The sequence below is a fragment of the Muntiacus reevesi genome, chromosome 2 (genome assembly GCF_963930625.1).
Source record: "Muntiacus reevesi chromosome 2, mMunRee1.1, whole genome shotgun sequence".
NCBI lineage: Eukaryota > Metazoa > Chordata > Mammalia > Artiodactyla > Cervidae > Muntiacus > Muntiacus reevesi.
In genome coordinates, this window is record NC_089250.1 from 203,055,978 (window position 1) to 203,177,873 (window position 121,896).

Below are 121,896 nucleotides of genomic sequence, written 5' to 3' on the forward strand. Positions count from 1 at the left end.
TCTATGACATAGGCAACTCTTCTCAATGTTATGTGGCAGCCTGAATGGGAGGGCAGTTTGCGGAAGAATGGATACGTGTGTATATATGACTGAATCACTCTGCTGGAAACTGAAACTATCATAATATTGTTAATTGCCTATACACCAATTAAAAGAAAAAAAAAACAGTCACTGCATTTAGCTCGTGGATTCAGTAGTTGTTGGGCAGGCTCATTGGAGTTGGATGGTCCGAAGAGGGTTCATGCAGGTGTTAGCAGGCTGGTTAGCATCATCCAGGCTGTTCAATTGTGTTTCACGTCATCTCTGCTCATCCAGCAGGTTTGCCGAGGCTTCTCCATGTAGAGTCTGAAGGCAGCTCAAGGGAACTAACAGCTGGCACTGTGTTTGCCCGCATCCCATTGGCCAAAGGCCATCCCATAACCAAGCTCCAATCCGCGATTTGGAGTAGACTTCACTTCCTAGTGGACAAAATGCATCGCCAAGGGGCTGGATAATGGAAGAATTTTTGTTGCCACCTCACACAGTGATTAAATAAACAGGTAGATGGGTAAACGTAAAGGCAGAACAGAACTAACAAAAAGGTTATGTCCAGCTTGAGCCTCTGAATTCTGTCCGACCTCAGAAACTCATATTCCTCTGTCCATGGCGAGGAGCAGGAGAAGGAGGACCCATGGCCCTCCCATGGGACGAAGTGGCTGTGGAAAAGCCAGCAAGAGTGAGAAGCTGAGTGGGTCCAGGTGCTCAGCTGAGTCTGAGCTCCAGGAAACTCTCCCGTCCAGGGTTCAGGTCCCCAGCTAGCCCTGGGGAGGAGAGACGGGCTTGTGTGGTCACCAGGTCCCTGGGTACCATCCTCCTGCCTTCCCCTGCCCCTCCCCCAAGTCCGCACCCCAGCCTCTCATCCCAGCCACCCCTCTGCCCACCTGACCATTCTTCCAAATCCCGCCAGTGCCCCGTGTGACGCACAGTGCAAGGGAGTGTAATCGCTGAAGTGATTACTTACAGCCATTACATTAAGTTTTAAAACGCTCCCTTCAAATTGAACAATGTTTTTTCAAAGTCAACAGCTGGTTCACAGCTTGAATGCAACCGTTAGTATAAATTAAATAAAAAGGGTAATAAAATCACAGCCTAAATTTAATTTCTGAAGAGTGCAGAGGCTCAAAAAAAAAAAAAAAAAAAAAGACAAGCATTTAAATAATGCCTTTAAAATACAGCCAGAAAAGCAGAAGTTAACTCACTCCCTGATTATGTCAGTTAATGGACACACTGGCACGATTAAGCACAAAATTGCCCTGGTGTGGACAAAGTCCTGAACTCACCCTCAGGGTTCTGCTATACAGCCGGCAGGGTCTGCGTGGGAAGGGGTTCTCAGAGAGGGGACTGTATGTGCAGAGATCCCCACAGACTGGCTAACACAATCACACACACACACACACAGGTGAGCACAACATCTATCCGGGACCGGCTGTCCCTTGAAACAAACTAACAGCAAAGATAATGTACAAGGCAGGCCTCCATCCCAAAGCATCCTCCCAGCACCTGCAGCTACCCGACCCATGACCCGGCAGGATGGCTGCAGCTTCTTTGAACTTGCTTGTATGCAAGTTGCAAAATCTGGCTATAAAACCCTTTGGCTCTAAGAGGCTGCAGAACATACCACCCCAAAATATACCTCTTTGGCCTAAGGATTCTTTTGAGCTAAAGGCGATTTTTTTAAAAGGGATACAATAAAGGCGTTCCACCACCCCCCATTTGTCTAAAAGCAAGACATGTATTTATAGAGGTGTCCCTCCTCTCTGCCAGGATGGAGAGAAGTTCATTAGAGGCAAGGCTAGACTCTCATCAGCATGGAAATGGCACCAGAGGAGTCCACACAACAAACCTACTAACTAGCTCTCATCTTCCATTTTTGTTGTTGTTCAGTCTCTCAGTCGTATCTGACTCTTTGTGACCCCAGGCGTCCCTGTCCTTCACCATCTCCCAGAGCTTGCTCAAACTCCTGTCCATCAAGTCACTGATGCCATCCAACCATCTCATTCTCTGTTGCCCCCTTCTCCTCCTACCCTCTATCTTTTCCAGCATCAGCATCTTTTCCAATGAGTCAGCTCTTTGCATGAGGTGACCAAAGTATTGGAGCTTCGGCTTCAGCATCAGTCCTTCTAAGGAATATTCAAGGTTGATTTCCATCTTCCGTTAGTTTCCCCAAATAGTTACCTTGCCGCCATTTGCCATCCTGGATACTCAAAGTCCGTTTCCTTTTCACATCACTTCTCTAGCACTATATTGTGCCTTCGTTAAGATGCTATGTGAGGGCTTCTCTGGTGGTTCAGTGGTTAAGAATCCTCCTGCAGATGCAGGGGACGTGGATTTGATCTCTGATCCATGCACAGCAAGGAGGTTCCCTGGTAGCTCAGTTGGTAAGAAATCTGCCTGCAGTGCAGGAGACCCAGAGTTCAATCCCTGGGTCCGGAAGATCCTCTGTAGAAGGAAATGGCAACCCACTCCAGTATTCTTGCCTGGAAAATCCCATGGACAGAGGAGCCTGGAGGGCTACAGCCCATGGGTTTGCAAGAGTTGGACACGACTTAGCGACTAAACCACCATCGTGCACAGCAACAAAGACACAGTCAGCCAAAAATAAAGAAATAAATAAAAATAGAGAAATAAAATTTTTTTTAATTTAAAAGATGCTATGGAAGCCCCAGTTCTAACCACCCCCTTGAGTTACACTGTATACTCTCCCATGTGTATGCTGAACTTACATGTTAACAAATGTCTGTGTGTGGTCCTCTTGTGAATCTGGCTTCTGTGAGTCTAATTCACAGGGCCCCAGCCACTGAATCTAAGATGGGTCCAGGTTCGATCCCTGGTCAGGGAACTAGATCCCACATGTCACAACTAAGACCCGGCACAGCCAAATAAATTAATAAATATTTAAAAAGAAAGAAAGAAAAGAAATCCCTGCCTGAAGGAACATAGATCTTAGCAGGCCAGACAAACAATGAAAATAAACAGGAAGCAATATGCATAGACTGGGAGAAGGTAATTCGGGTTTGGGGAAAATAAGGAAGAGGAAGGAGGGAGTTGATGTTGTAGTTTTAAATAAGGTATTTGGGGAAGGTCCTGCTGAGAGGGGGCAATTGGAATGAAGCCTGAAGGAGGGCAGGGAGCCAGCCACATGGATATCAGGTGATGAGCATCCAGGCAGAGGGAGGAGAAATGCAAAGGTCTTGAGGCAGGAAGGAGGTTAGTGTGTCTGGAGCAGAGTGAGCAAGACAGTGGTAACAAGTGATGTCAGTGAGTTGCCGGGGAATAAGATCCAATGCAAAGGGCTAATCCATTCATTTGATTGGTATTTAACATACACATCAGACAGGTTTTTTGTGAGAACTAAATCAGATCAAGCAAGGGCAGTTTCTGGGGCTGACTAAGCTCTCCACACATAGGAGCCACTGTGACTACAGAGAGGGGGACTCCTGCATCCTGGGTGGGGGGAGGCAGACACACCGTTCAGGGGAGCCTGGGTCCTGGCTCTGCGTTCTGCCCCCTGGTCAGGCTCAGACCCACTGCCAGTGAACCTGACTCCAAAGCCAGAGCCTGAAAGTGTAAACTGCCCTTTAATGGGGTGTCCAAGTGGTTGGGTTCCTCTGCTGACTCAGACAGGAAAGAATCTGCCTGCAATGTGGGAGACCTGGGTTCGATCCCTGGGTTGGGAAGATCCCCTGGAGAAGGGAACAGCTGCCCACTCCTGTATTCTGACCTGGAGAATTGCCTGGACTGTATAGTCCATGGGGTCGCAAAGGGTCGGTCACGATTGAGCGACTTTCACTTATACTTTTCAGGGGACTGGGGGATTTCTCCCTGGCTGCTAGTCCAGGCGTGGAAGGTCTGCATCACAGCAAGAACTCTGATGTGCCCTCTGCCCTTAGAGGAGAAGGACGCAGGAGCTGGTCCCATGGAGGGAACCAGGAGAGAGAGGAGAAGGTGCTCCTGCTCTGGAAACTGCCCTGCGCGGCCTCGGCTAACGTGTGCACGTGTGTGTGTGGGGAGGAGAGGGGCAATCCACCTCTAGAGTCCACCTGCTACCCTGCAGTTATTCACTCTTCATTTACTTACTATGCCCTCCAGCCTGGGCACCCAGGTTCACTCACTACCTGAGTCGGCCACAAGGGGGCGCTCGAGGTCCCCCTTTCCTCTCCCTCCTCCCATGAAGGTTTCAGAGCAAGCCCATCTCACAGACACACACGCGCGCGCGCGCGCGCGCGCGCACACACACTTCCTCTCCATCTTCTCTCAGTTCTTACTCTTGAAAGTACTGGTCCCAGGGCTGGCATGGTAAGGGGGAACTCGAGGTCTCCTCTGGCTTCTGAAGGACGTTCACCCTGGGATGGCCTGGTGGGTCACATGCATCAGGGTTCCACAGAAGCACTGGGGCCATGACTTTCTTTCCACCACTGTGCCCTAAGATCGTCACTCCTCACCTGAGTGATATAAGACCTTAAAAAAAGAGCAGCCGATGCTTCCCACTTTTAGGATGAAGATGGGGTGAATGAGACTCCCGTGGGCCCCCACGTCACCCCACCTTAGGCTGTGGCATAGAAAAGATTGTCCAGGGAACTGTCACAAACACTTGGGTGTCTATGAACTCCCTGGGCTTCTTGTGAAATTGCAGACCCTGTCTCAGGAGTTCTGGGGAGGGGCCTGAGAATCAGCATTTATAACCAGCTCCTCGACACTCTGATGCAGTTGGTCCAAGATCTCACGAGTGGAAAGGTTGGGGGCTTATATGCAGTTTCCATCCTTATGGCTGTTGCAATGCCCCCACTCTTTCCCTCTCCGGACAGACAGCAGTGATTCAGTGAAGCACTATTTACTTTCTAAGAAATATTTGAAATAACTCAAGTATCCATCTATAGGAGTCTCAGTTCAGTTCAGTTCAGTTGCTCAGTCATGTCTGACTCTTTGTGACGCCATGAACCGCAGCACACCAGACCCCCCCATCCATCACTAACTCCCAGAGTCCACCCAAACCCATGTCCATTGAGTCAGTGATGCCATCCAACCATCTCATCCTCCGTCATCCCCTGCTCCTCCTGCCCTCAATCTTTCCCAGCATCAGGGTCTTTTCCAATGAGTCAGCTCTTCGCATGAGGTGGCCAAAGTACTGGAGTTTCAGCTTCAGCATCAGTTCTTCCAATGAACACCCAGGACTGATCTCCTTCAGGATGGACTGGTTGAATGTCCTTGCAGTCCAAGGGACTCTCAAGAGTCTTCTCCAACACCACAGTTCAAAAGCATCAATTTTTCGGTGCTCAGCTTTCTTCACAGTCCAAATCTCACATCCATACATGACCCCTGGAAAAACCACAGCCTTGACTAGATGGACCTTTGTTGGCAAACTAATGTCTCTGCTTTTTAATATGCTATTTAGGTTGGGCATAACTTTCCTTCCAAGGAGTAAGTGTCTTTTAATTTCATGGCTGCAGTCACCATCTGCAGTGATTTTGGAGACCTCCAAAATAAAGTCTGTCACTGTTTCCACTGTTTCCCCATTTATTTGCCATGAAGTGATGGGACCGGATGCCATGATCTTAGTTTTCTAAATGTTGAGCTTTAAGTCAACTTTTTCACTCTCCTCTTTCACTTTCATCAAGAGGCTCTTTAGTTCTTCTTCACTTTCTGCCATAAGGGTGGTGTCATCTGCATATCTGAGGTTATTGATATTTCTCCCAGCAATGTTGATTCCAGCTTGTGCTTCCTCCAGCCCAGCATTTCTCATGAAGTACTCTGCATATAAGTTAAATAAGCAGGGTGACAATATACAGCCTTGACGTACTCTTTCCTATTTGGAACCCATCTGTTGTTCCATGTCCAGTTCTAACTGTTACTTCCTGACCTGCATACAGGTTTCTCAAGAGGCAGGTCAGGTGGTCGGGTATTCCCATCTCTTTTGGAATTTTCCACAGTTTGTTGTGATCCACACAGTCAAAGGCTTTGGCATAGTCAATAAAGCAGAAATAGATGTTTTTCTGGAAGTCTCTTGCTTTTTTGATGATCCAGAGGATGTTGGCAATTTGATCTCTGGTTCCTCTGCCTTTTCTAAAACCAGGTTGAACATCTATACAGCTATAAAAATATATATATAATAATAGTAGTAGAATAGTTAGATAGCTTGCTCTGTCGACAGAGGTCCAGAATAAACTGGTAAGTGGGGGGGAAAAGCAAGATATAAAACAGTACATACAGTTTGATACCTTTGGTGTAATAAAGGAGGGAAATACACACACACACACCCTTGACTGTATTTGCATAAGAGCTGTCAGGATAAGTTGCACAAAAGTAATAAATGTGGCCATCTAAGGAGAGAGAGAGAGGGGAAAAAATGAGCAGAGACAAGAAAAAGAGTGATGCTATTTTGTAAATATTTCCTTACATTAGTTTGCTTTTTGAACAATGTAAACACAATAGAGCAGCAATTCAAACACTTATGAAAGAAAGCAAATCAAAAAGGCACGCAAGTGAATGGGACATTCTCATTGGGGCCACAGCTATGAGTTGTCTATAACTCCTGAAGTAAAGATATGTCCCATTTCTTTAAGCTTCTAAATCAAGTCATATCTCCATTAATAAATTCAACTGTAGTCAATTTCTGCAGCCTCCTCCTTTCTGTGGATCATAGGATGATTCTAAGGTAGGGTTCGGTCCAAAATAATTAGGAATGGTCCTGTTTTCAGCTCATGTGATCATCACTCTCACACTTACTGCCTGTGGGTGTAGATCACAGGGACCAACCACAGACTCTACGGCTTACGGCCTGTATTTACACCCCAGCTCTCCTTTTCACTGGCTGTGTGACCTTGGGCAAGTTGCTAAACCTCTCTGTGCCTCAGTGTCCTCGTCTGCAAATGGGAGTAATAAACAAGACCTATGACTTAGTGTATTTAATAGGAGACCAATCCAACGCCTCGCCCGAGGGAACGATGGATAAATGTTTGCTACTGACATTGTGACCGTCATGCACAATGCCTCTGTCAACAGCTGCCCTTTGGGATGGGTGACAGATGCTCTTCAAGGGTCCTCTTCACTGATGCAGGGCTGTTTGGGGCCCCATGGATCATAGTCCCAAGACTGCAGGATGGAGAGTCCAGCTCCCAAAGCCCTGAAGGACCCACAACACCAAGGACATACCACTTGAGGGTCCTTTGCAAGGGGGCCTCACTCATCTCACCATTACCTCCAGAAGTTTAGCATTTCCTCACCCAGTCCCAGAGGCCGAAAGATACCTCTTTCCCCTCCAAGCACCAGCCCCTTGCACCTCTGCTGCCCAGATATGCATGCTCAGTAGCCCAGTTGTGTCCAACTCATTGTGATCTCACAGACTGTAACCCACCAGGCTCCTCTGTCCATGGAATTCTCCAGGCAAGAATACTGGAGTAGGTTGCCATTTCCTTCTCCAGGGGATCTTCCTGACCCAGGATCAAACCCACCTTTCCTGGATTGGCAGGCGGATTCTTTACGACTGAGCCACCTGGGAGACCCTCTGCCTCCCAGAGGAGCCGGCTAAATTCCCCTCCAGGGAGCCTCAAACACCCAGCATTCTAACCAACAACATCAGAGTCTCCTAAGTGCCTGTTTAAAATGCAGAGTCCCAGAACCACCCCAGAACTGGGGGTGGGAGGGGGCCCGGGGATCTGTGTTTTCAGCCAGCCCTCTTCATCTTGCACATTTGCTCTTAGGGGTGTGGAGCCTCCGATTTTGCAGCAGGTCCTGGGGAAAAGGGAAAAAAGATCCCTTTCATTGCTTTCTGATGAGCCTAGAGCAATAGAGGGAAAGGGGAGGGGCGGGAAGACACCAATTAATTTTTCAATAATTCACACTGCTCCCAAGGAATAACTTTGAATCAGCTCTAATTCTGTTGAAGTTAATGATTCCTTGACGTCAGTTCTTTAACAGCTTTTAATATCAAATGACTGTGATCAGCCTCACCTCCAATTACAGTCCCCCAACCGCACTTTCGGGAGCCCAGTAGTAGGCTCTCAACTGTTTTAACACTCAGAAAACTTTTTGCCCACCAAATCTTGTCCTGAACTCCAAAACCGAGTATCCCATTTTATGCAAATTTGCATCATGTGACTTGGAAATCGGGCAATTTAAAAATATTAATACAGTCTTACCGTATGCTCCAATTTTGAAATCATGCAGATCTTGCTTTACATTTATCCCTCTGGGAAATTTAGTCTTGAATAATGCATGGCTTTGGGAATGAGTTCCTCGAATAAATCTGATGAGAACCAATCTGCTCTGATGTGGGGAAGGGACCCCACACTTAACCCTTTCTTCCCCTCTCTCTCCCTCCCGATGTCCCCCACAGGAGCCTGTAGCCTGCGGTCAGCTTGGGTGTACATTCAGCTTTTTAGCTAAGACTTCCTGACCAGTCACGCTGCTGAGACTTGCCCTCTCATCCGCTCAATCCTAATCTGTTAAGCGCCTACTGCATGCCCATCCTGTAATGCAGGTATATCATCTTCACAGCGTCTACACACTGGACCAGTCTTCCCAACAGGCTGAGAAGCCAGCATTATGACCGTCCCCAGCTCAAGATGAGGAAACTGAGGCTCAGGTCAAGGTCACCCAACAAGTATGTTGTGCAGAAGCCACAGCTGAAAGCAGCTTGTCTGATTCCACCTGTTGGTTGAAGGGCAGGATATTGGGGCGGGGGCGGGGGTGGTCCCAGATCCGGGCCAAATACTGTTGCATCTCAACCACGGGCCTGTGTTGGAAAGTCACTGAGATTGTGATCATGCTTCTGTGGTCAACCCTGGAGAGGTGGGCAATGCCTTTGTCACAGGAACCTCCTACTGCAAGGGAGGTCGGGAAGGCGTTTGGTGAGCACCCTGTTGACCCTTCCTATAAATATAAATACATATATGAGTTCTGTTATTAGAAGGGGGAGTGGATATTGAGAAGGCAATCCAGAGTGCCTCGTGCAGAAAGGAAGCTAGAGGAGGAATCTGGGAGAATGATGGGAACATTCCATCAGAAAAGGCTCTGCATACTTGAACATTCAGAGGCGGGAGAAGGCGGCTGTTGACTTGGAGACCCAGAGAGGAAAGAGAGGGCCTGGGGGCAGAGAACAGGATGGAAGACAAGGCTCTGAGCCACTGTGAGGAGACATCACCAGACTCGCACGTTCCAACAGGTTAGGATCCCAGGGGAAAGGAAGAGGGGTGGGAGCGTCTCGTCACATCTGTATGGATTCACAGAAGGACGACCCACCTCTACGTGGGGGTGTTTTGAGCTCCTGCGAGTTAAGCCTCGTCTTCATAAGACTGTGGTCCTTTCTCCCTGGGAAAGTCTAGATTCTATGAAATGTTACATCTCATAACATCTTTGTTTCTGTAACCAGCCCAAAGGCCCTCAACTCCTCTCGCTCTGAATTCTGCATATATTTCTGCATATAAAGAGAAATGGCCACATGGGGGGACGTAGTGCCTGGGAGGGTGGGCGTCTCCCTTCTGTGCCTGGCATGTGACAGGTGTGGAGTTAATGACCATCTAACCTGGGGGTCCCCAGGCCCACTTCCTGATGATTGGCAGTGACTTGGATTTACCTGCTTTGACAAGACTTTTTGGCCTCCAGAGTCCTGTTTTCCCATCAGCAGTATTTATGGGATTACTCAAAAGTACTCACGTGTGTGCCTGTTCAGTCGCTTGTCAGCTCAGTTGCTCAAAGGTCATGCAACCCCATGGACTATAGCCCACCAGGCTCCTCTATCCATGGGATTCTCTAGGCAAGAATACTGGAGTGAAAAAAAAAAAAAACACTACTGGAGTGGGTTGCCATTCCCTCCTCCAGGAGATCTTCCCGACCCAGGAATTGAACCCATGTCTCTTTCATCTCCTGCATTGACAGGCGGATTCTTTACCACTTTATCACGTGTGAAGCCCTTAAAAGGTACCCACATAATACTCACAAATATTGGGTTGGCCAAAAAGCTCATTTGGGTTTTTCTGTAGATGTGATGGAAACCTTGAATGAACTTTTTGGCCAACCCAACAGATCTGAGCCCCCAAGGAGCAGGTGCGTCCTTGCCAGACATCAACGTTCCCGTCACCCCCGTTCTCCATGTATCACTGCTGTGTACCCCGTGGGGCGGGGGGGAAGCAGAGGAGAAACAGGGCTTTTTTTTTAATTCACTGTTACAGCTGCCTCATGTCAGAGTCCCTTGGGGCCAGTGTGTTCCAAAATAAAAGAGCTCTTTCTGTTTTGAGTGACAGCCAACCCCCCAGCGTAGGTGCTGCCAAGAAGTCTGAGTGGCCTCTTTGGCTCCGGCCACAGAAACTTTCTAGACTACATTTAGATCCTTGGGGATATGTGTACAGCTCCCAACAAATTCTCCTTCCCGAAGGCTGCCAAAGGGAGGGAGTCCAATAAGAGCATCGCCCAGCTCCCTGGACCCAGCGAAGGGACCGGGCCTGAGCAGCTGACCCATGCTGAGCCAAACGAACTTCTCATGAGAACTGGATGCTGAGACCAAGAGACGTGGGGTCTCTGTCTGTGAGGACCAGAATTTGCAACCATGGCCTCTCAAGAGGCAAAAGTCCGAGGAACCTCATTCACACTCAGGGCCAGACAGAAAGAGAGATGACAGGCACAAGAAAAAAGCACATGGATGTTTGTCCTGTTCCCAGGTCCTGGCCTTTCCTTCCCCGTGACTTCCACGAGGCCTCTGTATCGTCCAGACTGGTCAGGGCTCTTGGGTACCTGCAACCTGCTACACTCTAGTCAGCAGAGGAAATAAAGGCATTAACCAGACAATGCTTGCTGAGTCTCCAGAAGAATGAGAGAATCGAGCTTGAAGCCCACAAAGCCAGAAAGAGTCCCCAAGGTCACTGCAAAGATAATCACAGCTGAGACCCTGCAGTGACCACTCACACCGTGGGGGCTGGACCCACGGCACTCCTGCCAGGACCTCCTGGGCTGTCGAAAGCATGGTGCACACCCAAGTTGCAAGGGGGGGCTGCCAGACAGCACCCCCTGGCTTCTATTTTGAGGAGGAAGGGCTGCAAAGAAAGACAGTTTCCTAAAGGTGTTCAAAAGAAATCACAGATGTCCACTGCATCACTGTAGCAGTCTGTCCCTCTCTCTGCTCTGTCAGGGGCTGCTACAAGGTCTGATGATGAAACTCTGGGCTCAGCATCCTGACCTCGCTCTGACCACTGAACCAGTCTGGCTTCTTACCAGGGTCAGAAGGGGTGAGACAAATGTAGTGCTCAGGATGCAACGCTTAAGGAGGCGCCTACTCTCAGGCTCATGGACGTTCTGGGCTGGCACCTGGGAGTGAGTATATCCTTAAATAGGGTGTCTTGGCCTTGCCCTAGTCCAGGCTCTGCCCCTTGCTGCTCCCCAGAGCTTTGCTCTTCAAGGTGTCAGTCTTCACATAAACACAGATGGGGGAACCTACACCCACACCATTCCTGGCACATTTCAACATGCCCTAATCCACTTAAAATTCATAGGAACCACTGACACATGTGTTTGGTTGAGTGATTAATTAACAATGATAGAAATAAAGAAAAACACTAATCACGCACTGATTTTGTGCCAAATGCTTGAGTATTTCAACAACTCCACAGCTCTTTGAGACTGATATTTGGATTCTCCCCATTTTACAATTTCTAAGTCACAGAGAAGTTAAAGGATTTGGCCAAGGTCACCTAGCTAGTAAACAGCAGAACCAGGAAATGGTCCCAAATCTCCACACTGCCTTTTCAAAGCCCTCTTCAAGAAAACCAGATGCCTGGCTGTCAGAGTCACAGAAACAGTGGAAATGAACATTTTGAGTTCAGTGAAGGTGTTTAGAATGGCCACAAGGTAACTGAGTCATCACCTGAATCTACTAGCTATTGTTAAAATTAGTAGCCTAAGAGTCAGTGCCACAACCATGACTATGGACCAATTCTTTTTTAATTTTTTTAATAAAAGATGGTTAGCTTTTGCCTTGTCTTTATTTAAGGGAGCATTTCTCAAACTTCAGTTTTTCTTTTTTGTTGTTTTAGAATTACATTCACATTATTTACCATTGTCTCATCCCTATCATTGTTTTTCCTTTGATTGATTTGTCTGTGTTGGGTCTTAGTTGCTGCTTGCCGGCTCCAGGGCATGAAGGCTTTATAGTGGCACTGCAGACTTAGTTGCTCCAAGGCATGTGGGATCTTAGTTCCCTGACTAGGGATGGAACCTGCATCCCTGACATTGCAAGGTGGATTCTTAACCACTGGACCACCATGGACGTCCTGGGGCAATTCTTTGTGTTGGATTTAGGTGGGTGATCCATGTAACCTTCACTGCAAGTAAGAGATGTCATTATCCCAATTTCATAGTTGGGGAAACTGAAGCACAAAAAAAGTCGTGAGTTGCCCACAATCACACAGCTAAAGAAGTAACATCAGAGCTCCAAGCAGGCAGAGTGACAGTGTGGGTGTGGGTGCAGAGGTGCAAGAAGAGTCCATGAAATATATCCAACCCATCAACCACAGATTCTTGAAATGGACTGAAATCTGCCTCCTCCCAACTGCTCTTCTGAAACCAAATTAAGGCCCCCAGGAACCCTTTCCCTCCCCACCGCCTGTTCAGAGGAAAGATCATTTTCCCCAGAATCCCCACACAGTCTCCAAAAGACCATAGCCTTCCAGAGGCCTCGAATAACCCTGGTGACGGTAGCCAGATCTCTCCCGTGTTCTGCTGTCAGCCAAGTGACATTTAATTCAGGCTTATACAACTCATATAACATGTGGTAATAATTATATCACCATATTGAGGGTGAGAAGCATTAAAGCTCAGCATTAAGCCAGCCAGACGAGCACGAAGAGGCCTGGGAAAGGGTGGAGGGGGCAAGGGTCCTTTCTGGTGACTCCCAAGCAAAGCCAACAAGAAATCGTGGGTTGGACTGGGCTGGGGGACACCAGGATGGGAAGTGGGAGCTGGGTTCTGGGATATGCCCTGGTATTTGGGTAAGCACACAAATTTTATAAGATTCAATTCTGTTCAAAGTGGGGCTTCGCTGGTGACTCAGCCGATAAACAATCTGTGTGCAATGCAGGAGACCCGGGTTCCATCCCTGGGTTGGAAAGATCTCCTGGAGCGGGGCATGGCAACCCACTGTAGTAGTCTTTCCTGGAGAAGTTCCATGGACCGAGGAGCCTGGAGGGCCACAGCTCATAGGGTTTCAAAGATATGGACACAACAGAGCTGACTTAACACACACAGCACACCCTATTCAAAGTAACTGTTTAGTAGGAGATGATGATTAATACAGCATTCATGAGGTTCCACTAATAACTGAGGCCCATGAATCACCGTCCCCTTCTTAGTCATGTTTATACCTTGGCATTTAACACAAGGTGCTTCAAATACAGGGGTGACTCATAAAGGTATCCGTGACTTGTCCTGAATTGTCTCGGTGGTGATGAAAACAGGAGTGATGGGAGCGGTGAAAGTAGTGTTGGTGCTGGTGACGTGGTGACAGGGAAAGTCAAGAAGTAGTGACAGTGGCGGCTTGTGGGGAAGGATAACGGTGAACAGGCTCACAGCGTGACGATGGTGATGGGGCAGCGCTGCTGGGGTTGATAACAGTGACGGCAGTGGGGACGAGGGTGGCATGCTGATGGCAGACGGGGCACCGCTGACGGTTTGGTGACAGTGGCAGGGGTTGGTGATGGTGGCAATGCCATGGGTGATGGTCATGATGTAACACGATCCCAATGTAACAAGGACAAGGGGCTGGTGGTGAGGGGGGTGGAGCACGGTGAACAGGGATACTTATAATAGGATGATGATGATGGTGAGGAAGGCTGTGTCGGTGGGAAGTGAAGGAAGATAAAGGAGGATGGAGAAGAAGGAGAAAGAATCTTGGGGTGCTGATGTCATCAGCCCTGTTGGCAGGGACTTTGTTTCACCCACTTCGGTCACTGGAGGTCAAAAAGTTCATTGTCCTCCAGGCGAGGGACCCCTCCCACTACCACCACTTCAGCCAGAATGCACAACCTCGACATGTGCGTGCGTGCTAAGTCGCTTCAGTCATGTCTGACTCTTTGTGACCCCATGGACTATGGCCCACCAGGCTCCTCTGTCCATGGGATTCTTCAGGCAAGAATACTGGAGTGGGTTAACATGCTCTTCTCCAGGAGATCTTCCCAACCCAGGGATAGAACCTATGTCTTTTACATCTCCTGAATTGGCAGGCAGGTTCTTTACCACTGAGCCACTGGGAAGGAAATCCCTTCCTAGAGGGAAAACTGGCCTGGACCAGGTTTCATAAATACATAGATGCCCTCCCTCTCTCCGTTGTCTAAATCATAAAGTAGCCTCCAGGAGAGTAAATACGGCAAGATGATGTGGCAGTCAAGAATGTGGACTCTGGAGTTCTCCCGGATTTGAATCCTTGCTTGTGTTGTTCAGTTCAGTTCAGTTCAGTTCAGTCAATTGTGTCCAACTCTTTGCAATCCCATGGACTGCAGCACGCCAGACTTCCCTATCCATCACCAAGTCCCAGAGCTTACTCAAACTCATGTCCATTGAGTCAGTGATGCCATCCAACCATCTCATCCTCTGTCATCCCCTTCCCCTCCCACCTTCAATCATTCCCAGCATCTGGGTCTTTTTAAATGAGTCAGTTCTTCACATCAGGTGGTTAAAGTATTGGAGTTTCAGCTTCAGTATCAGTTGTGTCCAGCTCTTCACGATACCATGGACTCCTGACCCCACGGACTATATAGTCCATGGAATTCTCCAGGCCAGAATACTGGAGCAGGTAGCCTTTCACTTCTCCAGGGGATCTTCCCAACCTGGGGATCGAACCCAGGTCTCCTGCACAGCAGGTGGATTCTTTACAATCTGAGCCACAATGGAAGCCCTGATGGTGCTGTGTGACCTTAAATAAGTTACTGAACCTCTCTGAGCCTTGGTCCCTTCATATGTAAAATGAAGTTCATAACAGCATCTATCTCCCACGATTGTTGTGAAGACGCTGGGAGATGATGCCTTAAAACATGTCATTCAGTGTGGGGATTCAATAATGTTAGTTATTAGTATTATTGGCCACCACTGCTGTTAGACAAATAGAAGGGACTTCAATAAAGGGTCAGGGCCCCTGGATTCTATGGAACAGGGGCACTGGCATCAAGAGGCTCTCTCTCCTGGGCTCTGCATGCTATCCGGTGCCATCTGTCCATGGGAACCCACGGGAGAGGCATCCTGTTTTCAGAGCAGCGATGCAGAGGTCAGAGTGGGAACCCTGTAAGACTGGGTTGCCTCTGGCTGGGGATGGCAGGGATCGAGTCTCCATCAGAGCAGCCTGGTGGTGCAGTTTAGCTGGTCCTCCTGTCTGCAGAGCCTCCAAATCTGACAGTAGCCCTCTGGAAATGCTGTGATCAATTCATTTGTTATTCCTCTTCAACTTAAGATTGCTGGAGTGGCTTCTGGGGTCTGCAACAAAGAGACTTAACGGATACAGCTGTGTTCCCTTGTTTACGGCCCCTCTCCTCTGATCAGATGCTGTCTTTCCTCAGGCCACCCAGCTTTACCTTGGTCCCTCACCCTCTCCCAGGCACTGCCTGGAGCAGTTTTGCCTAAAGAGCCCCAAATCTCAGAGGAGTAGGCGCCAACCAATATTTCCCTCCTTCATCCAGTCTTAATGAATCAGGAGTCTGCTAAGCAGATTTCCCTGGCGGCAGCATGCATAAGAATCCATCCGCCAATGCAGGGAACATGCGCTTGACATCTGGGAAGATTCCACATGCCACGGAGCAACTGGGCCCACACACCACAGCTGCTGAAGCCTGTACACGCCAGGGCCCACAACACAGCCCATGAGCAGCTGTGCCGCAACTACTGAGGCGCACACGCCCTAGAGACAGCAAGTTGCAGCTACTGAAGCCCGTGTTCCCAGAGCCTGTGCTCCGCACGCAACAAGAGAAGCCACTGCAATGAGAGGCTGGTGCCCTGCAACGCAGAGTGGGACCCCACTCTCCACAAGCCCACACACAGCCACGCAGACCCAAAGTAGCCAAAAATAAACAAATAAAAAGTAGTTTGTACACGTCCGAAAAATAAAAGACAAAAATTTTTAAAAAAAAGAATCTTCTAAGTATCTCACAGTCCCATGGGAAACCGTTATCACAAGAGGAGTGTGATATCCTTAACAAGGCGGGAACAGCGATAAGAATGGTGTAATAACATGATTTAACACGCACTCAGCCCTGGCCAGATAGCACATGTTTTTCGAGACACTGTAACTCACTTAATTCCCACAGCAACGTGATGAGATCGATCATAATAGTCCCACTTTATAGATAAGGAAATCGAGACACAGACAGACTGAGCCACTTGGCCAGATTCTTAATGGCTTTAATAAGTAGCAAGTCAGGATCTGAAGTCTGACAACTGAACCCGAGTTCAGCTCATAACCACTCTGCTATCCTGTTTCCCTAAGGTTATTTAGGAGCACATAACAGACGCACCAGACCAGGTTTTGTTTTATTCTGTTTTGTCTGGGGGGAAGGAAGGCACAGGAGGAAGGGAAGGTAGTCGAGAAGCAGCGGTGCTCCCGCAGGGCCTGAAAGATTTGTAGGCGACAATGTGGTGAAGAGATGGGGAAAGAATGTTCTTGGCAGAAGGGTTAAGAACTACTTGCGCAAAGGCTCAGGGGTGAAAGGAAGCCCAGTACATGCCTCTGATCGATTCCAACGGCAATAGTACGTGGACAGTTATAAAACGATAGCAAGTAGGAGGAAGATAATCACGCATTGTTTGCTTTCTGTGTTCCAGGCATTGCACTAGTTAGAATAAGTAATTCCAGATGCTGTAACAAACAACCCCCAGTAAAAAGTAACTTCTTGTTCCTGGTGAATCAGTCCAACATGGTGACTCCTGGCAGGCATGTGGCCTTCTATGTGGTTACTCAGGGGTCCAAGCTCCTCCTGTCTCGTAGCTCTGCTATCTTCTAGGGCCAGGGTCAGCAAATATTTCTATCAAGGCCCAGATAGTAAATAGTTTGGGTTTTGTGGATCATAGAGACTCTGCCACAATTACTTACCTCTGCCATTAGAGCACAAATACACAGTAACAGATGATCTATAAATGAATGGACATGGCTGTGACCAAATAAAATTTTATTTACAAAAACAGGCAGCACATGAGATCTAACTATGGGGTATTATTTGCCAACCTCCAGGTGGCGCTAGTGGTAAAAAAAAAAAAAAAAAACCTGCCCGCCAATGCAGGAGACACAAGATACTGGGGTTCGATCCCTGGATTAGGAAGATCCCCTGGAGGAGGGCACAGCAATCCACTCCAATATTCTTGCCTAGGCAGTCCCATGGACAGAGAAGCCTGCCGGGATACAGTCCACACAGTCACAAAGAGACATGATTGAAGTGACTTAGCACACAGGTATTCTTTTTTTTATATATATATTTATTTTTATTTATTTGGCCATGGTGGATCTTCATTGTGGCATGTGGGTTCTTTAGTTGCAGCATGAGGGGTCAATTCCCTGACCAGGGATCAAACCCGTGCCCCTTGCATTGGGAGTGCAGTCTTGGCCGCTGAACCACCAGGGAACTTCCGCCAACCCCATTCTAAGTTATCAGAGCCTTCCACTTTGAGCTTCACATTCAGCCAGGAGACAGGGAGAGTAAGAAGGATCTTAGGGTGGTGGGAGCAGTATAACAGGGCTGACTTGGAATTAACGGCATCACTTAGGTCCACATTCCACTGGCCAGAATATAGTCACATGGCCACATTCAACAGCAAGTGGGACTGGGACACGTAGGCTATGTGCCCAGGGGAAAAAGGAAAGGGATTTTGGTGGACATACAGCTGTCTCTGCCACACACACTTGACATGCATCCTCTCACTAAGTGCCGGGTAGGTAGCAAGAAGGTTAACAGTGGTCCCAATATACAGCTGAGTATACTGAGGCTCAAAGAGGGCTAGAGACTGGCTGAGGTCACCCAGTCAGTGGCAAAGGCCTGACACTTCCAGAAGCAGTCTCGAGGGAGAAGAGGAAAAAGTAAGGAAGTCAGCCCTCAGGGAGGAAAGTATAAGAAAAATCCTCCACAATGGAGGATGAATTTGGACTAAAATTCGCTGAAGCCAAAAACCCAGATGTGGACTTCCCTGGTGGGCCAGTGGTTAAGAATCTACCTGCCAATGCAGCAGACACAGGTTCGATCCTTGGTCTGGGAAGATCCCACATGCCACAAGGCAATGAAGCCCAGGCACCATAACAAGAGTCCATGCCCTGGAACCCGTGCTCTGCAACAAGAGAAGCCACCGAAGTGAGGAGCCTGCGCACTGCGACTCGAGAGTAGCCCCCATTCGCTGCAACTAGAGAAAACTCATGCACAGCAATGAAGACCCAGCACAGCCCCAAAAAATGTTTTATAAATACCCCAGGCATCATTCCCTGATGCCTACCTTTCCCTCACCTGCTACAGCACCTCAATCCAGGCGAGAGAGGACCCCACACTTTGGAGAACACTGCTCCAGTCTCCCGTGGCCACCACACCCTGGCACAGAACCCCAAGAAGTCACAGAAGTTCTAATGTAAACCTGGCTTCTACATGCCTACAAACAGCTGCTTCCCAGGCCTGGAGAGCAGAGTGTGTTTCATTTCATAATGGTGCTGGCTCGACTTCTAAATATTAGACATGTAGGGAGATCTCTGTCGGTGCTCTTGCCCTGGTCCTGCCAACAGTAGGGGTGGGGAGACCATCCTTACCCTGCAACTCCACTTCTTAACCATGGCAAGTACCATCTCTCTGTGCCTAAAATGCTGCCTGAATTCACCCACTTCACTCCCACTCCATTGCTTCCACCCTACTCCATGCCATCTTCACCTCTGCCTGGGCTAGGGTGATGAATGGCCTCCTAATGGGCTTCCCTGCTTCCCTTGGAGCCCTCTCTGTCCTTTCTCCGTATAGCAGCCAGCACCACTATTGATAAATGCAGTTCAAATCCCATTACTTCTCTATTCAACCTCCCCCAGTTCTGCCTGTTCTTAATATGTTATCCAGATTTTCATCACGAGAGCCGTGTCGCAGGTTCATCTCTTGCTCATTGCCTGCTATTGCTCAAGCGCTTGCCACTCCTTCAGCAAGCCAAGCCTGTTCCTACCTCAGGGCCTTTGCACTTGCTGTCCTCTGCTTGGACCATTCTTCCTCTGGAGAGCCATATCTTGTACAGGATTCCCCCATGATCCGAAAGTAGAGTGTTCTATGAAACCTTTTGTAAGCTGAAATGCTACAAAGCAAAGAAGCAATTACCTCAGGACACATCTTGTTCACGGATGCACAAAATAAAACAAGATAAAGCACAGATACTCACAGATACAGTTCAGAGCAATGGTGGCTTGATGCTGAGATGCTGAATGTGGTTCCCAGGGAAGGAGCTTGACGGGGCCACTCACGGCTGAGGATGCTCCACACCTGTATTTAACAGCTTGGGCGAATGCTAAGTCGATTCAGTCTCTTTGAGACCCCCATGAACTGTAGCCAGCCAGGCTCCTCTGTCCATAGGATTCTCCAGGCAAGAATACTGGAGTGGGTTGCTGTGCCCTCCTCCAGGGGATCATCCCAACCCAGGGAGGTCTCCTGCATTGGCAGGGCGGGTCCTTTACCAATAGCGCCACCTGGGAAGCCATGCGGGCTCTTCATAGGCTTGCTCCTGGCCTTGGATTTTTCTCTCCCCCATCAGCTCTGCTGAGACTGGCAGGTGCCGAAATTTACAAATAGTCCCAGCCTGTACTTCCATGCAGAACAGCAAAGCGTCATAATTTCTGGGCTGTGACCAAGTGGAACAACTTTCCGCCAGCTAAGGTGACACGTGGCAGCTGGCATTTGAACAAGCCGCTTCGCAGGAGCAGCGGAGAGACAAGTAAGTGCCACCTCGGGGCTATTACTCTCAGAGAGAGAGGAATAGCTACAAGCTCATGACTTTGGTTATTCAATTGGTGTTTCCCTTGAGGTGAAGGAAGAGATAGGTTGTTTATTTAACAGGGCACTTACTGTGTGTCGGGCACAGCATCCTTTATGTACTGTTTCACGTAGTACTTTGCAAATGTCGAGTCAATTAAATCCACACTGCAACCCTATGAGGTTGGAACACTACTATCTTCGTTTTACAAATAGGGAAACAGAGGCACAAAACACTGTATTGTGCTGGCTTTTGCCAAACGTCACTATGAATCAGCCATAGTCAGGGTTTGTTTTGCAGTAAGCTCTTAAACAGGCTTTTCCATGGGGCTCCTTCGCCAAGATGCATGAAATGAGTCAGGTCTCTCCTGCTCTGAGCCCTCCAGCCCAGCTAGCCTGATAACTCCCTTAAGGGGTCTCAAAGTCAACTCCAGCCCAGCCCTAAAGGCTTTCTCCCACTTAAGAGACCCTGGACCCCTTCACTCCTTAAGTAAAGAGGAGATAAAAATTGGTCCAGGGACTCCCCGAGTGGGCCAGTGGTTAAGAATCTGCTTGACAATGCAGGCGACATGAGTTTGATCCCTGGTCCGGGAAGATCCCATGTGCTATGGCGTAATGAAGCCTGTGCACCACAACTACTGAGCCTGAATACCCAGAGCCCACGCATCGCAATTACTGAGGCTGGGGCTGCATCTATTGCAGCCCACGCACCTAGCGCCCGAGCTCCTCAACAAGAAAAGCCACCTCACACTGCAAGAGAGAGGAGCCCCCTCGCCACAACTAGAGAAAGCCCGCATGCACCAATGAAGACCCAGTGCAGCCACAAATAAAAGAATCGGTCCATTCTGATTGAAAGTCCGTGTCACAGAAGAGGGGCCAAACTGGACCTTGAAGGAGGGTGATTGTAGCCCTGCAGCTCAGTCACAGATGGGGTTTCTCAAGAAATACATCCGTTTCTTAAATTTTTCAGTTACTCACTGAATCTCCGACTCTTGTCCTTCGTTTTGCTGCGCCATAAGAGTCAACTTCAGTCTCCTTGACTTTCCCATTCCTTCCTGGGCTGGGGCTCGGCTCTTGGGTTCCACACAGGGTTCAGATGTCTCTATCAGTTTCAGCAGGGTGTGGGTCACCATCCACGTGGTTACCACTGAGACTTCCAGCCTTCCATCCACATGACCCCTTTAGAAGCAGAAGCTCTCTGTCCCTTTCAGAACACCCCGGGGACCCCAGACACTTCACTGAAGCTGTGTCTGGGGCTGTCATCCCGAGCTCAAGACATGAGATGCCCACAGGGGCCAGGCTCTTCAGAGACATAAGTCAGGTGGACTGATTGTGATGGAGGTGAGGGTTCTCCAGAAGTAGCAAGTTCAAGTCAGGCCCGAGGGTTGCAGAGAGGTGAGCACAGGCCCAGGGTTTCACGATCTCTTCTTCATGTGAAACTGCAAATCCGAAGCGGAATTTTCAAGCATTAGTCGTCGCTCAGTAGTCTGACTCTGCCACCCCATGAACTGTAAGCCACCAGGCTCCTCTGTCCATGGGATTCTCCAGGCAAGCATACTGGATGGGGTTGCCGTTACCTTCTTTGGGGGATCTTTCCCACCCTGGGATCGAACCCAGGTCTGCTGCATTGCAGGTAGATTCACCATCTGAGCCACTGAGAATTGTGAAATATCCAACCTCTTAAATGTTGACCCCAAAAAATGGAAAAAAGTTAAGACAGCTCTTGGGCCAAACCTAGCATCTCTGTGGGCAGGATTCGACCGGAGGGGAAGCTGAGCTGGGGTCTCCCGCCTTAGGGGCCGCCTCTTCGCTGAGACCTGGTGGAGGAGTGCCCGGAAGTAGAATTCAGCTTGGGGGCGGGAAGGGGGGTGGCCCAGCTCCCTTCATCACCCCTCCCCTGCCCCAGTCACAGGAAGTTTCTCCGCAGCCCGGGGAGGGGACCTTCCTCCCCACCGTTATCCAAGACAGTTCCGCGGTGCCTCAAATCCCCTGCAGCCTCCTCGACGGAGAACACTCTAAATTCTCCTGAAAGCGGAAAAAAAAAAAAAGCCGAGAAAGACTTATGGATTATTTCTTCCTCCCCTTCTGCTGTATCTCTCCCCTGAGGCAACAGCTGCCTGCCCTGATGAGAAGGGAAAGCGGGGATCTGGAAGCAGGAGAAACAACAGAAACCATAAAGTCGTATATCAAGATGGATGCCGCTTTGCGTACAAAAGCAAACGGGAGGAAGGTGGGGAGGGGACGGAGCGGAGAGGACTGAAGTCCCTGGGACCGGACTGGGGTTGAGGCCGACCCTCCCCGTGGGGCAAGGGGATGGACTGGGTTACTGGTTGAGATGAGGTAGTCGGGGAAGGCCTCTCCTTCTGAGAGGTGACACTTGAGGTGAAACCTGAAGGATAAAGGAGCCTCGGTGTGAAACTAACCAGAGAGAAAGCATTCCAGCAAGTACAAAGGCTTCATGAGTGCCGCGGGCTAAGTAGCGTCGGCCTCTCTGCGACCCCACGGACTGTAGCCCGCCGGGCTCCTCTGTCCTTGGGATTCTCCAGGCAAGAATACTGGAGCGGGTTGCCATTTCCTTCTCCAGTGGATCTTCCTGACCGAGGGATCGAAGCCCGGCTTCCTGCATTCCAGCCAGATTCTTTACTGACTGAGCTACCCGGGAAGCCTCTCTTCTGGGTCTTTCTACAAATTTTCCTTTCAGTCTGTGACACCCTCCTTCCCTTTGTTTCCTACTCAGCTCTCTTCATGGAACTCATTCAGACCCAGGGATCGAACCTGCGTCTCCCGCATCGCAGGCAGATTCTCTACTGCTGAGCCACCGGGGAAGCCCAAAGAGGGCAATGGGTCCACCCCAAATGAAAATCTTTTAAGTGAGCCGAAAATATTTCCTGAGCACCTACTGTATGCCAAGCACGGTTCAGCAGGGAGCAAGGCAGGCCAGTTCCTGCAATCAGGAGCTGCAGCCTACAGAGCAGACAGGAAATAATCCTTTAGGACTTCGATAGCAGTCCAGTGACAGAATCTGTGCTTCCATTGCAGGGGCCACAAGTTCAATCCCTGCTCAGGGAGGATCCTGAGCTGTGCCAGTGCAGCCCAAAAAAAAAAAAAAAAAAGGTTATTTAAAATGCACGTCATGGGGACTTGCCTGGTGGTCTGATGGGTAAGAATCAGCTTTCCAATGCAGGGGACGCAGGTTCAATTCCTGGTCGGGGAACTAAGATCCCACATGCCACAGGTCAACTAAACCTGCACGGCACAACAAAGAGTCCACCTGTGGCAACTATTAAGACCTGATGCAGCCAAATAAATTAAAATAAAAAATTTTAAAAACACATGTCATGTTAAGAAGGCTGTGAATGTTAGGGAGAAAGACAAACCAGCAGAGAAAGGAGGGGAAGGCCAGGGAGTTCTGAGAAGGGACGTCGAGCATGGCTGGAGGTGGAGGAGGGGCACTCCAGGCAGACGAAGCCAGAGCCTCCGAGGCCCTGAGGATGGGGAGCATCTGGAATGTTCTAGAAGCAGAAAGGAGCCGGGGTGGCTGGGACAGACAGAGTGAGGCAAGCAGGAGGACCACATTCGTAGGGCCCTGTGGACCATGGTAAGGACTCTGGGTACCCCCCAAGTGAAATGGGGAACAAGCAGAGGGTCCAACTCACCTAGGTCCACTCCCCTCGGCTACTCTGCTGTCCTCTGCCACATACCCATCAACCCCCTTGAGTCCTAGGGAAGGCTGGACATAGCCCCCTCTTCTCACGGGCTTTTCTAGCCCAGCTGTCATCTCTGGGGCCAGCAGTGTATGTGATTTACAAGTCCCTCCCCGGGATGCTGGATTTGAGGGCATCTGGTCCATTTTTATTGCTTCTGGACAGGACTTTGGTACTCCTTCACAGATCAAATCACTGCCTGTCTTCCTGCTAATTCAAACAGCTGGTTGCCGCTCACCGATTCCCCTGTTCTAATTGCCAAGGGAAGAATTATAAATAAATGTGTACAAGCAAACAGATGCTGTCATTTAAAAAATCGATCCATCTAGCAAAAATGCCCCACTTAGGATTGAAGTGGCAGACTGCAGAGCATGTGTCTTGGTGACATTTTTAATGAAATCAGAAAAACAATGGCGCTAATGGATTCCCAAGGAGGAAAAGACCAAGGACGGAAGGAGGGACAAAGCGGGTATGGACCCACTTTGCAGCTCCAACACACGGGACTCAGCGCCATAGCAGAGACACAGGACTCCAGCGCTGTTCTGAATGAGCTTCTCTGTTTTCCCCTCCTCCCAGCCTGCCCCCTCCCCTTCAACCTGCTGTGACATCACGTCAGATCATTTGTTACTGCTCTGTGAGTCTCAGATGCAACTGGTGGTCCTCACTTTGTGGTTTCCAGGAATCTCAGTCCAGGATGAAGTGTCATCCCCTTTGCTGTCCTGAACGCACAGTTAAGACCATCTCCCATCTTTCCTTGTGGCCAGCTTTGTCCTGAGAGATCACTGGATCCCAGAACAGAAGTGACTGCTGTCAGACATGGCCCATAAAAATCTTCCACATGAGATCCACCACCATCTTTCCCATCCTTGGACAGAAAGAAGAAGACTTTGAGAGCCCTGCAGAGGGTGGAGCCTCACCTGGAAGGAGTGCAGGTCTTTGAATGACTGTATGGAGTAGAGCCTCCTCCAGACACTGGGTTGCAGTGAGGGGGAGAAATAAACTTAACGTGTCTGGCCAGAATGTTGGGTTAGTTTCTTCCTGTAGGGATCCTACCCCGACAAATACAGAAATCATTTATTCATTCACTCACTGAGCACATAGTAAAAATAATATCTAATTGTTTCCTTCAGACATCACAACAGTCTGGTGTAATGAATGTCATGAGCCCAGTTTTCAGATGGAGAAACTGAGGTTTGGAAAGATTAAGTAACCTGCTAAAAGACACAGAGCCAATAATAATAATAACAATGGCTCTCGTTAACGAACACTTTATATGTGCCAAACACTGTACTAAATGCCTCATCTGCAGAAAAGATACTTTTTTATTCCTCATAAAAATTCTCGTTGTTGTTCAGTCACTCATTCATATCAGACTCTGCAGCCCCATGGACTACAGCATGCCAGGCTTCCTTGTCCCTCACTGTCTCCCAGAGTTTGCTCAAACTCATGTCCATTGAGTTGTTGATGCCATCCAACCATCTCATCCTGGCTCCCCCTTCTCCTCCTGCCCTCAATCTTTCCCAGCATCAGGGTCTTTTCCAATGAGTCAGTAAGGAGATCAAACCATCAATCTTAAAGGAAATCAGCCCTGAATATTCTTTGGAAGGACTGATTCTGAAGCTGAAGCTCCAGTACTTTGGCCAACCTGATGGGAAGGGCTGACTCAATGGAAAAATCCTCATAGGTAGTTTTATTATCCCTATTTTACAGATGAGGAAACTGAGGCTTAGAGAGATTAATCAAAGGGAGGAACGGAGAAAAGAAGGGAGGAAGGAAGGGATGGAGAGAGGAGTAGGGGAATAAATAAAAGCAGAGGGATTCAAGCTTTCTAGTTTGAACAGGCTAGCTAACACTGCCTGTTCTTGCAATCCCAAGGAGGAGTCTCTAATAAACGAATCACACTGCATCTTAAAATCCCAGCTTATCTCAAGTCAAGTCAGCCCTAGAGAAACACACACACATACTCCATAAAGGTTAAAACAGTTACATCAAAATAAAACATATGGCCACCCAAATCTGCATTTATTACATCTAATTGGAAGAGACGCAGTCAAGTACATGAATATTTTAGCAGTTTCCAACATGCAAATCACCGTGCCAAGACCCAATTACTCTCTAATCACCACATGGCCGGCTGCTGGTGGTGTTGAGTTGGAACGGGCTCCATCCTTCCCCTCTGGGGATGGTGTTTGGGTGGTCTCTCATTCTGAGTCAGTTTGCATTTGTTTCTGCCTTTAAAGAGCACCCCAGGAACAGAAAAAATTGAAAAGCTCCCTCTCACCAGGTTTATACCCTGGATTAGTGTCTGGGGAACACTATCGGCAAGCTATTTGGCTCTAAAACCAAATAGAAAATTCAAATCTTTTCATGTAATCTCTGACTAATCAGCTTTAATGAAGAGATTCTAGAGATTGTTGTTTAAGCCATTGGACATACAGGGAACAAATGGGAATTAACAGAGATTTATTTTTCTGGCCAATCCTGGTAAAGACCAGAGTTCCCATGCAGAGATCAAGATGAGAACACAACAGCAGTATTTCCCCAAATGCTACTCATTTAAGTCCTTGCCCTGAGGATTTCCACCATATCTGAGTACCATGTAGCAAGTGAGTCACTTGTTTTTCTTTGAACTAATTCACCTTTTATTTTGGTAAAATTTGCATCATTATATAAATGAAAACTCAGTAACACTCTATTTAAGGTGTATTAGGTGATGCAGCAATAACATTTGATCCCAAGAGTTCAAAGGTTTCACGTAACACTTGTTTCATTTTCAGAGTGGGTTGGCAGAAGACCCACTTCACTCAGTGAATGAGTCTTGGGCAGAGAAAAGCAATATCATCTTAGAACAGCCAGAGAGAACAGGAGGGTTGCTCACAGGCTTTTAAATCTTCTACGCACAGCCCATTGGCCACGGATAGTCACATGGCCCCGTCAAAGTGCAGGGAAATGGGATAAGGGGCGTGGTGGGGAGGATGAGCGTGCATACTGATAAGCAGTGAATGTCTCCGTTCCAAAGAGTAACTGCCAAACTAAAATAAATAGATACGATTAAATTCTACCTAGAAGGTTGAGCTGTAAGAATGTTCTGAACCAGAACATTAAAAAAGAAAGGAAATGAACATGTGTTAGAAATGTGTTAATGACATCTGTAGCACCAAACTGACACGTCCTCCTTGACCCCAGCAGGACTAAGAGCATGGAGAAGGCAATGACGGTCTCATAATGTGGCTTAATGTCATTTAATGTATGTCCCTCTATCAACTAAAACCATCATCAAGAAAAACCACGCCACGGAAAGAGTTTCTTTGAGGCAAAATAGAAACCAGACAGGAGTGAAAGACATTTTGAATAAAATAAGAATCCTCGGTTGTGCAGCAGCACTTCCAATGTGACAGATATTTTCCAAAAATGATGGCACCAGTATATCCCAACTCATCAGATCTTACCATGTGACAATAACAGACCCCCAACCAACAGGCAGAGAATCTGCGGTCTCTCCCCTTCATTCTGATTACAACAGAAGGGAAATCCATGACTTCTGAAGCTATGTTTAAACAAGCGATACACCCCAGGGGCAGTGAGCACACCTAACACCCGAATCTTGGTTTCTAAAACCATCCTTCAATAAAAAGGAACCAGGGCTCCTTTGAGAAATGGCTGATTCTAGACAAGATCAAGACATAGACACAATGAGGCTGGAACATCTTGTGGAACCAAAATGTAAGGAAGTGAACACACACACACACACACACACACACACACACACACACACACACACACGATGGGAGGAGTGAAAGGGACACAGGAGTCAACCTGAAAGAGCTCCCAGTGGCCAAAACTAGAAGAATTCCAGCAACAAAAAAAGAACATACCCTGAGCACAATACTGAGCATGAGCCAACACTGACAAAAATCAATGGTTGCACACATAAATGAATGAGGGAGACCAGACAAATCTCCCAGGCAGAAGAATTTCACAGAATGAATGTTAGATACTCTACCCTTAAGAAGATGGAGCCGAACTCCCAACTCTTTAAGCGTGGGCTGTGAATATTGAGTGACTTCCTTCCTCAAAATACAGTACGAAAGCAGGGGGGTAGGGGAGCGTGATTCTACAGTGGAAAAAACTCACAGTCACCACCTCAGCCACCTGATCAAGATTAACATCAGTAGTGAACAGTCATGCTGACGCTATGTGCCCTTGTTATGATGTGATAGGAACCACATTCACCAATGTGGTTTTCTGCTCCCCCAAACCCATAACCCCAGCCTATGTACAATAAAAAAAACATTCAAGAGATCCCAGTTGAGAGACTCAAAATTGCCAAAGTCATCAAAAACTAGGGAAGTATGAGACAGTGTCACAGCCCCAGGGCACCAAGGAGACTAAATGTACTGTGGTACCCTAGACGGAACTCTAGGACAGAGAAGGGATGTTTGGTAAAAACTTTCACGGCAAATAGATGAGGAAACAATGGAAACAGTGACAGACTATTTTCTTGGGCTTCAAAATCACTGTGGACAGTGAACTGCAGCCATGAAATTAAAAGAGACTTGCTCCTTGGAAGAAAAGCTATGATAAAACTAAACAGAGACTAAAAAGCACAGACATTGCCAACAAAGGTCCGTCTAGTCAAAGCTATGGTTTTCCAGTAGTCATGTACGGATGTGAGAGCTGGACCATAAAGAAGGCTGAGCGCTGAAGAATTAATGCTTTCAAACTGTGGTGTTGGAGAAGACTCTTGGGAGTCCCTTGGACTGCAAGGAGATCAAACCAGTCAATCTTAAAGGAAATCAACCCTGAATATTCATTGGAAGGACTGATGCTGAAGCTGAAGCTCCAATACTTTGGAGCTGACTCACTGGAAAAGACCCTGATGCTGAAAAAGATTGAGGGCAGGAGAAGGGGGTGACAGAGGATGAGATAGTTAGATAGCATCACCGACTCAATGGACATGAGACTGAGCCAACTATGAGAGATAGTGATGGACAGAGAAGCCGGGCGGGCTGCAACCCATTGGGTGGCAAAGAGTCGGACACAACTGAGTGACTGAACAACAAAGGCAATCCGAGCAAAGTATGAGCTTTAGTTACAGAATTGTATCGATATCGGTTCATTAATTGTGATACATGGACAACACTAACCCAAGAGAATAGGAGAAACTGGGCATCAAGTATTTGGAAACTCTCTATATTATCTTGGCAATTTTTATGTTAAATCTAGAGCTATTTGAAAATTGCTTTGATTTTTTTAAAAGTGACATGGCCTCCTTCTGGTACTCTTACTTGGGGCATACAACTTGGGTGTCCTGCTTTGACATGTAGAAGTCCAGCGCCCTGACACCATCCTGGTGCAGAGACTGTGTAGCAGCTGCCTGAATTCTCCCAGCCAGGGACCAGATATGTGGGTGGGCGGCCTTTCAGCTGTCTCCAGCCTCTGGCCTTCCAGCTGCCCCAGGTGACACTAAATAGAAACACAGGCAAGCTGTCCCCACCCGTATCCAGTTCAAGTTGTAGATTTGGGCACCAAATTAGTGTTAGAAGTTCTAAGTCACTACATGTTGTGGTGCTTTGCTAGGCAGCATTAGATAAATGGAACCACAGGTCTGCAAAATCGACTTTGGTGACTAATTGATTGATTTCTTTTCCACACATGTATTGACCTTTGATAGGTGCGGGGCAGTAGAAACAGCAATTCACAAGACCTGGTCCCTGCTCTTGAAGAACTCACATTCCAGAGAAAGAAGCTGAGCTCTAGGAGAGTAAGAACAAATGAGGACAATAGCAAAAAATAAAATAAAATAGAAAAAACAATAGCAGATTTGATCGAAGAGATGGATGCAGCGTTTCAGACACAGAGAGAAGATAGTAAATGACTCTGAGAGATCCTGCGATGTGAGCAAGGAGGAGAAAGAACAAGCATTTACTGAGCACACAACGCTATGCTGTTCTAAATGTGTTACAAGAGTCATATGGATTAATCCTTCCAATTAGCCCTATATATATGTGTGTGTGTATATACAGGGCTAATTGGAAGGATATATAGATATATTTAAAAGACTTCCCTGATGGTGCAGAGGGTAAAGAATTTGCCTGCTGTGCAGAAGACCCAGGCTCATCCCTGGGTTGGGAAGATCCCCTGGAGAGGAAATGGCAACCCCCTCCAGTATTCTTGCCTTGAGAATCCTATGGACAGAATAGCCTGGCGGGCTACAGTCCATGGGGTCGCAGAGTCGGACATAACTGAGCAACTAACACACACACACACACACACACAAACACATGTAATCCTTCCAATTAACTCTAGATTAAAAAAAATAATATATATATATATATACATATATATATTGCTATCCCACACAGCATGCAGAATGTTAGTCACCAAACCAGCGTTCAAACCCGTGCCCCCTGCAGTGGGAGTTCAAAGTCTTTTTCTTTAATTAATTAATTTATTTATTTATGGCTGTGCTGAATCTTTGTTGCTGCTTGCAAGCTTTCTCTGACTGCTGCAGGCGGGGGCTACTCTCTAGTTGCATGCTTGGGCGTCTCCCCATGGTGGCTTCTCTTATTGTGGAACACAGGCTCTAGAGCTGCAGTAGTTGCAATGCTTGGTCTCAATAGTTGTGGCACATGGGCTTATTTGCCCCAAGGCATAGGAGATCTTAATTCCTGGACCAGGGATCGAACCCATGTCCCCTGCATTGGCAGGCAGATTCTTAACCACCGACAATGGTGGGGAACCACAACCAATGCCAGTGAAGTCCCTCCAGTTAATCCTATGATGTCATTGTTCTAGTTGGTTTAAAGATGAAGAAACTGAGGCATGGGGAAGTGAAGAGACTGCTTAGGGCCAGTTAGGCGGCAGAGATGGGATTTGAAGTTTCTCCCATCTATAAAATGAGGGTATCGGATAATGCACACCAAGGCCATTTCTGCCTCGGAGGTTGTGTTACGTATGGGTTTTGCCTGCTCAGCATCTGCTTCCTTTCTTCCAGTAACAGCACCCCAGTTTTCGACAGAACTGCCCAATCCTGACTCTCAATTAAGGGGGAACGCATACCCAGTCTCAGCCAATCACAGGATCACAGCCAGCTTACACAGCGATTGGGTCAGGCATATATATGGGAACCCAGGCTACCCAATGGGAGTTTTCTTCAGGACTTTTGTTACAACTCTTTGGAAAGAGGCACTCTATTTCCCCTGGAGTTCCTAAGCCCAGGTTGTAAACTTGTAGCTGCCGGGGGCCACCATAAGAAAAGAGTCTACCTAGAAATAAAGTCAATCAATTCAGTAGAAAGAAGAGAGACCAAGAGATGTTGCAACACCATCTGAGCACCTAGATCCAACTGAAGCCATAATCCTTAAAATACTCTGTGATGTGATTCAGTAAATGTGACCGTTTCAGCTAGGTTTCTATAATTTATAATCAAAATATGTCTAATATAAATCAAAGAATATGATGTGTGCTAGTTTGTCCTTATTCTTACTCTCCCTACTACTAATGTTCAGTTTCTAAGGACAAAATATGCATTTCCATCTTTGTAGCTTCATCCTCACTGCCCCCACCAGAGTCTAACAGTGCCTGGCTTATCAGAGGACTCAGGAAGTTATTTGTGGAATTGCCCTGATGGGGATCACTAATCAGTTTCACCCCAAGTTCTCCAGCTCCTTCATTAGAGGCAAGCCGTCTGAAGGTCTGGGGTGCTCAAGATTTGGTCTGATCCCTTAAGGAACATGAGGCTCTGGGCAATTAAAGTGCCTTCCTGCATTTTCTGCAATCAACCAGGACCAGAGGACTGGGGGAACAGCTGTGCCCCAATAATTGTATGACCTTGGGTAGGTAACTGCTTCAAGTTTCCCTTTTCTCTACTTTATAATGGACTTCTAAGGACTTCCCTGATGGTTCATTGGTTAGGGCTCCACAATTTCACTGCGGAATATGTGGGCTTGACCCTTAGTCAGGGAACTAACATCCCACAAGCTGTGTGGTGTGACAAATAAACAAAACGAAACGAAATAAAATAAAATAGAGTTTTAGTACCAACGTCTCCAGAACTATAAGCAAAGAGAAAAGGTGACAATGTGTATACAAAGCACCCAGCTCCTAAACACTCTAGAAATGGTAACTATTTCTACTGTTGAAAACAAAGGTAATCACAGTCATCATGATGATGATGATGTTAAATGGCTCTTCTGGTCCCCCCTGGGAAAAATTAATTAAGCTCTTTGTCCATATTTGCCCCCTCACTGCTCACTGATGACAGCTTCTCCCGATGGGCAGGGGGATGAACACAGGCGAGGACAGGGCGTCCTGTCCGACTCTTGCTTCTGCTTCATCCTCAGAGGCATCATCACACCAGCCTGAGCACAGAAACCTCCTGCAGCTGGGGGACAGCAGGGCAAACAGGCAGCCAGGCTGAGAGAGATGCCTCGGCAGCAGGGACTAGAATGTTCTGCGAGGAGCAGAGCCCAAGCTGTCCCCTCTCAGGACAGCCCAGAGTCTCACACCTCTTCCCTCCCCTCTTCAGTCTGCACTGAAATTCCTGGAGGAAGGAAGAGAGAACAGCGAAATCGCAGGTAGGCATAGGAGGTGTAAGCTGAGCCTTGAGCCAGCAAGACCTGATGCGGTCTTGGTCGAACCAGGCCAGAAAGGGCCACCATCCCGCCGTCTCCCTGGTCCCTTTCCCCATGCCCTCTCGCAAGCCACATATCGAGAGTCCTTCCCAAGCGGCTCCCACTCTCCGACTCCCTTTGCCAGTTTTCCCATATTCTGCCAACCCCTAGTGTTGGTGCTATTTTATTTATCTTACCCCTCTTGATCTATTAAGATGCAGGTGCATTTTCACATTTAGCACCTGAAGCCAGGATGCCTCTTTCAGACAATGTCATCGTGCAATCGCTGCAGAGCAGGTAGCAGTTGTGACCAAAATGCTATTGCCTGTACCTGTGCAGACTGGGAGGCTATTCCTGATGGAATGAATGCGACATCGACACTTCAGCATTCCCCAGTGTGGGAGAAAATGCCTCCCCAGGCAGTCCTTAGATCACCAGTGGGAACGCCCACACTTTGGGGGTCTTCGCTCTAGATCACCCCTACAGTCTCTTCTGCCCCCTTGACCTCCAGACAGCCTGTTTACTCTGCCTGGAATAGACCCCTCCCCATGGAAGGTATCTGAATTACTCCCCTTCCCTTTATTTACCTCTGAACTATCTCAAGCTCATTCATACAACCATTACACCAGGCTTGCAGATTTGATGGGGTGGGAAATGGCATGGCAGAGGCAACTTGTCTCGACTCCATCATAACCAGGGTTCGGCTAGGAAGACTTGCATGCCTAGGGCTAGAATCTTCAGAAGGCTCATTCACTCCAGCACCCAGTACCTGGGCTTCAGGGTAGTCAGATATCTTATATGGCCGCTCCGGGCTCTGAGACTTCCAGCAAACAAAGCAGAAGCTTCACCAGTTTCTAAGACTCAGCCCCAGAACTCCCATAGCATCACTGCTGCCATATTCCACTGGTCAAAGTAGTCACAACCCTGCCAGAGACAAGGAACAGGAGGCAGAACCTGAACCAGTAGGTGAAGTTGGGACATACGGATCCCGGGACAAACAAGAGAACAGGGGGTATAGCCTGAGACCTATAACTGTCTTATTAATACTCACCATGTAGTAGTCACGGGTATGGAGGTTCTCATACCATTTCCTGGAGAAGAACACTAGAGTTCAAAAAAGCAGTAAGTGTTCTGGTCTGTCTGACTTGATGTCAGAGAAATTTTGCCTCCATCCCGGTGGACTCCAGCTAACAACACACCATGTTTTTTCCTGCCCAGACTTCTAAGATCATCTTCAACTTACTAACACCTTGCTGAGGCAATGAAGATCACATGCCAAAGTAGAATGAAGGCACAGAACAGGTTAAGTGACCAGCCCTAGGTCACACAACAAACCACTGGAAGAGCCAGTATATGGGAGGTTTTCACACCATCTTTAAACAATGGGAGTAAATTAAACGTCTCTTCCGTTGCCAAGCTAAGTGTTGTTTTTCAGTTTGAGTTTTGTTTGCATGTGTATATTTTAAATAAATGTGATAATTAAGCCACAAACATCCCCAGCACACTGGGGTATATTAAAATTACAGGCTGCTGATCAAATGGAGAAAAATCACAAACAGGGACATAAATGATGACTTTTATTTGCTCAGTGCCTCTTGAAGCACTTAAATGGGTCTGTCAGCTTGATGGCCAATTCCAAGGCTGCGGGAAATGAGGGGAGGTGGGGTGGGGGTGAATTGGTGAGGCTGCAGGAAGTGGAACCCCATGGTGAAAGACTGCGGTTCTTTTCTTTTCTAAAAACATTTCATCTATGCCATAGTTCACCTCAGCCAATTCTGAAAACACAAACAAGCTGGCCAAAGGGGTATTTATCATTGTCTGACCGGCAGCACTTCCCATTCAATGTTAAAGACCAGAATCTATTTCCTGATTGTGGAATAAAATCAGGGCATCCTTTTAGAGTCAGGGGGTCCTGGTTTTGAATCTCTTTTGGCCCCTGCAGTGGGGCCTGTCTGGGCTCCTAGATGCCGAGTGCCCCCACTACTGCAGTCTCTGCCCATCCACTGCAAATAAAAGCAAAATCAGAAAAAAAAAAAAAAAAAAAGCAAAATCAGAATTAGTAAGGGGAGGCTTTGATTTGAAAAGAGGATTGCAAAGGGGAAAGGGGGTTATTCTATCAGAGACAGTGCTGTGACTATATTTCTGTAAGCGCCTCAAGGGTTAGGCAAAAAGAATTTTCCTTTTATATGGAAGAGAAAACAAAGGCAAGAAAGAACTGAGAGGGGGATGAAAGGAATGTATGGTGGGGCAGTAAAGTGAAAGTGTTACTTGTTCAGTCACGTTCGACTCTTTATGACCCCATGGACTGTAGCATGGCAGGCTCCTCTGTCCATGGGATTCTCCCGGCAGGAATACTGGAGTGGGTTGCCATTTCCCACTCCAGAGGATCTTCTTGACCCAGGGATTGAACCCGATTCTCCTGCATTGCAGGCCGATTCTTTACTATCTGAGCCACCAGGGAAGTCAGGGTATATTTTGTCGAGGCCAGTCTCCTCTCACGAGGGATTAGGCTGAAAGTGGGGCAAAATTAAGGGATTTGGAGGAAGGAGAGAATTTAACCAGTTTAGTTAACAAGGGTCAACCAAAAAAAAAACACTTCACAACCTAAACGTTGAGAGTTATGTTTTGTTCAGAGACATTACTGAGGACTAGAGCCCAGAATGGAACTTCCCAGGTGGCTTAGTGGTCAGGTTTCGCCCGCCAATGCAGGAGCCGTAGGAGACGTGGGTTCAATTCCTGGGTCGGGAATATCCCCTGGAGGAGGAAATGACAACCCACTCCAGTATTCTTGCCTGAAAAATTCCATGGACAGAGGAGCCTGGTGGGTTGCAGTTCATGGGGGTCTCAAAGACTCAGACAAGACTGAGGACGCATGCATAGTTCAGGATACAGCCTCTCAGACAGGAACCATTCCAAAGAAGTGAGGGAGAAGCCAAGATATAGAGGAGTTTTTGCTGAAAACAAAAAAACAACAACAAAACACCCATGAAGTGGAACATCAAAAGATTATTGCTAATCACAATATCAGACGTCACAAGTTAACAATTTTAGTACTTTTCTATGTTTGGGAAGATGCAAGAGTGTGAGCTTATTAAAATTTTCCTTGGGATATGCATCTTAACTATGGAGGGCCAGTATCCTGTTCTTCTATATCCTGAATTCTCAGGGCTCACTGACAAGGGTGTCTCTAGTGGCCCATGGCTTGATGATGGGCAACATTTGTTGTTTACTGAGATGGTGGGCAACATTTTCATTTGGAAATGAAACTTTTTCATTTTCACAAGGAAATTTGGTTCAGACTTATTGCTGGAGACATGCAATTCACCTAATCACTTATGAGGCAAAGAGCAGGGATTCCGAGGGTCTGTGACTGACCTTGTCATAGGTAAACAAAGTAGGCATTCATGAGTTTTCCCCAAGTCATAGGGGGAAGCGTGGTTCTTTGCAGTAAGTGGTTTTCCAGAACAAAAAAAGGGTAAGTGGACTTCCTTTCATCCTGTTTCCCAGGGGCATAGGGTACAATTGAACCCTATCATCACTCAACTGGGGATGATAATTAAAATAGCTATCTACAATTGTAATATTTTTTAAGTAACTTGGAATATTTTTAAAGTAACTTGGAGTGCATAGTAAATGTTCAATAAATATCCATGACTCTCACTGTGAGGTTCATAAGGGCCGGGTAAGTTGATTCAGTGTGTTTTCTTCAGGGCTAGCACAGTTGCCAAAATCCACTGATTAGCTGACGTGACCTTGAGCAAGCTTCAGTATCCTGGACTATAAATGAGACATTTATAGTCTATAGGACTATAAGTGAAGTCGCTCAGTCGTGTCCGACTCTTTGAGACCCCATGGACAGTAGCCTGCACCAGGCTCCTCCGTCCATGGGATTTTCTAGGCAAGAGTACTAGAGTGGGTTGCCATTTCCTTCTCCAGGGAATCTTCCCAACCCAGGGATCGAACCCAGATCTCCTGCATTGTAGACAGACGCTTTACTGTCTGAGCCACCAGGGAAGCCCATAGGGCCATCTATAGGAGATAGATGGGCCCCTGAGCAGCTGGAGCTTGTCCCGGTGGACAGATATTCCAAGATGAAGAGTTAGAGGAAATGAGCCCTGCCCAGACAAAAGACAGAGACCACGTATTTCTCATTCTCAAAGTAAAGGAGATCGTCCCAACTATACATATGCACAGAAAGTTCCCTTGGAGGTCAAAAAGAGAGTGCTGTCATCCAACCCACAAGCCTCTACTGGAATCCATCTTGGCTAAGAGACACACGTGCATGCAGGGAAGGACCATGAGAGGAACCAAACAGGGACTCAGGGCCAGGCAAAGCAAGATGAACGGTCAAAGGGAATCAGGAAGAAATAGCCCATATGAGTGACTCAAACTACCATGAGGGTGTGACTCTTTCTCTGAGTCCACCCATGTGTCTATCCCCAAGTACTCTTTTCCCTCCTAATAAACACCTTACTTGCTTCACTACTCTCTGTGGAAAAGCGTTTCTACAGAGCTTATGAGCCAGGGCCTTGTCACTGACCTCTGCCCTGGTGGTCTAGGGGCTAGATTTAGCACCCTCACTGTCAAAGCCTGACTTCAGTTTCCGGCCGGGGAACTGAAATTTTGCTTAAAGCCACTGGTAGGTCAAGGTCACTGAGATCAACATGATAATCTTGACTGCACAGGGTTGTGGAAAAAGCTGCTTTAAAACTTACCATTCAAAAAAAACAAAGATCATGGCATCTGGTGCCATCACTTCATGGCAAATAGATGCAGAAACAATGGAAACAGTGACAGACTTTATTTCCTTGGACTCCAAAATCACTGCAGATGGTGACTGCAGACATGAAATTAAAAGACATTTGTCATTGTAAGAAAAGCTATGATAAACCTAGACAGTGTATTTAAAAGCAGAGACATTACTTTGCTGACAAAGGTCTGCCTAGTCAAAGCTATGGTTTTTCCAGTAGTCATATATGGATGTGAGAGCTGGACCATAAAGAAAGCTGAGCGCCAAAAAATTGATGCTTGCAAACTGTGGTGTTGGTGAAGACTCTTGAGAATCCTTTGGACTGCAAGGAGATCAAACCAGTCAATCCTGAAGGAGTACTTCCCTTGTAGCTCAGTCGGTAAAGAATCTTCCTGCAATACAGGAGACCTGGGTTCGATTTCTGGGTCAGGAAGATCCCCTGGAGAAGGAAATGGCAACCCACTCCAGTATTCTTGCCTGGAGAATCCCAAGGACAAAGGAGCCTGGCAGGCTACAGTCCATGGCGTCCCAAGAGTCGGACATGACTTAGCAACTAAACCACCACCAATCCCAAAAGAAACCAATCCTGAATATTCATTGGAACGACTGATGCTGAGGCTGAAGCTTCAATACTTTGGCCACCTGATGCGAAGAGCCGACTCACTGGAAAAGACTCTGATGCTGGGAAAGATTGAAGACAGGAGGAAAAGAGGACAGCAGAGGATGAGATGGTTGAATGGCATCACTCAATGGACATGAGTTTGAGCAAGCTCTGGGAGATGGTGAAGGGCAGGGAAGCCTGGGGTGCTGCAATCCATGGGGTCACAAAGAGTTAGACATGACTCAGTGACTGAACAACACAGGGTTGTGGAGACAATTATGCAATTTTGGGAAATCTAAGGGGCCCAGACACTGCCTGACACATCCCTGGTAACCAGTGACAAAGACACTCTCCTCAACTTAACTCTAGTCAGACTCTTCTGAAGAGTCCTCTTTGTAACTAGACCGTGCCCTTGGGCTCTGCTTTTAATCTGTTTAGTCTAGTTTCACCAAGAATTCTGATGGGTCAGTTTAGCAAAAATCCCCGACCCTTCATATCTGATCACCATCCTTATCCTCTGCCCTTGATATCTTATCACCCTGGCCTGCCATCAGCAAAAATTCTGTGAACTTGGTTCAGTTAGAATTCCCCTTACTCATGATGCTTCCTCTTAGTAAGTTTCTGTCCACTGAGCCAGACCTTGCTCCTTGGCTATCAATCTCCACTTGTCCTTCCTGTGTTCAGAGCTGTACTTCATCTCTTCCTTATCACAACATACCCCCACCCCATGCTCCACTGCAGCAGTCTTTCCTGGATAAAGTCTGCCTTTAGGGCATCCCAGGTGGCTCAGTGGTAAAAAACTCACCAGCCTATGCAGAAGACCCAGGTTTGAACCCTGGGTCAGGAAGATTCCCCTGGAGACAGAAATGATAGCCCACTCCAGTATTCTTGCCTGGAAGATCCCAAGGACAGAAGAGCTTCGCAGGCTCCATTCCATGGGGTTGCAAAGGGCTGGACACGACTTAGCGACTAAACAATACCTTCTTTAACAAATGTCACAAATAAAGTTTTCTTTAACACCAGTAAATGAGTTTCCTTCCCATTTCTACCCAGCATCCAAAACCAGTATGAGCCAAACTCTTAGCATCCTGCTCAGTGCTTCAAACGCCTCTGCTCAGTGCTTCCAACGGCCTAATCCTTTAAGGCCATAGGGTGAATGATCAAAACCAGACGCCCTGGGGTGATGCCCACACCACCCAACATCAAGGCAGCAGTGGCAGAAGTGAAGGCTCTGACTCCCTGCCTGCCACTCCATACTGACACCCTGGTCCTCCTCACTTCCACAGGCCGTGGATGTAGCATTTGGGGATGAACTTTGAAAAGTCGGCATCTCATGAGACGAGTGCTCGGGCCTGGTGCACTGGGAGGACCCAGAGGAGTCGGGTGGAGAGGGAGGTGGGAGGGGGGATCGGGATGGGGAATACGTGTAACTCAATGGCTGATTCGTGTCAATGTATGACAAAACCCACTGAAATGTTGTGAAGTAATTGGCCTCCAACTAATAAAATTAAATTAAAAAAATAAATAAATAAATAAATAAAAGAAAAGTCGGCATCTGCAACTTCCCTAAAGGACAAATATTTGGCCACTTTATTTCACTGAGCCTTGATTCTGTTGTTATTAACTTGTGCCCGACTCTTTGCAAGCCCACGGACTGCAGCACACCAGGCTTCCCCGTCCTTCACCATCTCCCAGAGCTTGCTCAAACTCATGTCCATCCAATCAGTGATGCCATACAACCATCTCGTCCTCTGTCATTCCATTTTCCTCCTGCCTTCAATCTTTCCCAGCATCAGGAATCATCTAATGAATTGGCTCTTCGCATCAGCTGGCCAAAGTACTGGAGCTTCAGCTTCAGGATCAATCCTTCTAATGAATATTGAGGATTGATTTCCTTTAGGATGGACTGGTTTACCTTGATTCATCTCTCTGTAAAAAAAAAAAAAGGACTGACTGATAAAATGTGGGTGAGAAACTGCTTTGTATACGAAGTTACCATTACAGAGGTAATAGCGGGTGTCCCCACGCCACAGAGGAGAAACCAAGGGAAATGCCCAACAACCCTAGGACGTAGCTCCACCCTCCCGCCTTTAAAATCGGGCGGGGCGGGGCCACGGCATCGATCACTCGGCGCTTCGCTAGGCATGCCTTGGTGGGCAATCGAGCTGCGAATGATCGATATCCCGGCAAGCCTCTGACTACTCGGAGAGAGCCGGAGCGTTCGGTTCTCAACGGACAAGTCGTCGCCGCACTCCGGCGACTCGACACCGTCCATATCTGAGCCAGGTAAGTGAGCAACTCGAGAGGAGTGAGCAGCTCTGGCTCCTTAGAAGCGGAGGGCGCCGGACTCAGGGGGAGGACTGCGCAGGCGTCGCATGTGGAGGCAAAGCGTGCAGGGACCGTCTCGCGCGTGCGCTTTGGAAAGCCCGGGGGCAGCCCTTCAAAGCCGCGAAACTCAGCGGGCCCTTGGAAAGGGGAAAACCGGGGCGGCGCATGCGCTCTGAGAACGCAGTTTAGCCGGTCGACTCCCCAGAGCTGCCGGGGAGAGGGCCTAGGTCCCGCGCGTGCGTAGTGCGTTCCTTATGACAGATTGCTTTTTGCGCTTGCGTGCGACCAGGCTGTTGTGCGCTTGCGCGGTTTTTGGCCTCTAATTGGTTGGTAGCTCAGCGGGTGAAGAATCCGTCTACAATGCGGGAGAGACGCCGGTTCGATTCCTAGGTCGGGAAGATCCCCTGGAGAAGGGATAGGCTACCCACTCCAGTATTCTTGGGCTTCCCTGGTGGCTCAGCTGGTAAAGAATCCGCCAGCAATGCGGGAGATCTGGGTTTGATCCCTGGGTTGGGAAGATCCGTTGGAGGGGACGGGAAAGGCGCCCCCGACTCCAGTATTCTGGCCTGGAGAATTCTCTACAGTCCATGGGGTCGGTCGCAAAGAGTCGGACTCGACTGAGCAACTTTCACTGATGCGACTCGAAGGCCCCTGCGCTTCGCAGTGTTGGTACCCGCAAGTGCATGCCACCCATCTCTGCCTGGCCAGTTACCTTTTGTTGTCGGTCTGGAACTGGAAGACTGAGCAGGCTTGAACCATCGGGCCTCGAATGCAAACCGAGGGAAATAAAGTCCCGGGAGAGGCGCTGGGAAGGGAAGAGGTGTGAAACCTCCCAGTGGAGGCATGGTGGGGATAGATAGAGCCGGTCAAGCCCACCCGTCCTGGAGGACCCGATGGGGCCTGTGCATGTGGCCGCCTGGAGGAAGGGGATGTCTGACTCCATAGGGGTTAACTGAGCATGGGTGTTGCGTTATGCGCCCTCGGAATCCAGCAAAGATAAGTCGCTGTGCTTAGCAGGGTTAGAGCAAGTCAGGGCCGGTGTTGGGATCACACCAGCGGGCTCCAGCCCAAGACTTTCTGCACTTTACAGAACCGAGCAGCCTGTTCCCAGAAAGCTAGATTGAAGATGATGTATTCCGAGAAGCACTTCAGAGCCTTAAAGATGATTTAAGAGAATTCTGGGATGACTGCAGTGGCTTCCTAGAAGGCTTTGTTTTAGAACTGACAGGAACCCAGTTGGGCTGTTGTCTGTCTAACAGCCAACCAGACGCCACCTTCCAATGATGTACTCCATCTGGATGTGAATTCATGAAGGTCAGGACCTGAGTTAGGCAGTTCGCTGTGTACAGCCTGTACTTGGCTCCTTGGTGTTTTACGTGACCAGCAAGAAGCTGTTTTGAAGTTCAGATTAGAGTGGTCTGTACAGCCAGACCAAAGTCAGTGTGAGAGGCTAGCTCATGCAGTCTTTATCTGACAACCCCCCCACCCCTGCAATGAACCACCCCCACCTTTTCAATATTTTTTCATATGCCAGCAAACAGACCTTTCTCTAAGAAGCCAAGACAGTCCACTGAGAAGAGCAGTGCTGTGCAGCTGGTACCTACCTTCCCATGAAAGCTGTCTTACGTGGAGAGGCCAATATAGGCAGGTGGTGCTCTGGGAGGTCAGTTTACAACGCTAGGACACAGGAATATTCTCTGGATGGTTCGTTCATTTAATACAACCTTTTATAAAAGGCAGTTCACCTCTACCCTCACCCCTTTCAAAAAACAGCCATCTGTAATCAACAAGACATCTTTTAAGGCCGATAACCAGTTAATCCCAGGAAGACTGACTTTAAAGTGAGTTTACAAGGCCACTCGGGGTTTTTCATATGGCAGCATTCAGAAAACTTAAGATCATGGCATCTGGTCCCATCACTTTATGGGAAACAGATGGGGAAACAGTGGAAACAGTGACAGACTTTATTTTGGGGGGTTCCAAAATCACTGCCGATGGTGACTGCAGCCATGAAGTTAAAAGACGCTTACTCCTTGGAAGGAAAGTTATGACCAACCTAGACAGCATATTAAAAAGCAGAGACATTACTTTGCCAACAAAAGTCTGTCTAGTCAAGGCTATGGTTTTTCCAGTGGTCATGTATGGATGTGAGAATTGGACTATAGAGAAAGCTGAGTGCCGAAGAATTGATGCTTTTGAACTGTGGTGTTGGAGAAGACTCTTGAGAATCCCTGGACTGCAAGGAGATCCAGCCAGTCCATCCTAAAGGAGATCAGTCCTGGGTGTTCATTGGAACGACTGATGCTGAAGTTGAAACTCCAATACTTTAGCCACCTGATGTGAAGAACTGACTCATTTGTAAAGATCTTGATGCTAGGAAAGATTGAAAGCAGGAGGAGAAGGGGACGGCAGAGAATGAGCTGGTTGGATGGCATCACCGACTCAGTGGACTTTAGTTTGGGTAAATTCCAGGAGTTGATGATGGACAGGGAGGCCTGGCGTGCTGCAGTCCATGGGGTCGCAAAGAGTTAGACACGACTAAACAACTGAACTGAACTGAACTGATGATTTGGGGGACTGTGGGTCTCAATTTGCCTGGAATAATACCAGTTTATGACTTGTCCCTGAAAGCTACTTCCAGTATTCAGTACTTCCAGTATTCGACTTGTGTAAGATGAAATTCCTACATGCAGAAATGACAGTCCCAAGCAGTGAAGAACAGAGAAAATGATGAGAATAAACAATTTTGAAAGAGAAAGATAAATTATATTTTACCAAGCTTAGGCTTATATATATAGCATCCTGCTTCCCAGGTGATGAATCCACCTGCCAGTGCAGGAGACATGGGAGCCTCGGGTTCAATCCCTGGATCGGAAAGATCCCCTGGAGTAGGAAATGGCAACCCACTCCAGTGTTCTTGCCTGGGAAATTCCACGGCCAGAGGAGCCTGGTAGGCTATAGTCCATGAGGTCCCAAAAGAGTTGAACATGACTGAGCAACTCAGCACTGCCCAGCATCCTGATTTGTATGGTAAATTCTGTGGTTAACCAATCTATAGCTGATTACCAGAAGGCTGTTCGTGCAACTTGCTTATCCCTTTTATGTGGAGCTGTTGGTCAGGTGTGGGGGGTGGGTAGGTGGGCAGTGTAAAGGCCAGTCCACCGTCCCACTCTGAAAGATTGTTCATACAATTTACCCTGATTCCCTCCTCTGAAAGGCCCATGCATTTACTACAACCTTTTATTAAAAAGGAAATTCAGTGAGGAACTCTGGGAAGCAAATCAGCAAAGCCAGGCCATGAGGCTATTCAGGCTGATACCTTTTTCCAGAAAATTGCTTGATAACGATTGTCAAGAAACCTTTCTGTCAGACCGATGGGGAATGCTGGAAGCCTGATTTGTAATTCCTGGACGTGAGACCTGGATGGGGGCTTCCCAGTGGTGCTACTGGTAAAGAAACTGCCTGCCAGTGCAGGAGATGTAAGAGAGGCATGTATGATCCCTGGGTTGGGAAGATCCCCTGGAGGAGGGCATGGCAGCCCACTCCAGTACTCTTGCCTGGAGAATCCCATGGACAGAGGAGCCTGGCGGGCGACAGTCCATAGGGTTGCAAAGAGTCAGACACGACTGAAGCGACTTAGCACACATACACCATTGTGAAACCATTGAAAAAAGCAGTGTCATGCAGCCTATTCTTGACCTTCACTGAAAAGCTGCATCAACTGGTCATGTGAAAGCTGCTGCTTACAGCTTCGTAAGGCCAGCTCCTCTGGATGACTGTTTGATACAGCCAGGGAGAGGCCTTTCTCCTCTAAGGCCATTTCAGATGACTAACAGGCATCACAGAAGATAGGTTTGTAAAGCTAAGACAAAGTCCAGGCCTCCCCTGGCCCTCTCACAAGAGCCCAATTTGTAAAGAAGCCAGGTTTTAAAGCAGGTCATGAGACCACTTTGGAAGACTTTTATATAATAGGATGTGACTCCTCCCCTGAAGTCTGTTTGAAGTGGCAACTATTTAAAAAACCAAATCAGGAGAGGTTCTGGGAGGCCTGTGGAACCAAGTCTGTATAAGACTACTCCCAGGAGGTGCTAGTGGTAAAGAACCTGCCTGCCAATGCAGGAGATGGAAGAGACGGGAGTTCACTCCCCGGGTTGGGAAGATCCCCTGGAGGAGGGCATGCCAACCCACTCCAGTGTTTTTGCCTGGAGAATCCCATGGACAAGGGAGCCTGGCGGGCTATGGCCCGTGGGGTCGCAAAGAGTCGGACAGGATTGAAGGACTTAACACACACGCACGCACGCGCACAGATGGTGGCCAGCATGGTGCCTCCCTGTGGCTCCCACGTGGTGCCCTCGTAAGGCTCTCTGGGAGGCTGGCGTTTAAGGTCAGTCATGAGACCTACAGGGCCATTTCAGTAACTCACACAGAGGCAACCTGTAAAATTACTTTGAAAACAAACACAGCTATCCTGAAGCTCCCACCTCTGAAAGGCTGAGTCGTGCAGTGTCAGCATAAGATTTTGAAGGCCTGTTGTAAGACATTTGCTGAGGAACTCTGGATTCAAAGTAAACAGCTCCGGCTACTTAATGTGGCCAAGAGGAGGCTGTTTTGTACAGCCATCTTGAGGCCCTCCCTCTCAGAAGACTGGTCCTCGTGGCCATCCATCTGAGGCTCTCCCGCGACCAGCTGGCAAAGCAGCCATTCAGCCACCTTTCATTTGTATTTATGATAACCAAATACAAGACCACCTTGGGAAGCCATTTTGCAAAGCAGCACGCGAGGCCACCTTAAAGTCTGGTTTTGTCAGGCCTTAGTGAGCTCTGAGAGGTCACCTGGGGAGGCCGGTCTACAAAGGTTAAAATTCTACATCCTGGGGAACTAGTTTATAGGTCATTTGAAACCCTCTGGGAGGCTATTTAATAAGGCCACAAGAGACCAATTTACAGAGCTGGTATATACATAGGCCCAGTAGAAGCCGTTTTTCCATTAAGGCAAATAAGTGGTCTTCTGGGAGACCTTTTTATAGGCCTTTGTGAGAAGCCAGAATATGAGGCCTCTGAGGTCTTTCCACACCCAAGATGAGATTTTTCAAATATGACCTAGGGAGCTCAAACTAGTGCTCTGTGACAGCCTAGAGGGGTGGGCTGGGGTGGGAGGTGAGGGAGGGGGCTTCAAGAGGGAGGGGACGTATATACACCTGTGGCTGATTCATGTTGGCAGTGAAAGGCGCTCAGTCCTGTCCGACTCTTTGCGACCCCATGGACTATACAGTCCATGGAATTCTCCAGGCCAGAATACTGGAGTGGGTAACCTATCCATTCTCCAGGGGATCTTCCCGAGCCAGGAATCGAACCAGGGTCTCCTGCATAGCAGGTGGATTCTTTACCAACTGAGCTATCAGAGAAGCCCCACTGTATGGCAGAAACTAACACAATATTGTAAAGCAATTATCCTTCAATTAAAGGCAAATAAAATTTTTTTTAAATGGAAAGCAGAAAAGAAAGAAGAAAATTAAAATCACTCATGGTTTTACCACTTGAAAAAAAAAATTGCTTTATAAGACTTATGTGAGACACTCAGGGAGATGAGCCCTGAGGCCACCCAGTTGGTGGGTCCACGTGCTCTTCTGCGTGTGGGTGGTGGATAAGACCACCAGCTCTGGAAGGCTGCACTGTGAAATTCTTCTAAGATTGCTATTAACGAGGCCAGCACAAGGTGTTTAAGAATCTTCTAGGAGCAGGAGATAGGAATCATCCCGGCAGGCTTGGGCCAGGCCACCCAGGCTGTCTGAGTCCCGCCACACAGTAAGCCAGCTGGGAAGGATAACCACTGTGAACCAAGGCCTGAGCTGGGACCCAGAACTCCAAAAGCTGGCACAGTCCTCATGCCTGAACACAAAGAGTGTTCTGGGTATGCACTGCCACTTGCTATAAAGTTTTGGACAAACTGCTTATTTTCTCAAATCTCACTTCACTCACCTGTAAAACCTCACATTGTAGAGTTGCGAGGGATATGTTAGATAGTGTACACAAAGCAGGCAGCATTGGAGATTCCCTGGCGATCCAAGGGCTCGGACTCGGCGCTTTCACTGCAGGAGTGCAAGTTCAGTCTTTGCTGGGGAGCTAAGATCTGCAAGTTGTGTGACGAGGCCCAAAAGACAGACAAACCTTGGAGTCTTGACATGGCACAGAGGAAAAGGGCATGGAGGTTGACCAGAAGTTTTAAGTCCTGTCTCTGTGCCCTTGATTGACTGTGGTGTTTTGGTCAACTCACTTCATTTTTCCTCCTGGACTTTAGTTTCCTCATCAGCAAAATAGGAGGGTGGGGTTTCAGGGGAAATGACCACATACATCCCTGTTCACTTCCCAACATTGTGAGGAACAAAATTAGACAGGGATGCTAGGGAAACCATAATAGACTGCTCTTACTTTTTAACAGGACCAGGATGAGGTCCCTCAAAAACAGTAACAAGTGGGAAAGGTTTGCCCTTCTCTTACAGGAAGTGATAGGATTTGATCATAATGATTCCTTAGAGCTTTCTTCAGAGTTAACCTAGGGAATTCCCCGGTGGCCCAGTGGTTAGGACTTCATGCTTCCATCACAGGGACCATGGGTTCAATCCCTGGTCTGGGAACTAAGATCCCACATGCTGCATGATGCAGCCAAAAAGAAAAGTAGAATTAACCCAGATATCTGGCTTCACCATGTGTTGGCTCGTGGTCTTGTGGCTCTGTTCCCTCATCTATAAGATCATGGATTGGGGGACTAGACTGAGGTTTTGGGTTTTTTTAAAATATTTGATTTATTTATGTTGGCTGTGCTAGCTTGTCATTGCTGCGTGCAGGCTTTCCCTAGTTGCAGAGAGCGGGAGTTACTCTCTCGAGTTAATCCCAAGCAGTGCTTGGGCTTCTCATTCAGGTGGCATCTCTTGTTGCAGAGTGTGGTTTCTAGAGCACAGGTTCATAGTTGTGATGCCCAGGCTTAGTTGCCCCGAGGGGTGGGGGATCTTCACGGACCAGGGATCGAACTGGTGTGCCCTGTACTGGCAGTTGGATTCTTAACCACTGGACCACCAGGGAAGTCCTGCCTGAGTTTGACATTTCTGCTCCACCTCTTAAACTAGCTGAATTGCTTGGGGAAATCATTTAACTTCTCTGCTTTAGCTTCTTTATCTGTAAGATGGAGGTAATAATACTTTTCTCAGAGTTTCTATAAGAACTGAGTATATATAAGGTACTTGGAGCATTCCTGGCTTACAGTAAACACTTCATGTACATTATCAGCTTTGTAGGGTCATCATTCGGGGGAGGGAATGAGGCAATTCATGTAATACTCTTACGGATTCTGCCTGCTGAATACCAAATGTTCCTGAGCTGGTGGGGAGTGAGCTGGAATGGGGCCCAGGAATAGGAATGACTTGCCTAATGCACCTTCAGGGGCCATATCTCTAGCATCCTTCACACAACTTTGCTTCTCTGTCTACTGCTGACCTCTTCACACACAATAGGGCCGAAGGGAGCCATGTTTGTCCTCGTGTTCTCTCTGAGTTATAGATAGAGTCCCAAGGTGTCCAGGAAGTCTTGTAGAAGTGTTTATTTTCTGTTGTTCAGTCACTAACTCGTGTCTGACTCTGCGACCCCGTGGACTGCAGCACGCCAGGCCGCCCTGTCCCTCACTATCTCCCGGCGTTTGCCCCAAGTTCATGTCCATTGAGTTGGTGATGCCATCCAACCATCTCATCCTCTCCCGCTGTCTTCTCCTTTTGCCTTATTATATATTACTGTGTGACAAAGCACCATAAATTTAGTGGCTTAAAACAACACACGTTTCATATCTCGGTTTCTGCAGGTTGGGAGTCTGGGCCTGGGCCAGCTGTTTTTTTCTGCATCAGGATCTCTCACAAGGCTCCAATTATGGTGTCAGCGCTGAACTCTTATCTGAAGGTTCAACTGAGCAAAGATCTAAGCACCTGTATGCATGCATGCTCAGTCACTCGGTCGTGTCCAACTCTGTGACCTAATGGACGGTAGCCCGCCAGGCTCCTCTGTCCATGGAATTCTCCAGTCCAGAATACTGGAGTGGCTTACCATTTCCTACTCCACTAAGCACCTGTGGTTGTTAGGAAAATTCAGTCCCTGGGGGGCTGCTGGATCCAGGAGGCCCCTCAGTTCCTAGTTTGTTCTTGTTCTAGGCCACACTCCGTTCTTTGCCATGTGGGCCCCTGCGGCAGGGCCACTTGCTCATCAGTGCATGCAAACCAAGAAGGCAGTAGAGAGAGTCTGCCAGCAAAATGGACATTCCAGTCTTGTGGAACCTGATCCCAGAAGTGACATCTCGTCTCTTAGGCCAAAAAGTAAATAGTTGCACGTGGCTCAGATGGTAAGGAATCTGCCTGCAATGCAGGAGACCTGGGTTCCATCCCTGGTTTGGGAAGATCAGATCCCCTGGGGAAGGGAACAGCTATCCACTCCAGTATTCTTCTTGGAGAATTCTAGGGACAGAGGAGCCTGGCAAGCCACAGTCCATGGGGTCGCAAAAAGTCAGACATGACTGAGAGATCAACACACTTAACACACACCAAACCTTCACAGCTGTTGGTTGGAGGCATGTATTAATAGTTTTCTATTGTTGATGTAATCGCTTCTCGGCCTTTTGGCTAAGATCAAGTGTAATATCTATTGTTGATATAACTAATTACCACAAACTTGATGACTTAAAACAACGAGAATTTATTAGCTTACAGTTCTGTAGGCCAAAAGTGCAACATGGAATCAAATCAAGGTCTCAGGAGGGCTTCATCCTCTTCTAAAGGCTCTAGGGAAGAATCTGTTTCCTTGCCTTTTCCACCTTCTAGAGACTGCCACATTCCCTGCCTTGGGACTCCCTTCCTCTATCTTCGAAGGAACCCTGCATTTGTCTGACAGTTCTGTAATCACATTTCCCTCTGACCCTTACTTTAGCCAGGAATGATCGTGTCAAGGACTTGAGTGTTAGGTTGGGCCCAGCCAGATAACCCAGGATAATCCCTTATTCTTAGTCACATCTGCAAAGTCCCTTTTGCCATGTTAGGTAACATCCTCACAGGTTCTGGGGTTTAGGATGTGGACATCTTTGGGGGACATTATTCTGCCTACCACTCAAATTACAGGTCCTGCCCATACTCAAGAGAAGGGGGATTAGATGAGAGTGTTCATAATAGCAAGCAAGGATCACTGGGCTCTCTTCTGCCAGAGGGTGACTGGCTTTCTTCCCTCACAAGAAATGAAGCATCTGATGGTGCTTTATCACAAGCAAGTCTTCATTCTTGCCTTCGCCATCTACCAGTGACTCCTGAGTATGAAGGGTTCTTTCATTATGAACCTCAGAAACCAACCCTGGCTGACATAAGCAAGAGGAAATTTCTTGGAAGGCTGTTGGAGCCCATGGAATAGACGAAAAGCTGGAGAACTGGACTTGGAAAAGACAAGAACTAAAATGGTTCTGCATCCGAGGACTTGTAGACCATGATTGTGAGACCCTAGCAAGAACAGTCTGGTCCAGAAGCTGCCACTAGTGAAATGTCAGCTGTCTCTGGTCTAGTTGATCTACTTAAAGTTTACTTTCAAAAGAGGCAACTCATTGACTAGCTTGGGTCACATACCCACCCCTTGGCAACATCCCACCACACTGAACTCAGGGGGCATGATGGAATTTCTCAGAAGGAAATGGAGATGTGCTGTTAAGAAAGAAAAAAGATCTCAAGCCACCAAAACTCAACAAATGCCCCCTGTGTCCTCTGCCTCTCTTTCCTCGACACCAGAAGGAAGTTACTGATCAGTCAGGGCAGAATAACTGTTATAGCAAGCATCATCAAAACGGTAGTGGCTAAACGCATGTTTATTTTTTGCTCACGAAGCATTCCGGCATGGATATTCCTGGTTAGGGGACTGTCTTGTGGCTCCGCCATCCCCTGGGGCCTCAGAGTCCTTCCCTTCCGGGCAGTGGGTAGGGGTAGTGTGGAGGGTCATATAGCAAGTGTTCATGGACCATGCCTGGACCCATCCGTGCCCCGTCCCATGCATTAGCTGGGACATTGTGTCAAGCTCACATCTAACTGGAAGTGAGACAGAGAAATGGGGTCGAACTGTGTGACCGGGAAGAAGATGGAACAGACTGTGGTGAACTTTAAGCCAGAGTTTATTTTTGTAAATAAAGTTTCATTGGGACACACCACACCCATTTGTTTACATGCGGTATAAAGCCGCATTCATGCTAGTGACAGCGCAGCAGCAGCAGCGGCTGTATGGCCTGCAAAGCCTAAAGTATTTGATATCTGGCCCTTCACAGATAAAGTTTGTTGACCCCCAGCATACAGCAGTCTCTGCAAAAGCATGATGGTCCCTGTTTCTTAGTATCAGATGAGATAGGGGATATGACAACTGTTAGTATAACACCTACAACCTGTGTGCATGCTCAGTCGCCTCCAACTCTTTGCAACCCCATGGACTATAGCCTGCCAGGCTCTTCTGTCCATGGGATTTCCCAGGCAAGAAGAGTGGAGTGGGGTGCCATTTCCTTCTCCAGGAGACCTTCTCAGCCAGGGAAGGAACTGGCATCCCTTGTGTCTCCCCCATTGGCAGGCAGATTCTTTACCACTGAGCCACCTGGGAAGCCATCACGTACAACATAGTGAAAGTGAAGTCGCTCAGTCGTGTCCGACTCTTTGCGACCCCATGGACTGTAGCCCACCAGGCTCCTCAGTCCATTGAATTTTCCAGGCAGGAGTACTGGAGTGGGTTGCCATTTCCTTCTCCAGGGGATCTTCCCAACCCAAGAATCGAATCCGGGTCTCCCACATTGCAGGCAGACGCTTTACTGTCTGAGCCACCAGTAGTGCAAATAAAGAACCATAAGTTGTGAGCAGTAGACTATCCACTTATTAGTAATTATTCCTAGAGACTGGCCTGCCATCTGTATATAATGTCCAGGCTAAAATTACTAGGCATCAACTGTGATAAACTTTTTTGTATAGGATTTATGTATTTCCAGGTTTCCTCCTGAGACGGTTAAGGTATCACTCCTTCAGTAGTCTGAATTGAGTGCCTACTATGAGCCTGACTGCAAGAAACTCAAGGGCCATTCAAACCCAAAACACTGTCAATGAATCTTGGCTGGCTTCACATAGGGGATCATTTAAGATGAGCTTTAAAGGTTGGATAGGAGTTTGCCAGAGAGGAGGGCTGTTAGAGGCATTCCGTACAAGGACAGTACATGTTCCTCTCTGAACAAACATGGGTCCAGTGACCACTGCGTGCCTACTATTAGACCAGGCCCTGAAGATACAGTGGTGACCCCAGACAGATGGGGACCCTGCCCTCACAGAAAGAGACCACTGCTGAAGAATCAGTGCAGATAAGATATACATTACACGGAACAAGTAGGAAAGCCTTGGGAACCTGTAGGGGACCAGGTCTGTGCATGGTCTCTAGATCTCTTTATCTAGGAAAATTCTTCATATATATATTGGGTTGGCCAAAAAGTTCATTTGGGTTTTTGAAAAATCTCAGTGGTTGACATTCTGGCCACTGGATGTCATCACAGACCTAGCGTTCTTCCCTCCAGCCTTATTTTATGAAAATATAGAACCATGGGTTTGTAGGCATAGAACATGATGTTTTGCTGTAACTTATTTTTCCCCGTGTGTGCATGCTAAATCGTTTCAGTCATGTCTGGCTCTTTGCAACCCTGCAACCCTGCCAGGTTCCTCTGTCCATGGGGTTCTCTGGGGAAGATCACTGGAGTGGGTTGCCATGCCCTCCTCCAGGGGATCTTCTCAACCCAGGGATCAAACCCGTGTCTCTGATGACTCCTGCATTGGTGAGTGGGTTCTTTACCACTAGCGCCACCTGGGAAACATAAACCATGTTATATACCTTGTTATAAACCTTGTTTATATTTGTTTGTTCATATATATATATATATATATATATTATTATTTTCCCTCTAGCACCCATCAGACTGAGCTGCCTGACCCAATGGCAGGGCCCAGTGCGCTCTGGGAGGCCCTCCAGGCCCTCCTGCCCCACACGAAAGAGGAGCTGAAGCTGGAGCTGGGAGAGAAGGTGGAGGGCAGTGTGGTGATGCTGCTGCAGGAAGCCGCCGAGCTCTTCCACGGGGGCCAGCGGCGCGAGTGTCTGCAGACCTGCGAGGTGCTCCTGGACTACTCCTGGGAGAAGCTGAACACGGGGCCCTGGCAGCATGTGGACAAGGACTGGCGGCGGGTGTACGCCTTCGGCTGCCTCCTGAAAGCCGTGTGTCTGTGCGAGCCGCCTGGGGACGCTGCCTCTGTGGCCGCCGCCCTGAAAGCCTGTGACATGGGTCTGCTGATGGGGGCGGCCATCCTCGGGGACATCCTACTCAAAGTTGCCGCCGTCCTCCAGAAGCACCTGCTGTCCGGAAAGAGGCCTGCCCCCAGCCCGAGCCAGGAGCTGCCCAGCATAAAGGTATGGGGGTGCGGGGCAGCCAGTGACCATACCCAACAAAATCTATCAGCCCCATTTTCCTGGAAGTCAGGGGTCAGCTCTCCCCTGGGGTGAAGCCCCCTGGTGTGCTGACCTCTGTTGAAAAATGGCATCTGTATCAATTTGGAAACAGAGCAGCCTCTTTCCTCAATTTTTTTTCTTTCCGCTTGTGCAAAAGCCGTGCCCCTTGGGGAGAGTGGGAGGGTGGGAGCTTTGTGGTTCCTGAGAAAAAGGACTCAGAGGGTTGGTGTGGCCGAGCCCTATATCCAACAGGAGCCTGTCTCTTTCACCTTCTTCCTGGCCCCTTGGTGGAAGAAGTGTCACCCACTTTTCTGGCCGCCTCTGCCTCTGTGTGGCTGAGTTTGGATGAGATGCTACAACTCGTGTGACTGCCTGGTCCTGCCCTTTAGATCCTTGCCTGTGTCCTCCTGGGCTTCCCTGCTGACTCAGTGGTAAAGAATCCGCCTGCAGTGTGGGAGACCTGGGTTCGATCCCTGGGTTGGGAAGATCCCCTGGAGAAGGGAATGGCAACCCATTCCAGTATTCTTGCCTGGAGAATTTCATGGACAGAGGAGCCTGGTGGGCTTTAGTCCCATGGGGTTGCAGAGTCAGACATGACTGAGTGACTAACACTTCACTGGTATTTAAGGCACACGCCAGAGAATACCCCACAGATCCTCAGGGTGGTGGCCAATCGCTCAGTCATGTCCAACTCTTTTCAACCCCATGGACTGTAGCACGCCAGGCTTCCCTGTCCTTCACCATCTCCCAGAGTTTGCTCAAACTCATGTCCATTGAGTCGGTGATACCATCAAACCATCTCATCCTCTGTCACCCCCTTCTCCTCCTGCCTTCAATCTTTCCCAGCATCAGAGTCTTTTCCAATGAGTCAGCTCTTCCCATCAGGTGGCCAGAGTATTGTAGCTTCAGCTTCAGCATCAGTCCTTCCAATGAATATTGGACAGCAAGGGTTGATGTCCTTTAGGATTGACTGGTTTGATCTCCTTGTGATCCAAGGGAACTCTTGGGAGTCTTCTCCAGCACCACAGTAATACTGATAATAAAGGTTAATTGTTGCTATTGTGACTAAGCACATCTCCATTCTCCTAGCATGGATGCAAATTCCTGGTGAAATACCTCGAATTCTGACCTTTCTGTGGTTGTCACCATCTTGCTTTTTCTGGACAGAAAGCGAGGGATGACCATGTGCCGATTCCAGATGTGACGACAGAAAGAACAGTGCCCCGGCTTCACTGTCCATCCCTCCAGTATTTCAAGAAGCATTTTTTGGTTCCAGGGAGGCCTGTGATTTTGGAAGGCGTGGCCAACCACTGGCCGTGCATGAAGAAGTGGAGGTAGGTGTCTGCCGAGGGCTGTAGGGTTCCTCTTCCAAATTTAGTGTCCCAAAGATGCCCCAATTCCTCCTCCCATGACCCCCCAAGAGAATACAGCCTCATAGACACTTAACTGCCAGTTAAGTGGGATGGACTGCTGAGGGATTAAACATACATTAAAGGCACAGCCCTCTGAAGCAGTGCCAGAGGTTATAAGGTCCTTACCGGTTGCAGTCTGCTTGCCCTAAGCAGTTTTTCATGAGTGCATCCTGGCAGTCCAGTGTTAAGTCTGTCATGCCATTTTGCAGGATCTCAGGAATTCTGTGGGCTTTCTCAGGGGTCCCTGAGGCTTGAGAGTAGAAATAAGAACCCAAGACAGCCCCACCCCCTCTCCACGGGCTCCTGGGTTTGCTGTCTCCTCTTGGCTGTTTTGAGTCCCTCCCCAGGTTCATGGTGGAGGCGTCAGATCAGGCAGCTGGATGGTGGCCTTGAAATGAGGAGGTGTGTCTCAGGCAGGTGACAGAGCCAGCCTGAGTCTTGGCGGTGGCTTTGTGGGAGTAATTGTTTTCCCTGACATGGGATGGGCACTGTCGTCACCTGCGTTTTACAGACGAGGAACAAGGGCTCAGAGAGGTGAAGAAACTTGCCATGGGTCCCCTGGTGGGTGACAGGCAGGGCTAGACGTGGCACCCCACCAGAGCTGAGGACTCACCAGGCACCTCACCAGCCTGTACTGTCCGCCTCTGGCCCAAATAAGGTCTCTCTGCTTGTGACAAGGCATGCGAAAGAGAAGTTGGGAGGCTCTAGGCCAGCTGGAAAATAGAGCTGCCCAGCAAGAACCAGATTCATCGGTTTTATCTGCAAACAGCTGCCCGGTGCCAGGTGGGCAAGTGACCTCACCTCTTTGCACCTGCATCTCCTTTGCAGTGAAGTGGGGTCACCCTCCACCTCGTGAGCTTTTGTGCCAATGAAAGGAGCCCAGTGTGAAGCAGGGCGCCCAGCCAGTCTTAGGATAACAATAGCAATGCTAACCCCTGTCTTCTGAATAGTCTGGAGTACATCCAGGAAGTTGCTGGCTGCCGCACCGTCCCCGTGGAGGTCGGGTCCAGGTACACGGACGAGGAGTGGTCCCAGACGCTCATGACGGTCAGCGAGTTCATCAACAAGTACGTCAGGAATGAGGTGTGTTGTTCGACTCCAGCCCCCTAATGCTCCAGAGGGAGGGAACGCATTGCATGTGTGGGCAGAATAACTTCCTTATGTCACCAGGGGAGGTTTTGGAGGAGTCAAGAAATCATACCTGAAGGGCCTGTGGTCAGTAGACTGGCCAGTGCAAGGAAGGCAGGATGTGTGGGTCCCATTTCAGGTCCTTTTGTTTTTTGAAGGGTCTTATTTATTTTTGGGTTACAATTCAGTGCTTTTTGGTATATTTACAAGATGGTGCAACCATCACCGATTTGTAATTCCAGAACATTCTCATCACCCTAAAGAAACCCTATACTCATGAGAAGTCACTTCCTGTATCTCCTCCCCACCTATCCCCACGCAGCCATGAATCTGCTTTCTGCTTCTGTGGATTTGCCAATTCTGGGTGTTTCACAGAGTTGGAATCATACAATACGTGGCCAGTGTCTGGCTTCCTCCATTTAGCATGTTTTCAAGGATCATTTCTGTCATAGCACGTACCTTTTTATGGCCAGATACTATCCCTTTGATGGATAGACCACATCTTGTTTATCCACTCCTCAGTGGATCCCATTTGGGTTGTGTCCACTTTTAGTATGAAAAATGCTGTGAACATTCACATGCACGTTTTTGTGTGGACATGCGATTCCACTTCTCCTAGGTATATATGAGGAGTGGAATTGCTGGGTCAGGTGGCCACACTGTGGGTAACCTTTTGAGGAACTGCCAGATTGTCTTCCAAAGCCCAACTGCACCATTTTTTCGTTTCTTAGCAGTGAGGGCCTGGGGTGTCTTCCTCTTCCTGATACCTGTTGGCCGCTCTGGCCGCTGTTGGGGTCAGTGGCGCCTGGCGTTGCATCTACCTCGCCCCCATCTGACCCTTGTAGACGCCCTGAGGCGTCTTCAGAGAATCCCTGAGCATCCAGGAGCCCAGTTTGAAAAGCCCTGATCTTTTCTTTCATCTGCTTGGCAGAATTTTTCACAAAATGATCATCTCCTGTGCAGGCAGAGATGTGGGAAAGTGGGTGCTCCCATTAACGGCTGGCGAGGGTATAAATGATGTAGTGTTTGGGAAAACAACCTGGCAGAAGCTATTGAGATTTAAAATGTGTGTACTCCTTGACTGCACTGTTCTACTTTCGGAGGCATGTAAACAGAAGGACCAGAGCATTCGGCTGTTTGGGCTTCCCAGGTGGTGCTAGTGGTAAAGAACCGCCTGCCAATGCAGGAGACATAAGAGACACGGGTTGGGAAGATCCCCTGGAGAAGGGCATGGCACCCCATTCCAGTATTCTTGCCTTGAGAATCCCATGGACAGAGGCGCCTGGCAGGCTACAGCCCATGGTGTCGCAAAGAGTCGGACACAACTGAAGCGACTTAGCATGCACGCACACATGCATTCAACTGTTTACTGAAACACCATGGTAGAACCACATGAATGTCTACCAGCTGGGGGGATGGTTGAATGGATAATGATGCATCCTGTCTATATAACATGCATCCATCAGAAGAATGAGTCACATATGCATGTATCCACTTGATGTATCATTAAATTGAAAAGCAGACTTCAAAGTAATGCATATTGTATGATTCCATTTTTATTTTTAAAAAAATCCTCATGTGTGCGCAGCCCCTTCACATTTCATGGAAAGTGAGCCCCGGGGTTCTGGGTGACTTACTCAGGTCCACCTCAGTAGCACAGGCAGTACCAGATCCTGAGTGCCCCCATCAGCCCATTCCTGCTGGCTGGCGAGTGATGACATTGGCCCCAGGGTCAGAGGGGGGGCCAAGCAGGATGGAGAGGAGGGCCCTTGGGTGGTTGCTGAACTGGCTACTCCAGGGACCTCTCTGTCACAACTAACGGGCCTTTCTGTGTCCCCTCTGGTTTTTCTCCCGTGGAGCAGCCAAAGGACGTCGGGTACCTTGCTCAGCACCAGCTCTTTGACCAGGTAAGTCAGACCACGGCCCTCCATCCTTCACCCTCTCACCTTCTCCCACCTCCCTTCTGGGGCACTGGCCCCAGGGGGCAGGAAAGGGGTAGTAACCTCAGTTGCTTCCTCCTGGTTCTGCCCCCTGCTCTGAACAGGGAGGCACGCTCACCTGGCGCCCTTCTCACCAGGAGGCAGCAGGGGGCAGGCCAGGCCCTGGGACTGGGCTGAGGGATGAGGAGGCCAGCTCCGGATGGCCCCCAGGGGATGGAGTCAGAAGCCCAAGTGTGGTCAGAACTGGTTCTGGGAGCCAGGTGAGAGTGGCAGGCTCCAACCTGACCCAGAACAGGTGAGTTCCTCTGACCTTGACCCCTAGCCCCAGCCGGGACTCTGCCAGCCTCTGGGAGCTGCAGGTCCAAAGTTACAGGGGGGAGGCAGCAATGGGGCCAGGTGAGCTATGGTCTCCTGCCCAGGCCTCCCCGTCTGAGAACTCATGGGTCCTTTCCCCATTCTCTTTTGCTAAATGAGGAAAAGAGGGATTTGGGTTGATCAGGCCTGTGCTGTGTGATCTCAGGAGACTGGCCTGTCCCATCCCCTGGTCTCAGTCGTACCAGGGCTCAGCCTCCAGGGCCCCTGGAAGCCACGGTGAGCTTGGCTCCCTGTCCTGGAGCGGCTAATTGCCATCTGACTAGAACACGAGGAAGCACACTGAGGGGAAGGCAAAGAACATGATTATTTTTAAGATGGACAAAGGCTTTGAAGCCGTTTTTGTCTCAGGCCCCCCCAGAGGAGGGTTTTCTCCTCTGTTGTTCCCACGGGGACAGTCTGAGCAGCCAGAGCCCCGGGGCCGCCCTGCACTGGCTGGCTTCTGCATGGCTTCTGGGCCTTCTCCACCAAGCTTGAGGTCTCCCACCCTAAACCTCTTACTGACTTTCCTCCCAGTGACCCTGTGTTTCAGAATATTTTGTGCTATGCCTGCCTTCAAGTCTCAGCCCCACCTGGGACAGTTTCTCCTCTTAGGATCTCTGAATCCTTGGCCCCTGCCTCTGATGATATCATCTGGCCAACCGGTCACCTCTCAGGAATCCTGATGATGTCATCAGGGACCAGTCAGCTTCCCTGCATCCCACAGGGCCGGGATCGGGTGTTATTCCAGCCAGAAACCGTGTGGTGTGACAGTAAGCCTGGCGGGGGAGAAGCAGGTGGTTCCCAGAGGTCTTGGGGATCCTGCATGTAGCTTGAGGACCCCCGACCCACAGGACAAGGCACCTCAGGTCATGAACTTCTCCGTCAGCCCAAAGCAGTGGACACAGCCGCTTTTTTATGTGCAAAACAGCCCAAGCTCCCCGCAGGGAGAGCATTCCAGCCACCCCTAGTGATGTGTGCACTAAAGGAATGGCCAGTCCGCCTGCAAGTGTCCCTTCCGACCTAGAGAGCTCACTCTGAAGATACCTGATTAAACTAGCAGAGTGGGTCCCCTTTGCAACACTTTGGAAACCAAACTTGATTCTATGTTTAATTTCCCAGAGTCCCTGAGCCCTTGCCAGCATGGCAGGCAGTCTTGGGGGTTGGGGCTCAGCAGGGCTACAGTAGACTGGCCTCGTTTGGAAAGAACCAGAGTCTCAGAGGAAACCAGTCACACCGGCTGAAACCACTTCCTGACCAGACCTGTAGAAGGCAGCTCCGGCCCCTCCCTCTGGGCGCTGGATTCCTCACCAGCGCTGGGCGTGGACCCCCAGCTGCATTTAGTCTGGTCGGAAAGTAGGGTGAGTGTGGGGGATAGGAAGACATGAGGGGGGTACACGAGGGTACTTGCTGTTTTAAAGTACAGACAGCCCCCAAATTATGATCGTTCAACTTTATGGTCATACCAAAGTAATAGGCATTCAGTAGAATAATTTGGATTTTGAATTATACTCTTTTCCTGGACTTAGTGGTATGTTTACCATACTGTGTGATGCTGGGCTGGGTCTCCCAGTCCCTGACGCAGTCCATCACATGGTCACATGGGTAAGCAATGGATACACTTCCAGCCACTCTGGACCCGTATAACATTCTGGTTTTCACTTTCAGTACACTATCCAATAAATTGGGTGATGTCAGTCAACACTCCATTATATAATAGACTTTGTGTTTGATGATTTTGCTCAGCTGTAGGCTAATGAAAGTATTCTGAGCATGTTTAAGCCAGGCTAGGCTCAGCTATGATATTCTGTAGGTTGCGTTTTCAGCTTTTGATATTTTCAAACTACCATGGGCTTCTTGGGACGCAACCCCACCATAAGCCGAGGAAGAATCTTATCTCATTAGAGATGTTCACTGATGATGCTGGGGCAGGTGAGCCCACCCACCTCCTCATGCAGCCTTGTCTGCCTGCCCCCCTCCTCCCCCGGAGTCCCAACTTCACTCCTCCTGGAAGACACCCCCACCCCAGGACACCTCCACACAAAGGCACAGCACAAGCTCACTTCCAACTGGGTCAAAGTCTGCACGGCTTTAAGACTTCCACTGATGATCACTTGATGCCACCAGTAGCCTGGCATGGGGCTGCCCACTTTACCACATCCTCACCACCACTGGGTGTTATCACTTTTTCAGTCTTTGCTAATTTGATTAGTAGGAAATGATGACAGTATTTAATTTGAATTCCTTTGCTGATGGAACTGAAAACCTTTTTATGTATGATCTGATTTTTGTTCTTTGCTTATTTGTGTAACTTTACATATTGGGATCCTTATTATTTTATATGAACGCTCTACATTAACCTTCATTTACCACGGTCCAGATGTTTTCCATTTTATTGGAATTCATTTATTTTATATTAATATACTTACTTTCATTTACCTTAAATGTACTGATTGTGATTGCTTTACCATCAGTAAATTTTGGAAAAACCTTCCTCTCCAGAGATTTGATAAATAAATACTCAGCCCCATCTCTTTTTCTTTGACTTTCTAAAATGCTGTGATAACTTTAGAAAATGGCAAGCTGGTTTATTTTTAAGACAAAGTAGTGGTGTCAGGTTTTTTAAAAAAAGGAAATAAAATGCCTGTGACATGGAAAGAAATCTGAAAATAAAATTATAACCCTTCCCTAGTAATTATATATTTACTTTTTAAAATTGATTTTTAAATTCCTATGCAGTAAACTGTGGCCAGTATCATATTACACAAGAAGACAGTATTGGCCTTCTGCTTAAGAGTCGGTTGACATCTAGGCTGCTGAGTTGCAAAGGCCTGGCCTTAACCCGCCTCATCTGCTCTGTCAGATCCCGGAGCTGAAGCAGGACATCAGCATCCCCGATTACTGCTGCTTAGGCGACGGGGAGGAAGAGGAGATCACCATCAATGCCTGGTTCGGTCCACAAGGCACCGTCTCCCCGCTCCACCAGGATCCCCAGCAGAACTTCCTAGTCCAGGTTGGAGCCGCTCAGAATCTCGGCCTTCCCCATCCTCCTGGCCCAGCCACACATCTTCCACATTTAAATACCAAGGAGATGAACCGCAGACAGGGGCATGGACCAAAGTGAAAACAGACAGGGTACCGGGCCTCAGGGTGGGGAGGGGCTGCTTTCACACTCTGGGATTGTCTGGGATCCCACCGGACGCCTCACGCAGGCAGAGCAGGGCCGGGGTGCCATCTCAGCATGGGGCACGTGCCCACACGGCTGCCCCCTCTGCTGTCCATCAGAGCCAGGCTGGCTTCTCCTGCCAGAACCCTCTCCAAATACAGGGAAGCTGCTCAGCCAGTGGGTGGTTTTCCCAGGACGCAGACAGGGAAGCCTGTGTGTGTTATAAGGGGTGTGGGACGAGGCGGGGACATCTGCTATAAAACCTTCCGTCATAGGCAGAGAGGTTTGACAAGCCAGAATGTTCTTCCAGCCCAGGGCCCATTCCCCGGGACGCGGCGGAGAGGCTGGGAGCCAGGCCACCTGGTGTGAACACAGCTGTCACCTCTCAGCTTTGTGAACGTGGGACACTCGGCCTCTCTGTGCCTCCATTTCCTCACGTGTAAAATGGGGGCGGGGGGCATGATAAACCACCTCGGAGGGTCACAGCGAGGATTAGCTAACACACATTAAGCACTTAACCAGCGGTGGCCACAGCCAAGTGCCTACTGATTGTTCGGGACAGTAGCGAAGGCACTCCTGACCTAACACGTGTGCTGGGTGTGGGGCAGACTGGGCGGGGAGGCAAGGAGGGCGTGCGCAGGGACAGCAGGGTGCCTGCTCATGGAGGGGGTCTCTTCCCTGCAGGTGATGGGCAGGAAGTACATCCGGCTGTACTCCCCGCAGGAGTCGGAGGCACTGTACCCCCATGACACACACCTTCTTCACAACACGAGCCAGGTGGGCCTGGGGGACCCGGGGGGACCCCCTCCCTGTCTCTTGAGACCAGACGGGTGACCCCCTCGCTCTCGCAGGTGGATGTGGAGAACCCCGACCTGGAGAAGTTCCCCAGGTTTGCCGAGGCCCCCTTCCTGTCCTGCGTCCTGTCCCCGGGCGAGGTCCTCTTCATCCCGGTGAAGCACTGGCATTACGTGCGGGCCCTGGACCTGAGCTTTTCCGTCAGCTTCTGGTGGTCGTAGCCGAGAGCCGGGGGCCGGGCACGCAGAACGCATGCGTGGTCACACGCATCCTTCACACTGTGCCCGGCCCAGGGCCCAGCCGCCTGAGGAAACCTTCGTCAGAGACACGCAGGCCCAGGGGTGGCCCGGCCGCTGTGGGAGGCAGGCGGGACCCCGGAAGGACAGTCCAGGTCCACAGCCCGCATGGAAGCGCCTGGGCTCCGAGCTGGCTGCCTGGATTCAGGCCCGGCCCCGCTGCTGAACGGCAGTGTGGTTTGGAGCAGGCAGCTCTGCTGTGCGCGTCTCCATCTGGCAAACAGGGTGGCGCTGGTCCTCCCCAGAGGGCTCCAGGGATGGGGCACGGGCGGAGCTGTGCTGCAGACCTCAGCAGCTGTCACCAGGCTTCATCATTAGTTCGGTTGTTAACACCGTTCTGTGCTGACTGGTCCGTCAGGACAGCCGCAACCTGCGGGCTCTGGAGTGCGGTGGCCCTGGCCTGGTTACAGGGGCGGGGATCCTCAGTGTCTTGCTCAGCTCAGGCCTTTGCTGGGCGGTGGGAAGTCTGGGGTGGTTTCTGTCTCTGTTACCGAAGTGTAACCTGCCTTCAGAGAAGTGCTCACCCCCGCTCGCTTGGTGGATTTTCCACTCCACACCCTCCCACCAACCAGTTTCCAGTCAAGAAACAGAACGTCTGGTAGGCCACCCTCCTGCCCCTTGCTGTCTCCATTACCCAGGGGTCACTACTCTCCAAAGAGGGTTTTAGGTCAGGAGAGACCCAGGCTTCAGACTTTACATAAACACATTTGTTTCGGTTGTATAAAACATGGTTGGTTTTGAGTTTTGACCAAGTGAGGATGCCGGGGGCGGGGGTATCACAGACCTGCAAGAGGAAGCCCAGGGCCAGACCTCCACCCACCAGGCCGCCTTCCCTCCCCCGCAACGCATGTCTGTTGGTCTGGCCTTAGTTTCCATCCCTCCTCTCTTGCAGGTGGGTAGCTTTCTCCCCTGGGGGAGATGGCCCCAGCAGGTCAACTTCAGATCTCTATACCTCGACCCAGCTCAGAAACCCCAGGGAGGGTTCTGACCGGTGGGCCTGGGACCTGGGCCCACCCAGGGGCAACGCCAGGATGCCGGGGTAGCCGCTCTGATTGGTGAGACCTGTCTCACAAGCCTCCTCCCTCAACCCACCTCCAGTTACTGGGAGAAGAGGGGATAGAAAGCATTGATGGGCAGCCAAACTAGCTCTTAATGTCCTCTGTAATAGGGCCAAGCAATTTGAACCTCATCATGTAGGTATGGATGTGAGAGTTGGACGATGAAGAAAGCTGAGTGCCAAACAATCGATGCTTTTGAATTGTGGTGTTGGAGAAGACTCTTGAGAGTCCCTTGAACTGCAAGAAGATCCAATCAGTCCATCCTAAAGGAGATCAGTCCTGGGTGTTAATTGGAAGGACTGATGTTGAAGCTTAAACTCCAATACTTTGGCCACCTGATGTGAAGAGTTGACTCGTTGGAAAAGACCCTGATGCTGGAAGAGATTGGGGGCAGGAGGATAAGGGGACGACAGAGGATGAGATGGTTGGATGGCATCACTGACTCGGTGGACATGGATTTGGGTAAACTCTGGGAGTTGGTGATGGACAGGGAGGCCTGGTGTACTGTGATTCATGGGGTCGCAGAGTCAGACGTGACTGAACTGAACTGAACTGAACTGAACTGATGTAGGTCTTGGGGCTTCAGAGTTTTGAGTGGAGAGACCTTAAGAATAGGCCTTAGAGGAAGCTGCCTCTTGGCCGGGAGGAGGGGCTGATTCTGTGAGTGAGCGCAGGCCAGGGCCTGGCCTGATGGATGGGGAAATAAGAGCCATTTAGAAAGGAGCCGAGGGCTCTGAGCAGGTGCTCATGAGGTCGTTTATTCCCCTACCCGGCAATATCAATAGTTATTTACCTGATTTTTCATATGAAGAATTTATAGTAAATAACACCGCTGAAGGTAGTGAGGCATAAAATAGGAAAGCCACCATGTCTGCAGGCTCACTACCAGTGAGGAGCGTGGTCGCCAGGCCGCAGACGAGCTGTTGCTCCGGAGCTGCCCGTGGAGCCCTCACCCCTCGCCAGCTCCAGCTCCCACAGCGGCCCAGTCCTGCTCTGAGCCGCGGATGACGGACGAGAAGCGGGTCATCTGTGTTCCGGTTCTGAAGTTAGGGACTAGAGGAAATGTTCTTTAGAACATATTGAGGGCTGGCCACCTGAGCAGATGTCCCTTGTCAGATGGGGACGTCACAGTAGACATCTGAGTAGAAGCCTGATGGACCTGGAATCCGGAACTGACAGTGAGAGCTGAGGAAGGCGCGTCCCGCAGCAGGTGTAGGAGCCCTGAGGCAGGAACGCCTTGGCCTCGGGAGCAAGGAAGAGGCCCGCGCCACGCTGGCGAGGGCGTGTGGCGTCAGCAGGGCCTGGACTGTCCCAGGGCAGGAGGGACGAGGTCTGCTGGAGCTGCCGTGTGACAAGGGCCAGAAGGGGGAGGTTCGAGCCCCGATGAGCAGTGAGTGTCCCTGGTCCAGTGACCCCTGGGGTGACACGGTCAGTGCACCAGCGGGAGCGCCAGGCAGGGGAGGACAGGCTGTGCTGGAGGGCGGGCAGAACGGATCACACGGGCCCTGAGTGCCTGTGGATTGGGGGTCGGGGTCCCCGGGAAGTTCACGCTGGTGACCACGCAGGGGAGATGGCAGCAGGGTGGCACCCAGCAGCAGGTGCTCAGCGCTTCCTCTGCACGGGCCTGGCACGACCCTGCCTCCTCGACCGCCCAGCCCCCTGCTCGGACAGGCAGCAGGCCGAGGGGCGCTGCTCTGCTCCGGGCCCCCGGCCTCCTGGCCCCTTGCCTAGCACAGCGCCCTGGAGGACCCCCCTCTCCCCAGGGGGCCGCCTTGGAGGGTGCAGCGGCTGGGGCGTCCTGCATCTCGAGGGCGCGGCAGAGGAGGAGCGGAGCAGCGGGAGCCACTGTTTGGTGCCACCGTGGCCAGGGAGGGGGTCTCACCAGCCGGAGCACCCGAGCGCAGGAGTGTCTCTTCTGGGGTAGCCCTCCTGACTTGCTCTGCTCTCAGCGAGCTTCCTCAGAGCCGTGAGAGAAATCCCTCTTCTGGGGAGGCTGATGGGCATGGTTCCTGTGGTGTGCCTGGCACACACCCCAACCACCCCCCCCACACTAGTCGGGGCTCCTACAGGGCTTCACGAAGGCTTGCATTTGCTCTCAGAAGGCTGGGCCAAGTTCCAGGACCTGGGTCACGCTCCACACCCGTCAACGGAGGTGAAGTCGGGCAGAATGTCCCTGCCTGCACGGGTGGAGAACCCACCCTTTCAGTGCCCACAGCTCATTCCCTCTCTGCCCCTAACATCGTATTCAATTTGCCAAAACGACTTCTTCCTCACTCGGCCATGTGGCTCAGGAGGGCTCCTTCCTGTGACTGAGGGGAGACCTAGGTCGCCAGTGCCCCCTGGACTCTCCCACCCCACTTCCACAAGTATGCAGACTGGATGTTTGCTGGGATGAGGGAGCCACTAAGCGAGACCTGCTCTCTTCCTCCTGATGGTGGGGACTGGGTGAGCAGGTCCGGGAAGCACGGCAGCCATTTTGCTACCATGAAGAAAGAGGCTGTACTTGCTGGAAGACCATGTTTTACCCCCAGCACGAGGTCAACGCCCGTGACAACAGGGTGGGGACAGAAATGCAGACGCGTGGAACCATCACTGGAACCACTACCTCAAGCCTCTTGAAGGACCCCCCTCTGACCTTCCATGCTGAAGCCAGTCTGAGTTGGGTTTTCTATCATGACTGAAGGGGTCCTGACTGATACTGGGGTGGAAAGGAGGTGAGTCAAGGAATTAAAGTAGTGTGGCAAGTGATGGTCGAGGACGTGGGCATCGAGGCGGTGACCACCTCGCCAAGATCTAAAGGGTGAACAGGTGCTGTCGGCAAGGGCAGGACATGCAAGGGGAGAGCAGGCAGGCGGAGGGACCACTTAGGACAGAAATGCCACGCCCTGGAAAGTGGGAAGGCAGAGAGTGAAACACACAAGGCCCCACTGCATGGCCTAAGCCTCAGGGCAACGGGGGCATCAGGAGCTCCAGCAGGGGTGGCGGGCACCTTGGGAGGGTGACCCTGGGGGAGAAGCCGGGAGCAGGGCGGAGAGGAGGGGAGCTGGCCCAGCCTGGGTGGTGGCCATGGGGCTGAGGGCCATCCGGCAGGTGGCCTGCATGGGACTTGGTGGCAGGCTTGATGCAGGAGGCCCAGGGGAAGGAGGCATCCAGGCCGACTTGCTGGCTCCAGCCTGGGGCAGCTGCAGGCGGTGCAGAGAGCCCCGTGAGGACACACAGCCTCAGCCCCTCCCGCAGCCTCGTGCTGTTAGGGCCGGTGCGTTTGGGCCAGGGAGGGTGTGGGGCGGGTCCAAGGCCAAGGCTCCCGCATGTCCAGTAAGTCGGGCTGGCCAGTGTGGACAGGACCAGTGACCAGCGCTGGGGCCTGAAGGCCGCCCTGAGCAAGTGGCCTTGGGCCTGCTGGGCAGGAGGCGCTCGGCCAGCCTCGGCCTGGACCTGAGCCCGGACCCCCAGCTCTCAGTAAGCACCAGGAGAGGGGTGTGCCGCCACAGATGAGGCCGCAGAGGCTGCTGAGCAAGTTTATTCAAACCTGTTAACAAGCGAACGTACAAGATAAAAAGAGGTGATCCACGTGAACCATGAAACTGATGCCTCTCTTCCCAGTGGAGCACTCGGTCACTCCCCCGAAGGTGACGTCCTGGCTAGTGCTGCCGGGACCGCAAGGACCTTTTGTTCGATCTGGACATACCAGTCTCCCTCTCCTTCTCGGGGTCGAAGACCTCTGTACACAGAAAAGCCAGAAGGTACTGTGAGTGGCGGGGTTGGCAGATGACCCCAGTCACAAGTCTGTGCCAAGGACTCTGTCCCACGAAGGATGTTACCCTCCAGGAAGGCAAAATGAGCCCCAGTCTGGGGACGCGCTTTCACCTCCCCTCCAGAGACAGCTGCAGGGGAGGGGAGAGCCTCTACTACACCAGACCCCCTCATGTCTCAGGGTTTCTGCTGGGTTCCAGAGGGCCTTGTGGAACCAAGGCTGGCAAGCAAGCCGGCCTACACTGACTGAAGAAGGTACTTCAGTATGCAGGGCCCGGGTTCCGCACACAGTCCATACTCCAGTATGGAGCCCCTGTTGGGGTGCCCTGTCCAGCCCCCGCCCCGGTGCCCCCTCAGGGCCAGGAACGGACACTCTGGCATACACACAGCCCTGCCAGCGCAGCTCTGTCACAGGGCAGGAAGAAAGCGAGCGGCTTGGGGACACAGACCTGGTACCTCGTGGGGCCAGTAGTCGTTACAATGGGGGCAGTGTGGCTCCGCGCTGGACTGGAAGTACTTGGCCACACAAGGTAAGTGCATCCTGATTCCACATGTCTCGCAGCTTTGACCCTGAAATGAAAAGGTGATGGCCTCAGAGCCCGCTACACACCTCCGTGTTCATAACCCTTCAGGAGACTGCAAGGAAGGCATCCCACCAGCTCGGTAATTTTGTCTTCCAGGCCCCAAACTGATAATGAGAACACCACCTCAGTCTTCAGTTCAGTGGGTTTTAGTAAAGAAGCTGACAAGTGAGTGCAAAGAGAAAAACTCAAGGCTCCAGAGGCCAAAGCAGGGCGGAGTGGGTGGCAGCCAGGCCCCTAGAGCAGCAAGGCTGCCCACAAGCCTGGACTCTGAGCACGAGCGGGTCCTGGGGTGGGCATGAAGACAACCACAACTTTCAGAAGGCGCTTCAGAGATGTAGAACAGAGCTTTAAACAGCCGTGTGCACACTCTGTTCTAGAAATTCCACTCTTGGGATTCCAACCCACGAAAAATAACCACCAGGTGCCCAAGGATGGATGTGCCAAGAGGTCCAGCCTGGTGCAAGTGACAACTGCAAAAAGAGAGAATGAAAAAGGAAGAAACACAGGGGCTTCCCTGGGCTCCTGTGGCTTAGACTCGCCCTTCCAGCGCAGGGCGTGCGGGTGCGGTCCCTCGTCAAGGAGCTGATGCCCTGCGTGCCTCACTGCCGAGAAACCAAACATAAAGAAGCAGAAGCAATGCTGTAACAAATTCAATAAAGGCCTTAAAAACGGTTCACATTAAAAAAAAAAAAATCTGAAGCAAAAAGATAAAAACAGAATTATCTAGCACCAGTCCAGCTGCTCTGCTTTGAAGCCATACAACGTACGCAGAAGCAGATAGCCAACAGGAATATGTGGCTGGGACAGAAAGATGTGTGGCACACTGCTGCCAAGATAACATGGGCCCCACAGAAAACTACTGAGAGCCGTTCTGGGGGAAAAAAAAAAAGGCCTGGAACAGAACAGAAGGACCGGGGGGAGAGGCAGGCCCCCATGCAGTTGTCGTCAGGTGCTTCTGAGGAGACACCCATCGTCTGCTCACGTCGGGGAAGTTCCAGGCGTGTCAGAGGCCTGGGCCCTGAGTGAGTCCTGGAGAGTGCCCCCCGCCTGGCCCCGGGTACCTGGATGAGCAGGCCGCGGCAGATGTTGCAGACCTTCACGGCGTCAGGGTACGTCTCCCGGATGTACTGCTCCATCTCCAGGATGGCCCGGCCGTGCAGGGTGAACTCCCCTTCCTTCTGTGGGAACGCAAGGCGGGGGCATCTTTGATGAACTGGCACACCTGGCCCACTTCCCGCCCGGGAGGTACCTCTGTTCCCACGACCCAAGGCCAGGAAAGGGGCAGAGGTCCACACACCCCTTGCCCCACAGGCATTCATACCGACCCCCTGTACAGCCTAAAGTGGGGAAAACTCAGGTGAGACCTGGAAGAAAAGCGAGGCGAGGACCTCCGCCCCCCACTTCCTTAGCACCTTCCTTGCGCCTTCACAGACGAGAGCCCTGGAGCTGCCCCGGCACCCCCGGCAGCCCCGGATGAGGACAGAGGCCAGCAAAGGGAACCGTGACCCCACAGAGTGAACCCCACAGCCCTGAGCCAGGCTCCCGCTCCTTCCTCTCCCGCCCCTAGGGAGCAGCACAGCAGTGCCTCCCAGCACTGCTGCCTGGAGCCTCCGCCTGGACCATCCAAGATCACGTCCACCCACACCACTTCACAGACGATGCTGGAGGTGGTCCAGGGAGGCCCCAAACCAAGTGGCCATGGGGCGTGGTGAGGCCTCCTGGCTCCCGTATACAGACAGTCCACACGCCGTGTAACCCCAAACCATGGGAAAGCCAGAACTATGGCTGAAACACTTGGCTGACCCTATGGCCAACACACAAGCAAGAGGCAGGATGAGGGAGACCTGGCTGGAGACAGTGTCACAGAAGGTCATGGACGTTTGTGCATCCGAGTCACCTGAAGGGCTGGGACGGGAACTTCCCGACCATGTGCTGGACCCCCGGGGGTGGAGGGGGTGCCGGGGGGCCTGGGCAGAGGCGCACACAAGGGCGGTGGGGCAGGAGGGAGAGGTTGGCGGGGCAAGCTTTGCAGAAGCCGCCACCGGAGCCTACGGCTGCTGGCTTAGCTCAGCCCCCTGCGCCCACTTCTCTACCTCATGTCACACGAGAGGGGCTCCCGCCCCACACCCCGTGCCCACGACTCCCGCCTCCATCCAGTGTGCTGTGTCACCCGGCCAGGGAAGTGCGTTCATCCTGGGCCTCCAGTGTCGGGCAGGTGACCACCCAGGAGGAGATGGACATGGGTGCTGAGTTAGAGAGCCGGAGCGACGACCGTGGGGAGCAGGGCAAGCAGGCAGGACAGAGTCCAAGGACTCCCGCGAGTGGAGGGAGGCCCAGCCCGAGGCGCCGGTGTCCTACACCGCAGACTGTCGGGGAGGGGACAGGAGCTCCGTGCCCTGGGGAGCAGGGCATGAGAGGGCGGGGCCCCGAGGCCGTCCCGGGGCCTGTGGCCGCTACCTTCTCATAAGCTCCACGTCCACAACGAGGCTGTCCCCATAGCCACCACCGTCATCTACCCTCCCCTGCGTGCCCCTCTGACACTCTGCGGAGACCTGACCTCTGGGAGGCCCAGCCCCGTGAGGCACCGCCATTCTCGGGCTGAAGAACTGAACTCCTTTCTGCCCATCTCCAGGCTCACCTTGTGCCCCCTCTCCAGAGCACCCGGCCTCACTCAGCTCCTTGAGCCCACCCCGCCCGCTCGGGGGCAGGCCGCTCCCTCTGCTCCGGACCATCGTCCCCACCCCGACCAGCTGCCTCCTCCCCAGCCTGCGGCGGGTGCCACTTCCTCCACCGGGGGCAGGTCCCCTGTGAGCGCTGCTTCCTCTCTGTGGCTCTGCTTCAGCGAGAGTGGGGCTGACGGCCAGCTCTCTCCCAGACCGAGAGCCAGGCCTGGTTGTGCTCCCCTGCGTCCCCAGCACTCGGCCGTGGCGTGAAAACACCTAAGGGCAGAGTATATAACAGCCCTCACACTGATCCCAAGGAGGAATGCCAAGGTCGGAGCTGAAGTTCAGAGTCAGGCTTGAGCCACATTTACTAAATGCCTACCACCTGCCTGAAAGTGCCCCGTGCTCATCGCTCATGACAGCACTCAGCCCTCTGCCACCAGGAGGGGCAGGCTGCCCTCGAGCTTCAAGGAGGATCCAACCCCGAGTGACCTCCCAGGCCTGACAACCACCCTCTGAGCTGGGGCCCTGTGGTGGGGGCTGGCCCCTAGGCTGTGCAGACGTGCTGCTGCCAGCAGACACCCAGGTTCCCAGGATCCACACTTCTCTGAGGCCACCTCCATCTCAGAGCCTCGTCCACTGACCCTGACCACCCCCCACCTCAGGGCCCCCAGGGGGCTGCATAGCTGCCTCAGCAGCTCCGTGCCGAGGCGGAGCCTTGCACAGGGCACCGGGCAGGGCTCTCCCGGTGCTGGAGGGGGGAGGGGGTCCCATCATAACGAATACAGTGCTGCTGGGGGACACATCCCCCCAGCATGGCCTCTGAGGAAAGACCCACTTCCGAGAGGCTTAGGACTCAAACATGGTCCCTCCGGTCAGGGTGCTGCTCCAGGAAGGCTGGTCAGAGCACCAGCCAGCACTCGCCCCGCGGCCCTCAGCTGGTCCTTCACAGTGACACAGAACACATGGCCACACCCGTGCTGATCAGCCTAGAGAGCACTCCACCCTCAGGACAAACACCGGCCAGCCATCACGGTCCTCATCTTTCAGATGGGAAACGGGCTCAGAGGCGAGACGCCACCCCCAGAGGGAGAGGCCAGGCCAGAGGAGGACCTTGGTGTGTCCCACCACCACGCCCTCCCCCTCCCCACTCTGTTCCTTCGTCCACGTGAGGCCCAAGGGATCAGTCAGTGGGGGGGGGGTGCTCCCTCAAGACCCACGGGACTTCGGAGGCCAGTGCTCACACAACCCCCAGACCTCAGGAAGGCAGCACCAGCGCCTCCACTTCCCCAAGGAGGAAGCAGAGAGGACAGGAGCCAGGCCCAAGCCACGTCCAGCAGACCCCAGAGGCGTTCTTCCCTCCAGTTGTCCCTGCTCTGGGCAGCAGAGCGTCAGTCCTGACAGAGGCAGGCACCCAGCCCTGCACCATGGCGTGACAGCATCTAAGTGTGCTGGACCTGCATGGCCACCCACGGGCCCAAAGCCGGGCACAGAGGCTGTAACTGGGCGGCAGAGGGTGACCCCGGGGAGACGACAGGTGTTCGTACCAACACAGACTGTATGAGTGCCGGTACCTTCTAACCTACAAGGAGTTCTTATATCATCTCAGGGCTAAGTGTGAGATACATTCTGTTCCTCTGGAACTTCAACTATCTGCCCGGCCACAGTTCAGTAAGCAGCGCTTCCAGGAGTGAAAAGGTACAAAGATGAGGTCACAGTCCCTGCCCTTAGAAAGCTTGGCCCGAGGACAGAGTGCAGTCGGTTATGACCCCTGAGCTTCCCGAAAACATTCCGTATTGCCAAATCCATCCGAGAGAGGAAGAAAAATTGTGACGAAGCAACTGATGGGGCCTGCAGTCATGCTCGTTGGAGCCTGGACACGGTTTGGCCACTTGCCGGGTAGGGGACTTCACCCAGATCACAGAGCCACAGTGGGTCCAGCTACAGAACAGAGCGAAGGGCTCCCTATGGTCACAGGGGGTGAGCACCCGAGCACACGATGTGCAGATATGCCCAGAGGCGCTGACCCCACTAGCGGCTCCCGCTACCCCTGCCCTCAACCGCTGTGGCCGCTCCAGACATTTCCTCCCGTCCAGAAAGCAGCGCAGGAACTGTATGTTTCTGGTCAGACTGCCAGGGCGGCCCACCCCACGATCAACAACTCAGAGCACAGTTGCCGCAACTCCAGAGCTGAGCTCTCCCCGAAAAGGAAGTGAGCATCATGTCACCACAGCAGCGGCCTCCAGCCACAGGTCTGACCACCAAGTGAGGAAGTTGAGGGCCCCTCTGAGCAGTCTTGCCCAGACACAGGCCCAGAGGGGCAGGACCGGGGTGCGCAAGGCAGCACGGAGCCTGGCCAGCTCGGGTTTCTTGGAATCCGTGGTGCATTTGTGGAAAAAGAACTGAAACGTCTGACTGTTCCAGCCAACAGAAATAGACACAGGGCGTCTAGAAACTCGAACCTTTCACAGGTTGCTACAGCTCCTCTCCAAAAGCTTGTCGATACGTCTCTTTGCTCTCTGAGGGCCACCATCTAAGTGAAAGCATCCCAACAGTACTGGCCTTGGAGAACATGACAGTGATAACCATGATGGTAACAGTGACTCCTGTGGGTGCCCAGCACTGGGGCCTGACTCCCACCCCCTCATCCTGCTCCTCACTTACTTGGAGATGGAGCTATCACTCCCCTCTTACAGACGAGGAACATAGGGGCCCCTGCAGTGGAATCCGACAGTAGCACCATGCTCCTACTGACCACACTACACCATCTGCTTGGGGACCAGAGTCCGGGGCCCACACATCTGCCTGAGACCCTGGCTCTGCCACTTCCAGTTGGGCCTCCCACCCAGGTCAAGTGAGTAAACAGGGTCCTCCTCGCAGGGTCACTGTGGGCCTCAATGCAGACAGCAGGGGTTCCTGACCTCCAGGATCTAATGCCTGACAATCTGAATGTGGAGCTGATGTAATATTACCGAAAAAATGCACAATGGGCTTCCCCAGGGCTCAGATGGTAAAGAATCCACCTGCAGTGCAGGAGACCCGGGTTCAATCCCTGGGTCAGGAAGATCCCCTGGAGAATGGAATGGAATGCAATGCAATGCACTTGAATCATCCCAAAAGCATCCCCCCTCCCCACTCTGTGGAAAAGCTGTCTTCCACGAAATCAGTCCATGGTGCCAAAGAAGTCAGGGACTGCTGAGATAAGGGACCTGAACGGGCTCAGCTCAACAGACACCCATTAAATATAATATGATTCTGGAGGAAACAGTGTGATTCACTATAAAAGGAAGCCAAGCTGGAAAACCCACAGTGAGAAATACCTCAATCAGCCACTTGTTCTGCACAAACTTCTGCAGCACGTGCTCAGCTTCCTTCTTCCTCATCTTCTTGCCTTTAAGCTGATCAACCAGGTTCAAAATATTTGTGGAAGACGCAAAGCCAGTGTCTGAGTCAATAATCAGTTCCAACTGGAAGAAACAGGTACCACGTTCATCTATTAGACTGGGGAAAACAACTCTTCAGCAATAATGCCAATTCTGGCGGGATGCAGTGAAACTACTCATATCACAGGCAGAATTGTACAACTCTTCAGGAAAACAGCTTAACAATATGCATCAAAAGCCATAGATATGTTTTGACCCAAGTTGCTCCTGCAACACCATTCCATATGAAGGACCTTAATGCCCCCGAGATCAAGAAGGATCACTTCAGCTCCCTGAAGATGGAGAATATGAGGAATGAATGAATAAGGAAATGGGGCAGCACCCCTCCTACTCAGAAGTGGGCAGGCTGGAACCGGGAAGGGAAGGAGCCAGGGTGGCCCCAGCAAGAGAGCACACTTGGGAGCCGCAGAGCTGCTGCGGACTGTGACTGGGAGAAGCCGGCTGGAAGCTGCCTTAGAACTTCTGCCCACAGCAGAGCAGAGGAACCGGGAAGATAGGCTGCTTGTGCGCGCACATGTGCGCGCCCATGTGTGCATGTGCGCGCGCACACACACACACACACACATGTGTATTTACCATCTTAGAATCCGATTCTCAACCCTGGCTGCTAATGAGCCCCAGAGGCGGCTTAGGAAGCAGTGATTCTAGGACTCAGACCTCAGAGACTAGGACTCAACAGACCTGGAGAGAGGCCAGAATGTCCTCAGTACTCAGTTACTGCATGACCTCAGTTCCTGCCAGGCATCCAGGGCTGAAAACCACTGTCCTCACCAGGTGCTCACCCAGGCAGAGTGGCAAGGTGGCTGAGTGAACGGCTCCGAAGCCGGGTAGGCAGAGCAGCACCCCTCAAATGACTGGACAGATGGATCACTGGGCACCTTCTCAGAATTCATATTCAGCAGTCTGGGTGGAGACGGGCTCAGCCTTTCTGGCAAGCTCCCCAGGGATGCTGTTGAACTCTGGGACTCGAGTGGCAACACCTGCTCACCTGCATCCCACACCCAGGAGGTCCACTGTTATTCAACCAGTTGGAGTCAAACCCAAACCAGCTCTTCTTTCCCAGGCGGCCGTGGTGACCTCCCCAGCAATCACGTGGCGGCTATGAATTCTGAGAGGGGCACTTGGTGACCTGCCCCTGCAAAGGGCTTTCTCAGGCAGCAGGGGGAACCCAGTAAGACTGAAGTTTCCATTTCTGATGAAAGACGGAAGTTTTCTGTAAGAAGCCTGACTGATGGGCAACAGGAGTTGCTGTACTTACAGCCTTTCTAAAGAGATCCAGCTCATTCTCTGCAAAATCTGAGGCCATTTTGGAAATTGAAGTCGTTGCAAGATTCACCTAAAAAATAAGTTAGCGTGAGAGTCGGGCTGCGTCCTTCACTTATCACAGTTAATTCACCTGCAGGCTTTTCCTCCCTCCCCTCCCCCTCCCTACCTCACCAGTCCTGGAGCACTTTTGTCCAGGCACTGTGGGCCACGAGGATAAATCTGTAACCAGTCTTACAGGCTTACATCTTTAGCTCAGTCAGTACACCTAATTTTCAGAGATTTCAGAACTCCCAAGATTGTGCTATAGCTTCCAAACTCAGATAAATTCGGGAAACCTTGTCTGCATGCTAGCGGAGCTTCAAATGCACAAGGCACTGAGAACTCTGGCAGTAAACAAAACTGATTTACCGACTTAACCCAACATTTCCATGACCCTTTCTTCCATGGACCAGGGTTTGGGAAACCCTGGGCTATAGCCCCGTTCTGTGTGGGCCTGGATGGTATAAGCCTGGTCTCTGAAGGCCTAAAGCAGTTCCCTACCCAAAGATGAGGGCTTGTATTTCACAAGCCAGGAGGGGTGAAAAAAAGATCTGAACACAACAGGAGGCCCCAACGAGGTCTCAGTCCTAGTGACCTCACATGTTTCTTTCTTTCCAAAGCTTCCATGTCTTGTTCAAAATGAAAAGGCTTTTTTACTCCTTTACCCCTAATAGTCCATTCATCTAGGATGACTTCTTGCAGAGACCTGGCAACAACCAAAATAAAACCTAATGCATGCTGCCCAATCTCAGGGTGGAGGGGGGATTCCATGTGGGGCAACAAAAGCGAGCGCTGCGTTGAGAGCCAGGCCCAGGTTCTGTTACCCCCAGCCCTGATGGCTGCAGAAGACACCATAGACCAGGGGGCCGGCAGCGAGCGTGGAGACGGGACTGGGTCAGGGAGGTGGCCAGGCCCAGTGTCGTTCGCCCTCCAAGCCCTTGGTAAGGCGAGTGCACCTTCATCTACACCCCAGGAAGGAGGGCAGAGGCTGTCTCCACTGCAGTTCCACATACATCCACCAGGGGGCTCTGTCTGCTCTCACCAGCGCATAAATGGGTCTCCCGTCATCTTCCGTGATGCCTTTCTTTATCTCTATGTACAAGGACTCCAAGACACTGTTAATGTTGTTGATGAAGTCCTCCAACTTCTCTACGGTAGCATTACCTAGAAAAAAACAGGCGAAAGAAAAAAAGCGAAGGGTGCTGCATCAAAAGTGTAGCTTGTTTCAACCTGCCATCAACCAGAACACGAAGCAGCAAAGCCACAACTGGGCGAAGGCCCGGGCCCTGCTGGGTGAGTGCCGATGCCTGTGGCTTCTTCCTTCCTGGAGCGTTCAAACAGACGGCGCTGTCAGGCGGAAAACCTGCCAAGGTCTTCCTGTCTTAGCTGGCAGCCCCTGGCCTCCTCCCCGCCAACCCCCAACCCGAGTTCCCGGCTACCCGATCACCATCCCCACCGGGCACCTCGGTGCAGTGGGCATCACAACCCAACTCCTCTGCAGAGCCTCTGTCCCTGCCCGCCTCACGCAGGTATCATGTCCACCTCTGTCCTTCCGTTCGACACACAAGCACATACTGAACACTGACACGCAGGCCCTGTGTCCTGGCCCGGGGCTGCCACAGTGAAGAATAACAACCCCGTGGTAGGAACAGCCGCTCAGACCGAGCACCCATCCGAGGGAAGACCCTCTGATCTGAGCACTTTTCACACAGTTATGAACCCGTCCTGACTGCAGAGGGGGCAGACTTGCCCAGGGTTCCCCGGGAGCCCCTGACCTGAGTGCCAGCCGCCCCCTGCTGCCCCTGATGGCAGAAGGTGCTGCCCAGAGATGCACGATGAAGCCAGCACCCTTCTCCAGGGCCATCAGGCCATCAGCCTGGGACAGAGCCCGGGGCGCACTGCGGGGGCAGGGAGGATGCACAGCAGACTGGCAGGGGAAGGAGGGACAGCCGGGAGGGCTGCGGAGGCTGCAGTGCAAAGTGGGAGCCAGGTGGCCCAGGACCCCGTGGGCTGGGGGGTGCAGAGTGTGTGCCCGTCCTCTGGGGGCCACGGGAGCCTTTCAGAGCTGAGAGCAGAGAAGGGACATGGTCAGCCTGGTGTCCTGGAATCACCCTGCTGAACTGAGAGACATTTCTTTTCTTCTTTTTTTTGGTTACATCTCACGGCATGTGGGATCTCAGTTCCCCAACCAGGGATCAAACCCGTGAGCTTGACAACAGAAGCACAGGGTTTTAATCACTGGACCACCAGGGAAGTCCCTGTGAGACTTTTAAACCCAGAGCATGTATTACTGTTTTCACTTACTAAAATAACAAATTTCAAAAGATTTGTGCCTTAGAAAAATAAGCTAAGGGGGGAAAAAAAGCAGGAAAAGAGACAATGTAACATTTATGAATAAAGCAATAATAAAACCAACAAAACAAAATGCTGCAGGAAAAAAGGGCAGGAAGGTTATCTACCACACTGATGACCAAGGCCACTGCTAAGAAGGGAACTAAGGTGAGCCGGGGGTCATCCCAGGGCACTTGATATCTGTTTGGCTTCTTACAGAGAGAGGTATGTGTAAGCTCTTTGAATTGCTAAATACTATGAAAGTCTAGCAAAATAAAAGGTCATTCTGGTGGCAGTGGAGATCATGGCCATGTAAGGGCAACAGCTGTGTCATAGGCACAGCTGAGGAGGCCCAGAAAAGCTGATGCACACCCGGACAGAAATACTAAGATGTGCATCACAGCAGGGGACAACCTTCCTTGATTTAATTTGCTTAAGTTAAAAAAAAAAAGTAATTGAAAGAAAAAATTCATATTAATAAACAAATGGTACATGGACATGGCAAAAACTTTAACAGTAGTGTGATGATGTGGCCACAGATGCTATAAAACTGTGATCAGAGGAGAGAGACATGCTCACATTTCCTGCCCCTGTGCCTCTGAGCAAGAGCCCTCCTTCTCACTAGTTACGAAAGCTAACTCGCAGGACACTTTTTCCCAAGAGCTGCTCTGGTGCCCTCCTCCTCTCCCACACCACACAGAGCACCTCCACCGTGGACTCCTCGACCCAGAAAAACTCGGCCGTGGGGAGGGGGCGCCCAGGCACCAAGACCCACATTCCACTGATGGACAGGAGCTACCCCGTCTATCCCAAGTGACACAAGCGGCAAGTCCCACCTCCTCTGAAAGTGAGAATTCACTTTTTCCACTGAAAAGGCCTCTCCTGGGTGCCATTCAGAAAAATGTACTCTGGGGGCGGATCAAAAGCCTCCTGCTGCTTTGGACTTTCCAGAAAGCCCATCTGCAGAGATGAGCTAATAGCCACCCTGCGCCCTGCGCTTCCCCTCGCCTACTGCCTCTGGTTCGTTGTCCAGCCAGCCTCGCTTTTCAGAAACATGAATGTTTTCAAAACATTTTCATCTGAGGAAAAAAAAAACAAACCCACTTCCTATCGCTGTCCTTTATGCAGCAGCACACCCCCTGCTCAGGGGCTCCTGTCCGCTCCACTCACCCCGCCCCCCGTGAGTGTGAGCGTCTGTCAGGGCTCGGCCACAGTCCTCACCTCGGCTGACCTGCATGTGGCTCCCACAGACACGCTGTACCGCGTCATTACCTGGGAATAAGCTTTCCTCCTGTTCAGCAGCACCCCCTCCCCAACTGGACTTCTTGGGGCAACCGAGGCAGCAGGAGGGCCAGCCCAGGCCCGCCCTGCCCCTCTGGGGCCCCCGAGGCCCACCTCTCCTTTCCTCCGATCCCTGAAGGCCATCTGGTGCCTCACATCCGGCCTCACACATATCTAGGAAACTTACCTCCAACCCTCTCTCCTCTTCGCCCCCCCACCCCCACCCCGGCACTCCAACCAGCCAAGCTCCGAACAGGGGTCCCAGACACATCCCTCCCTGCCCTGCCCACTAGACAAGGGTCCTGGGCTCTCTCTCTGTCCTCCCAGAGTCCTAAAGCACTTCCTCCCCTCTCACACTTTGCTCCAGTTACCAGATCTGGCTGCCTAACTCCTGGAGTTTTTCTGCCATGTGTGTGACTTTGGGCGGGGGGGAAGAGACCCCACAACCAGAGAACCGAAGGGCAGGAAGCTGGGGGGGTCAGGTCCCAGGTCAGCCAACAGTGGGCCCAGGCCCCAAGCTCAGCCTATGGGACACCCTCTCAGTCTGAGCGAGGGAGAGCAACCGAGCGTTGGCTGGGGCGGTTCCAGCTGCAGAGGGAGAGGGGCTGCTGCGCTTCCTGAGCCTGGGGACCGTGGGCTCCCCCTGCCCGTTCCACCCAGTCCTGTGTGTTCCCTTCCCAACAGCCTCCCACATGTTTCTTTCTAAGGTAGCCAGAATTGGGAACTCTTGCTTGCTACCAAGATCCCTAACGTGCCCATGAAGGGTCAAGGTAACACAGATCGGTGCTCCCCAAAGTCAAGCCTTCAAACCAGCTACTTTTCACAGCTCTGCCCCCTCTCCCTAGAGCCCATAGTAGAGAAGCTACAGCTGGCAAGTCTGGGCTATGTGAGTGTCTAATGATCCATTTGGCCCCAGGATGCCGTGAGTCCAGGGTCATGATGCCGGGCATGAGACACCGAGCATATCACGTGATTCTGAAGCAACTATTTCCAGTCTTGGTTCTACCACTTTCAGGAACTTTATTAGCAAACTAACAAGTAACATGGCTCTTCCCTTCAGATTCCGAATCAACTAAGGAAAAACGACAGGCTTTAGGTTAGGTATCAGTGTATCAGGTTTCTGTGGGTAGCGCTGGATCAGAGGCTGGGTCCCTCCACACCGATGACTGGCAGTCAGCAAGGTGGGATGACCATGCTCAGCACCAGGGCTGGACTAAGCAAGGGTCTGTAGATCCTCAGCGCCCTGTGCGCTCTCTCCCTGAATGCACAGCGTGCGTACCCATGCCTTTCTTGTGGGCTGTGGTGAAGTTCTACTGTTGGGCTGAGAACAACAGGCCTGTAAATGCAGGGCTCATTTCATCACTGCAAGAACACTAACTCCATAAGGTGAGTTGCTATCATCATCTTTACACACCAGAGTTCAAGCACTTGTCCCGAGCTCCCCCAAGCGGAAATGAAGCCCAGGTCAAGCCTGGGCTTGAAGAAGAGCCCTCAGGGCCTCTGGGGTGCAGAGCAAGCATCCCCCGGGAACATCCCCTGCCCAGACCCCACCAAAGTCACATCTGATTTCTCTAGAACTTGCCCTTAGAGTCACAAAGAGAGACATGGCCAATACAGACAGACAGTGAGTGTGCAGGCAGGGCCTGGGAAGGATGTCAGAGGGCCATGCCCAAAGGATACGCGTGGAGCGGGGCCCAGCCAACATCTCATCCATCGGCCAAGAGAGGAGGTCCAGCCCTGACCATTCGGCCAGGTCACAGCTGCCGGAGGAACTGAACTAAAGGACTCAAAAGAAAACAGAATTTCTCTTTCTAGCAGGAAGTGCCTCCCCATAGGGGCAATTAAGAAACGGGACTCAGGGCAATGGACAGGCTGGGGCAGCAGAGAACCAACAGGATGCTTCTCTGAGGAGTGGGGGCTGGTTCAGTTCATTTTGAGAGACTTTCTTCTAGCCATCACTGTATACATTATCTCTTTTTCTTTAAAAACAAATTTTAATTTAACCAACAGACTTCTTATTAATCAGTCTCTGCTTCCCAGAAGCTTACGGGAACCCAAGGTTCACTGCATGCTTGGGCAGCAGGAAGTCTGCTGCCCTAACTTCTAAGCAACAAGTAGTTTTGTTCCAAACTAGGCGCCACAGATAGGAAATTTTTAGGCAGAGGAAATACTATTTTAGGCAGAGGAAATAACAGCAAAAAATAAGACCCCAGGGGACTGAACCACTCAAGGGCCAACTTGCCCCATGAGAACCCTCTCATCTGACGGGGTGAGCTGGGTGGTCCTCCTGAATTGGGCTGGGGAGCAGACCCCGGGGCTGGAAGAGGCCGGCAGGTAGGCACATTGGGCCGCAGAGATATGCGAGGGGTCCGTCCCAGCCTGGGGCTTTCGTATTAACTGCATGGGGACGATGGTCCTCTTGACTGACAGTGCGATAGGCCAGTGGGAAGACGGGAGCTGACAATGGCACTTCCGTGGTGCAGCTAGTGAACAGTGCTGGGAAGAGCCGGCATGAAAGGACAGCAGGCTTTCATGGGGCAGACAGACTAGACGAGTTCTCTCCATCCGTAAAGCACCTGCTGCAGTTTCGTTCCCTCAGGATCTCATACAAGGCCCTTACGAACAATTGCCAACGGGATACAGTACAGTCTGTTTTCCAAAAGAGAACACCAAGGGTCAGAGAGGTTAAGGACTTAACCAAGGTCACAGGGCAGGTGACCAGAACGTGTGGCCTTCAGTCTGGCACCGCAACCAAAGGACTTGCACATTCATTAAAAAAAAAAAAAAAAAAAGGAAAAAATTCTTACTCAAATATGCAATGAGGTCTGAGAACTACGTCAAAATGATACGGGGGTACGCGGTTAGGAGCACAGATAAAATAAGATTAGTCATGAGTTGTTTTAAGTGGATGATGAGTACATGAGGCTGCACTGTATTATTCGCTCTCCTTATCTCTCTTTTTCCATAATAAAAGGTTAAAAAAATATTTCAAAACTCAACAATACACCCTGGTGCCATTAAGCCTCAGGAGTCTGAAACAAAAAAGGGAAAAATGACAGTGTCTGGTGACAACAGAGATTAGCTCAGGGCTCTTGATGGTGCAGAGGGAACAGGCTTTTAATAATGGGCTCTTTTGGTGAGAGATCTGTCTCCAGGTACAGACATCATTTCCCCCCCTCCCCAAAATCAAGAGGTTATTTTGGTTAGGAAGTCTACCCTTGGGCCTTACTTCGAAAGACAAGGCATAAAGCTTACTTTACAGCCCTCGACACAGTTCCAGCATCTCAGTCACATGCAATTCAGTGCCCTAAAACCCATGGTAACATCGCTGGAGTAGCGACAGGGACACACGCCAACTGTCCATATAAGTGCAGGAAGCCTAACCGTCGGTCACTCCTCTGGCCAGAGGCCTACTGATCAGTACTTCTGGCAAGAGAGTAGCAGGACTCCCATCATGTTGGTACTGAGGTGGGGCAAAGTCCAGATTTGCCAGATTACACTGTGAGTCATCCCAGAAAACCCAACCACTTTCAGCAGAACTTCACTGTTGATGCTGTTCATGTGCATCTCATTTTCATCTCGCCCTCTGAAAACAAGTGGTCCATCCATCACTGAGACGCGTGGCAGCCCCCACCTGCAGCCGTCCAGGCAATCGAGGAGCTGCTGAAGGCTGTGCAGAGCAGAGCTGCCACCCCCGCTGAACCGAGCAGGTCTGCTCTGTCCCTGAGCTGCTCCCTCGGGCCCGTCAGCGCAGAGGCGTGGAGACTGACAAGCCAGCCGTCCACGGAGGCCAGGCGGGAAGCACAGACGTGGACAGCAGTGGGCACAGAGGGCGACGTGGACAGCGAGCGTCCCGTCCAAAGAGGTCGGGCTCTTCTGCCCCAGGCATGTGCCCAATTTTTAGGTTTTTATGAGAAAAATTGTTTTTTCTCATGTAAGAAAAGTTTTTTAAAAGGTTTTTAATAATTAGAAATACTGTAGGGTAAAAACTACACTTGCAAACTAGATCCCAATGACACCACCAGTTTTCAAAACGTGGTGTAGGCTGGACTCCTGCCATAAAGACACAGGGAGACTACAGAAGCCACGCTGTCCCAGGTCCACCAGAGAAGCAACTGTGATTTCTCAGAGGCTGGACTACAAACCACTCAAAGGAATAGACTGTGTCACACACATTCTTCTGACAGACTGAATGTACAAACGGACAATAACCATGTATAAAAACAGCATCGGCACCAACCAACCCAGGAAGTCAACCTATCACCTACAGGAAGCCAACATAACCTCTGAAGAATGACCAAGTCTTGATTAATAACTGACAGCTTCCCTGACTTTTGTCTTAGGCCCAACCAGAGAAAGTCAGGAATGCTCCCCCAAACCAAACACAGGCTGTCTGGCCTCTAGTTAACCCACCTCCAGCTTCCGCGGCCTCCAACTGGGATACCGCCGAGGCCTTCCCTCTCCTGCACGATGGAGCTTCCCCACTCCTCTGCCTGCCATCAAGTCTCCAAAACAAAAGTGCCTTGAGAGAGCAAGCTCTGAGTGAACAGCCCTCGCCTGTTCTAATCTGGGTGGTCTCTGCTTATGCCCACACCTCATACATGTGGGAACTGGCTCAGTGGCCCATTCCCAGCAGGGCTTAGGAAGGGGCTGAAAGGCGTGCAAGCCTGCGGTGCTGGCACAAGAGGACTGACCACTTCTGTCTGGCTCACTGCAGCCCTCCTCTGAGTCCCCACCACCTAGCCCCGTCCTCCACATGCAGCCGCGGTGAGACCAAACCCCGCACCACCACCACCCACCTGGAGGTCACCCGTGCTCCCATCACCACGGCCACACTCCCGTGTGCCTGCTCGCTCTACACTCGGTCGTGCTGGCCTTCCCCTGGCACTCACACCCCCTCAACACCTGCACTCGTCATCTCCCTCTACGAGGAAATGACGACCACGCTTTCTGGATTTTCTAAGAAAACCCCAGTATCAGAAAATCAGCTTATAAAGGGCTTCCCTGGTGGCTCAGTAGTAAAGAATCCGCCTGCCAATGCAGGAGACACGAGTTTGACCCCTAGTCCAGGAAGATCCCGCATGCCACAGACTAGCTAAACCCAAGCATTGCGACTAGTGAGCCTGTCTAGAGCCCAGGAGCCAAAACTACTGCGCCCACATGTCACCACCACTGAAGGCGCGTGCCCTAGAGTCCGTGCTCCGCAACAAGAGAGACGAAGGCAATGAGAAGCCTGTGCACCGCAACCAAGAGCAGCCCTGCTCACCACAACTAGCGAAAGCCTGTGCAGCAATGAAGACCCAGAGCAGCCACAAATAAATAAGTTTAGAAAAGAAAGAAAGAGACTGAGCTTGTGAATTCCTATCGCAGCTCCCAGAGCACTAAGGACCAGCGTCACGGACCTTCTGGGGCTCACCTCCCCACCCCCAGCCCCGGGATCTGAGAGCGGACGCTATGGGGAGGGACGCGCGGGAAGGAAGGGGCAGCAAGGAGCAGGAAGTACTCGGAGCCAGGCGCGTCACCTAAGCTCCCTGTGTGACCCTCACAACTTTTCCATGAGGTAGATCAGATTTCCTTTATAAAACAGAAAGCAAAGACAGAAAGTGAAAAAAACAAAAACAAAAAACTTTCCTAAGGCCCTGATTTGAACTCACGTCTTCGAGAAAAGGCGTCCCTGTTCCTGCCAGCGGCGGGTGGTGATCCTGCGGAAGAGCTCACTCCCAGTCCTCCCACACACCCACAACTCCGCCCCTCGGGGGGGATGCAGCGCAAAACACACTCCAGACCTAATGAGGCCCACGCTTGGGAGAGCGTGGAGCACACAGAGGGCCCAGCTCAGCAGATCCACGCTGGCCTGGGAGGGACCATCCCCACCCCACAGACTTGGACACAGTGACTCTTTCAAGAGCCAGAGATGTGAAAGCCACAGCATGTGTTCACTCCTGGCTGCAGAACTTCCAGAACCCAAACACTCCAGCCTGAGCACACATCACAGCTGCCTGTTGTGAAATTCCATATGTTTGAAAATTCATCAAGTCCCGTTGGAGATGTTACTTTTCATGCCAATTTTATGCCACTTTCCAGTTATGAGCACACGTGTAATCCCCCCTGATTAACTGGAAAGGCAAGCCGGCTGATAGCAGGAAGGTTATTAACTGTTCATCACAGCAAAAGGAGAGGAATGTGCAATGAGATCATTAAAAGTAGGAGGAAAACTTATTTGGAACCAGCATCTGATCATCACTGAGTCCTCCTTGGAAAGAGAAGGTGCGTTTAAACGTGACTGGAGACACAGGATGGAAATACTAAGAGGAAATGTGGACAGCATCACTGCCTCACCAGTAACACAGGCCACCCACCATGAGCCAGAACCCTGAGGCCAGAGCCCTGAGTGCAGAGATGGTCGTGTAAATCCACATGAGAAAAACAAAGCTAGGAGGAGAGGTTTGACAAACACAGAAAATATCCATCACTCCCAACGTTCCTCTGACACGGTGTTCCCTCACCTATTTTTCGTACCTGCATTTCAGTTTACTAGTTTTTTGTCTGAACATTGTATTGCTTATTCTACTCACTAAAAATAATGTTGAGACAATTTTTCAGTCTAAGATTTTAGACATTCTACCTAATTTGTCCTTCTGACAAACTGTCTATGACAACTAAATGTAACACGTGACACTGGGTGGCTCCTTTGCTAAAACAGACAATGTTGGGACAATGGAGAAACCCCAGCGGGCTCTGTGGACCAGATGACGGTGAGTGACGGATCGATGTCAATGTCGAAACACATGCTGAAGAATGCAGGGGGAATGGAATTTCAAACTGGTAACCTACTCTCAGGTGATTCAGGGTAGGGGAAGTTCTTACAACTGTCCTGTGAGTTTGGAACTACTTCAAAATAAAAAATAAATTTAAAAAGCAAGGCTAGGAGCTTCAAGCAAGGCAGGCCCTCAGTGAATCTGGCGCTGATGTGGAAGGCAGCACTGGGCAGTGGAGGGGGTGCCCAGAGCCACTGTGTGAGGGGGCGCCGCATAGCAATCCACACTCCAGGGGTCTCTGCTTCCTGCTCTGCAAGACAGGAGGCTGCAGCCAACGATTCCCTGAAACCCAACGCGTTCAACCACACAAAACCAGAAAGACCAGCCCCCAGCGTTTAACAAGGCAAGTAACTTTGAGAGACTCACTGCCATTAAACTGTGGACCGTGGTGACTTTGCTTCTGCCCTTAGAGCCACATGATCAGTGACACACATTCCAACCAAGAGGCAGGCTCAGGTTAGGGGGCCCCTCAAGCCCCCAAGGTGGGCAACACCATGCCCTGACATCATCATCGGGAGGAAATATCTACTTCCCAAGGGCTCCTGGGCCTCTTAACAAAGGCTTCAAAATTCAGGTTTCCATGCTTGCTTTGTTTTTAGGAAACTGAACGCCGACTGTCTTGGGAGTCATTTTGAGGAGGGGGCATCCTCACTTTGAGGAGGCGGCCTTTCCAGATAAGCAGAAAGAATACTTTTCCTGAATGCTGCACCTATTTTCACTGAGTCCCACACAGATGACACAGGGCCTTGTGAGACCAAGAGGATGAGCTACATTTTGGAAACCTGTTGACTTCCCTGCATGGCACTGACAGGCCACAGAACCCAGCCCATATGTTCCAGTCATAAAGCTCTGGGGTTGAGTGACTTGATCAAGGTTACACACCTACACCTAAAGCAGCAAAGCTGGTTTAAATGCACATTTTTTTAAAACAGCTTTGTTCAGATATAATTCACCTACAATTTTAGAGGGCAAATTTAGTAAGTTATGATACATGTTACACCCTTGAAACCACAACCATCAAGATACTAAGTATATCCATCACCACTTCAAAGTCTCTTCATGTCTATGTGCAACCCCTCTCCCACCCCTCAACTACCCTCCCCTCTGTCATATCCCCAGGAGACCGATGAACTCCTTTCTCTCACTACAACTAAGAAAGCGCTGTCCAGAACTGTGTATATATGGATTCATAAAGTATACACTCTCCTTTGCTTGGCTTTCCCACTGGGCATGACCATGTTGAGATTCATTCATAATGTAGCACATAGCAATGGTTCCTTCCTTTTTAATGCTAAGCAGCACCCACCATCAGATGGATAACACCACAGTCCATGTATCAGTTCACCTGTCAATGGGATAATTAGTTTTTTTTTCATTCTGGGGCCATTACAAGTAAACCTGCTCTGAAGACTTAGGCATGAGCCTTTGTGTGGACACATATCTTCATTTCTTGAGTCTAAAAACAAATACATGAGAGAGAAATAGCTGTCGTGAAACTGCCACTGTTTTTCAAGATGGCTATAGCACCTTATACCCAATAGGAGGTGAGGGCTCCAGTTCTTCTGCTATCTTGCCAACACGTGATATAGTCTTTAAACCACAGATATTCTGATAGGCATTTAATGGTCTCGAATTGTGATTTTAGTTTGCATTTCCCTAAGGTCTAATGAAAGGATAAACATCTTTTCAAGTGCTCATCTGCCATCCACAGAACTTCTTTGGTGAAGTGTCTGTTCAAGTCTTTTGTCCCTTTTTTAACTGGGTTGTATGTTTTCTAATGGTTGAGTTTTGAGAGTCCTCTATGTATTCTGAATACAAACCCTTTATCAGATATGTGATATGCAAATATTTTCTCTCAGTATTTGGCTTGTCTTTTCATTCTCTAAGCAGTAAGTACATTTCAAAGAGCATAAGAGAACAAAATTATTAATAAAATTTTGAAGTGCAATTAATAATTTGTTCTCTTATGGATCATATCCAAGAAATCTTTGCCTAATCCAAGGTCATGAAGGTTGCTTCCTATATTTTCTTCTAGAAGCGTGATAGTTTTAGGTTTTATGTTTAGGTACAAGATTCATCTTAACATTTATATACAGTGCAAACTTGACTCAGGTTCACTTTTTTGAATATGGATATCTAATTATTTCAGCATTGTTTTTTGAAAAGACTATTTTCCCTGAGTTGCCTTTGCATGTCTGTCAAAAATCAGCTGTCTCTATTCTATTCCATTGACCTGTAGATCTTTCTTTATGCCAATACCACACTGTCTTGATATAGTTGTTACATACTGTCTTAAAATCAGGTCATCTTAATTAACCTAATTAATCAGATAATTAATCAGCATTAATCCTCTAAGTTTGACTGTCTTTTTCAAAACAGTTTTTGCTCTTTTTGGTTCTTTGAATTTCCATGTGAATTTTGGAATCAGCTTTTCAATTTCTACAAAAAAAAAAAAAGACCCTGCTGGAATTCTGATAGGGACAGAGTAAAGGGAAAAAGTACATAATTAAACAGTTAATCCCACTAGGGGACTGTAGGGCTTCCCTGATGGCTCAGACAGTAAAGAATCCGCCTGCAATGCGGGAGACCTGGGTTCCATCCCTGGGTTGTAAGATCTCCTGGAGAAGGGAACAGCTACCCACCCACTCCAGTATTCCTGCTTAGAGAATTCCATGGACAAAGGAGCCTGGCAGGCTACAGTCTATGGGGTCACAAAGAGTTGGACACGACTGAGTGACTTTCACTTTTCAGGGGACTGTAAGTAAAGCAAAAAGTATGGGAGACCCCCGTAAGTTAACAATCACTCAAGAAAGCAGGTTTGCTTAACCACAAAACCAAGAAGGCTTGCTTAACAACAAAACCATGCAGCAGGAGCATGAGACACACCCTAAAACAATAAAACTACAACAATGGTGGCATGAGACCCACATCCTGCCCAGTAAGCTAATGATTCCTAGGACACACTCCTCTGCTTGCACCAAAAATAAAAATCTAAGAAAAAAGCGACATTATACTCAAACCTGAAATGATTTACAATTTTTAGCATATGTTACTACCTTTTTGCTCATTTCCACTGTGCCATGACAAGTCCCAGCTTGACCATGTAGCGACAAGAAAAACTCCCCTGCCCCACCTGGAGGAGGAGCTGATAAGGGAAGCAAGGTATCTACTCAAGAATGAGGAAGAAGGTGGTCTTTCAACTCCTTCCCACTTCTCCTGTGATTATAAAACCGTAGCCCACTAAGTTCTTGGCACATGGCACCCTCTTGCTGGCCCATCTGTAAGCCTCACAAGCATCCTATTCTCATAAATCACTTCTTACCCACCACTCTGCCTCTTGCTGGATTCTTTCTGTGCTGAGACATCAAGGATCAGAGTTCCCTGAAGCCCCCTGAAATGCCACCAAATCATTTCAATCTGAGTGATATTGAGCTGAATTTATTAATACATATCATTCTGAGGAAAACCGGTATCTTAGCAATACTGAGTTTCCAGCCCATGAACATGGTGTGTCTCTCCATCTATTTAGCTCTTTTTAAATTTTTCTCAGCAGTATTTTGGGATTTCCAGTTTACAGGGCTCCTTACAAACTTTTGTCAGATTTATTCCTAAGTATTTCATATTTTGATGCTATATAAATTTGGTGCTTTTAAATTTTTTTTCAATTTCTGATGACTCACTGCTAACACATAAAAAATGCAAATGATTTTTTGTATACTGATCTTGCAAACTGCAACTTTACTAGATCCACTTATCAGTTCTGGTAGCCTTTTCAAAGATTCCATCAGATTTTGTAATATACAAATGAGCATGTTTGTGAATAGACAAGTTTACTTCTTCCTTTTCAATGTGGATACCTTTATTTTATTTTTCCTTGCCTGAGTGCACTGGCTAGAACCTCTAGTACAATGATGAACAGAAATGGTGAGAACAGACATTCCTGTCTTGCTCCTGGAGTCAGGGGGAAAGTATTTAGTCTGTCACAACTAAGTACATTAGCTGTAATTTTACACAGATCCCCTTTATTGGGTTAAGGAGGTTCCCTTCCTTTCCTATTTATTTGTTGAGGGTTTTTTTTTTTTTTAATCAGAATAGATGTTAGATTTTTCAACTCTCTGCAGACAGTTGTTGATTCCTCTCTCCTGCTCTAAGCCCTGAGGTCCTATTTATCTTGCTTACACCCTGCTCAGGAGGATCTCATTGGTTTTCTGTAAGAGACTTCTGCTTCATCAAGCCAGAGTAGATAACTGGATTTTGTCAAATGCTTCTTCTGCACCTACTGAGATGATCTTACAGTTTTGCTTTTTTAGTTTGCTAATACGGTGAATTACTATATTGACTGATTTTCAAATGCTTACCCCTTGCATTCTTGGTATAAACCCTACTTGGTCATTTTATATCATCCTTTTTATATATTGCTGAATGAAACTAGCAAAAATTGTGTTTAGAATTTTAGCACCTGCAGGGATTTCCCTGGTGGTCTAGTAGTTAAGAATCCGCCTGCCAAGTCAGGGGACATGGGTTCAATCCCTGGTCTGGGAACTAAGATCCCACAAGCCTCGGGGCAACTAAGCCCGTGTGCCACAACTACTGAAGCCCACCTACCCTAGAGCCCATGCTCCGCGACAAGAGAAGCCACGGCAACAAGAAACCCATAGACCACAAGTAGCAAAAGCCCACACACAGCAAGAAAGACCCAGGATGGCCAAAAATAAAATAGATAAAAAGAATTTTAGCATCTACATTCATGAGGGATTTTGGGTCTTTAGTTTTCTCTCCTTGCAGTATCTATCAGGTTTTAGTATCAGGATAATGCAACTCTTACAGAATGAGTTGGGAAGTGTTCTCTTCAATTTTCTGGAGGAGCTAAGCTAGAACTGGTATGACTTCTTCCCTGAATGTCTGGGAGAATGCACAAGGGAAGCCGTCTGGGCCTGGAACAGGCACCATTCCCAGCCCCATGTAAACATCCCACGTTGCTTCCCTGATGCCTTTTCTCCAGTGTTTCTTTCCTCAGCCTCAGGCAGCTCCCTTGCTGATCAGTTCCCAGCTCGACCCTTGACAGGGGTGGAGGGGTACTCTACAGATCTCTACTCTTCTCTCCGTGCACCTCTCTTCTCCAGGACCCTGTCCTGCAAACCCTAGGTGCGTTTGTCTCCTGAACTCTCAGCTCCATCTCCTCAACTCAGAGAGTCTGTCTGGCTCTGCCTGGTTCCCCCTGTGCCATGGCCTGAAGACACTCTCACGGCAGTGAGTGGAGACAACTGTGGTGCTCACCCCCATTTTCTCTGTGGTGTAAGAAAGATCCTTGGTCGTTGTCCCTGGTTACTGGTACACAGTCCCTAAAACACTTGGAATTTCCTGAGTGACAAGATGACAGGCAGGTCTTTTGTTCTAATGAGATGACTCTTGGCAGATCCCTAACTAACTTCAGGATGAGGGCCACTTGTAGAAAGACCAAACCTTGATTTAATGCTTGGAACTTTCAGCCTCATCCCACAAATCTGGGGAACAGAGATTGAGCTAATCACCACCAGCCAAGGATTTCATCAATCACACCTATGTGATAAAACCTGCACTAACTGTTGAGATCTGGAGAGCTTCTGTGACCGTGAACACATCAAGGCCCTAGGAGGGAGGAGCACCCAGAGAGGGCACGGCGGTTCCAAACCACCCCTGCTGCCAGAACCTGGCTTTGCATCTTATCTGTACAACTGCCCTTGAGTTGTATCCTTTACAATAAACTTAACAAGCTTCCCCAATGGCGCAGTGGGTAAAGAATCCACCTGCAGTGCAGGAGACACAGGAGATGTCGGTTCAATCTCTAGTTTGGGAAGATCCCCTGGAGGAGGAAATGGCAACCCACTCCAGTATTCCTGTCTGGAGGAGCCTAGTGGGCTATAGTACCTGGGGACGCAAACAGTCAGACAAATAATAAACCAGCAAAGGCAAGTAACATGTTTTCTTAAGTTTGAAGACCCATTCTACCAAAGTACTGAACCTAAGGAGGGCGTCATGAAAACCCTTGATTTACAGTCGGTCAGTCAGAATGGGTGGCCCAGGACTTGCAACTGGCACAGGAAGTAGGTGCAGTCTCATGGGACTAAGTCCCTCCCTCCCTGGTGGGATCTGATACCTAACTCCAGGTGCAGTGTCAGAACTGAATTGACTTCTTGGACATCCAGTTGGTATGCAGAGAACTGGGGAGGTAGTGTTGGAAAAAAACAACAACAAATATTTGGTGTCAAGATGGAAAAAACCCCCATTGCTCACCTCTCAAGAGATCACTGTCCTTCACTGACCAACATTTAGGGTTGCAAGTATTTTGTCCATTTTTCGACTGTTTCAGACAGTAAAAGTAAGAGAGTCCCTGTTGCTCTAACTTGGTCAAAAGGGGAAATCCTCCAGTACAAGTCTTCACCAGCACTCCACAGGCCTCCTGTACCTATGCCCATCAAGGGGGCTTACACTGGACTTGTCTGATTGTGTGTACATGACTCACAAAACCCAGAGCAAAGTTTATCTCTGTGTCATCGGCCCTTGCCCAGAGGCCCGGCCCACCAGGGAGTCTTAGAAGTGCTGCCGGATGGCCACATGCTTGCACACAGCCCTGGGTCAAAATCAAAGGTGCTCCAGTGCCAGGAAAAGGCCAAGGCTTCATACCAGGATGTCAAAAAAAAAAAGTTCTTTACTAGCCAGGAGATGTGGGGAATTGGTCTTCCCCTAATGACAGTAACAGGGGAGCCCAAATTAGGAAGTGTTTTGATAAAAGGGATGAACGCTGAGGGAAACTGCAAGGAGAATAACTTGCAGTTTCAACGACTTCTTTGCTTCGTCCTTCTCTGAGGACCTGAACATTTTTCTAGTTGGTAAATGGGGAATTTCCTAGGAATCTCTTCAAATCATAGGAGATTAATAATATTGGTCTTCTAAGCTTTTACTTAACTTTAGATGATTTCTTTTCATCATCCCTTGGGGACATTAATCTCTCAAATAACACTGACACTTAAAAATAAGCTTTTCTCACTCTCTCCTCTTTTTTTTTAAATGAAGGATGGGAGAAAACATCTACAGTTCTATCCTGACTACCCTAGCCATAACCAGATCTTGATGCACAGCAATGGTACATGAAATGTGAGGAATAAATCAATTCCTAGACACATTTTACAGGACTTTCCTAAATTAGGTCATGACAATTTTAAAGGTCAAACAAAGGCAAAAACACTTTCATTCTTAGTACTGAGGCATCATTCAGCTCCTTACAGTCAGCTCTGAAACTTCCCCATCACAATAAAGCTCATTGTCAGGACTTAGATAAGAAACTAAAAGGGAGAAGGAACTGTCACGTAGGTAAGAATAAGAAAAACATGACTCTGCCTATCGCTGGAGGACACTGATGGCCAGGGTTAAAGTCCTGCTGCATTTTTTAAAGAGCAAGAGAAGGTAGCTTGACAGGTGTAATATTCTATTTCTATAAAGGAAAAGTGAAAGTATGAGTCACTCAGTCGTGTCTCCTTGCAATCCCATGAACTGTAGCTGGCCAGGCTCCCCTGTCCATGGGATTTTCCAGGCAAAAATATTGGAGAGGGTTGAGGCTCTCACCAAAGACCCCGATCCACCACAGTACAGGCCATCAGAGCAGACATATTTTCACCAGGAGGAAAGTCTCAAGCACAGCAATAACTATGTCACTGTCTTGCTTCAAATCCTTCCAGAAGGTCTGCAATGTCCACAGAATTAAAAAACAAACAAACAAAAAACCCCATGACTATGGAGTACAATTATGGGCTCTTCATTACCTGTAAACCTACACACAAGTAATGTGTGCCCTTCCCACACAGCGTATATTCTTGTCCAGAGCTCCCCAGGGTTCACACGTCAATGAAGTTTGCACACAAAGGATCAAGGGGAGTTTAAAGGGATTCCTCACTAAGGGCTCCTCCAAGCTTTTCACTTGTCTTCGTGCACCATCCAGCTCCCAGAACTTCCCGCGAACACATCAGCGGACCAGCCACTTCAAACCCTGCCTCCTCTCTAAACGCCACCTCTTCTGTCCTCCTCCTGCACGTCGGGAAGGACACTGCTCTGTCCTCAGCGTCTCCCCTCTTACTGCTTTGCCCCCCTCAGCTCCCGGGCACCTGGCTTCTGCCTCTGTCACACCACAGCCTGCAGTTCTCGAACGAGGCACCACTGTCCCCAGAGCCCCGCTCACACCTCACCCCCTCACCCTGGCTTAGCTCACTATTTCTTTTGAAAATTAAAAATACTGAAAGCGGGCCTTCCCCGGTGGTCCAGTGGTTAAGAATCCCCCTTGCAATGCGGGGTGGGGGGGGCCATGGGTTCGATCCCTGTTTGTGGAACTAAGATCCCACAAGCCACAGAGCAACTATGCCTGAATATTGCAACTACTGAGCTCACATACCATAACTAGAGAGTCTGCGCATCGCAATGAAAGATCCTGCATGAGACAAGGAAGCACCTTCATGCCGCAACTAAGGTCTGATACGGCCAAAAAAACTCACAAAACTACAGAAAGACAAAAACATACAATAAAAAAACACTTATTCCTGTTAATCAGGACAACCACTACACTATCCTGATAATGCCACATTTACTTCATCTTTTTTTTTTTCCAAAGAACAAAATAGACAATGAGGTGTCCATTGATTTCTAATGACAAAACGATCCCCCGCCTCCTCTCCCCAAAGACAAGCACCTCACAGAGCACCCCACATCCTTCGAGAGCCCACTTTTAGATTTTTACTCACAGATGTACGTATTCATGAACAATAACGACTGTTATGTTTTACAAAACACTTAGCACAATGACACTGTACAATAGGTATAATTTACCAACTTTTTCACTCGATGAGATCTACCCACACTGACATTCAGCTCAGTAAGATCTATGAATGTGGATTTCACTGATCTGTCCAAATGGATCCTCTTGCTTCTACTGAGACCTCCAGTTATTGAAACCAGGTCCTGTCTCTAAGTGCTCCACGTGTGTTATCTTTGCTTCTCCCAACAACCCACTGAGAAGACACTCCCAATGCCCACAGCTGGGCCAAGTCTAGGGCTGTGCCTTCCACCACTGTTCGAAGCCGCCCTCTTAGGTCAACAGCCAACTGAGCACCTTCCACGCCAGCTGTTTAGTTTGTATCATGTCTCTTAAGCCTTTGAGCCACCCAGGGTGCCAAGTACAAATAAACATCCTCATTTTAGAAGTGAAGAAACTCGGATTGGAGAAGGCACTAGAGCTTTAGTGTGAACCACAACTATCCAGCCACCAGAGTCCAGGTTCTTAGCCACTGGGCTAAACGCCAGATTTACTTTAAAAAAAAAAAAAATCAAGAGTTGAAAATGAGAAAGATGGGCTGATGTGAGACAGCGAAAGACAGCCCAAGTCGGGAGTATCGGTAGACTGGGTACGCGGTGCCAGTCCAACGTCACTAGTACCTGATCACACAGCAGCAGAGCAGCCTGGGAGCAGGGCAGGATACTCACAGTCATGGACCTTATAGCAGTGCTTCTGCAAGCGCTTGACATCGCACTCTTCCAGCACCCCGTGAGTCATCAGCAGCTGGAGGAACCGCCGGTGGACATCAGTCATGACGCCCATTCTCCTCGTGCTGCCCTGCATGGATGGAGGAACTAAAAAGGAAGCAAAGGAAATCCAGTCACATCTGAGCACACCAGAAATGATGCTCCATGTTGTGTTCCAATTTACAAGTACAAGTCTGTTATAGTTTCTAGAATCAGGTTCATCACACTGATTAGTACAAAGATGAAAAGGACACAAGTCAGGGATGGGGCACATTAGTACTGTGCAGTAGTAAGAAGCTTGAGCTTCCCTGGTGGTAAAGAACCTGTCTGCCAATGCAGGAGATGTGGATTCAATCCCTGGATTGGGAAGATCCCCTGGAGGAGGAAATGCAACCCACTCTAGTGTTTTTGGCTGGGAAATCCCATGGTCAGAGGAGCCTCGCAGGCAACAGTCCATAGGGTCACAAAAGAGTCAGACACAACTTAGCAACTAAACAACAACAACTGGTGACAAGAATGGACTCTGGAAGCAGCCAGAATGCTGGGGTTCACAGGTTGCTCCACCATAGAGGTGTGTGAAATAGGGACATGGACCCTCCATGCACTTCAGTTTCTGACCTGTTAAGTGAGAATGACAGAAACATCCTCCTTAGAATTACAATGAGGATCAAATGAACAAAGAACACAACAGCCTGTGACAACTATAAATGGAGTATAACCTTTAAAAATTGTGAATCACTGTGTTGTACCCCTGAAACTTAAAATATTGCATAACAAATATACCTCAATTTAAAAAAATACATATAGGAGCTTGGTGGTAACAGTCTAAAAAAGTTAGCTATTTTTATTAGTAGACAATTCCAGCTCTGAAAGTTGGCTCAACCTCCCACCAGGTCTATGGCCTGGGATAAATTTAGCTGTGGCCCCATTTCTCACTATAAAATTAGAATAATGTTCACTGCTTAGAGAGCTGTGAGGAAACAATAAGAGCTGGTTTCCCTCTCCTCTCCCAAACCACTGATAAAACAACTGTCATGTGCTAGGACTGCAGGGTGTTTTGAAAATCTCCTTGCTCTCTACTAAAACGTTATCTTTCCACAAACCACAAAGATCAGAGCTGATAAAAGAAGCCTTGATTTAAAAAAAAAAAAAAAACACAAGTCTGATCTAAAAGCCTGCTCCTGCCACAGAGAGGTGGCGCAGTGCAGGGGTAAGACCTGGGGTTTAGAACGAGACAGAGGGCTCTGAGACCAGTGCTTGCCAGACTTGCCTGATCTTAAGAATCACCCAACTCATGTATTATAAATGCAGATCTCCAGGTCTTTTCTGGAAGTTCTGACTGCAGAGGGGCTTGGAATCCTGAGGTTTTAACATCCACTTCCCATGACGCCATGATCTTATCAGAAAGTTGCTATTACCTTAAGGAAATATAACACAGAATAAACACAGGTTTAGCTAATACACTTAACCTCAGTCTTTTTATCTATAAAAAGATAATACTATCTTTAACACATACGATGCAGTTTAAATGAAATATGACTACCAAGGGTTTGTCAAGAACTAGCACCAGGAGATACGCAAAAAGGTTACTGTTCTTTCTAAAGGCATCATTGGCTGAGCCTCAGAACTAGGAAGATGCACTATCTCACGACCAGCCCCTCTGCCTGACTGTTAGCTATCCTCGAATGTATCTCACCAGCATCTCAATCTCAAACAATCCTAAACTGGACCCACCTTCGCCTTCCTCAACCCTTTTCCTTCCCACAGACCTCCTCCTTCTGGAATCACTGGTTCAGGTGTTACAGTCCACGCAGAGATACAGACACCACAGACCTGACCATCGAACTCTAATCCTCCTCTCCTCTGGGGTTGACTTGGCTCCAGCCAGTACTCAAGTCCTGCCAAGTGTATTTCCTATCTTTAGAATAGGATATCTTCATTCATTCATTCTATTTTTAGGTACTATGTGTGCATGCTCAGTTGCTCAGCCATGTCTGACTCTTTGCGACCCCATGGACGGTAGCACATCAGGCTCCTTTGTCCACAAGATCTCCCAGGTAAGATACTAGAGTGGGTTACCATTTCCTACTCCAGGGGATCTTTCCAACCAGGGATCGAACCCACATCTCCTGCATTGACAGGTGGATTCTTTACCACTGAGCCACCTGGGAAGTCCATTTTAGTAGTGAGTACACCCTTAATTGTCAGTGGTTGTTCCAGGGACAAGAACAGAATATTCTGTGGACTTTTATCCTAGAAACTACAGAAACTCAGGTTCTCCAAATTAACGGTCTTTAAATAGATGATGCAGTCAGGCTGTTAAATCAGATCAAAAACTTGCCAAATTGAATAATGAATAAAACCTAGCTATATGACATAGAAGTTACTTCTAAAACATTAGAATACCGAAAAATTTACAGTAAAAGGATAGGAAAATACACACTCTGTGAACTAACCAAATATTAATATGACACAAAATAGACTTCAGGGCAGAAGTTATTACTAGAGGTAAAGATGGTACCCATAAAGTGATACGAAGGTTCAGTCCCACAGAAGCTCTAACCATTTTAAATGCTTAAGCACCTAACAACAGAGCCTCCCAACAGTTAAGGCAAAGATGATCAGGCCTTCAAAACAGACCTGTAAATCCATAACGACAGTGGGAGATTCTATATAGCCCTCTCAACCGCTGCTAAAGTGAATAAAAAGAATCCGTACGTTTACAGAGAAGACTTCCAAAACGCAGCAAAAAGCTTAATCCGCCGGACATGCATAAAACACTGCACCCCACAGCAACAGAATACAGAATCTTTAAGCATACTCAGAATAATTTTGCAAGCTGCCACATATGGGCCAGAAATCAAGTCTCAGCAAACTGTAAAGGACTGGCCTCATTCAGAATATGTTCTCTGACAGCAATGCAATACAGGTGGAAACCAGAAATGAAAAGTATAAAAACTGTTTAGAATTTAAGAAACATACTCCTAAATAAGCCATTATTAAAGGGGAATTATTAATGGAAATTAGAAAATATTTTGAACTTAAAGTAACAAAATATTACACACAGAAACTGGTGGAAGGAAACTAAAACAGAAGAAAGAAATTAATAGCCTTAAATTTTTATATATATTTGAGGGGGGAGGGCATGAAAATTAGTGAGTTAGACATCCCTATCAAGAAGCTATAAAAATAATAACAGCAAATTAAATACAAAGAAAGTTAAAGAATGAAAAAAACAAAGACCAGAAATTAATGAAATAGAAAATAAGTACATATCTGAAAAGGTCAACAGAAATAATTCTCTGTTGAATATTCAGAGATTGATTATTCTGTTGAATAACAGAAATTATTCTCTGAAAAAAATAATTAAGTGACAAACCTCTGAGAAGATTTTTCAGGAACAGAGAGAAAATTTACAAATAAATAACATTTGGAATGAAAAAGGGAAACCAAACGCAGACACAAATGTTTTAAAAAGATATTATGGACAAATTAAAATAATCTGAATTTTAAATATGTATAAAGTCATAGGAATTCATTCAAAACTAAAGATTATTTTAAAATGCAAACAATTTCATAACCATTATAGACATTTTATGGGAAATTTATCTTCCCACAAAGAAAACTTCAGGTCCCAATGTATTTATCAAGAAGTTCTACCAAGTATTCTAGAAACAAATAATTTCAAATATTACACAGACTATCGCAGAGCTGGAAAAAGAGTAAGCTGTCCCCAAAGCATCTGATAAGGCTGACATAAGTTGGGCACGGAAACCTACCAAAGATGTCAAAAGAAAGTAAAATGAAAGGTTCAATATTTTTCGTGAACACAGATGCAGTAGGCCCAAGCAAAAACATTAACAAACTGAATCCAGCAACGCAAAAAGAATGATATGTTGTGATCAAGCAAGGGTTTAACACTGCAAGTCAATCAAATGGCATCTGTCAATAATACCTCAATAAAAATGGAGGGGTAAGGGGACAAAATCAATGTGAGCGACCTGGGTTGGGAAGATCCCCCAGAGAAGGAAATGGCAACCCACTCCAGTACTCCTGCCTGGGAAATTCCACAGAGAGAGGAGCCTGGAAGGATACAGTTCATGGGGTCACAAAAGAGCTGGACATGACCTAGCAACTAAACAACATCGTCAACAATCACATTAATATAATAAAAGAGAAAAAGCACACAATCATCCTAATAGATGCAAAAAAAATAGCTGATAAAATTCAACATCCATTCATATAAAAACTCTTTAGACTTGGCATAGAAGGAAATTTCCTTTACTAAATGACATCTGCAAAAACCACAGCACACAGAAGACTTTAAGGATGAAAAGTTAAAAGCAGTCACTTTAAAATTCAAATTGATCCAATGTAACTGAATCAAAACAATTCCAATCAAAATCCTAACAGGCTTGGGATGCATGACTGTGTGTGATTTGACAAGATGGTTCTATCTATATGGAAAAATGTAAACATAAAACAGCAAAGACATTCCTGGAGGACTTGTCATAGCAGGTATCAAGACTTAATATACAGCTAGAGTAATGAATAAAGTGTGATAACAAAGTTGTGATAATAGCACAGAAATGGACAAGCAAGGCCAATGGAATAGAACAGACAACTAAGGAATAGAAAAAGGTACATACATGCCAAGATACTTGGCATGCTGCAGAAATGGAACTCCAGAGCAAAGCACTTTTCAATGAAAGGTGCCAAGACAGCCCATTATACATACATGAGCAAAATAAAAATAAAATTAGATCCTTATTTCACAATATCCACAGAAATCAATTCTTGAGGGTTAAGGTCATAAGACAGGAACACTATAAAACTTTGAGACAACAACACAGGAGTTTATCTTTAGGACCCAAAAGTAGGGAAGGGCTTCTCTAAAAAATATTAAAAAAACAAACCATACAATAACACTGATAAATTGACTTTGTTAAAATTAAGAACTCTGCTCACCAAAAACAGAAAGCAAGGGAGACAGACAGAAACAGAAGACAAGCTCAAACTGGAAGATATCTGGAACACATTTAAACCACAAAAGATCCATAATGAGATTAAAACAAACAAAAAAAACTCTTACAAATCAGTAAGAGGAAGACAGCTGAAAGAGAAAAATGAACATGGAAAATTTTATGAAAAGAAGGCACAAGTGACTAATAAATTAAGGTAAGAAATGCTCAATCTCTTAACAGGCAAATGAGTGTTAAAACCATAGTGATTAATGTCTTATCCAGCACCAGATAGGCATACATTCTTAAGAATAGCTGAGGCTGAAACTTGCATCAACTGCTGGTAGAGTATAAGCCCTTATAATTACTTCAGACGCTTATTTGATAACACCAGCAAATCTGATATCCCCACAAATCCACTCTTAGGTATATGCCTTACAGAAACTTTCACATTTACCTTAGGAAGTACGTTTAAGGTAAAAATAGCATGCTGTGACAGCAAAAATCTGGCAACAGTTTAAGTACCAGTCAACTCAAGAATATCTACATAAAGGCATTTATAAACATACCATGGAATTCAAAGCAGCAATGAAGTAGAGCTACTCATGGCAATATGGATACATCTCTTAAACATAACATTATGTGCAAAAATCAAGTCACACAAAATATATATTTGGATCTCATTTATATAAAAACCAAAAACTAACAAAACCATATATTGTATTCATGAGCGATAATATTAAAAACTACAAAGAAGAACAAGGGAATGATAACACAATATTCAAGGCAGTGGTTATCTTTGGGGAAGGAAGAAAAGAAATCAATGCAGGCTTTGAGAAAATGATAATGTCCTATTTCTTAACCTGGTGGTGGATGGTCATTGTACTTTTGTTCTTCAAACTTCTATCACATATTTTACAGTTGTGTGTTACTATCTTAAAAAAAGAAAATGATATAAGTATGTTAAGGAACAGCCAAAATTAATGCTAAGAAGAAGGAAGAGGTACAGAACGGTACACAGTGCTATATCTGGGGAAAAAGCAGGGCGGAAGTAAGGGTGAAAAATATATATAGGTTTGTTTGTGCATAGAAGTCAGTTGCCTCTATGAAGGGGGCAGGGGTTAACCATGGATATGTATTACCTACCCAAATAATTTATAAATAGAAAAGTTTGTGAAATAAGAAAATCTCAAACATAACCACCTGTGCCAAGTGCCAGACACAGTGTAAATGCTTCATGTGCACAGTCTCATTTCATCCTTGTCAGAACCTTATAAAGAAAGCATGACTGATCCTATTTAACTGATGAGGAACCTGAGGCTGAGAGGGAAGAAGACAACAGAATTAGTAATGGAGACAGGGAATGACCATACAAAAGCAGGGTTAGGAACTGTGACACCCTCGGTTCAAATACTCAAGAAATATGAGAGAACAATAAAATTACCATCCAGGTCCCTTCTCTGCAACTCTCAAATCGAACACCTTCTCAAAACCAAATCTTTTAGGTTTGAAAACCTGATCTAACCTAAGGTGAGATTATTTAGGGCTGTTGTTTACCTCCTTGGTGTAAATATGCACATATTTAGCTGTGAAAAAAGTATCTGATTACAAGACACTGCTCAAGACCCTGCTGAAGATATGACAGGACATACAATGTATGCACAGTACCTTTGGAAAATTCTAGAAATTTGGGATTCTGAACACGTCTAGCCTCAGGGCTTTGAAATAAGGAGCTGCACACTTGTACAAACTAAAAAGTTCTGTACCCAAAATAGTGGGGAAGCACAGAGGCTGTCAAGGCTGAAAGTGTGGTCAGTGGAAGGCCGTATATTTTACTTATTCAGATTAGTCAATTTTGTATTTCGCTTTTACCAATTAATATTCTGATATAAAGTATTTCTTCACCTAATATTACGACTTTAAAACGTCTGTGTGCGTGTAAGGGACTAGCTTCCAGCCTGTTTAGCTCTGCTGCCCCTCTCGGGGCCTCAGTTTCCCCACCAGGCACTGAGAAGCCTCAGGCCCCCGGACCCCGGGGACACACTGTGGCACACCACGGGACCGACCCCAGGGCCTGACCCGCACCTGCTTCCCGCCCCTCGCCTGTCGAGGCAGCTGCTTTCTGTTCCCTTCAGCCTCCCGCCCCAACGCGCGGATTACCCACCACAGCGCCCAAGCGCAGTCCACACAGACGACGACGAAGGCAGAAAAGAGGGTTCGGCCCCTCCTTCTAGGCGGGGCGAACGCGGATGTGGCGCTTCCATTGGTTGCCATCGCAGATCTATCCCTCCCATCGGGTGACGCACTTCCGTTCTGCAGCCCGCCCCGTTGCCATGGTGCCGCGGGATCTGTCGATAAGGTCTCGAGTTAGCGTGTCCTACGCGACTCTCTGTACCTTGTGGGAAAGGGCTTCCTCTTCTCCTCCTCCGCCTCCCACCTCGCAGTGGCACCCCGCGGCCCAAGAAGAGGAAGAACAAGAGTGCTGTGCGCCCTACTCAGTAGGTTCGATTCCATAGGCACAACTTAATGCTCTGTCCTCAGGCAGTTTCCCCAACTGTAGAACTGATAGTGTTTGCCTCAGGGTCAAGAACGTGGCCTCTGTTGTCAAATAACCTAATCTAGAATCCTGGCTTTGCCACGTACTGGTTGCTGGATCTTGGGCAAGTTACTGAGCTGCCCTGAGCCTCAGTTTCTTATTCTGTCAAGTGGGGATAATAATAGTACCAATGAAACAGTGTGTTTGTGAGGTTTAAAAGAGATAATGGCGCATGGAAGTGATTAAATGTTAACTACTGTCTTACCTGGGGATTGTTGTGAGAAGTAAATGACGTTATTAACAGAGGTGAAAGGACTGTTTTGCATCTCCTGGGCACTCATATTTACAAATATTTGTATTTCTGTCCCTGGTCTGAGTGCCAGTCGTGCAGTCTAGCAGGGACAACAGGTAACTAATTACAGACCAGTAGAAAAGTCCAACTGTCTATCCCTGTGATGATAGCTTCAAGTCCCTACTTGAGGGGTGTCCACTCCTGTGATCTTGGACAACTTCTCAGTTTCTCTGGACTTCAGTTCCCTCATCTACAGGGGGGAGGAAAGCAGTAGAGTATAGTGGTTAAAAGTTTGAGCTCCAGAGCTGGGCCATCTGGATTTGAAACCTGCTTAAAATCTCTGAGACCCAGGGCAAAGTACTGAAGCTCTCTGCCTCAGTTTGCGCCTTCTATAAAGCAGGATAATAATAGCACTTTGTTGATAGGGTTGTTGTGAAGACTGAATGAGTTAATACACGCAAACCGAGCCAGTCCATCATCGCCATCATCGCCGTCGCCGCCGTCACCGCCGCCGCCGTCACCGCCGCCGCCATGGCTCAATACAAGGGTGCCGCCAGCGAGGCGGGCCGCGCCATGCATCTCATGAAGAAACGAGAGAAGCAGCGTGAGCAGATGGAGCAGATGAAGCAGAGGATTGCTGAGGAGAACATAATGAAGTCCAACATTGACAAGAAGTTCTCTGCGCACTACGACGCCGTGGAGGCCGAGCTCAAGTCCAGCACTGTGGGTCTTGTGACTCTGAACGACATGAAGGCTAAGCAGGAGGCGCTGGTGAAGGAGCGGGAGAAGCAACTCGCCAAGAAGGAGCAGTCGAAGGAGCTGCAGCTGAAGCTGGAGAAGCTGCGAGAAAAGGAGCGCAAGAAGGAGGCCAAGCGGAAGATTTCCAGCTTGTCCTTCACCCTGGAGGAAGAAGAGGAGGCAGGCGAGGAGGAGGAGGGGGTGACTGTGGACGAGGAGGAGCTGGAAAGGGAAGAGATCACCACAAAAAAGAGGAAAATGGGGAAGAACCCAGATGTGGACACAAGTTTCTTGCCTGACCGAGACCGGGAGGAGGAGGAGAATCGGCTCCGAGAGGAGCTACGGCAAGAGTGGGAAGCCAAGCAAGAGAAGATTAAGAGTGAGGAGATTGAGATCACCTTCAGCTACTGGGATGGCTCTGGGCACCGGCGCTCAGTCAAGATGAAGAAGGGTAACACGATGCAGCAGTTCCTGCAGAAGGCACTTGAGATCCTGCGCAAAGACTTCAGTGAACTCAGATCGGCAGGCGTGGAGCAGCTCATGTACATCAAGGAGGACTTAATCATACCTCACCACCACAGCTTCTACGACTTCATCGTCACCAAGGCTCGAGGGAAAAGTGGGCCCCTCTTCAATTTTGACGTTCATGATGATGTGCGGCTGCTCAGTGACGCCACTGTGGAGAAGGATGAGTCTCATGCAGGCAAGGTGGTGCTGCGGAGCTGGTACGAGAAAAACAAGCACATCTTCCCCGCCAGCCGCTGGGAGCCCTACGACCCCGAGAAGAAGTGGGACAGGTACACGATCCGATGATGTGGCGGCAGTGTGGCCCCGGCTCCCTGCGGTCCCCTCCTCTGGTCCCCAGGACTCTGGGTGCCCGGCTCCCCGCTCCTAAGATGGGATCGGACCTGCCCCTGCCCTGGGGCTGTTGTTTCTTGCCTCTTTCTTTCATGACACTTGGATCACCCGATGTGTGTTTTGTCTAAAAGCTTTTTTTGATTGAGCTAAAATTCACTTAAATGAAATTCACCGTTGTGATCATGTGAAAGTACACCACACAGGGGTATTGCGTACATTCATGGTGTTTTGAATCACTCCTGAAAGAGACCCCATGTCCATTAGCAGTCAGCCCCTCACACCTATTAGTCTATTTCCTGTCTGGTTAGATTTGCTTATTCTGGAAGTTTCTGTAAACAAAATTATACAGTAAAAAAAAAAAATACATGCAAGCCACTTACAAGAATGTCTGGCACAGAGTAAACCCTCAGTAAATGTGAACTTCCATTACTAATAGAGCATCCCTTATAAATTGCCTTGGGGCAGTCGAATAAGAAAAGAACAACCCTAATGAGACCATCCATGCTTTATTTACTCTGCAAAGTTTTTGGCAAAGTTTCAGCTCATCATCCATATTTAAAGTAGAAGCATTTCAGTTAAACCTCTGGGGTATCTGACAGCTCTTGAAAAGTGGGGCAGTGTAGTGACAATCAGCCTGCACTTTCCCCTGGCAGTGTTTGTTCAGAGTTTGGTAGAGACTACACCCCTTTGTAATGAGTCGTGTGTTTCCTGGTGTGTGGAGAAATAAAAACTGAGGACCAGGAGTAGATAATGCTGGGGACATTTCAAGATCAAAGGGCCAAGAAAGGAGGTAAAAAGATTCAAGACAATGGTGTCGGGGCAAATAGGTAGGAGAGAGTTTTGAGAAGTAGGGCATGGTCAATATCATCAGCATTCTGGAGAGATCAGAAAAGAAGTGACACTGATTTAGAATCAGAGGGCCAATAAGAGCCCATCGAGGGGGAGAAAGCTAGTTGGCCTCCAAGAGAAGTGGATGCATGGAAGCTAAAGTGGGGGTTGCTGACTACTTTTAGGAAAGATGGTTTAGGAAGAGGAGATGCAGGAGCAGAGGGAATAAAATAGAACAAAAACAGGGGAGACAGGAGACAAGAGAGGATGGAGTCAAGGACATAGAGAGGATTACTTTTACCCTAGACAGGAAGAGAGACACTCTGAAACAGGAAGAAAGGATGTGAAATGACTTGATAAAGACTCACCCCTGATATTTTCTATTTTCTCCAAAAATTAGCAAACTCATTCTGCTGAATAAAGGAGCTGGTGAAATGCGAGGGGACTTGAATGGAGTCAAAGGGTTTGCTGAAGGGAATGCAGAAGTGAAGTTTCAGCTAAGGTTGAAAAGATAAATGTGTACAGAGGACTGATCCTTCCTGCAATCTCCCATCCCCATGTCAGGAGCCTCAGAACAGAAGCTTGGCATGGATTCATCCTGGGGCGGGTCTTGGTTGGGCCTACGCAACTGACTGTAGAAGGCAAAGGAGCTGGAGGGCATTGCGGGAGGACCTGTGAGGTGATCCACAGTGGTGGGCAGGCAGAGGGAGGGAAGAGGGAAAGGCCTGAGAAATTGACATGGAGGGTGCCATAACCAGAGGTCTCATGAGACAGGCTGGGTTCAGGAGAAGCAAGTAGAGAGTAAGGATTAGAGTTGATAAGGGAGTGACCACCCCCCACTGGGTGACCTTCCTGTCTCAGTGTGACTCCACCTGCAGAAGACAGTCCATTTTCTAGTTGGCTCAATGAATATGTTAGGACCTTTGCAGTGCCAGACTTTGGACTGTTTGCTACAAGACAAGCGTTTCTTTTGAAAGTTGACCTTCAAAAGTATGAGTCCCATGTCCGTAAATATGTTGTACCAAAGGGACACAACTCAAGGTTTGGCTAACAAGGAAACTGGGGGCAAAATCGTAGGCTGGGGCAGTAGGTCTTTAACCTGAGGACCATAGAAGCTATTGGAGAGGAAGTGATGAGGTCAGGTTTATATTTTAGACAAAGAACGTTGGCACATCTGTTCTTTTCAGACATAGGTGAAATGTTTGACTATGCAGTGGCCACAAAGGAAGCCTCAATAAATTCCAAAGAATCTACAGATTGTATTCACAAACCACAACGAAGTAAAATTAAAAATCAACAACAAAAAGAGAGCCAAAAAGAAACCCATTCGATTCACAGAATATACCTTAAATTAGTAACTGCAGTTACTTCTGAGGAGGGAGCCAGGAAGACAAAATGATTTGGTTTTTATCATGTGCATCTATTACTTACGTAAAATAAAATTGAAAATCATCAGCGTACATTTGAGTTTTATTTCTTAAGCTTATTTGTTTTATTTCTTATTATATATCTTTTTTACTTTAAAAGATTTTATAATACATCTTAAAAAGAACATACATTTGGAAACGGAAAAATACACATGGCTTGAAAACCAATACAGAAATTTAAAAATATTTAGAAATAAATGACAATAAAAGCCTGACATAAAACTTGGGAGATCTAACTAGAACAATTAGGGGGGGTATTTATAGCAGGTATTTATAGCCTTAAGGGTACTTATTACAAAGCAAGAAAAAATTTAAGTCTTCTGTTTAAGAGGTAGAAAAATAAAAACTGAAGAGACAATAAGAAGAAAGAAATTTTTAAAAAGCAAAGAAAGAAGAGTAAAATGAAAAAAGGAAATGAAGTTGACTATGGAAACCAAAAACTCGTGTTCTGTTAACGACGAAATAGACAATCTCCTTGTAAGACTGATCAAGGAAATCACACACATAGGCAGTATTATAAATGGCAAAGGGGACACACCAGACAGAGTAAAACTGTTAGAAAACATCAGAGTATACAATGAACAGCTTTATATAAATGTATTTGAAAACCTAGATAAAAGGGGTAATTTTTTGACAAAATTACAAATTACAAAACTTGGTCCAAAAAGAATAAAAGTAGACCAACAATCATCAATGCAACTGAAAAAGTAGGATAGAAGATTGACTCCAACTGCCAAAATGCCTACACCGAGGTAATATTACTGGAATGATACGTACACACACACAAAATTTCGAAAAGCAGAAAACAAAACAGAACTGTACAATGCAAACTGCAGTGAAATGTGAACAGGATCAAGTAGTCTATCCAACACATTCCATGAGGCTAGTCTAATCTTGATACCAAAATGAGAACAGCAGAATTAAAGAAAATGTCAGTTCCATGTATAATACAAATATAAATGCAAACACTGAGTCTTGCAGTGTATCATCCAGAAGAGGAAATTCAAATGGCTGCAGAGTGTGTAGAAAGATACTCAACCTTACTATTACTTGGGAATAAAAGCAAAGAGATACCGATTTTCCCCCATTAAGAATGACAAAATGTTGCCAAGGATGAGAGGAGACTGGTATTCCAGTACGTATATGGTGGAGTTGTAAACATTACAGCTGCTCTGGAGAGTAGTTTGGTGTTAACTGAAATTGAAAAAGCTCATCTAGCAACTCCACTTCCAGGAAATTAAGTGGAGAAAAACTCCCTTGTGCACTTGTAGAGGGCTGCTGCCACAGTGTTGGCAACAGAGGGAAAAATGAAAATATCTTTAATAGGGAAATGAAAATGCAAAATATTCATGTACAATAGGCAATCGTGTAACATTAAAAGGGATGGATTAACTCACAAGTATTTCCATGGATGAATCTCAGAAGCATAGAATGGAGTGGGGTTAAAAAAAAAAGCAAGATACAAAAATAATGCAGCAGAATTACCATTTATGCAAAATTGGCAAAATGCATGATGGGAATAGTTTGCATTTCCAAGAGATACATATGTGCATGTAAAAATATTTTCTTTTGAAGGATTGGAAATATTGTCACAAACCTGAAACTAGAGAGCCTTTAGGAAGGGGGTTTAGGATGGGGTAGAAAATAAAGAAATCTTGAAGTGTATCTATAATATGCTAACCTTAAAATAATAAAATCATATATGCATATAGTGTTTGTACAATATTCCAAACATTAACTTTAAAAAATAAGATAAATGCGCCAAAATGTTAACAATGGTTAACGCTGGATTGTGGAAAATGGATGACTGTCATTTTGTTTCTCTTTCACTTTTCTATGCTTTCTTTTAATTTCTCATAGGAAGAGTGAAAATAAGAAAAAGAACAAAAACTGTATTTTTAATTTTTAAAAATATATAGCAATCAATGGAGACTAGAAACTCTTTTCAAACCTTTTTCATCTTTTCGTGACAGTCCTCTTTAGCATCTATTATTCACATAATTTGGGGATTCATTACATTTGAAGTTTGATGCAGTGGAGGTCATGGGTATGAGTTGGTGAAGCAGAAAGGCAAAGTGGCCTCTACTCATACCTTATCTTATAAGGATGGAGACAGGCCCCAAAGGTCAACTTTTATTTTATTTTATTTTTGTCTGTGCTGCAGCATGCGGGATCTTAATTCCCCTATCAGAGATTGAACCCTTGCCCCCTGCAGTGGAAGCCCCGAGTCCTTCCAAATCGCCAGATCACCAAGAAATTCCTATTTTTTCCCCCTCAAGGGTCAACTTTTAAAACAATCCCTGTTTAGAGTCTGAGGAGGACTCAGACAATGGATTGGGAAAGATACACACTGCTGGAGGCAGTGTAGGCTGTTCAGTCTTTGTAAAGGGCATCTTGGCTGTACTCACCACCAGTCTAGACATACCATGCTCTTTGACCTCATAAGTCCACTTCTGGAAATCTATCTGAGAACACAATCAGAGACGCACACAAAAGTTAATGTACAAAGTGCATCATAGTCTTAATTCCATCAGAGGAAAATAGCAACAAGTTAAATGTCTCCATAAAGTCCATAAGGAGAATGACTGGCATCAATTAAAATTCTGCAGAACATTTATAGCCTAAAAATCATGCTTTCAAAGAATACTTGAGGTCGGGGAATAACCATAAAGAAGAATATTTTAAGAGCATGAGAGAGAGAAAGCTGGAAAACAAGAAGATATACTAAAATATTGTCAATGAATATCCCTCATTAGAGGGATTATGAGGAGGGCATGGCAACCCACTCCAGGATTCTTGTCTGGAGAATCCCCTCGGACAAACTTTTTCTTGTCACTTTCTTATATTTTCCAACTTTTTTCCAAAAGCCTATCTTGTTTTCTATTCATGAAGAATGTTATTTTTGTAAATAAATTGATTCTATGTGGTCATAAAGATTTTGGATATAATGGAACAGACACTATAAAAATTGGGATATAGTTACAGCCATGTTTATCCAGCGTCATCCGAGAATTGTTATGTAGAAGGGAATTCTCCATGTAACTGGATTATCCCTTTAAGCACTGATATTTTTTAAGATTTTTCTATATTTTCTATTAATATTAATTAATTTCTATATTCTGTATTCTATATTAACAATTCTAAAATACTTATCTGCTGGCTTAATTTAACAATGATTCTTCTTGATGAGTACAGGGAAGGCTTCGAGGACAATTACTACTTCTAGGTCTTTTTGCTTTTGCGTAAAATACCCCAAGTTTTTAATTGTAGCGTCACCTTTTTACAGTATTTCTATCTCCTTCCCTCTGTCAAGCTACCAGCTGTCCTAATTTCTTCTTGTAATTGCCTTCTTTCATGTCTCCTCAAATCAATGGTCAGTTTTGTTGGAAAAAAGACAAAAAAGTAATAATAAAGCTAAATATTAGTAAAGTAGTCACATTTAGAATTTGCTACACCTATTTTCACTTCTCAGACCTCTGTTTTGCCCGCGTCTGTGGTCCTCTTTTCTAAGGAGTGAAGTTACCAGAGGAGTGAATTTCAGGTAAGATGCAAGGTCATAGTGATTTCCTAACTGACTTAAAAAGAAAACTTATTAAAGGTTGAATTCAGGGCAAGCTGACGAAAACTCCAAATTCAGTGTGGTCTCAAGCAGGCCTTTTAAGAGCTCTTGAATTGCAATGACTATTCTCATCGCATCAGAAGCATTCTGCATTCACTCTCCCAAGGGTGATCCATGGACCAGCAGCATTCAGTATCACTTGGGAGCTTGTGGGACGTCTCAGGATGCATCTGAGGCCCTCCCCCTGACCTATTGGAGCATAATCTGCATATTAACAAGATCCCCAAGTGAATTACAAGCAGGTCAAAGTTTCAGCAGGACTGAGTTAGAACAACACACTTAAATTTATTCGTGTGTCCCATGGTCCATGCTCCTAAAGCTTATTCAAATAAAAGCAGTTTCTCTCTCTTCTTTCTCTTTCTCATTGGGAGCAGGTTGTAAATCATTTTCACTTTACATGTATTTCTTTTAAAATGAAGAAAAATGGAGAATTCCTTCTTCTACATGTTTCTTACTTATGGGTTCGGCAGCTTCTGAGGGCACTTTTCTTTCCTCTGATTTGAAAATTATCAATTCCTTTGGGAACGATAGACACAGAGCTCCAAATTGCTGCTTCTCTCTTGGTCTACAAAATATTAAACATCAAAGTTGGGATGGGGTGGGATGGGGAGATGAAAAACAAAGTAATCAACATACAGTGTCATGAATTAAGAGCTTAGTGAATATAAATTTTGTTCCGGTGGTTCAAAAGTATTTTACTTTTTGGCATTTAACAAATTTTTTAAAATTATGACAATCATAATATGATTAAAAGCATACATATGTATATATTGCCACCATTATAATAAAAATAGAGATATAATCATATTTTTAAATCTAATTAAAACTCATGTGAAAATAGATATGGAAACCAAGATTGAAAAGAATATATCTAGTTGACTCATCAAACTTCTCATTTTCATTCAACTTTTGACTTCATCCTAACAAATAATTATTGAGAGTCTTATAAAGGTACAGCAATGTGGTAGGATGCAAAAATTAAATCTTAGTAGTCCTCAGCCCAGCTGCTTACATATAAATATAGCTGATTAAAAAGATAAGATAGATCCACATTCATGCATGTGTGCTCAGTCATGTCTGACTCTCCAACCTCATGGACTGCTGCTCGCCAGGCTCTTCGGTCCATGGAATTTTCCAGGCAAGAATACTGGAGTGGGTTGCCATTTACTCCTCCAGGGGATCTTCCCAACCCAGGCATCGAACCCTCATCTCCTACATCTCCTGCATTGGCAGGAGGAATCTTTACTGCTATGCCACCTGGGAAGCCCAGATGCACATTAGTAAGTGTACTCAAAGAAGAAACTGCTCAAGTACTGTAGAGTTTATCAGTTAAGATATTTTAGGTGTAGTAAACTGACTCTGGGAATTTAAGCAAAAAAAAATTATTGAAAGGATATTGGGTGTATATTATTCAGGATAGGCTAGGCTATGGTACTGAAACAAACATCCCCCTAACCATTATTTCTAGGTCATGCTATAGTCCTTGTGGGTCAGCAGAAGTTCTGCTTTTCACTGGCTGGGGACCCAGATGAACGGAAGCTCCACAATCCTGTAGCCACATCACCTGAAACTTGTAGCCTCCTTGGTGACCACACAGGGATCTCTAGACACTGGAGATTTGCACAGGGGTTTTTTTCACTGCCTCAGCCTGAAAGTGACACGTGTCGTTTCTTCTCCATTGTCATCGGTAAGAACTAGTCACATGGTCTGCCCTAACTGCAGGGGACTGGAAATTGTAAGGGGAAAATGGAATCATTGGTGATCTTACTGTCTCTGCTTCAGGTGGGTTCAGAGACTCAAAAGAAAGAGCTGAAGAATCACCTCTTGCATTGAACGGGCATGAGAGCAGCTTGGGGGACCCGGCTGGCAGGAGCTGTGAGGATGCGGTCAAGCTGCCATTCCTTTGCAGTTTCACGTCACCCATCTCAGGATTTGTACCAGAGGGAGAGAGCAGCTGATTGGCTCAGTCAGGTTTTGTGTCCCACCCAAGACAGAGGTAAGTGGACGACGTGATCGACAGTTCCCCCCAAAAGAAGGAGAAATCATCCATCCAAACAAAATTGGTCCGCTGTTACCATGGAAAGGGAGGGCGAAGGCAGGTGGGCAAAAACACACCCCTGCTCCAGAGCTGATCCAAACACCCAGGTGTTCAGGATTGACATTATCGAGAAGGTTTTTATAGAAGAGGTGACATTTAAGCTGAGCCATGAGGATGGGATAAGTGTGATGAGGAGGAAAGCTAATCTAGGCAAAGTGTATGATGCAGAAGAAGACCACCACCTGTACAAAAGAGGAGACTAGTTGCGTTTGACCAGAAGAAATGGTTTTCAGGCACCTTTTCACCCCAGCAATCCCGGTTTGTCTTTGCTTCATGGGGTATCAGCTCAGGGGACACAAAGGAGTGGGGGCTGACTCAACCTCCATCACGAGTCTGGGGCCTTGGTCTGTGCTGGCCAAGATTCTCAGTTCTCCTCCTTGTGGCCTCTCCTGGGGTTCACTTACACTTCCTTGCGCGTGGTGGTCGCCAGGTGATTAGATCGCTTATCTGATGGCTTAGGGCTCCTGAGGAGGCCCTAAGTGGAATCTGCTACATCATCCTGACCCAGAGTGACATAGCATCAGGCCCTCTGCAATCGAAGAGTTAAAGTATTTGACAAGACCTGTGCAGATTCAGAGTGGGAAGGAGTTGCACAAGCTTGTGCATTGTGGATCGTGGGAGATGGGCTTCACTGGGGGCCGTCTTTGGACACCAGGTACCACGGAGGATGTACCTACTCTTGGGCTTCTTACTCCCAGCCTCCAACAGGAGGTATGTGGTGAGAAGTGAGAAGTGGGTAGTGTTGCAAAAAAGGTAATTGGAGAGCTAGGTTTTCTAGGCACCAAATGTCAGCCAAAAGATTTGACACTTCTGTTTTTCAGTTTTTTCCCTGTATTTTTTGACTGCGCCGCATGCAAGATCTTAGTTCCCCGACCAGGAGTCAAACCTGGGCCCCCTGCAGTGGAAGTGCAGTATCTTAACCACTTGACCTCCAGGGAAGTCCCCAGAATTTAAACTTCTAAAATATAAATGAGGGAATTCCCTGGTGGTCCAGTGGCTATGACTCCACGCTTTCACTGCTGCGTGTCTGGGTTCAGTCTCTGATTGAGGAACTAAGATCCCATAAGCTATGTGGTGTGGCCAAAAATTAATAAAGAAATAAAATGATAAAATATAGATGAAAATGATAGTACTGGTGGGCATGGGGGAACAGAGGTTTTCCTTTTCATGAGCTTCTTTCCAGATCTCCCCTGTACGTTTTATTCACCAAAACTGAATCATATCACTACCTGCTTGGTGCAAAGGAGCCTAAGATAGTGAAATCTGTCAAAGAGGATTAGAGCTGCTGTTTCTGGCTTCAGTCAACCATGATTCATTCTCTGAGCATGAGCCATGGCAGCCTAAATGAGGTGGGAGGGGAGAAAGAGTACAACGGTGGTGAGTAGGCTAAACACAGGAGCTGCCAACAGCAACAAAAAGCAGTGTGTTGTTTTAGTTCTGCTGATAGGGAGTTAGGGCTTGGACTAGGGCAGAAGCAGCAGGGAGAAGGAAACAGGGCAAATGTGAAAATGAATCGAGGCGTGGAGTGGGCAGACCATGGTGGCTCATGGCTGTCTTTCATAAGAGAGAGAGACAGACAAGGGGAAGTCAAAGATGGCGACATGGTTTCCAGCTTGCTTCATTGGATGGTGACACCACGAATTGAGGCTGACAATACAGAAGGAGAAGTCAAGCCCAAGAAAGATGATGAGCTTGGCTTTCGGAAGGTGGAGTTCAAGAGACAATGAGGGGGAAATGTATACAAAGAGTGGGTCGTGAAACGCCACAACTTGGGAGGACAGGCAGTTCTAGATGTAGAGACTGAAATTATAGTCAAAACCAAACTATCAAATTATGTCTGTACAAACTCCAAAAGAAGGTACATATGAGCACTCATAGAGGTGTCTTCTGGTAAGAAGGATTGGGCAGGTGGGGTGCAGGGGAGTAGATCCAAGTGAAAAACATTCACTGACCTTACATCCTTTTGTGTCGTCAAAGTTTTGATAATAGACATCTATCCAATAAAAGAAATGTAAGTTTGTAAATAGAGACTTCCCTGGTGGCTTCCAAAGTGTCTATCTACAATGCAGGAGACCTGGGTTTGATCCCTGGGTTGGGAAGATCTCCTGGAGAAGGAAATGGCAACCCACTCCAGTTTTCTTGCCTGGAAAACCCCATGGATGGAGGAGCCTGGTAGGCTACAGTGCATGGGGTTGCAAAGAGTCAGACTCGACTGAGCTGAACAAGAGGGAGAGCGCTGGAAGGAAAAGAAGAGGACGTGGTGAATGATCCCATTTCGAGGGCAGGATGAAAAGAAAGAGGAAAAGATGATCAGAGTCTCTGTGTGGAATCTTGCGGGCTTCCCTGGTGACTCAGTGGTAAAGAATCCACTTGCCAATGCTGGAGACCTGGGTTCCATCGCTGGGTTGGGAAGATCTCCTGGAGGAGGAAATGGCAACCCCACTCCAGTATTCTTGCCTGGGAAATCCCCTGGACAGAGGAGCCTGGCGGGGCTACAGTCCGTGGGGTCACCAAGAATCGGACATGACTTAGAAAGTACACAACAGTAACATGGAATCTTGTAAATCCATGCAGGAAAGGAAGAATGGGAGGTTGCAGAGGTGGAGGAGACTGGGTGAGGCCTGGGGTGGGGGGAAAGGCCTTTGTGTTGAAGGCCTGCCGCTGTTGACTCTAGAAAGTTCTACAAGTGTGGAGATGAAATACGGTCACGTACACAGAACTGTGATGACATAAGGAGGGAACACAGCGGCTCAAGAAAGCAGGGGGGCAGAGAAATGATATTTCTTAGCTACAGGAGGTCAATCACAGCCTTCAAGTGTATTATCCCATCCCGCTTCACACCTGTGGGACCCCCTCCCACACACACACCAAGTGTAAGTGCTAGGCGAACCTGTACGAGGTGCACGCCAGTTATTCCTGTCACATCCTGCATTACCATGGGACCGGTAGTTGTTGTGGTAAAAGTACGTTGTGCATTTGTCTTTCCCACGAAATTTTTTCTAGCCACAAAATTAACCAGAAACAAGAGAAGCATAACCCCTGCCTCCCCCTCCCCCTTTTCTCAGCAACAGAGAGACAGAGTCTCTGATACAAGAGAATGAATAACAGGCCAAAACTAAGTTAGAAATACCATCGAAACAAGGTGAGGATAGGTATGGGTTTCTTCGCCAGCCCACGGCAGGCTGACCCCGGTGTTGCAATTTCCATTACGGAGTGCTGCAAATTAAAGGAACAGGGCTGTGTGATCAGATGGAGGGCAAACTAAGCCCCAGGGTTTGGATTGTTCACTCGAGAGTTATTCCTCCCTGCCTTTTGTGTTTTCTTTGGCCGTGCGTTCACCTGCTCTCTGATGAGTACACTGCAGAACTGCCCACGAGGCCAACGCGTGCAGTAGTGGAACAAGAAACATTACCTATCCGTGACCTCCATTGGCAGCCAGCTCTTGTGTTAATATGAATCTGGCCAAGGGAGGGGGTGCTGGAGAGCGGTGCTCAGTGAAAGGCGATACCAGGGCCCCAGGAGCCCAGGATTTCCAGCCTGACACTGCCACTTTCTTTCAATAGTAACTGAGTATAAATTTCTATAATAACATATTCAACAGAATGGCTTTCCAGGTGGCACTAGGGGTAAAAAAAACACCCGCCTGCCAATGCAGGAGACACAAGAGATGTGGGCTCAATCCCTGGGTTGGGAAGATCCCCCTGGAGGAGGGCATGGCAATCCATTCCAGTATTCTTGCCTGGAGAATCCCATGGACGGAGGAGCCTTGCAGACTACAGTCCACAGGGCTGCAAAGATTTGGATACAACTGAAACAACTTAGGACGCACACATTCAATGGAATACTTTCAGCTGCTAATACCAGAATCCCCAACTCAAAGTAACCCTCATAATAAGGACATTTCAAATCCACCTTAGCAGTGTTCTAAGATAGGGAGTTCCTAGATTGGGGCAGCAATTCAACAGTGTCATAAAGCTCCCTGACCCTTGCATCTTTCTGCTCTGACATTTTCAGCATGTTGACTTTTGATTTTATCTCTGCCCTCATTGTCACAGTATGGCTGCCACAGCACCAAGCATCACTTCTCTCTCTTTAATAGTGTCCAAGGTCTCTACTTTCTGTCTTTTTATCAGAGAGGAAAATCTTTCCCAGAAGCCTCTTGCATACTTTTATTCAAGTCCTGTTGTTCAAAATTGGGGCACATTTTCATGTCCCAGCTGCAAGCAAGGCTAGGAAGGTGAATACTTTGCATTTTCAGTTTCTAGAGCAGAAAAAAAAGGAGCTGAGAATGATTGTTGGGTAAGCAGCCAAACATCCACAACAAGTAACAATAACGAGACTAACAAGTAATAGTAACTAATATTAATTAAGTTACTGGTATAAGACAGGCACTCTTCTAAGGAATTAATATGTTTTACCTTTGTTCATCCAAATCAAACTACTATGAGACTGGTCTCATTTTAGAGAGACTGGGAGAGGTTTCAAAAATTTGCCTTGGTTACACCATTAGAAAGACCCCTCTCAGGGTTTTGGAGACCAAGGTCAGCAAAACATGTCTTGATTGCAGAAGACTCACAATTCAGGGGAAGATCCAAGCCAGAAAGTAAATCATTGCAATGTGGTGAGATAGGTGTTGATAGATGCATAATAGGGTGTGAGTTAGTAAGAAACCGTCTGGCCTCAGCATCCCTTGCTCCCTCCCCTAGGCAAGCAAGACCACCCTGTGTTTCCAGTGAAAGCTTCCAGGGAGGAAAGGATCAGAGAGAAGAGCTTAGAGGAGATGAGCAGAAGCAGCCAGTTCCCTAACTGGGAAAAGGGAGATGAGAACATTTGGGGATCATCAGACAGTGCTGTGCAGACTCAAGGTGCCCAGGGAGGTGACAGGATCCCAAATGGCATGACGATGTGATGCAATGAGGGGACGCTTCACTCAGCCACTGCCAGACACTCTTGCCCCCTGCTGGGGGGCGGGACCTGGGAGGACACCCACTTTCCAGGGTCTGGCAGGATTGGACAATAGCCTCTCTGTGGTACCTAGAGGCCTCTGCATAATTGTCTGCACTGCAAACGTGCCTCCACCCTCTGTCTCACCCTGGAGGCCGAAAGAGTCTACAGCAGCTACTTAGAGTGATTTATTATGTCTGGGGCATGAGCTCTTAGCACCAGGCTTAATTTTACTGTGGAACAACAAATTTCTGCCTTGTGTCGTACCTCCAAAGAGAGAGCCAGCCTGACTTTACAACTGCATGCACAGATAGATGGAAACGCTAAAAAAGGAATCACTGTCTCTGCCATGGAAGAAGGGATCCAGGAATATCTCCACAGATGAAGCACAGGAGAAGCAGGGTACTGAAGGATGAACAGGGGTTCACTAGGGGGGGACAACAGGGCTTCCCTGGGGGCTCAGATGGTAAAGCATCTGCCTGCAATGCAGGAGACCCAGGTTCGATCCCTGGGTCAGGAAGATCCTCTGGAGAAGGAAGCAACCCACTCTAGTACTCTTGCCTGGAAAATTCCATGGACAGAGGAGCCTGGTAGGCTACAGTCCATGGGGTCACAAAGAGCCATACATGACTGAGCAAGGGGACAAGAGAGGAAAAAGATCCAGGTAAAGTCAAAGAGGTATGAAAGACATTGCTCCTCCTCGGAACTGTCAACGTTCTGAGCATCGGGCAAATGGAATTGAAGTCAGCTGATGACTCTGGTGAAGAAGACATCGGGGTTTTACCTTTTTTTTTTTTAAACTTTTTATTTTGTATTGGAGTATAGCCAATTAACAATGTTGTGGTAGTTTTATGTGGACAGCAAAGGAACTCAGCCATACATATACATGTATCCATTCTCCCCCAAACTCACCTTCTATCCAGGCTGCCACATCACACTGAGCAAAGTTCCCTGTGCTATACAGTAGGTCCTTGTTGGTTATCCATTTTACTTATTTCATTTTTGGTTGTCCTCGGTCTTCCTTGGTGCTCATGGGCTTTCTCTAGTTGCTGTGATCGGGGGCTACTCTCTCGTTGCCGTGCATGGATTTCTCGTTGTGGTGGCGTCTCTTTTTGCAGAACATGGGCTCTCTAGGGACATGGGCTTCAGTAGTTGCAGCATGCAGGCTCAGTAATTGTGGCACACAGGCTTAATTGCTCCTTGGCACGTGGAATATTCCTGGACCAGGGATCGAACCCATGCCCCCTGCATTGGCAGGTGGATTCTTATCCACTGTACCGCCAGGGAAGTCCTGATTATCCATTTTAAATAGAGCAGTGTGTACATGTTGATCCACTGGAGTTTTATCTTCATCTCCAAGACCATGAGTAGGTAAGCCCACCTCTTAAAACTGCAGAAACAAGCTTGAATGAGAATTTTCCAAACCTGCACTTTTATGTAGGAGAACGTTTTCTTATTCAGGAAACCCTCCGTAAGCTGATATTAACTGTAACTCCAACATAAAAATCAGATGTAATAGGGACATATTTTTCCTTGACCACAACTGTCTTGAACATGGTTTCACTAAAAAAATTAAATTAAGCCCGACCCTGTATGCCCAGTGGCAAGGCTGTTGAGAAAGCTAACCTTCATCGGAATGGGAGAACTCTATCACATCCGGAGTCAAGTGAAAAGCCAAGGTCGAATCACGTCCATATGAGGGATGAGAGCCTTGTGGTTTTCATCCACACAGATGACTTCCAGAATGTTGGCTGTCTTTGGCCGTCACCCCCAAGCTGGCTCCCTGATGGAGGAGACAGGATTCTTCATGTGACCCAGATTCCCTGGGAGACCAGGCAGCTGTTTCCCACTGAGATGGGCACAGGCTCCATCCCCCAGAGGTCCTGGGATGTTCCACACCTGTTCCCAGGGTGGAGAACCAGCCCTGTTCAGCCTACCTCTGGAGGCTCTGACCTCCCCAGGCAGGCTGTCTCCAACTAGAACCTGAAGTACCTTGAGTCTTCCCTGGTGGTCCCGTGGTTGGGAGTCTGCCTTCCAATGCAGAGCACGTTCGTTTGATCCCCGGTTGGGGAAGGGGAACTAAGATCCCACATGCCTTGGGGCAACTGAGCCCAAGCGCTCCAGAGCATATGTGTCACAACTAAGACCCAGCCAAATAAACAAATAAATACCCCCCCCCCCAAAAAAAAATTGCGTGCCTTGTGTCTGTTAGTCACTCAGTCGTGTCTGGCTCTTTGCGACCTGATGGACTGTAGCCCGTCAGGCTCCTCTGAACATGGAATTTTCCAGGCAAGAATACTGGAACAGGTTGCCATTAACTGCCTTGCTGCTAAGTCACGTCAGTCGTGTCCGACTCTGTGCGACCCCATAGACGGCAGCCCACCAGGCTCCCCCGTCCCTGGGATTCTCCAGGCAAGAACACTGGAGTGGGCTGCCATTTCCTTCTCCAATGCATGAAAGTGAAAAGTGAAGGTGAAGTCGCTCAGTCGTGTCCGACTCTTTGAGACCCCATCGACTGCAGCCCACCAGGCTCCTCTGTCCATGGGATTTCCAGGCAAGAGTACTGGAGTGCGGTGCCATTGCCTTCTCCGATTAACTGCCTTAACCAGGTCTAAAGTAGTGTTTTTTTAAACTGAAAGTCATGACCCATCAGTAGCTTATAAAGTCAATTTTCTGGGTCATGACTTCTAATGCTTTCACTATTATATTTATTATTTATTATTAAGATTTGAAGGGTGGCATGACTCACTTTTTAAAAAATTTTACTGACTGATTTTTGGCTGAGCTGGGTCTTCATTGCTCCGAGGACTTTCTCTAGTTGCGGCGAGCGGGGGCTACTCTTCATTGTGGTGCTTGGGCTTCTCATTGCAGTGGCTTCTCTTGCTGTGGAGCACGGGCTCTAGAGAGTGCAGGCATCAGTATTTGTGGCACAGGGGCTTAGGCGCCCCAAGGCATGTGGAAATCTCTCAGACCCAGGATGGAACCCAGATCCCCTGGCATGGCAGGCGGATTCTTAACAATTTTTTATGGAATTAATTGTCTGTCTGTTTTTGTCATGCACACATTTTTATCAGTCACTTGTATATTTTGATGACTTTTGCCAAGCATCTGATTATGAACTTATTCAAACATACCAAAAAGATGTAAAAAGACATATTTCTACCATCAGATTCCACTATCTACATCTATTAAAATTTTTTAGATGAAGATTATTTAAGTTTTAGATTAATCTTCAGACAAATTTTAAATTAATTTTTTATGTTATAGTTTACCTACCATAAGATTCACCTACTCTAGCGTACAGTTCAGTGAGTTTTGATAAATATAGTCAAGCAGCCACCACCACAATCACGTCTCAGGGCAGTGCCTTCACCACAAGAAAATTCCCCCTGCCGTTTTGCAGTGATCCTGCTTCCCACCTGGTCCCTGGCAACCACTGATCTAGCATCTCTCCCTGGAGTCTGTCATATGAACAGAATTATACGGTTGGTGGCATTTTTGAGTCTGGCTTCTTTCACAATACATCGTGTTTTGGAGATTTTTCCATAGTGTTGCGTGTACCCGAAGATTCTTCCTTTTGATTGTTGAATAGCATTCCATCGTGTGGATGAACCAAGGTTCATGTATTCATTCACCAGCTGGGGAACATCTGGTTTTTGGCGGTTATAAATAAAGTCACTGTAAACATTTGCAGACAGAATGCTGTGTGAGGCTGAGTTTTCATCTCTCTAGGATAAATATCTCAGAGTGGAAAAGTGGGTCGTAAAGCGTGTTTTATTTTATGAGAAACTGCCCAACTGTTTTCCAAATGACTGTAACATTTTGCGTTTCCACCAAAAGTTGTGAGAATTCCAGTTGTTTTCACTAGCACATGGAACTGTGATGTACTATTTTAAAATTTAATGTGAAAACACGAGCCATTCTAATGTGTGTTGAGGTATATCATTATGATTTTAACTTGTAGTTCCCTAATGACATGATGCTGAGCATCTTTTCATATATTTATTTGCTACATGTCTACATGTATTGGTCTGTTCAAGTCTTTTGCCCATTTAAAAAACTGAGTTGTTTTTCTACTGAGTTTTAGAGCTCTTTACATTATAGACACAGTCCTTTACTAGATATACAGTTTGCAGACATTTTCTCAGTGTGTGTGGCTTGCCTCTTTATTTCCTTAGTAGTATCTTTTGAAGAAGAGAAATGTTTCATTTTGGTGAAGTGCAATTTGTCAATTTATCAGTTGTTTCACTTATATCTACATTAACATGTTCAAACAGCTTTATTGAGGTGAAAACCATACAATTCAGCCATTTAAAGTGTATAATTTAATCACTTTAGCGTATTCACAGATTTGTGCAAACTTCACCACAATCAAGTTCATTACCTTTTCATTAGCCCAAGAAGAAACCCTGAATTCTTTAACCTATAGGATCCTGCCCTCTCATCCCCACACCAATCTCTGGGCAACAGGATTTATATCCTGGCTGTTTAGGTTTGCCTTTTTTGGACGTTCTGTATATACAGAATCCACAACATATGGTCCTTCACAGGTGGCTTCTTTCACTTGGCACGTTTTCAAGGTTTATCCATGTTGAAGCATGTATCAGTACTTCATTTCTTTCTATTCCCAAATAATATTCTCATGCAGGAATATGTGACATTGTGCTTCTCCACTATCAGTCGATGAACATTTGTGTTGTTTCCACCTTTGGGCAATTATGAAAAAACTTCCTGTTGTGTGCAAGTTTTTGTTGTTGTTTACATATTCTAGGTACAAGTCTCTTATCAGATCTATGATTTGCAAAAATTTTCTTTGACTCTGGGGATTGTCTTTTCAGTTTCTTAATGGTGTCCTTTAAAGCCCCAAAGCTTTTACATTTGATGATGTCAAATTTACTTTTTTTTCCTCTTGTTGATTATGCTTTTTTGTGTCATAACTTAGAAACCATTGCCCAATTTAAGGTCAGGAAGATTTACATCTATGTATTCTGGTGGCTCAGTGGTAAAGAGTCTACCAGCCAATGCAGGAGACGCAGGTTAGATCCTGGGTCGGGAACCTACTCTGGTGTTTTTGCCTGGAGAATCCCATAGACAGAGGAGCCTGGTGGGCCACAGTCACTGGGGTCACAAAGAGTCAGACATAACTTAGCGACTCAGCAACAATAACAATTCTTCTAAAAGTCTTATGGTTTAACTCTCACATTAAGTTCCTAAATCTGTTTTAAGATTA

At 48.2% G+C, this 121,896-nt stretch overlaps 2 protein-coding genes and 2 pseudogenes across 3 annotated transcripts; 3 read left to right on the forward strand and 1 right to left on the reverse strand.

The window, feature by feature from the left end:
* The first annotated feature begins 39,792 nt into the window (after positions 1–39,792).
* Positions 39,793–64,293, forward strand: KDM8 (lysine demethylase 8). The gene is made up of 8 exons (XM_065924533.1): positions 39,793–39,932; positions 51,961–52,456; positions 53,663–53,829; positions 54,858–54,990; positions 56,898–56,942; positions 60,190–60,339; positions 61,177–61,269; positions 61,344–64,293. Exons 2-8 carry the CDS (start codon positions 51,989–51,991, stop codon positions 61,506–61,508), a joined length of 1,221 nt encoding a protein of 406 aa, XP_065780605.1. The 5' UTR covers positions 39,793–39,932; positions 51,961–51,988; the 3' UTR covers positions 61,509–64,293.
* LOC136161941 (U2 spliceosomal RNA) lies at positions 48,611–48,707 on the forward strand (annotated as a pseudogene).
* Positions 64,294–66,145: 1,852 nt separating the features above from the next.
* Positions 66,146–101,559, reverse strand: NSMCE1 (NSE1 homolog, SMC5-SMC6 complex component). 2 transcript variants are annotated; one of them, XM_065924535.1, is made up of 9 exons: positions 101,491–101,530; positions 95,636–95,783; positions 94,327–94,473; positions 75,432–75,553; positions 74,343–74,420; positions 72,962–73,108; positions 68,040–68,156; positions 66,844–66,964; positions 66,146–66,362 (listed from the first exon to the last, which is right to left on the reverse strand). In XM_065924535.1, the coding sequence occupies exons 3-9, from the start codon at positions 94,460–94,462 to the stop codon at positions 66,283–66,285; spliced, it is 801 nt and encodes a 266-aa protein (XP_065780607.1). In that variant the 5' UTR covers positions 94,463–94,473; positions 95,636–95,783; positions 101,491–101,530; the 3' UTR covers positions 66,146–66,282. The 2 variants fall into 2 exon arrangements, with proteins under 2 accessions (XP_065780607.1, XP_065780606.1); XM_065924534.1 differs by lacking the exon at positions 95,636–95,783 and having other exon boundaries at positions 101,491–101,559.
* A 120-nt stretch (positions 101,560–101,679) lies between these two features.
* Positions 101,680–106,038, forward strand: LOC136158525 (protein FAM50A pseudogene; annotated as a pseudogene).
* The last annotated feature ends 15,858 nt before the right edge of the window (positions 106,039–121,896 follow it).

Excerpts from the sequence above, each read along its gene's own strand:
- NSMCE1 (XM_065924534.1), bottom strand. The coding sequence starts at position 94,462 with ATGCAGGGCAGCACGAGGAGAATGGGCGTCATGACTGATGTCCACCGG. Across the intron at positions 74,421-75,431 it reads GGAGACCCATTTATGCGCTG|GTGAATCTTGCAACGACTTC; the intron begins GTGAGAGCAGAC and ends CTTATTTTTTAG. Across the intron at positions 68,157-72,961 it reads AGAACAAGTGGCTGATTGAG|AAGGAAGGGGAGTTCACCCT; the intron begins GTATTTCTCACT and ends GCGTTCCCACAG.
- KDM8 (XM_065924533.1), top strand. The coding sequence starts at position 51,989 with ATGGCAGGGCCCAGTGCGCTCTGGGAGGCCCTCCAGGCCCTCCTGCCC. Across the intron at positions 60,340-61,176 it reads AGCAGAACTTCCTAGTCCAG|GTGATGGGCAGGAAGTACAT; the intron begins GTTGGAGCCGCT and ends TCTTCCCTGCAG. Across the intron at positions 61,270-61,343 it reads TTCTTCACAACACGAGCCAG|GTGGATGTGGAGAACCCCGA; the intron begins GTGGGCCTGGGG and ends TCGCTCTCGCAG.